The sequence below is a fragment of the Microcaecilia unicolor genome, chromosome 2, assembly GCF_901765095.1.
Source record: "Microcaecilia unicolor chromosome 2, aMicUni1.1, whole genome shotgun sequence".
NCBI lineage: Eukaryota > Metazoa > Chordata > Amphibia > Gymnophiona > Siphonopidae > Microcaecilia > Microcaecilia unicolor.
This window is the reverse complement of record NC_044032.1, coordinates 534,029,362-534,173,540: the sequence shown is the minus strand read 5'-3', so window position 1 is coordinate 534,173,540 and position 144,179 is coordinate 534,029,362. Positions and strand designations below refer to the sequence as shown.

The 144,179-nt window shown below is 44.8% G+C and overlaps 1 protein-coding gene across 1 annotated transcript; it reads right to left on the bottom strand.

Annotated features, from left to right (window-relative positions):
• Positions 1-36,313: 36,313 nt before the first annotated feature.
• On the bottom strand, positions 36,314-142,720 carry DTHD1 (death domain containing 1). Its single transcript, XM_030192615.1, has 10 exons — positions 142,350-142,720; positions 127,551-128,094; positions 112,832-113,162; positions 102,632-102,811; positions 90,663-90,907; positions 79,219-79,383; positions 62,612-62,901; positions 43,637-43,884; positions 41,122-41,179; positions 36,314-36,818 (listed from the first exon to the last, which is right to left on the bottom strand). The coding sequence occupies exons 1-10, from the start codon at positions 142,627-142,629 to the stop codon at positions 36,496-36,498; spliced, it is 2,664 nt and encodes an 887-aa protein (XP_030048475.1). The 5' UTR covers positions 142,630-142,720; the 3' UTR covers positions 36,314-36,495.
• Between the last annotated feature and the right edge of the window lie 1,459 nt (positions 142,721-144,179).

Below are 144,179 nucleotides of genomic sequence, written 5' to 3'. Positions count from 1 at the left end.
CATCTGCCCCTTCCCTTCCTGGCCCTGAAAAACTGTAACTATTCTCTCCCTCCCATACCTTAAAATCACCTGCAGTCTTCACCTGGGGTGGCACTCATAGGCTGCCTGTGGCCTGTATCGCGGCTTTCTCTCTGAACCATTCCATCCTTCAGAAAACAGGAAGTTGCGTCAGAAAGGGCAGGATGGTTCAAAGAGAAAGCTCCTGTGCAGGCTGCCTATGAGTGCGGCTGCTGCTTGCGCTACCTGGGCGAAAATTGGAGGTGATTTTAAGGCAAGGGGGAGCGGGGATAGGGATGGAATTGCAAGATCATTATGGGACCAGGAAGAGAAGGGAGAGATGCAGCGGGAGGCAGAAGGAAAGGACTGACAAGGGGTGCGTACAGAACACATGCACCTTGAATGGTTATGCCACTGTTTCCTGTGTATTTATGCCACTGAGATATTTAAATGTCTCTATCATATATGCCCTCTCCTGTCTTTCTTCCAAAGTATATATTTTATACGCTTCCCCTTTCTTTTGGTGCAGGCCTCAATCAGCAACCCATCCCCACTGACCTTGGAACTTGCTGTCTCAGGTAGAAACTTGGCAGGAAAAGAAGGTAAAAGGACCTCCGTTCCCTCCAGTTCTTTGACAGATATGACCTTTGGGACTTCCTAACCCCAGAGGTGTAGCCAGATCTGCTATACTGGATATGCCCAAAATAAATTTGGGTGGGCCCTTCTGCCCCCCCCCCCCCACCCTGTAGCTCAGAATCTCCCCTATCCTTCCCAACCCCCCCCCCCCCCCCAATAGATATAGAAGGTACAGGGATTTTTAAACCTTTCCCTTTGCCTCACATCCATCATCTCTCTCTCTCTCTCTCTCTCTTCCCTCCCACCCCTTCTGCTCTGGTCTGAATATGTCTGCATATCTCCCCCCCCCCCCCCATCCATAACTGCAGCTCCCCCTCTCTCTGAACCCACCCCCTTGTCCCTCCCTATACTGCTGTGGCATCACCAGCAGCACCAGCAGTTCATATTTGTTACCTGCACCTGTTTCCTTATTGGCAGAACACAGCAGAGGGAAGCCAGCGGGACCGACACAGGCAGCAAATATGAATCGCAGCTGTCACTGGTGATGCCAAGGAGAGGAGAGGGAGAAAGAGGAGTGCGGCACTGCTGTTGGGTGGGCCTAAACCAAGAATAGGTGGGCCTGTGCCCACCTAGGCCCACCCATAGGTACCTATGCCACTGCCTAACCCTTCTGTTGATTTCTCATTTTAAGTGAATCAGCTAGAAAATTATTGGGGCATAAACAGATCAATGCTGTACCAGGGCACACACTACTTACAAATTGTCAGCCAGACAAATAAATAAATAAATAAATAAAAATAAAACAAACACAAAGAAATGCCTGGGTCATACCTAGATGATATATGCCCTAAGTCTAATTCTAAACACCTGTCTTCCCTGAATGATTTCAACCTGGCCAGGATCTTGCCTTGAAGCTTTTAGTATAATACTTTAATAATAAGAGGGACAATGTTCAGGCTGCAGCAGACAGCAGTTCTTAAACTCTGATCTCCGCTGGCTGAAATAGACTTGGATATTTAGTGCCAGGCCTTATCCAGGTACCATAGCAAAAGCAAAACCTCCACTAAAACTAGGTAGAAGGAATTTTACCAAAAACATGCAAATCACATTTAAAGTATAATTGTACTCATAAAACTGGAGATGGCTTTAGACACAACAAAATGTCAAATGTCAAATAGTCACACCTCTCATTTGAATACAATCATTGCATAATAGCAGAGGAATTCTATAAATGGCACTTAAAATTGCAAGTGCAATTTTATTAGGTAACTAGGAAAAAAGGCCCATTTCTTACACAAATGAAACAGGCGCTAGCAAGGTTTTCCTCTTAGTGTGTATGCTTGAGAGAGTGTGAGTGAGAGTGACTGTGTGAGAGAGAGAGAGACAGTGAATGTGCATGTGTGTGACAGAGAGAGTGTGAAAAAGGCCTGTTTGTGTAAGTAATGAAACGTGTGCTAGTAAGGTTATATTCAAATGTTTATTGCTAGGCAAACAGGTTTTATATTTATTTACATTTTCAAAATTTCTTTATATACAATATTTTTTGTGTAAACTTTGTTACAATTTGAGAAAAGCTTTCCTTGTTCAGGTCAATTAATGACTTTTACAATTGAATCTGCAGAGGTTTTAACTCTTGAAAATGCTACATATAGTTAGTTGTCCATGTGTAAACACAGGTTCCAGTAGAAAAATTCCGACTTTGTCAAAAGTTTGTCCCTGTGCTTTGTTTATAGTCATTGCAAAAGCTAATGGCGTGCAGGCTCCCTACAGTGTATGTCTGAGTGTGTGTGTGTGTGTTCCCTTGGATTGTGTACATTTGAGACAGTGTGTGTAGGTGCGAGAGAGTGTCTGTGTGTGATAGAAGAAGTGTGTGAGAGATGGATTATGTGTTTGAAATACCATAGAAATCTGTGTGTGTATGTGAGAGAGAGAGAGAGTGTGTGTGAGTCACAGACAGATAGGGTGGGACAGAGTGTGTGTGTGTGTTTCTCAAACTTCCATGACCCCTCTCCTTCCCTCCCTCTCCGTCCGTCCGTGGTGCAGGCTCCCTACAGTGTATGTCTGAGGGTCTGTGTGTGTTTCCTTAGATTGTGTACGTTTGAGACAGTGTGTGTATGTGAGAGAGTGTTTCTGTGTGTGTTAGATGAAGTGTGTGAGAGATGCAGTTTGTGTTTTAAATACCGTTCAAATGTGTGTGTGAGAGAGACAGAGAGTATGTGTGTGTGTGTGGCTACAACTACCATGACCTGTTCCTTCCCTACCTATCCTTCCATCTGAGGTGCCCCCCTTTTGTCCAAAGTGCAGGGCCTCCCCCATTCTGTCCGAGGGGCTGGCCCCCACCCATTCCGTGCATGGTGCAGGTCCCCTCTTCCTTGCAGTTTCTGACACCCGCGCGTTTTCCACAGGGGCGGGCAGTGCCTCAGGGTTGTTTTAAGAACGGTTTTGTAAGTCAGGGAACAGACATTAAATTGAGCGAGCGTCCCCTCCCTCCTTACCGTTACGGCTCCGCATTAGTATTTTTTTGGAACAGCGGCTGTTCACCGTGTGAGGCAGTCTGGTGCTTTTTCTGGTTTTTCTTGCTGGCACTAGTAATTCTGGAGGGAGGCTGTGGTCCACGCGGGAGGGCGGCTGTTCAGTGAGTCACAGAGTCTCGAGCCTTGTCGGTTTCAGTTGCTGTGTTTCTTTCCTGTGAAATCTGCGTGTGTCAGTTTGTGGTTGGGGAGGGTGGGGGGGTTGGATCAGCTGTGAGGGCGGACGTTCAGCGAGTCATGGAGTCTCAAGCCTTTTCGGTTTCAGTTGCTGTGTTTCTTTGGTATCAAATCTGTACGTGCCAGTTTGTGGTTGGGGAGGGCGGGGGTACATAAGTACATAAGTAATGCCACACTGGGAAAAGACCAAGGGTCCATCGAGCCCAGCATCCTGTCCACGACAGCGGCCAATCCAGGCCAAGGGCACCTGGCAAGCTTCCCAAACATACAAACATTCTATACATGTTATTCCTGGAATTGTAGATTTTTCCCAAGTCCATTTAGTAGTGGTTTATGGACTTGTCCTTTAGGAAACCGCATTAAAACTTAGCTTCCAAATTCTGAACCATTTTTCAATATTCGCTAGGTCTTTCCATATGTTTTCCATACCATCAAGGGTGGATTGGATACCCTATTGCAGATTTTGGTATCATCTGCAAAGAAGCAAACCTTACCAGACAGCTCTTCAGCAATATCGTTTACAACATTATTAAAAGGAACTGGCTCAAGAACCAAACTTTTCAGCATGCCTATGATAACATCCTTTTACTCATATTGAGCTCCGTTTACCACTATCCTCCAGTTCCTAACCCAGTCGGTCACTTTAGGGCCCATACTGAGGGCACTCAGTTTATTTATTAGTTGTCTATGCCAAACATGTCAAAGACTTTGCTAAAATCTAAGTACACCACATCTAGCATTCTCCTTCAATCCAACTCTTTGGTCACCCAGTCAAAGAAATTAATCAGATTTTGTCTGACAAGACCTGTCTCTAGTGAAACCATGCTGCCTTGGGTCCTGCAATCCATTGTATTCCAGAAACATCTATTCTATTCTCAGTTTTAAAAATGTTTCATTAATTTACTTACACAAAAGTCAGACTTACCAGCCTGTAGTTCCCAACTTCTTCCTTACTTCCACTTTTATGGAAAGGGACCACATCTACCCTTATCCAGATCACTGGGACCACTCCTAACTCTAGAGGAGCATTGAAAAGGTCAGCCAGCAGTGCCACCAACATTTCTCTAAGCTCCTTCAGTATCCTCAGAAATATGCCATCCACCTTTGTCCACCTAGCTCCTCAAAAACACAGTGCTCTGAAAATCATTCAGTATCTACCACACCTCCATTGCTATTTGTGTTTGTCTTCTGCTGTCCTGCTCCTGACCCTTCAACTGTGAATAGAGAATAGAAATATCTGTTAAGCAATTCTGTCTTATCTTTATCAGCCCCTACATATTTTCCCCTTTATATTTATTTTTTTGATTTAAATAAGAATCTTTATTGAACAAGTAAGACAAAATGTGAATACAGCCACAACAGTAAGCTCACAGGCTCTAGTATATACTGTAAAACTGGGACCTTGTTTCTTCAATACTCATCCATTGAGTAATAAAACATTCAGTATTCTTGTTGTTTTACATATTTTTCTCACCCTTCTTCCCCCTGTACAATCTGCATCAAAATATTTCCACGTTATTGATCAAAATCCCCTCCAAATCCCCCTCCCCCTTACAGTGTCTAAGGTAACAACAGTAATTCAACATATCAGATGTTTCTCTATAGCTCATTAAGTCTTCGGTATATCCAAAGGTTTCCAGATCTTAGTCCATTTCGACAACTGGTGTCTCTCTTTTGCCATCAATCGTTCTCTCTCTGCGATGTTCCGTAGTAGGGTCATCCATTGGACTACAGACGGGCTATTATTTTGCTTCCATGAGCGAGCAATAAGCAATCTGCCCGCACATAAGCAATGTTTGATTAACACTTGACCATAGTCATTCACCCCCAGGATAGTTTTATGAAACAGAAATACAGCAGGGTTATATGGTATCTCAATTCCCACCCAATATCCAATCCGGGCCTGGACGGCTTTCCAGAAGGCTTTTACTTTGTAACATGTCCACCAAATATGACCTAATGTACCACGCTGGCCACATTTACGCCAACAAGTCGGGGAAGCCGATCCAAACATATGATTTAACCTTACCGGGGTTAGATACCAACGGTATAGTACTTTTGTTAAATTTTCTTGAACATTTACGGCTGGAGATATGCGTACGGAACGCCTCTCCATTCTCTGCCACTCCTCTGCCGAGTAACTCACCCCTAATTCTTTCTCCCACAGCACCCTGTGCTTATGGCTAACATACAGGTTATCTCGCAAGTGCCCATAAATCAAAGTAATAAGGCCACATGTCCCTTGTTCCCGAACACAGAGTTCTTCTAAAAAGGTCAGGTCACCAAATAAATAGGCACGTCTGCCTTCTGATGACAAAAAAATGAATCAATTGAGTGTAGGCATAATGATCAGTTGAGGGTAGCCTGTATGTATCTGCCAATTCCTGGAATGATATAAAATTATCTTTATTGATCAACTGTCCCCATAGATCTAACCCTTGCCTTTTCCATCTAGTAAAAACTGAACGTGAGCAGCCTAATGGAAATGCTAAGTTACAAGCAATAGGTGATAACCGAGAACAATAGATTCGTTTTAAACGTTCCATTTTATCCCAACATGATAAAGTGAACTCAATGATCGGGCTCACCTCCTCCCCCAAACAACGATGTTTAGGCGGCAGCCAGAGTAAATGAACTAACTTCAAAGGGCTATGTAGTATATATTGTTCCATCTTTACCCAAAGTTTGTGAGGGGCTTCTTGAAACCATTCCGCTGCGGATTTAACCTGAGCTGCTCTATGGTATAAATCCACTCTGGGGATCCCCAGACCACCCTTGGTCTTACGGTCTGTATACATTATGGAGGGGTGGATTCTAGATTTGCCTCCTTTCCAGATAAACTTTTGCAGTCGTTTCTGCAGGGAGTGAAGCACATGGTCACTAATAGGGAGTGGCAGGGCCTGGAAAAGATACAGTAATCGCGGTAATATATTCATTTTCACTGTAGCTATTCTCCCAAACCAAAACAAACCAAGGGGCTCCCATCTTTCCAAATCTTCTCTGATGTCTTTCAGTAACAGTGTATAGTTAGCCTCAGTAATGTCCTGTAATTTAGCAGTAAGGAAAACCCCCAAATATTTAAGACCCTCTGTCATACCCCCTGCCATTGCTTCCGTTTTCTCATAGTTAATCTTAAATCCAGACACCCGTCCATAAGTTTCCATTTCACATATAACCTGGGGTATAGAATCTAAAGGCGAGGTAAAGGTTAAGAGGACATCGTCTGTAAACAATGCTACCTTTGATTCCCAGTCCTTTACCCTCACTCCCCTTATCCCTGGATGATTCCTAATAGCCCACGCCAGTGGTTCCATTACTAAAGCAAATAAAAGGGGCGATAGAGGACACCCCTGGCATGTTCCTCTGTTCAGCTCAAAGAAGGCGGATATCTGTCCATTAATCTTTACCCCTGCTTTCGGCTGAGTGTATAATTCTTTAATCCAGTCCCTAAAATTAGAACCAAATCCAAACTGTTGTAAAACCTGGTGTAGAAATGGCCAATGCACCCTATCAAATGCTTTTTCAGCATCCACACTTAATAGGCAATACGGTGTTTTACTCTGCCTGGCAATATACATAGCATTCAGAGTTCGTCTAATATTGTCTGAGGCCTGTCTATTGGCGACAAAACCCACCTGATCTGGATGTATTAAGGTCGGCAGAATTTCTGTTAATCTACTTGCTAATACCTTAGCCAGGATGCAGACATCCACATTGAGCACAGAGATAGGGCGGTAAGAAGAGCACTCAGTCATCTCCTTCTTAGGCTTCAGGATCACTGCAATCCATGCCTCTTTCATAGTTGGCGGGAGATTATCGCCTTTCACTACTGCATTAAGCACATCCGTTAAAACAGGTGCCAAATAAGGGGCAAATTTTTTATAGAATTCAGCCGTATAGCCGTCCCTGTTTATCCACTTCGGGGCAGAGAGTGGCATTGAAATCACCACCCAATATAAGCTGACCTCCCAGCACTGTATGTATTTGTTTCTTAAGTAATTGAAAGAAGGATGGTTGATTAGTATTTGGTCCATATATAGATCCCAAAGTAACCTCCTGATTTTCAATTGTCCCCCTAAGTAGAAGATATCTGCCCTTTGGGTCTCTTTTCACCTGATGGATTTGTATAGGCAGGTCAGACTGGAGCAATATCGCTACCTCTCTTTGTTTCTTGTCAGATATGTCTGAGGCAAAATAAATCTTAGAATAATAAACATGTCTAAACAAGTATTCATGTGTCCTTTTCAAATGGGTTTCTTGCAACATAACCACCTGGGGTCTATGTCTATTTATCTCTTGCCAAATCAGCTGTCGTTTTCTAGGAGCATTTAGGCCTTTGACGTTGAAAGTCATAATCTTTAAAGTAGATGCCATAGTGTATACTTAAAACAAAGAAAAAGAAAAATCATTTACATATCTAAATGCCACCTGTGAACACTGTAATGCCCCTCCCTCCCGTTTCCCTTTAACCCATCCCCCCCTAGCCTCCCACCTCCCATCCTCCCCTATCCCCTTCATAAGTAGAGTAACAAACTTCCACGAGAAATAGAATTCCCCGGAGGAGTCCACTTACTCACTTCCTAGCAAGATCAACCCCCGCAGTATACAGCCTGCCCACACCACCTCCGCCCAACCCCGCATGACATCATCCATATATTCGACAGACTTATCTCTGCCGTAAATGTAGATCATAAAGAAATGAAGAAGGAAATGTCAACCTTCGCTCACTCTTTCAGCAGCTTCACTTTGGAGTAATATTACAGTCAAGTATTGTGCACAGTCAGCCGTGGTTTCTTTGCCTTATTAAAAACTTGTTGCCATTGTCACACTTTATCTCTCTTGTCCACAGTAGTCTCCAAGTGTAGTTCTGTAGTCGGCCCCATCATACCTGCTGCTTGTAGAATCTGCTGTGCCGCCTCCGGGGAGCAAACTTTGTGTAGCTTACCAGCAATAGTAAAGCATACTGCAAAGGGAAAAAAGCCCATCGGTATTTTATGTTATGTTGCCCCAATACCTCCAGAATCGGTTTCATATTTCGTCTTTGTTGTAAAGTATAGGCTGATAAGTCTTGAAATACTGAAATAGGTGTATCTTGAAAACACAGGTCCTTTTGTTGCCTAGCCAGGCCATATAGGTGTTCTTTCTCTGAGTATTTCCAGAAGCGAACCACAATATCTCTGGGTTTATTAGGGAGCGACTTGCCTAGCGCTCTATGGGCTCGTTCAATTTCCGGGACCTGTTGGTCTGGATTTCCCTTCAAAATATGCTTACACAGTTCATGTACTAGTTTGGGAACATCTTCTTGATCTCCAGCCTCCGGAATGCCCCGAAACCGTAAATTATTTTGTCTCCCTCTGTTCTCGATATCATCAAGTTTATATTGTAATTCCTCCATTTGGTTAGCAAAATCCACCTCCTTCTCTTTCATTTGGTTCATCAGTTCCACGTGTTCGTCCACCCGGCCTTCAAGATCCTCCACTCGATTACCAATTTCCTTGATCTCACCTCACACATTTTCAATGCGTTCCACAATGTCTGATTTCATGCGAGCTAAATCTTTATGGAGGTCTCGAAGCACTTTGGTAAACTGTGAATCCTTATTGTTGCCAGTATCTTCGTCGGAGTGAGCCGAATCAAAATCTGAGGCCTCCCTTCCCGAGATGAAGCATGGCTACTAGCAGTTTTAGCATTGCGGAGGCTGCCACGCACTCCTGTTTTGGCATCCGCGATTTTTGATTTCTGTGACATTTCTTTTCTATAACTACCACTTGTATATTCCTCCTGCCTTCGTTTCGCGGTAAAGTCCGCCGGTTATATAACAAAAAAGTAGCGATTTTAGCGGGGCTGAGCCGGAGCGACGGGTTCAGGCTGCCATCGAGGTTGCTGATGTCACCGGAAGTCCTCCCCTTTATATTTAAGTATCAGAATACCACTTTTGCACTTCCTCCTATCACTGATATATCTAAAAATGTCTTGTCCCCCATTTTGTTATATTGGCTATATTTTACTCCATTTGCATCTTTGCTTTCCTGACTACTTTACCAGCTTCTCTTAGTTTTTTCCAGACACTGTCTCCTGCAAATTCAAAATTAATGACCCAAACCAGTGAATTCACTACTTAGTTCATGTTGTTGCCAGCTGGATATTTAAATTTCCTCCCTCTATATACTTTTGTACCCCTTTATTTGTGGCTTATCCTGGTACCTGCACTTAATGTCTGAGACTTTCACAGCCACTGGAAGTTTATCCCAGTGTAGTTGGTATCAGGGTACTGGCACTGAATAACAATCTGGGCAAGTTAGGGATGCTATTTCTGTGGTCCTACATATGTATATAGTTATCTGGGCCAGGTACGAACACTTAACATCAGCAGTGGCCAGATAACAGTTAAATGATAATCCATTAAGAATGCTCAGGTGCAGGGTGCCAGAATATGGAATCAGCTTCCTGAGAAAATTAATAATCTAAAGAATTATTTACAATTCCAGAAGCACTTAAAGGTTTTTCTGTTTAGCAGTGCCTTTGATTTAGAATAGGAGTGAGGGTTCAGTGATTATAAGATTTGTGATCTCTCAGTTTTGAGGGGGAGGAGATTGTATGTATTGGAATGTATTTCTGGTATATTATTTTTAGGATCATACAATGTGATGTTTGTTTGATTGTGCTCAATTATTCTTACACTCGTGTGGTGCAATCACAATGGACTTAAAGAGATTTTTTTTAGGAGGAAAAGACCTCAGAAGCCTACAGTGCTGAAGCACAGACAATTTTAGCACTTAATAGGCACTATGCTCAATCATAGGTCAGAAAAACCTCTGTTTTTTTTGTTAATCTTGCAATGCTGAAAAAATGCTGTTTAAGTGATGACAGATGGCATATGAGCACACAACAGAAGCAGTCAGGTCCCTTGACAAAGCCGGTGGGTGAAACGAGTACCTGTCGGGAGCGCTGCATTAAGCTAAGTGTTGGATGTTTGTGCTTGGATGTTTGATACCTTCAATTGGGTATTTTAATTGCAAGTTTAACAAACAAATGGAGGTTTTCCTGACCTATGATTAAGCATAGTGCCTATTAAGTGCTAAAATTGTCTGTGCTTCGGCACTGAGCACTATAGGCTTCTGAGGTCTTTTCCTCCTAAAAAAATCTCTTTATGTCCATTGTGATTGCACCACAAGAGTGTAAGAATAATTGAGCTCAGTCTTACATTGGGAATATTCGTATACACCTGTGCAACAGTTTGTGTATGAAGAGATGTTTGTACGATGCCAGATGTTCTATGTGCGATATTATAGATGTGATATTTTGTGAACCGCCTAGAATATAAGATAGAGCAGTATATAAACTGTGATATAAATAACTTCCAGATTCACTCCAACTCCGCTCCTGAACCACCCCGGAACCAACTGGAGAATGCTGTGGTGGTCAGAACAGCCCTGGATCCACACAATACTATTTAACTGGGCAGGATTCTCTCCTGATGTCACATCCAGGACGCGGCAGAGGGAAGCCTGAAGAGACCAGCGCAGGCAGCAGATATGCGTTGCTGCCAGAGATTTGATGCTGCTGCTTCCGAATATGGTGAGGTATATCAGGAAGGGGGCTTTGCTGGGTCACAGGTGGGGGACAAATACCAAATTCAGGCGTTGAGGAGAAAGAAAGATATGTAGGACAAAGGGGGTGGGGTGGTTTGGAAGGCCCACCCAAAATAAATGTGGGCCCACCTAAAATAACCTGTCTAGCTGCACCACTGCTCCACGCTAAACCAGCAGTAACTGGGTAGCATACAGCGCTGCCTGATTACCACCAGGTTAGTGCCATGCTAGAAAATAGCCAGCTATTGTCCCTAGCACAGCAAATGGCATTCACTAGGGCTGGAACTACCACCGATGCCCACATTGGGCCAGCAGTAGTTTCAGATTTGCATGCAGTATGCCCGCTTTGGGCTTACCATCGCTTTGTTAAAGGGCCCCGATGTCTGCTTCTGGAATGCATCCAAAATCTTGTGGGTAAATTTCCATACATTGTTTACAAGTGTGGAGGAGTGGCCTACTACTACTATAAATCATTTCTATAGCGCTACCAGTCGTACGCAGCGCTTCACAATTGAACATGAAGAAAAGACAGTCCCTGCTCAAAAGAGCTTACAATCTAAATCAGGACGGACAGACAGGACCAATAAGGGGTAAGGGTAGGACAGACAGAAGGACACATAGGGAATGGGACTATTGAAGAGAGGAAGACAAGGTTACGAGCAAGTGACAAGTTAGGAGTCAAAAGCAGCAGCAAACAGGTAGACCTTTAGCCCGGATTTGAAGGCGGCCAGGGATGGAGCCAGTCGTAACGGCTCAGGAAGCCTATTCCAGGCATAAGGTGTGTGAGATAAAAGTACATAAGTACATTAAGTACATAAGTAATGCCATACTGGGAAAAGACCAAGGGTCCATCGAGCCCAGCATCCTGTCCACGACAGCGGCCAATCCAGGCCAAGGGCACCTGGCAAGCTTCCCAAACGTACAAACATTCTATACATGTTATTCCTGGGATTTTGGATTTTTCCAAGTCCGTTTAGTAGCGGTTTATGGACTTGTCCTTTAGGAATCCGTCCAACCCCTTTTTAAACTCTGCTAAGCTAACCGCCTTCACCACTTTCTCCGGCAACGAATTCCAGAGTTTAATTACACGTTTGGTGAAGAAAAATTTTCTCCAATTTGTTTTAAATTTACTATACTGTAGTTTCATCACATGCCCCCTAGTCTTAGTATTTTTGGAAAGCGTGAACAGACACTTCACATCCACCTGTTCCACTCCACTCATTATTTTATATACCTCTATCATGTCTCCCCTCAGCCGTCTCTTCTCCAAGCTGTATAGCCCTAGCCTCCTTAGTCTTTCTTCATAGGGAAGTCGTCCCATCCCCGCTATCATTTTAGTCGCCCTTCGCTGCACCTTTTCCAATTCTACTATATCTTTCTTGAGATGCGGCGACCAGAATTGAACACAATACTCAAGGTGCGGTCGCACCATGGAGCGATACAACGGCATTATAACATCCTCACACCTGTTTTCCATACCTTTCCTAATAATACCCAACATTCTATTCGCTTTCTTAGCCGCAGCAGCACACTGAGCAGAAGGTTTCAGTGTGTTATCGACGACGACACCCAGATCCCTTTCTTGGTCCGTAACTCCTAACGTGGAACCTTGCATGACGTAGCTATAATTCGGGTTCTTTTTTCCCACATGCATCACCTTGCACTTGCTCACATTAAACATCATCTGCCATTTAGCCGCCCAGTCTCCCAGTCTCGTAAGGTCCTCTTGTAATTTTTCACAATCCTGTCGCGATTTAACGACTTTGAATAACTTTGTGTCATCAGCAAATTTAATTACCTCGCTAGTTACTCCCATCTCTAAATCATTTATAAATATATTAAAAAGCAGCGGTCCTAGCACGGACCCCTGAAGAACCCCACTAACTACCCTTCTCCATTGTGAATACTGCCCATTTAACCCCACTCTCTGTTTCCTATCCTTCAACCAGTTTTTAATCCACAATAGGACATTTCCTCCTATCCTATGACCCTCCAATTTCCTCTGTAGCCTTTCATGAGGTACCTTGTCAAACGCCTTTTGAAAATCCAGATACACAATATCAACCGACTCCCCTTTGTCCACATGTTTGTTCACGCCTTCAAAGAAAAAGGAACGGAGTCTGGCGTTAGTGATGGAGGAGAAGGGTGCAATTAGGAGAGATTTGCCTAGTGACCGGAGTTCCTGGGAGAGATGAGGGTGAAGAAGTAGTGAGGGGCTGCAGAGTGAATGCACTTATAGGTCAATAAGAGGAGCTTGAATTTTATATGGAAATGGATAGGGAGCCAGTGAAGTGACTTCAGGAGAGGGCTGATATGGGCATGACAACTTTGGCGAAATATTAGTCGTGCAGCAGAATTTTGAACAGATTGAAGAGGAGAGAGGTGGCTGAGTGGAAGACCTGTGAGAAGCAAGTTGCAGTAATCTAAGTGACAGGTGATGAGAGTGTGGATGAGGGTTCTGATAGCGTGTTCAGAAAGGAAAGGGCAAATTTTGGCGATATTATAAAGGAAGAAACGACAGGTTTTAGCAATCTGTTGAATATGTGCAGAGAAGGAGAGGGAGGCCTACTGGTTAGAGCACTGGTCTTGCAATCCAGAGGTGGCTGGTTGAAATCACACTGCTGCTCCTTGTGATCTTGGGCAAGTCACTTAATCCTCCATTGCCTCAGGTACAAACTTAGATTGTGAGCTTCCTGGGACAAAAAAAAATACCCAGAGTACCTGAATGTAGCTTACTTTGAGCTACACTGAAAAAGGTGTGAGCAAAATCTAAATAAATAAATACATGCATAGGTATATTTACTTGAGGAGGCAGTAATTAAAAAGTGTTTTGCCTGAGAAAAGAGTTTTGATTATTGTTCAATCTCCTCTGTGAGTATATATATATATATATATATATATATATATATATATATACATACAGATACTTTTAGTTTTTTTCTACTCTGATTATTCAGAGTAGAACTCTGAATTTAAAAAACTGTGTAATGGTCTTGGCCTGCCACCTTCTGGCAAAAAATATGAATATGTTCCAGTTAATGTCCAAAAACCAGCACAAACTGGGGTAAGAAATCATAGATCCTAACTGAAAGTGATACCAAAATTGCATTGTCACATTATGGAAGCTGGAGGAGAACAGATTGACTTTAAAAATAAAACACATATACAGTATATCAAGCTGTGAACACTTTACACATGCAGACTTTATATCAGTTTTCAAAGTTCCCTCTGAAAACTGACTCAGAAAATTGCATGCACAAATCAGCAACTAATGTTTGTGCAAGTATTGTTTCCATAAACACTTGCACAAATTTGTAAATCCAAAAGTAAGCATGTAAATGCTCTCTCTACACTAATCACGCCTCAATGCCAGCTTGATACATATATAAATCTACATATGTACTTGCTATAAATATGTGTTGTGAAATTTTCACACATTTAGAGCTGGATTCTATAAATGGTGTTCCACAATTGGTGCTGAAAAAAATTGGCACTAACTGCCAGATTCTATATAGAACACGTGGAGGGGCATAATCTAACAGAAACGCCTATCTCCATGGGCGTTTATCTCTGAGAACGGGTCCGTGAAGGGGCGGACCCAAGCGTATTTTTGAAAAAATTAGACGTCCATGTTTTATTCGCCAAGTTGTGAGCTGGGCGTTTTTGCTTTTCAGCGATAATGGACAATGAAATCGCCCAGCTCAAAAACGAATAAATCCAAGGCATTTGTTCGTGGGAGGGGCCAGGAGTCGTAGTGCACTGGTCCCCCTAACATGCCAGGACACCAACCAGGCACCCTAGGGGGCACTTTTACAAAAACAGAACAAAAGGTAAAAGAGCTCCCAGGTGCATAGCACCCTTCCCTTGTGTGTAGAGCCCCCCAAATCCCCCTCAAAACCCACTGCCCACAAGTCTACACCATTACTATAGCCCTAAGGAGTGAAGGGGGGCACCTACATGTAGGTACAGTGGGTTCGGGGGGGGGTTGGACGACTAAGCATTAAGCAGCACAATTGTAACAGGTAGGGGGGATGGGCCTGGGTCCACCTGCCTGAAGTCCACTGCACCCCCTAACAACTGCTCCAGGGACCTACATACTGCTGCCAGGGAGGTGGGTATGACATTTGAGGGTCAAAATAAAAAGTTGTGAAACATCATTTTTTGAGGTGGGAGGGGGTTAGTGACCACTGGGGGAGTCAGGGGAGGTCATCCCCGATTCCCTCCAGTGGTCATCTGGTCATTTAGGGCACTTTTTGGGGCTTTATTCGTGAAAAAAACAGGGTCCAGGAAAAGTGCCCTAAAATCTAGCTAAAAACGCATACTTTTGTCCCATTATCTGTGAAATGCGCCCATCTCTGTTCGGCAGATAACCACGCCCCAGTTCCGCCTTCGCCACACCTCTGACACGCCCCCATAAACTTTGTCCGCATCCGCGACGGAGTGCAGTTGAAAACGCCCAAAAATCGGCTTTCGATTATACCGCTTCATTCGTTTTTGTGAGATAAACGTCCATCTCCCGATTTAGGTCGGAACTTGGGCGTTTTTCTCGTTCGATTATAAGCTGGTTAGGGTTCCATGCTGAAATCTAAGTGTATTCCATAACAACGCATGTAACTTAATTAGCTTAGGGGCTCTTTTACTAAGCCGTGTAGGCATCTACACACACCCAACGCATACCAATTTGGAACTACCACTGAGATATCACATGGTCCGGGTGGTAATTTCATTTTTTACGCACGTCCACTACGTTTGCTAGAAAATATATTTTATTTTAGAGCACGCAGCGCTAACTGGGTGGCAATTGGCATTGTACGCACAATAACAATTACTGCCCGGTCATTTCCTCTTTCTGCGAGGGCGGGACTCTGAGGGAACGAACTCACAAAGTGAAGGCTTGATGGGCAGGGCTTTCAATGATGCGGCCGCTTTGAAAAAGGTAAAAATATTTAAAACACGGCACGCAGGGTGGCACTGTGGCAGGAAGAGAATGGGGGATGTTGGGGGAATAAGAGGGCGGGCAGGTGGATATGAATGGGAGGGGAGGATGGGGGTGAAGGAAAATCACTGGACATGGATGGGAGCAGGAGGGGAGGGCAGGGGAGAGAGGAGAATCGCTGGGTATGGATTGACAGAGGGGGGCAGGGGAGAGAAGAGAATTGCTGGGTATGGATGGATGGAGGAGGGCAGGGGAGAGAAGAGAATTGCTGGGTATGGGTGGATAGAGGGGCACAGAGGAAAGAAGAGAATTGCTGGGTATGGATGGATGGAGGAGGGCAGGGGAGAGAAGAGAATTGCTGGGTATGGGTGGATAGAGGGGGACAGGGGAGAGAAGAGAATTGCTGGGTATGGATGGATGGAGGGGGGCAGGGGAGAGAAGAGTTGCTGGGTATGGATGAATGGAGGGGGGCAGGGGAGAGAAGAGAATTGCTGGGTATGGATGAATGGGGGGGGGCAGGAGAGAGAATAGAATTGCTGGATATCCAACCTATTGGCCCACCCAAAAATTGCCTGCTGGCTACGCCACTGCTATTAACTATTCCCTTCACTTTCTTCTGACTCAGTCAATGTTATTACCCCATCAATCTAAACTGTTGGGGTCTCCATATCAGCATCTATGTGATTTTATAAAACAGGCTTCAAGAAACAGCACAAATATACCTATCTACCTACTGTGAAACAGCTATATATATATATACACACACACATATATATATATCTTTATTTATAATTTTGAAAATACAATTACAAGCATAACACTTGTTAAAGAAACCAAATAACATATTTAATAAAGGAAAATGAATAACATCACAATTCAAGAATCAAAATAATATTCTCCTTAGACCAAAATTAAGGAGATATGCAGAAGAAAAAGAAATCACTAAGGGGGTCTTTTACTAAAGCTTAGCTTGAGTTATTTATTTGTTACATTTGTATCCCACATTTTTCCAGCTATTTGTAGGCTCAATGTGGCTTACATAGTACTGGAGAGGCCTTTGCAGGCTCCGGTGTGAACAAATACAGGGTGATGTTGTGGTAAGATCAAGTTCATGTGGCACAGCCACATTAGGGAATCGGAGAACGGAAGAGTTGTGTTATGTCCATTACGAGCTTTAGTTTGGTTGTGTTGCAGAGATTAGGCATTTAAGTTGGATCAGTAGGGTATGCCTTTTTAAACAGGTTGGTTTTTAGTGATTTTTAGTGATTTCTGGAAGTTTAGTGGTCATACGTCATTTTCAAGGCTTTTGGTAATGCGTTCCACAGTTGTGTGCTTATGTAGGAAAAACTAGATGCATAAGTTTATTCCTATGGACCCTGCTGCAGGTAACTCGAGCTAAGCTTTAGTAAAAGACCCCGTTAGCTTTAAAGCCTAGCATGAGACAAAGAACTCCATTATCCTATTACACCAGTACTTCCAACAAACACAGTAATCTTTTTTTTAGATCTATGAAAGCCTTTACCTGATCCAGCATTGTCACATTTACAAGCAGGAAACTAGGTTGTGAGCCCTTGGACCACTGCCGAGGAGCAGCAGTGGCAGGCAAAACCACCCCACACTAGAGACAGGGCAGATCTCTGACAAACAGTTAGGCTTCACCTGCACCTGGCCACTTTTCACACAGAGTTGAGCTCCAGGCTTCAGGTGGCCGGCAGAACTTACTGGACAAGGCAGGACTAGATACCCACTAGGCTGAACCAAGACTGAGGGTCAGAGGGGAAAGGAATAAACAGGGACCGCAGGGCAAGGAAGGGAAGCTAGGCAGAAAACTAGACGAGGACTCTCAGACAGACAAGGGACAGATCTGAAAGCTGCAAGCAGCCACTGAAACAGGGGAAAAACACAGACAACCTAGCACTAGACACAGACATACAAACAAGAGCAAGACTGGGAAACAAGCAATATAGAAAACAAGCAGAACAGGACACAAAGCTACACAAAGACTAAGCTAGAATCAGGCAAGAATGCAAACTATAAACTGGACTGGGCAGAAGTGCAGCAAGCACCAACATACCAAGGCCTTAGATGCAATGCAAAGGCAAAGCCAGAGAGTTTCAAAATGGCTAATAAGCCCAGCAGCAGCTGAAGCTCAAGTGAAGCAATCACCAGGCAACTACGAGTGCTGTGTAGGTTCAAACAAAGCAAGCAAGTCTGGCAGTCTGGAAGATCCGGACCGGACTGAGCTGAAGTCTGGACCGGGTAGGAACAGCAAGACAGTCTATGGCAGTTCATAGCAGCCACCGGTTCTGGCCACCAGAGGGCGAGGGGAGCACAGACGTAACAGGCATAAAGAAAACATATTTCATCCCAAGTAGCGGACCATACATTTACAGGGATAGGCCAAGAGAAAAGTAGACCCAAGATCCTTTGTATTTTTCCTTAAAGCCAAAAAACTTCCATCCTGTGCTGCATATTCTTATGCACATCAGGGAAAACCCAAATACGCTGTCCACAAAACAAAATTTGAGAATTACAAAATCATAACCTAAGAATAGCATTTATGTAATGATCAAAAACAAAAGAGACCAACAAAGTAGTTCTTTCAGATACATCAGAGATAGAGTCGTCAAGTGTAGCTGAGATATTATTATCATCAATCTTCTTACATCTTGTAGGAAGAAAATATGCCTTATTCAAAGGAGGAATAGCTTCAGGGGAAAGTTTTAAAATTTCAATAGCATATCTATGAAATACATCAACTGGAGTCATCCTGTGTTTAGGAAAGTTTATAATTTTCAAATGATTCCAACTTCCTATGAATCAGAATGTTATGCTTCACTAAAGAAGCTGAAACAGTTTTTAGAGATACAATTTCCTCTCTAAGTTCAGAGAGCTGACTTAAATTCTCTTGTTAATATCAGCAACAGACTTAGATAATGAATCATCCTACTCATAAGAGTTGATAATTCAGAAGAAACTTTTGTTGCCTTTCAGTTTACAAAGAACCTTCCGGATTTCATTGAGTATCATTGCATTGGGAGCTCTACTGGCTCCCAAATTGATCTCTCCCATGGCAGCCATTAACTCCCACTCAGGCCTCTCACTAGGCCCTATACTTTCTGCCACTTCAACCTCAGGGAGAGCCCACCCACGAGTTGAAGACTCTGTCAGGCATGGCAGTGCTACTGGGTACAGTAGGGCTAGAGATGTTTCTGAGCCCAAGACTGCAGCTGCTCCTTCAGACATGTGCGCAGCAGGAGACCACATTCCGGCATCTTGAGAGCTTCTAGTGGTATATCGCTCAATAGTCTGCGGAGCCAGCAAACAGGTTCGAGTCAGTGGGAGAACATCTCTCAACACTCCTTTGTGCTTTGTATGAGGCATAGCGTTGAGGAAAACCCGAGGCAGCAAGTATAGCAAACACAGAGCTGAACCTACACCATCGATCATGCTGACATCTTGACTCCATCCCCCCCATCCCCAGCCCCATTTTCTGTTAAATTTGATTATTGTGCATCATTATGGTTTGTTGGGTTTTGAGCCAATGGAAATAGTTTATAAATGCTCCAACTAAATTAAATTTGAGACTGGATCTTCCCATATTCCATACCTGGAGGTTTCTCCATCACATGCTGAAATATCAAATACTTGGATTATGGCAGCCGCTTTATGGATCAGTGCGCTTTCAGGGCCCTGTCCATATCAGACTAGAATCAGTACATGGTGCTCAAAAAACAGCATGAAAAAATTTGCATGGAATGCTATTCTATAAATGGCACTCTGAGATGGGTGCTGTTTATAGAACAGCGTTTAAAGCCTTTTTCCATGCCAAAATTTTGGCATGAGGAACTACACCAACTGAAACCTGGTGTAAATTCTGCATATAATTTAGGCACAGATCCCTAGTATTTCGTAATACTGCCTGCATCTTTAGTGAATGCCATGTCCTGCCCATGCCACTTCTTTGGCCACACCCCCTTTTGAGTCATGTGCTATGAGATGGTGCTCATGATTCTTTATAGAATAGCACTTAGCAAGATGCGCACAAATCCAAATTGTTTCCAATGCCAATAATTGATTGTTAGCACCCACTTATTGATGTTAATTAGTTCATCAGTCAATGTAGTTGCACCTGCATCTCAGGATAGTGCACACTTTTATGTGTGGACATTTGCATGCCATTTATAGAATCCAGGGGATAATGTCACTGAAAGTTCTTACAGACTGCCCTTGTGCTATCTGGACAATGCTGGAGTGGAGAGTGGCCATGGCTAACTATTAAGCCACTATTCCTATACCTGTAGCTGTGGGATTTAATTATTTCAAAAAGACTGCCCTAAAAATACATAGCTGTGCAGATACCAGCAGAATATCACTGTTATTCATAGAGCTGGATAAAGCCCAGCACTGACATAACATAAGTATTAAAGTTGTGAAGATTATTCAGCAGACATCAGCAGTGACTCGTTTCACACTGGGATCACTGCCAATGACGAATATCCAGATATGCGAGGCTGGAAGGCATTTAACCGCTTAAGTACTGACATTCAGACTTAACTAGTTAAGTTAAGCTAGCCAAGGATAGGACTACTATTTATGCAGTCCTATTTGGCTGGCTAACTTAACCGATAAAGGGCTGAATATTGGCACGCCATCCCAAACCACCCACTTAATAGCCAGTTTCAACTTAGGCTGTTAGTACCAATATTCATTGGCATTCCCCAAGGAAGTGCTGCTAAATGTCAGCAGATAGCCCCGCTCAGGCAACTTAACCAGGCAGGAGCTTCTGCCTGGTTAAATCACTTCCCCCTTAATATTCAAAACTATATAACCAGTCAGAAATGGCTCATGGCTGGTTAAATAGGGTTTAAGGGATCCTTTTACTAAGCTGTGACAAAAGGGGGACTGCACTGGTGTCAGCAAGTGTTTTTGGCAAATGCTGAGGCTCCCTTTTATTGCAGTGGGTAAAAGGCTGGGTTTTTTTTTAAAAAAAGAAATGGCCATGTAACACGTGAAGCACTTCTGCATGGCCATTTCATGTGGGAGCACTTACCTCTACCCATTGAGGTGGCGGTATGGGCTCACGTACTAACCCGGCGGTGCTTAACCACTGATATTCAGTGGGAGATAATTATTATCTCCTGTAGAATATCACAGTTAGCAGCTGGCTGCTATTTAAGCAGCCTATTTTAACCTCTCAACATAGCCAGTAGGACTTGGATATTCAGTGCCTAACCAGCTATGTTGAGAGGTCAAAATAGGTCACTTAAATAGCAGGCCTATCTTTGACCGCTGAGAAGTTAACTGATTAGCACTGAATATCAGCATAGCTGATTAACTTTTTAGCAGCCAAAATAAACCTGGATATTAAATGCCGGTTGCTGGATACAGGCTCTTTGAATATTTACCCCTTAGTAAAATCTTGAGTACAATTTTCAAATAGGCCAATTTTTGAGTAGTTAGGATCATAAGTCCTCTGAATATCAGGCCCACATATACTATTCAAATTGAATAATAACTGCTCTATGTGGTGAACAACATTGGAAGCGTATGGAAAATAACATTAATCATAAAACAAAATAAAAAATCCTGACACAGATATTCCCAATAATGTGACAAAGAGAGGGAACCAAGTACAGAAAAAGACCAAGCAAAAAAAACAGCTCAAAGGACCTTTAAAAACAAAATGGAACACAGTTCTTTCATTAAAAAATCCTTTAATAGTGAACTTTGATTGAAGATAGACCCAACACGGGCCGTGTTTCGGTGCTACTGCACCTGCGTCAAGGGTCACACCAATGACAAAGGAGGCTTCAACAGACTAATTTCAAAAGGCTGATGCGTTCCAAAATTTTGTGTGATATGTTCCTCCGAATGAAATACAGTCCAAAGCTCACACACAGCAGGTGTGACCCCTGACGCAGGTGCGGTAGCACCGAAACACGGCCCGTGACAGATATTCCCAAAACAGGGAGACAAATCCAACCATATCACCCACAGCTATCCGATCTCCCAATTCAGACCTTATTAAAGGAGCCAAATACTTCTATACCACCCACACATAGTAATGTGATAGTAACATAGTAGATGATAGCAGAGAAAGACCTGCACGGTCCATCCAGTCTGCCCAACAAGATAAACACATGTGTGCTACTTTATGTGTATACCTGACCTTGATTTGTAGCTGCCATTTTCAGGGCACAGACCGTAGACGTTTGCCCAGCAGTAGCCCCGCCTTCCCAACCACTGGCCCCGCCTCCCACCACCGGCTCTGCCACCCAATCTCTGCTAAGCTTCTGAGGATCCATTTCTTCTGAATAGGATTCCTTTATGTTTATCCCATGCATTTTTAATTCCGTTACTGTTTTCATCTCCACCACCTCCCGCGGGAGGGCATTCCAAGTATCCACCACTCTCTCTGTGAAAAAAATACTTCCTGACATTTTTCTTGAGCCTGCTCCCCTTCAATCTCATTTCATGTCCTCTAGTTCTACCGCCTTCCCATCTCTGGAAAAGGTTTGTTTACAGATTAATACCTTTCAAATATTTGAACGTCTGTATCATATCATCCCTGTTTCTCCTTTCCTCCAGGTTATACATGTTCAGGCCAGCAAGTCTCTCCTCATACGTCTTGTAATGCAAATCCCATACCATTTTTGTAGCTTTTCTTTGCACCATTTCAATTCTTTTTCCATCCTTAGCAAGATACGGCCTCCAAAATTGAACACAATATTCTAGGTGGGGCTTCACCAACAACTTGTACAGGGGCATCAACACCTCCTTTCTTCTGCTGGTCACACCTCTCTCTATACAGCCTAGCAGTTTTCTGGCTACAGCCACCACCTTGTCACACTGTTTCGTCGGCTTCAGATCCTCAAATACTATCACCCCAAGATCCCTCTCTCCATCTGTACATATCAGAGTCTCACCGCCTAACACATACATCTCCCGTGGATGTCTACTCCCTAAGAGAATCACTTTGCATTGAATTTTAATTGCCAAACCTTAGACCATTCTTCTACCTTCTGCAGATCCTTTTTCATGTTTTCCACTCTCTCCGGGGTGTCCACTCTGTTACAAATCTTGGTATCATCCGCAAAAAGGCAAACTATAAGGATTATTTTTGAAAGAAAAGGGCGCCCATCTTTCGACACAAATTGGGAGATGGGCGTCCTTCTCCCAGGGTACCCAAATCGGCATAATCAAAAGCCGATTTTCAGCGTCCTCAATTGCTTTCCATCGCAGGGATGACAAAAGTTCACGGGGACGTGTCGGAAGCATAACAAAGGCGGGACTGGGGCGTGCCTAACACATGGGCGTCCTCGACCGATAATGGAAAAAAGAAGTGCGTCCCTGACGAGCACTTGGCCGACTTTACATGGTCCATTTTTTGTTACGACTAAGCCTTAAAAAGGTACCCGAACTGACCAGATGACCACCGGAGGGAATCGGGGATGACCTCCCCTTACTCCCCCCAGTGGTCACCAACCCCCTCCCACCCTAAAACAAAAACTTTTTAAATGTTTTTTGCCAGCCTTAAATGTCATACCCAGCTCCATGACAGCAGTATGCAGGTCCCTGGAGCAGTTTTAGTGGGTGCAGTACACTTCAGGCAGGCAGACCCAGGTCCATCCCCCCCTACCTGTTACACTTGTGATGATAAATGTGAGCCCTTCAAAACCCACCAGAAACCTACTGTACCCACATGTAGGTGCCCCCCTTCATCCCTAAGGGCTATGGTAGTGGTGTACAGTTATGGGGAGTGGGTTTGGGGGGGGGGGGGTTAGGGGGCTCAGCACACAAGGTAAGGGAGCTATGCACCTGGGAGCAATTTCTGAAGTCCACTGCAGTGCCCCCTAGGGTGCCCAGTTGGTGTCCTGGCATGTGAGGGGAACCAATGCACTACGAATGCTGGATCCTCCCACGACCAAATGGCTTGGATTTGGTCATTTCTGAGATGGGCGTCCTTGGTTTCCATTATCGCCGAAAATCGAGGATGACCATCTCTAAAATCGACCTAAATTTCACGATTTGGGCATCCCCGACCATATTATCGAAACAAAATTTTGACGCCCATCTTGTTTCGATAATACAGGTTTCCCCGCCCCTTCGCCAGGACGTCCTGCGAGGACGTCCTCAGGAAAACTTGGGCACCCCTTTCGATTATGCCCCTCCACACCTTCTAACCCTTCCGCAATGTCACTCACAAATATACTGAACAGAATTGGCCCCAGAACCGATCCCTGAGGCACTCCATGACCCACCTTTCCCTCATCCGAGCGAATTCTATTAATCACCTCCCTCTGGCGTCTGTCCATCAACCAGTTCCTAATCCAGTTCACCACGTCAGGTCCTATCTTCAGCCTGTCAAGTTTATTCAAGAGCCTCCTGTGGGGAACCATGTCAAAAGCTTTGCTGAAGTCTAAGTAGATTACTTCTATAGCAAGTCCATGATTCAGTTCTCCGGTCACCCAGTCAAAGAATTCAATGAGATTCGTTTGGCACGATTTACCTTTAGTAAAACCATGTTGTCTTGGATCTTGCAACTTATTGGCTTTCAGGAAATTCACTATCCTTTCCTTCAGCATCACTTCCATTACTTTTCCAATAACCGAAGTGAGGCTTACCGGCCTGTAATTTCCAGATTCTTCCCTATCACCACTTTTGTGAAGAGGGACCATATCCGCTGTTCTCCAATCCCACGGAACCTCTCCCATCTCCAAGGATTTATTAAACAAATCTTTAAGAGGACCTACCAGAACCTCCCTGAGCTCCCTCAATATCCTGGGGTGGATCCCGTCCGGTCCCACGTCTTTGTCCACCTTTAGATTTTCAAGTTGTTCATACACACTCTCTTCCGTGAGTTCATACACACTCTCTTCCTCCTTTCACTAATATACCTGAAGAAATTTTTGTCACCCCTCCTTACATTTCTAGCCATGTGTTCTTCCGCTTGCGCTTTCGCCAGACGTATCTCTCTCTTGGCTTCTTTCAGTTTCATACGGTATTCCTCTCCGTGTTCCTCTTCTTGAGTTTTTCTCTATTTCATAAACGCCAACTCTTTAGCCTTTATTTTCTCAGCCACTTGTTGGAGAACCATATTGGTTTCCTTTTTCTCTTGCTTTTATTTACATAAAGGTTTGTGGCCTTATTTATAGCTTCTTTCAGCCTGGACCACTGCCCTTCCACTTCTCGTATGTCCTCCCAGCCAATCAGCTCCTTCCTCAGGTATTTCCCCATTTTACTAAAGTCAGCATGCTTGAAATCCAGGACTTTGAGTTTTGAGTGGCCGCCCTCCACTTCAGCTGTTATATCAAACCAAACTGTTTGATGGTCACTGCTGCCCAGGTGGGCGCCCACTCGGACATGTGACACACTTTCCCCATTTATGAGCACCAGATCCAGCGTCGCACCCTCCATCACGGGTTCCGTCACCATTTGTCTGAGCATAGCACTTTGAAAAGCATCCATGATCTCTCTACTTCTTTCTGATTTCTTACGCAATCACCTATCCTAAACCCTCCACCAATATTTCTCCCTCCTTCCTTGGTCTCCACCTCATTCATGATCCAGAAGGGCAAATAGGATTGGTGCCACTTAGTGGGCAAACATTTTTTCACTAACTAGCCAATCTGCTTTTAATAGCTTGGTAATATTTTTAGGTTCCAGACCATCCTGGATACACCTAGGAATGGTCTCCAATTTCATCAGGAAATGGAAAATCCTAGTTGTCAATTGTATAAGAACTGATCTTTCAATCCTCTCAGCTCTACATCCCATGTTTAACAAAGGATGCATCCGAGTATATGTTGTTGGTGGTTCACATCGGTGCTCTTTAAAGTGATCTTTTACAAAGCAGTGCTAAAAAGTAGCCTGCAGTAGCCCCAAAGTGGGTCTTTCCTGCGTGCTGAGGCCATTTTTAGCATAGCTGGTAAAAAGCAGATTTTTCTATTTTCCCATAATGGCCATGCAATAATTTCACCATTAGTGTGTGAGCCCTTACTACCACCTTTTTTGTAGGTGGTAAGGGCTCACATGCTAATCCTATGCTAATCTGTTAGCACGTGACAATAACCACACACTAACCGATTAGCATAGCTACACCCAGTCTCCACACCCCAAAACATGCCCCCAGCACTACAAAATACATTTCAAAATACATTTTTTAGCACATGGGTAGTGCACGCCAATTCTAAAACTACTGCAGGATGCCTGAGTATTGCATCTTAATCTATGGTAAGTATGCATTAGAGTTTACCACAGGTTAGTAAAAGGGCCCCTGAATGTGAGCTTGATCAGTAGCTGATGTTTACTGTAAAGTGGCACTATTTGTGACTTGGAGTAAGAAGAACAATCATTTAGATGTATTAGGGGTATTTCTTTTATTAAAGGTATGTGAATGTATGTGTGTATGTGTCTGGGTGTTCTTTCAACACTATTTTACAAAGGGAAGTAATAGGAGCATGCAGGGCCATAGCAAACTATGGGCCCCTTTTACAAAGGTGCGCTAGCGTTTTTTTGAGCACACTATAAATTAGCACATGCTAACCATGTAGGTACGCATAGGAATATTATGGGTGTCTACAAGGTTAGCGGGCGCTAAAAATGCTAGCACACATTTATAAAACACTACAAACTGCCCAGAACACAGCAGCCAGGCTTATCTATGGCAAATCGAGGTTTGAAAGTTCGAGACCACTATGTGAGAAAATGCACTGGCTCCCGGTCAAGGACCGAATCACATTTAAAATCTGCGCTCTGGTGCATAAGATCCTCTATGGTGAAGCCCCTGCGTATATGGACACTCTTGTCAGCTTACCACCTCGAAACTCACACAGATCTGCTCGCTTGTACTTAAATCTGCATTACCCAGTCTATAGTGGCCTCAAGTATAAAACCACCTATGCCTCCACCTTTTCCTATATTAGCGCACAGATGTTGAATGGTCTACCTAAATTTGTAAAAATTACCCCTGATCATCCGACCTTCAAAAAATATCTTAAGACCTTCTTATTTGGAAAAGCTTACGCTCCAGATCCGCCCCACATCTCTACCTATTGAATTAACTTACTCTTTCCACATTTCCCCACCTTTGCTATTACTCCCTTGTCTCTTTCACTTCCATGTTGTTGATTGTTTGTTGTAGAACTGTTGTATGATTTCTGTAGATTACTGTTAGCCACATTGGGCCTGCCCATGGGTGGGAAAATGTGGGATATAAATGTTTTAAATACATAAATAAAAGACTCCCTGTGTGCAGGCAGTGCAGCCTACAGGGCACAAGACAGGCAGGGGCATAAGAACATAAGAGCATTAAGTAGCCATACTGGATCAGACCAATGGTTGATCCAGCCCAGTATCCTGTTTCCAACAGTGCTGAAGCCAGGTCTCAAATAACTGACATAAACCCAAATAGTGGCAATACTCCATGCTACCAATCCCAGGGCAAGCAGTGGCTTCCCCATGTTTGTCTCAATATTAGACTATGCACTTTTCCTCCAGGAATTTGTCCAAACCTTTTTTAAAGCCAGATATGCTACCACTGTTACTACAACCTCCAGCAAAGAGTTTCAGAGCGTAACTATTCTTTGAGTTACGTAAATTATTTCCTCTTATTTGTTTTAAAAGTATTTCTGTGTAACTTCTTTGAGTGTCCCCTAGACTTTGTACTTTTGGAACGAGTAAAAAATTGATTTACTTCTACTCGTTCTACACCACTCAGGATTTTGTACACCTCAATCATATCTCCCCTCATCTGTCTCTTTTCCAAGCAGAAGAGCCCTATCCTCTTTAGCCTTTCCTCATATGAGAGGCATTCCATCTCCTTTATTACTTTGGTTACTCTTCTTTGAACCTTACCTAATTCCGCTATATCTTTTTTGTGATCAGGTCACCAGAACTGAATGCAATACTCAAGGTGAGGTTGCACCATGGAGCGATATAAAGACATTATAATATTTCTGGTCTTAATCACCATCCCCTTGCTAATAATTCCTAGCATCCTGTTTGCTTTTTTGGCTATTGCCACACATTGAGCAGAAGATTTCAGCGTATTATCTTCGACACCTAGATCTTTTTCCTTGAGTGCTGACTCCCAAGGTGGACCCTAGCATCAGGTAACTATGATTCAGATTATTCTTTCCAATATGCATCACCTTGCATTTTTCCACATTAAATTTCATCTGCCATTTGGATGCCCAGGCTTCCAATTCCTAAGGTCTTCTGCAATATTTCACAGTCCGCACGTGTTTTAACAACCTTAAATAGTTTTGTGTCAAGTGCAAATTTACTCACCTCACTTGTTGTTCTGATTTCCATATCATTTATAAATATGTTAAATAGAACCGATCCCATTACTGATCCCTGTGGCACTTCACTATTCACTCTCCTCCATTGAGAGAACTGACCATTTAACCAGTGGTGTCCTGGAGCCGGCTTGTACCAGCTCACATGAGCCAGTTGTTGTTTTTTGTCAAATTTTGTGAGCCGGTTCTTGCTCTAATCAGATGGGGCAGGAGCAATCTTCCTACACTCCTGCCCATGCAATCTCCACTCTCATCCATACTGAAAGTGACTACCATAAGTTTCAGTGGCAGTCTCACAAGATTGCCACGGGAACTCGTAGCAGTCTCGTGAGATTGCTGTGGGAAATCACGGCAGCCATTTTCAGTACGGAAGAGAGTGGAGACTGTATGGGCAGGAGCACAGGAGGATTGCTCCTGCCTCATCTGGTTAGCACAGCAACCGGCTCATAAAATTTGACAAAAAAACAATCAGCTTCAAGGATACTCCTCACTGAACCATGAGCTCCTAGGTAACTGTCGGCTCCCCCCCCCCCAAAAAAAAAAAATTATAGTTTAAAAGGTTCTCTATCTCCTTTTTAAAGTTAGCGCTAGCAGCTTGGTTCCATCCTAGTTAAGGTAGAGCCTTCCTTTCAGAACAGTCTCCCCCTTTCCCAGAATGTTGCCCAAATTCCTAAGAAAGTGAGCCTTCTCCGGAGTAGCCCTCACACTCTGGAACGCACTGCCTGAAAGGCACCGCTTAACATAAGACTATCTCTACATCAGGAAGCATGTGAAAGCTTGGCTGTTCAACCAGGCCTTTAATGGAAGAAATAACTAACATGTTAGTCTCATTCACACACACAAGGAGGGACTCAGGCTGCACATACTGCAGCAAGACATGTTTACCCACTCCTACCCTAACTGATATAATGTTTAACGATCTCTCTGACATAATGTGCAACTTTCTTTAAATCAGTCACCTTACTTTCTAATGCTTCTCACTCTCTTACCTGTCTATATGTTCCATCTTTGCTTTACCCTTGTAGATAGGATCCAGCCGGCCCTCAGCTCAGATCCTTTTTTTCTCTGTTGTCCCGATTCCTTAGGGATCTTTCCACTCAAAACCCGGCTCCCTGGGGAGACAGGCTGTTCCAGCACCTTTCAATTTACAGCACGGCTTTTACACCCAGTGCCAATTGCAGCAGGGCTTTTCCAAACTCAGCCCTAAATGTAGCCTGGCTTTTCAAACACCGTCTCACAAAGTAGCAAGGCTTTTAAACACAGTTCCACTTGCAGCAGGGCCTTTCCAAACACAGCCCTAAATGTAGCCTGGCTTTTCAAACACAGTCTCACAAAGTAGCAAGGCTTTTAAACACAGTTCCACTTGCAGCAGGGCCTTTCCAAACACAGCCCTAAATGTAGCCTGGCTTTTCAAACACCGTCTCACAAAGTAGCAAGGCCTTTAAACACAGTTCCACTTGCAGCAGGGCTTTTCCAACCACAGCCCTAAATGTAGCCTGGCTTTTCAAACACAGTCTCACAAAGTAGCAAGGCTTTTAAACACAGTTCCACTTGCAGCAGGGCCTTTCCAAACACAGCCCTAAATGTAGCCTGGCTTTTCAAACACAGTCTCACAAAGTAGCAAGGCCTTTAAACACAGTTCCACTTGCAGCAGGGCTTTTCCAAACACAGCCCTAAATGTAGCCTGGCTTTTCAACCACTGTCTCAAAAAGTAGCAAGGCTTTGCGCGGGCTCAAAGCCTCCGGGTCCCACCCTCTTGGTCAGCCTATTCTCCTGACCTCCTCCCGCTTGACCCGGACAGCCCCCTATACCTCCTGCTCTGACTGAGTCAGAGCCAACAGCTCCATCGGTTCCTCAGGGACCTCCTCTGGCTCTCCTTGTTCCATTGCCTCTGGCTCCTCTCCTCCCCTCTCCTCTGGAGCCCAGTCCATTTTCTCCTCTTCCCTCCCCCCCTCCAGCTGATTCCCTTTTCCCTCATTAACCGGGTTCTGGGGTTGTTCTTTCTCCGCCCCTTTTTTCCACCACCACCTTTTCCACCAGGGTAGAGCTTCAGCTTTCTCCCTTTTTGGTTGGCCCCCTTTTGGAGCCTCTGGGAGGTGCACCCTATTTCTCCCCCTTACCAGGTGCTCTCCTGGTGCTTTCTGGGACTTGTAGTGTTCTACTCTTATGTCCCTTTTTGGCAGGATCGGAACCCCCACCGTGTCATCTTTCCCTTTTTGGTAGCTGGGGTTCCTCCCCACCCCCTTTCTTTCTCCAGACTCCTTACCATACTCCTTACACCCTTCACTATCAATTATAATGTTCTATTACATATTGTGTTGACATTATAAGTAGTATAATATGCCATACTTTGTATTAATTGAATATTTTTACTGCTGTAATTGCCTATTGCTCATGTTTGATCTATTCTTACTGTACACCGCCTTGAGTGAATTGCTTCAAAAAGGTGGTAAACAAATCCTAATAAATAAATGAATCTAAATCTCTCATTCCTGCACTATCGTCTCAACTATGCAAAGAGACTCCAGAGCTCTGCCTGCCTTTTGGATCCTGCATGTGGAATGGGAAGCACTTCTGAAAATGCTACCCTGGAGAATTTGGACTTCAGCTTTTTACCTAAGAGCCAAAATTTGGCTTCCAGAATATCCTTCCCACATTTTTCTATGTCATTGCTACCCACATGTACCAAGACAGCCGGCTCTTTCCCAGCACTATCTAAGATCCTGGGTAGTTGACGCGTGAGGTCCATCACCTTCACAGCAGGCAGGCAAGTGACCAGGCGATCCTCACGTCCACCAGCCACCCAGCTACCTACATGCCTAACAATCGAATCACCAACTACAACAGCTTTCCTAACCCTTCCCGCCTAGGCAGAAGTTCTTGGAGACATATCCTCAGTGCGAGAGGATAGTGCATCCTCTGGTGGGCAGGTTCTGGCTACAGGAGTACTTCCTACTTCACCAAGATTCTGCTTTTCTTTTATGAGACCTCGCTCAGTACAGAGGCTGCCATACTGGAGATGGGACTTCTTTACAATGTCCCTGTCTCCCTCAGCTCCTCCAAGCCTGCTATTCTAGCTTCAAGAGAATGGTCTCATTCTCTGAGAGCTAGGGGCTCTTTGCATCAGGCACACACATATAACTTCTCACCAACTGGGAGATAATCATACATGTGACACTCAGTGCACAAGACTGGTTAGCATCCCTCTCACTGATGGACTACTGTCTCCATCTTAGTATTTTTGAGTTTTTCAATAATTTAAAACTTGCTAAGCTACTAAGAATATTAGTTTAATATAACTTATATGGTATATTATTTAGTGTTTTCTTCTTAGGAAGTAATGCAATGTAATTAAAACTCCTCCCTTGTTATCCTAATCAGAATAACTGACTAAATGAAGAGTTGTACTAGGGGTGGGCAGGAGTTAGGGGAGACTGGGTGGGATTGAAGACTAAACTAGTCCCTGTTGTACCTTCTAGGCTACGGCAGAAAGTTCAAGTTTTAAAGTTTTAAAACTATAGAGAAAAGGGTTTTATACTATGGAAACTGAGCTGTGCTGCAAAACTAAATTTAAATCTCTAAACTTGGGTTTCCTGTGACTATCAGCTATGCATTTCTTATTTGAAATGGCTAAGCAGTGCTGCAAAACTAGATTTAAAACTGTATACTGGGGTTTCCTGTGACTATCAGTTCTGCTCTACATTGATGCTATGATAAACTCTAGAATAGTTCCTTAACTGCTAGCCTATGAAACTGTAATAGAGACTTTAAATGCTAAACAAACAAAGAAAACACTAAATTCCTTAACCTCCCTTTACTATATAAGTAGAGTAACTTAAAAATAAAGACACTGAGATATCCTATTTAACTCTAAATCTACCTTTCCCAAGTTTAAAAGCAATTTCCCAGCAAATAGCTTACCAAAGAAGACTTGTCCTGCACTGGAAGTCCCCACTTTTTGGCTGTGACGCAGTGGACGAGATAGGAGCTCTATGGGGAGTATCACACAAAGGGATGTTTCCAGCTCAGGACAGTCCCAAGAGCATTTCTTGGGTGGAAATCGGCATGTACTTGGCAGAGCACCAAAGTAAGCATATATTACATATAGTATATAAAGTTTCTTGTACTTGCACCTGCTATAAATGCACAAACAGTATAAAAATGTCTTTTGAGACATTGAACATTGTTTAGTGCTTGGTGCTTCAGTTTGGCATTTGAGTTCATGGACAGTCAGACTTCCTCATCATACTTTCCTCTCTTCTGCCCTTTTTCCCCTCCTTTCCATTTCCTCACTACTATCTTATCCTCTCTTCTCTGTTCCTCTGTCACTCTCTCATCTCTTTCTAGTTTCTCCATCTTGCCCTCTACCTGCTTCAAAATATCCATGATCTACTTGAAATTGAGGTACTTGTATTGAACTACTTTCTAAAATGCCTGATATACAAATGTACTTTTTCACATGCACAACAGTGAGTTATTTCAGATACACGTGGAAAAAGGCAACATTATACAAGGTCAGACACCTATGCTACAGGAATGGGCAACCACAGTCCTCCAGTTGAGTTTTCAAGATTTCCACAGTGAATATGCATGAGCTCTTTTTCATACAATGGAAGTAGTAAATGCAAAGCAGTGTCATGATTATTCACTGTGGAAATCTTGAAAACCTGACTGGGTTGTGGCCCTTGAGGACTGCGGTTGCCTACCCCTGTACTAGACAGATATCATGGCATCCAAGCAGAAAACACTGATGAGAAAAGTGAATCACAATGCAGCAGCTGTTGATGTGATGCTATAAGAGGTACACAAGATTCACAGGACCTTCCTTGACCAGCCAGATCAGAGAATAAATGCTTACACTAAGCAAAACCTGTGGGTAGGGATCTGCCTCAAGATTAATTCTATCTTCCACTGCAATAGAACACAGAAGATTTGAGAAAATGGAGAGACTTGAGGCACACTGCAAAGAAGACAAGTAGCAGATCCCCACCTTGCCAAGGGAACCAACTAACTGACCAATACAGTTAGGTGCTGGAAACCCTTGATGAGGAGTACTTGCAAGGTATCAGCCAGTTGGACACACCTCAAACTTAGACTACCAATAAGTATGTCTTACACACCTCTCCTCTCCTATTCCCTCACTCTTTGCTCTCTGACCCCTGTAGTTAAGCCATCCTCCAAGTCTATACCTAGGCTCATGTGCATAATATAGATCACAGATATCAATCACTGGGACTCGGCCTTGTACCTCATATCATAACTGGTGACATCCTTTTCCTAACATGCGGGCTGTTATTCAGATGTATCCAAAGCTCTCTCCATAGGCATTTTTCCACTGGCTTGATACTGTTAGCAGAAATTAACCAAGTGACTCTTATAAATAGGAAGATTTCCACATAATTATTTATAGATAGCAATGTGTATATGCAGTAAAAAGACCTCAGTATCCAGTCACCACTTTGTCATATACATATGATTCTGAAATACATTAGTGGTCTGAAAAACACTTCATTCAATTCTTATGAACTTTAGTTCCCCACCACCCAAAAAAAAAATTAAAAAGAAAAAGAAAAGCTAATAGCAGTTATTTTATATTGTCTTTAAATGTTGTAAAAATTCAAAAGATTTCAACTTCTGTATTGTAAAATCTTCTAATTGTCAAACTTGTGTTATTCATATTAATTAATCAACAATGGCTATTGTTTTGCCATCCTTGGTTTCCTCAGGGTTAAGTTCTGCTGTCCCACACAGTTTCCAAAAAACATCTACAAAGCAACAGCTTCTGTTTTTCCTTTTGCCTTTGTGATCCCACAGTTATATTGCTCCATTGTTTGACAATTAAAAGATTTTACAACACAGAAAGTGAAATCGATCTTGTCTGGATACCCCCACTCAGTAACCAGTAGGCAGATGATTGAAAGCCCTGCGCTGTTCCAAACAGCGCTCTAAAAATGGCACAGGAACAGCATGGTGCTTTACCACCCATATGATCAGCGATAATAGCATGCAAATTTATGTGCGCTATTAGCTCTGATCATAAGGGTACTTCTCTGATCATAGGGTTACTTCTGTGCGAGGATTGTGCCTGGGCACGTGCCCAAGGCACAATCCTCTCGCAGAAGTTGTTTGACAGGTCCGGGCCGTCAAAAGCCCAGAATTGTCAAACAGCAGAAGAGGTTTGACAGGTCTGGGATTTTCTCCCGGACCTGTCAAACCTAAGCCCTCCCCTCCCCCAAAATGAGATCTGGACGTCTGGTAGACCTCCAGGCCCCCCACCTCCAAAGCACAAAAACCCTGGTGGTCCAGTGGGACCTCTAGCTTCCCTCCCCCCCACATTGCATATGCCATGGTTGTCCAGTAGGACCGCTATGTATCCCCCCCCCCCCCCCCCCGGCAGCCTACCTCTTCATGGTCAAAGTAGTGGGAGGAGGGAGGGACTAGCACTCCCTCCCCTCCTCTTCAGACACCTTCCCAAAATGGCAGCATCCTGCCTTGCCTGGTACATCCTGGGATGCGCTGGGTGGGGCATAACTTCCATACATGGGTTAAGCCCCACCCAGTGCATCCTAGGATGTACCGGGCAGGGTGGGATGCCACCATTTTGGGAAGGCACACGAAGAGGAGGGAGGGAGAGTTAGTCCCTCCCTCCTCCCACTACAACTATGGAGAGGTAGGCTGCCTGGGGGAAGGGTGGATAGATAGCAGTCCCACTGGACTACCAGGGCATTTTTGTGCGATGTGAGGGGGGGAAGCTAGTGGTTCCACTGGACCACCAGGGTTTTTGTGCTTTGGGAATGGGAGGGGGGAAGCTAGCAGTCCACACTGGACCATCAGGGTTTTTGTGCTTTGGGGGTGGGGGGCCTGGAGGTCCACCAGACCTCCAGGTGTTTTGGGGAGGCGGGCTTAGGTTTGACAGGTCTGGGATTTTCTCCCGGACCTGTCAAACCTCTTCAGTGGGTCTCCCTCATTCCTCCGTCCTAGCAAACCTACTATTACTACTACTACTACTATTTAACATTTCTAAAGCGCTACTAGGGTTACGCAGTGCTGTACAATTTAACATAGAAGGACAGTCCCTGCTCAAAGAGCTTACAATCTAAAGGACAAATGTATAGTCAGTCAAGAAGGGGCAGTCAAATTGGGGCAGTCAAGATTTCCTGAAAGGTAAAAAGGTTAGGTGCTGAAAGCAACATTGAAAAGGTGGGCTTTGAGCAAGGCCTTGAAGATGGGTAGGGAGGGGGCGTGGCGTAAGGGCTCAGGAAGTTTATTCCAAGCATAGGGTGAGGCAAGGCAGAATGGGCGGAGCCTGGAGTTGGCGGTGGTGGAGAAGGGTACTGAGAGGAGGGATTTGTCCTGTGAGCGGAGGTTTCGAGCGGGAACATAAGGGGAGATGAGGGTAGAGAGGTAATGAGGGGCTGCAGACTGAGTGCATTTGTAGCTCCTAGCTGGCGTAAGGTTTCAGCAGTAGCAGCACCCTTGTTTGGCGTGCTGCCCATTGATCATGAGGGTTGCATACATTTGTATGCAATTTGCGTTCAGAGCCTGCAAGAGCATTATTACATGCACTCACTGGCTCTGATCATCGGGCGGGCACTAGTATGGCACTATTGGCCTCTATCTTCCGTGTTTGTTTCTGATCATTGGCCCACAGGAATGTAGGTAGGCCCCAAGGGAGGTTCTCAATTGGCAAAGGGCTGTTCAAGGGGTCTGAATCAGTAGGGATTGTTCGGGGGAAGCAGAATGAGGGGTGGGAGTTTTGGGGACAGGGGTCTGATCACTGGGGGGGGGGGTTCAGGGGTAGTGATCAGGGGAGTGGATGGGGGAAAAGGGGAGCACACCCAACTATGTCAGCAAATACCTGGAAGCTTTGCCAACTGATATTCAGTGCCAGCACCCACATAGCTAAGCAACTACTACCCTTGGAATACCCCTTTTCGACCCACTTTAAAAATAGCTAATCAGAGCTAATATTCAGTGGCACTGCCCAGTTAAGTGCCACTGATTATCTGTGGCCAGCCCACAGATCGCAATTTAAGTGGGCAGGAGCCTCTCCTGCCCATTTAAATGGCTGTGAATATCGACTGGTAAATTCTTCGAGCAATCACCTTATGAGATGTAAGTTCTTTAAATGAACAGATAAATTCTTCGAGCAGTCAACTTCTGAGACATAAGTTCTTTTAATGAACAATTAACTCCACATTGTATTTAGAAGTTAAGACTGGTTAATGCCCTGCATTTAAACTATATGTTTAAACTATATATAGCCATTGATTATTCACTTTAAAAAATTCTGTCTGTATGGTAGAATTGCAAGATTTCTTGGGAGGGGCATATCACTTACAATAACGATAGTATTTTGAAAGCTGCAGGTACTATGGATTTTAATAGTGCATCTCAAATCTATGTTGCATTTGCTGAGGAATCTCTTTGTTCTCCCACATGAACTTCAGCTCCTCAAAGAGATCTATTCTGCCACTCTTACGAAGATGACGAGATAGTAGTCGCATTTTGTCTGCTGATGTTGGAAGGGTTTTTTTCCAATAGCTCAGTAGTTCATAGATTTGGTCTGTTAGATTATCAGGACTTTTCAGTTTGATGAGCTGGACTGTGCTCCGACGAATGGGAAGGGACACAGCAAGCAAAGCTGCATCCTCTTCAGAAAGCTCTTCTGCTAACCAGTAAAGCAGGTCGTCCAAAAGGGCCTCTGAAAAAATTAAGCACTTACATATAGGTGTAATGATCATTATAATTACTATTAAAGAAAATATTAAATCAATGAATATTGGATTATTAGTAATATTAGCATGACTGGAGTTAGTAAATATCTCAATAATAGCAGACCATGAAGAAAATCTATTGAGATATCAACCAGCAAGCACGTGGAACATAAATTTAGGTCAATATTCAAATTATTTGGATAGCTCTGGAGGTTTAACAGAATAGGGGGAGAAGGTATCAACATAGGTTACTATTAAATTGAGTTATTTTACCACATCATGCTATTTTAGCTCAGGGTCTCGTTGCATAAAATGGGACCCTGCACTAAAATAGCGCAATTTGTGGTAAAATAACCCATCTTAACAGCAACCCACTTTGATCATTTCTACTTTTACCGGTAGCCCATGTTGGTCATTTTCCATCACCCCACCCCACACCCCCCATATCATTAATGCTGAATTTTAGAGCCTGGGAAAAACATAATTTTAAAATGGAGAAGTCAATGTATGAGGAAACAACAGGGCAGACAATCCGCAAAATCCAAAGTGGCGACGAAAGGAAGCAGATCACAGTAAAAAAAGTTCACCTTCAAATCTTTATTCTTGTGAGGTCTGAAAATAAAAACAAACAAGCCCAACACTGGCTGTGTTTCACCCACACAAGGGCTGCATCAGAATCACTGGTTTTGGATTGCTGGGTGAAGCTGCCATCTTTTGGAGAGAGTTGCTCTGAACCAAGATGGTGACATATATGTTGCACAGCACTTAGTATTATCTAGCCCCTGACGCAGCCCTTGCATGGACTAAACATGGCCAGTGTCTGGCTTGTTGGATTTTATTTTCAGACCTCACAAGAATAAAGATTTGAAGTCAATGTCTGGCCAAAAGTTATTCATTTAGAAGTAGGAAAACAGAAGCATTTTGAGGGTGAAGCCAATAGTTATCCAGGTAGTGCAGAGAATCAGGGAGGAAATGATCAATGTGAGCTACTGTTAAGATGGGTTATTTTACCACAAGTTGGTCTGTTTTAGCACAGGGTCCCATTTTATACAAGACCCTGTGCTAAAATTGCATGACTTGTAGTAAATTAACCCATCTTAACCTTCAGTGTTATCAAAATAATCTACCTGTTTACACATGACCAAACAAATCCATTTTTAATAGTGAGGCTGAGATTCCACATTAAGATAAGTGGATCAGTTATATGCCTGTTTTTATATAGTGATCATCCCAGTGAATATTCACCTCATTAATACATTTGAAGTATGTGCATAATTTTAAAACGCAAACATTATATAACCAGTTGAATGATCTGCCAAGAAAAACACAATTTGTAATTATACAAATGATTTTTCTTTAGTTCTTCATAATACTTACATAGGGTTCCTTTTACTAAGGTGCGATAATGGATTTAGAGTACGCTAACAATTAGCATGCGCTAATTGCTAAGAAACCCATAGGAACAAAAGGAGCTTCTTAGCATTTAGCACCCACTAATCTTTAGCGATGCTAAATCCAGGGTTTTTTTTTGAGGGGGTACTTGGGGGTACCGAGTACCGGCACCTTTTCCATTGTCTGCTAAAATTGACCCATGGTCCCCAAGTTTTAATGAAAGAGCTCAGGCTCTACACACCAATTCTGCCTTGTCATAGATTCTGTGACTGGTTGCAGAGGGCCTGGCTATAGTGGGGTGGGTCCCTCAGTGATCACCCCACTCCTGAAGGGTGGCCTAGCATTTGAGTACTGGCACCTTTTTTGCTAGAAAAAACACACTGGCTAAATCCATTGGCACACCTTAGTAAAAGGAACCCCTAGTTTTTTTTACCTCTCCTTGTTGATTTCCTAATTTGCTGTTGCCATATATGTTTAGTTAGCATATTTCTCTTACTATCTATGTCTAAGGCAGTGGCGTACCGAGGGTGGGCGATGGGGGCGGTCCACCCTGGGTGCATGCTGCTGGAGGGGTGTAGAAAGCAGCCACACAGCTGTCGGCTCCGCTGGCTCCCTGCTCCCTCTGCCCTAGAGCAGGAAGTAACCTGTTCCAGGGCAGAGGGAGCAGGGAACCAGAGGAAACTGACAGCCGTGCAGATGCTCCCAGCAAGTAAGAATGCACCTGGGGGGAGGGGTATTGATGCACCGGGGGGGGGGGGGTGTTGTGCTGCACCCAGTGGGGGGAGGGTGCACAGCGGCGATCCGTCCTGGGTGGCAGCCAATCAAGGATCGCCACTGGTCTAAGGGGTCCTTTTACCAAGGTGCAGTGAAAATGGCTTACGGTAGTGTAGGCGCAGGTTTTGGGCACGCACTAATCCATTTTTTAGTGTGCCTGTTATAAAGGCCTTTTTTTATTTTTGCCAAAAATGGACATGCGGCAAAATCAAAATTGCCATGAATCCATTTTGGGTCTGCAACCTTACCACCAGCCATTGACCTAGCGGCAAAGTCTCATGCGGTAACCAGGCAGTTATGACCTACGCCCATCAAATGCCACTTAGAGTGCATCCGATACGCGCATCTGAAAATAAAAATTAATTTTCAGCCATGTGTATCAGACGCACACCAAAAATGAAATTACCACAAGAGCCATGCAGTAACCGGATGGTAACTCCATTTTAGCGTGCGTTCGGCGTGCGTAGACGCTTATGCGGCTTAGTAAAAGGGCCCCTCAGGTACTTGGCATAAAAATAATCAAACAAAACAAACAATTATACAACAGACTATAATAACAAAGAAGATTATCAGAAATCAAGAAAAAGTGGAGAAAAATAGCTTGAAATATTTGTGAAATACAAAACATATGAAGACATATAAAAGCAAGATGATGTAAAAAGTAGTGAACGGAAAAAGTGAAAGAATAATAATATTATTTGGTTGTACAGTGAATGTTGTAATATGGGTAAATGAATAAAAGGAATAAAAAATGAAAAGTATATTTTTTATTTAATTTCTCATATTCTCCAAACCTGAGCTCAAGCCACGCTACAGTTCAGCTACTGTATTCATTTCCCTGTCCAATAGGTCTTATAATATCTTATACCTGAGGCAATGGAGAGTAAAATCACAAGGAACAACAGTAGAAAATGCAAGACACCATTGTACAGGTAGTTAATCAGCATTAGATGATTAGATAGGTGAAATGTACATGGAGGGTGAAGAAAGATAGTATGGTTGATAAAAGAGAGAATTAGTATAACAAGACTTTGGTTGGAAAAAAAAACCTTGCTACAAAGTTTTATGGAGCCAATTAGCTAAATGGAAGTTAAACAGCATGGAAAAATTTCATGCTTGGTAAATTCTATTGGAATATTCTCTACCGACTACTTAAAAGTACCAGCATATAGAGTAGTTCTCATTTAATAATAATTCTCTACTGTTGAACATCACTTTATACAAATATGAACTCTGAGCTTATGGCATTTTTTGATCCCAGAAAAATAATTTGTGATTCAAACCTAACTAGGCCATGATTAGACTTATGTACATGAATGTCAAGTAAGCCATTTGCAAACAATATATAAAATATAACCGGTTAAAATAAGCCAGTGTATGTTCCTTGGGTTTCAGGGTACTTGATGTCACCACCTTATACATTATTTATGCAAAATGAATTTAAATTCCCTTATGACATGGCGTGTTCCCTTCTTTTGAATACTAATGTGTGGCATTTTGACAACAAGGAGTCTTTGAGCAGTGGGCTTTGGGTGTTTGTTCCCATTTTTATTTCATAGCATACAGTTCCAGTTTAGTTCTTTTGTAGCGGCAACCAGAGGTAACTTAGATCACAGATATTCAAGTGTCCTCTCATGTTTATTTAAAGTAGCCAAATTATTGTATACACTATCCGGCCTATTTTTTTGGCTGACTGAATATGTTATTTGACTGGTTAAGTATAATTGGCTCATTTTAACCTGTTAATGTGATAACCGATTATGTTCCTATTTTATACCATTTTATATATTTAAGATAGAGACCCATATATTGTGTGTAGATTCTCTTTTGGTCCTTTTAAAGGTACATGAACCAAAAATGTCCTCCTTCATTGTATTTTACCATTAGTTTAAAAATGAATGCCTTTCACTATTGGATAATAAAAGCACACTTCTAAATAAATAAGCACAGGAAAACTAGAAGGGGGGTATTAATGAAATTAAGTAAAATGGCTCTGTAGATGATGTTATTACCATTATTTTGTTGAATGTTTCTTCTACAGTACCTTAAAGCAATGGTGTGATGAGTGGGCATGGTAGAGCACATGTGATCCTACAGTGTTAATAACCACAAGGTTAGTTTTACCTGAAGAATTGGTAAAGACTTGTCGTGTGCTTGGTGGTCGACTGATAATTTTTTCACTCTGCAAAACAAGAAGTATCCAGTAAAGAATCATTTTAAGACCAAAAAAACCCAAATATTGTTAACAGATTGAAGGGGTCTTTTACTTAGCAGCGGTAAACCCAATGCGGGCTTACCGCTCGCTAAACAGGAAGTACTGATGGGCTACTACAGCAGGCCTGGTGGTAGTTCCCACCCCCAGCGCACACAATTTGTAGTACCAGTCTTTACCTAGCAGTAACTAGGCAGTGTTGTGTGCTACCCAGTTACTGCCAGGTTAGCGTGAAAGCCCTTACCACTACCTCAATGTCCCCCCCCCCCCCCCCGAAATGGCTGTGTGGCAAGTGCTTGCCGCATGGCCATGTCTTTTTTTTTTTTAACAACCTTTTACTCACTGCTGTAAAAAGGGGGCCTCAGCATGCATCAAAAACATGCTCTACTACTACTATAAATCATTTCTATACCGCTACCAGTCATACGCAGCGCTTCACAATTGAACATGAAGAAAAGACATTCCCTGCTCAAAAGAGCTTACAATCTAAATCAGGAGAGACAGACAGGACAAATAAGGGATAAGGGAAGGACAGACAGATAAGACACATAGGGAAAAGGGACTATTGAAGAGAGGAAGACAAGATAAAAGTTACGAGCAGGTGACAAGTTAGGAATTAAAAGCAGCATCAAACAGGTAGGCCTTTAGCCCAGCGCAGGCCCCCTTTTGCCGCAGCTTAGTAAAAGGAACCCATTATTGAACTATTTTGTCCTCTAGTCATAGCTCTGTTTTATGGAAACTTTTAGTTGTTTCCTATAATCAAATTATATTTGACTCATTATTCAGCAGCACTTATGAAGTCAGCATCAATTGCTGCATAAGTACGTTTGTATATTTCAAACACAATAAAATTCATGGACTCAAAAAAATGATTTTTTCACAGCAACCATTCTTATAACCATTTCTACAACACCTACTGTACCTACTCAGAACTGTATAGGAACAGAAAACGGAGTCTCTGCTCCATGGGGCTTGAGACAGACATGACAAATAATTTCTAATAATCACTGAAGCATTACAATAAGAACATGTTTATTTGAACGGATCCTAAATTTAGGAACTAACCTAATCAGAATTAAGGGGCACTTTTACTAAGTTGTGTTAGGCGCTAATGTGCACCTAACGCAGCAAATATAGGATGCAGAAAAGTGTTCTGCATTAGTTTTGCCATCTGTATGTGCTAATCATATGGTAATTAATTTATTTTCATCTTTTTGGGGGAGGGGAAAGGGAAATGGGATTTGATATACTGTCTTTCTGTAGTTTTTGCAACTACATTCAAAGCGGTTTACATAGTATATTCAGGTACTTATTTGTACCAGGGGCAATGGAGGGTTAGGTGACTTGCCCAGAGTCACAAGGAGCTGCAGTGGGAATTGAACTCAGTTCCCCAGGATCAAAGTCCACTGCACTAACCACTAGGCTACTCCTCCACTCTTCGCCCATATGCCGCTCCAGGGCTGGAGAATGGGCGAGGATGCACTATTCAGCAAGTACACTGATATTAGCCTGCGGTAACTAAATAACACAGACAACAAGGGAGCCATTACTGCCTCCAAAATAGGAGATGGTAAATGCTCCCACGTTAATTTTTTTTTAATGGCCAAGAGTTAATGTTAACATTAGTACATGGCCAAAATAAAAGATAATAGATACATACCAATTTTATAGGCGAGCTAGAAATAGATAGAGGTCAAATGTTGGAGAAGCCACAGAAGGTCCTTAAATCTATATGTGTGAGCACTGTAATTTGAATTATTAATTGAAGGTGTTCAGTTTCCAATAGTGGTCTAATACGGTGAAACATCTTTAAATTTAAGAATGTCTTTTTTAATATACCATTAACATGCTGTTCATGGTTAATTCATAATCTACCATTACACCTATTACTTTTATTTCTGACTGCAGGAGGAGCTCAATCCCTGTCAATTTAGGGACCATATGTGGCTTCTCCAACATTTGGCCTCCTACCCATAATATATTTGTCTTATTAGGGTTGATTTTCAATCCATTTACTACATCCAATCATAGATCTTATCAAAAACATTACTCATAAGTGCAAAAGTTTCCAATAAATCATGGACGTGTACAAATAATATGTAATATCAACAGTTTCAGTACTTGACCCAATTTACTCAGGTAAAGATTAAACAGGATTGGTGATAATGAGGGACTCCTCGAGGCATGTACCAAGTCATTGACAGATCATCTTGTAAGAGGGTTTAAATGGTTCTGTTCTTTAAGAACCCAGTGAACCATTTCAGAATTGCATCTACTAGGTCAGTCTCACTTAATCTAATTATATCGTGATTCACTAAATCAAAAGCTGCTGAGAGATACAACTGCATAATAAATACTTGCTTCCCTTTGTCCAGCAAAAATCTTCAGCAAAGATTGTTTTATTGACTGAATCGATGAATCACTTACCTTGGGTAAAGTCAAGGCTAGTTTGCACACTGGTGTTTGAAGTGATGGGGAATCATCCACTAAAGAAGGTTGGAAGTAGCTGCTGAAAATTGCTTCTCTTGTTACTTTGTAGAACAGGGCAGTTCCTTTGTACTGAGGTGAAGAATAGTTCCCATATTCATCTACCACCCTGAGTTGAAGATGTAATCTGTGCTTTCTTTGGGAGTGAAAAGTAAGCTTGTAGATTTTCTCAACGTCTTTCCCATTATCTATAGAATATCCAACACAAGAATATATATTTTTGTCTTTTCTTCCTTTATTTTGATAAAGACTAATTTCTATGTGATAACCTAGCAATTTTCTTTCATTTTTGTAGGCCACAAGTAAGCAATACGAGGGTAATTCTATAAAATAGTTGCTAATATTTATGCACAGGTTACATGCATACATGTTTAGATGCATGTATGTATGTACATACAGTATGTGTGAATCACAACTCAGTCAAAAAGGTATGAAGTTAAGCATTCAATATCATACAAATCAATTCATATATATCATAATCACCTATCATATTAGCCAGAACAAATAATTGAATTCTTGTAACCAAGTTCAAAGTCTACGAAAATGGGGAGGAAAAAGCCTCAGACAGTGCAGAACATTTTACAATTCAAACTTTATGACATTTATGCTACATTGATCATTGGCAGAAAAACCTCTCCCATCAAAAACATTTCTTCATTCTATCATTCTATTTTTATAATCATTTAATCAAAATTTTCTTTAAGGAGTTAAAGTGTTCCAATAAGTTAAAGAATTTCAGTAACGGCTACTTTGAAGGCAGCAATGCATCATATTTGAAGCAATCACCCCAACGCTGACCACCGTTTCATGGGACCAATCCACTGCTTCAGGGGGCAGTTTTAGTCAAGTGTGCTCTCTCACCTAACATTTCTAGATGAGCACATACAAAATGTTACATATGTGTGTACATGCAGGATATATGCCTAAGCACAACTACACATATTTCTTATATAGCATGTAATTTGCAGGTAGGTGTGCAGATAGACAGAGTCTGGGTGTCCATGGACAGGGTGAAAAGTTACACATCTAACTTACAGAATCTGGTTTAGGATGGGCTGTAGAGAGCATCAACAGAAACTCCCGTAATTTGGAACACGAGTACCAAGAAGACTTTTACAGTCTGTGTCCCGCAAATAATACGATGGATTTGGATAGGCTTTGATGGTAACTCCAGTAGTTGGAATATAAGGATAGAGCTGTGTGGACTTCTACGGTCTATGTCCCAGAAACAACAAAGAAAGACCATGATAATATCACGTTCATAGTTGATTTAATATAGAATTGATAATAAATGTGACTGCTAGGCAGACTGGATGGACCATTCAGGTCTTTATCTGCTGTCACTTCCTAAGTTACATAAATCTCTGGAACATAGGTGCGTGCACGCCAGCTCTATGGCTTGTGCAAGTGCTCACACACATGCATATGTGCATTTCTACCCAGAGCAGGCTTTGTGGGTGCTTGAGCACCCCCAATATTAAGAAAATTTCTTGTATGTATCCAGGGAGGGGTTATTTCCACTGGGCTTAGCACCCTCAATAATTTTGAAAAGTTGGCTGCTATGGTTATACTCGTAGTCTATAAAAGAATGTAGCTGTCTATTTTCCTTTAATAAATATGCACCAATCAGGTGACATCTGGGCATCTATATATATGGACACAGTTATAGAATTACCCTCTAAATATCATCAAACAAGGTGTAGGTTAAACCTTTTTATTAGAATCATGTAGTGGGGAAGTTATCGACATGGGCTATCATTAAGACTTGTTATTTTAATGTTAACCCTAGCTATTAGTAACTAGGATCCCTATTTACTAAGCCGCGCTGTAGGCGCGCAAACCTTTTAGTGTGCACTAAAAATTAGCACTTGCTAATGTTAGAGTCACCTATAAGAATATAATAGGTGTTTCTATCGTTAGTGCATGCTAATTTTTAGCATGCACTATAAAGTTAGCACGCCTACAGCGCAGCTTAGTAAACAGGGCCCTAGGGTCCTCTGCTAAAATAGCAGGAATAAGTGCCAAATAACATGTTTTAACAGAAGCCTACACTGATAACTACGCCCTTTAATGACTAGCTTTTAAGACAGACATTCTCAACCCCATCCCAGAGACCCCAAAGGCAGGTTTTCAGGATACAACAGAACCTCAATTAATCAACACAAATAGGACTGACAGGTTGTTGGATAATTGAAAAGTTGGATAATACAGAAAAGGTGGATGAGGGATAAAATAGAAGTATATTGAATGAATGTTTCAAAAGAGGAAGCAGTAACAAAAAAACAAACAAAAAAAAGAGTTTAAAACTTAATATGTCAAGAATCTTACATAGCACTACAGCCTTTTAACTAAATATGATGCTGGGAAAGAGAAAGAGAAACCCACGTGCATCTCACTGACAATGCTGTGATGTCACTGAGGTATGCTGGATAATCCAGAATGTTGGCTAAGTGAAGGTCGGATAAGCAAGACTGTACTGTACTAGCTTTATGGTATTCATGACAGCTTATGCTTTGATCTCCATTTAAATTCCATAGGATCTTATCTAAGCAGTCCATGAAACCATCTTTTCTCTCAGCCAAGGGGGATCTGCACTATAGCTTCCCATTATGGAACAAAAGTTTTAAGCATCAGGAATATGTCTTAGAGGCATAATAAAACTTGGTTGTTCTAATCTCTCATCTGCTGCCTGTGCTCTTCCAGCATCTTGGTGCTGTGTTTGCTCTCTCCATGTGTTTTAGGGGGTACTTATACTGATAATAGTTCAATGCCCCCCCCCCCCCGGTGTTTTATGGCCTTCCAGCCTATCTAGACGGGGTATTGGACCTCTGTGTGGTTTGTTAGGCTCTTATAGCCTATGCTATTTCTGATTGAGCCTACTCCTGCTGCCTTGGGGTTGGTCTGGCCTGTGTTGTTGCCTCTTTACTCCTCTCAGGATATCTTGGATGGTTCCTACCAGTGATGGTATCATATTGCCCCTCTCCAAGGGCCTTGGTGTGTTTCTGCTAATTTTGGTGTTTCTTTGATCCTCTTCCAATGCATTGTGTTCTTCATGCTACACTTTGTACCACTTCACCCTTTTGATGATACGCAGGGTTTTCATAGTCCTTTTACTGCCCTTTGCCCTTCATAAGAATAATTCAAACTGGGCAGGCGGCACCTGGCACTCTCCTTTCATGTCAAACCAAACACAACATATATCAACACTTTGCATGCATCATTGATAGAGATGACTATATACAGCCGAACAGGTTGATTCAGTCAATCAGTGTCGCAATTTACCAAATACATTGATCAATGTACCTTTACTTGTACATTAGTAAGCAGGGCATATGCCGATCTCTTGGTCTGTTACAAGGGCGGACTGTGTGCTACTCCTCTGGAATTGGGCTGGACCTAATTGTGAGCTGGATGCTATTCCCGAATGCTATGGTAAGGAGCTCCAGAGCACTTGACAAGTTATCCAAAAAGAGTGGAATTTATTATAGTCGCAGCATTCTACAACTTATATATGTAAATACATTTACAGTAGTGAGCAATTAATTTCTGTTTACATCTTACAGTAATAAGCAATCAGATATACGACTCCCTTTTCTATCTAGAGCATTTGGAACAAGGTGGTCTAGCCTTTTGAGTCACACAGATCCCTCTATTTCTGCCTTATTCATGATGTAGATTTTCGCTGACATGCCTAGGTGCTGAAATCTGAGCTTTGCTCAGGAGATTGCCGTAAAAGCATCTTTTTCTTCATAACCATTGACTATCTTGAAATCTGTCTGAGGTAGGCACTGCTGATCATCTGTTACTCTGGCACTGGTCCCCTCCGTACAAGAAGGGAACTGCCCTTAGCCTTATACATCATCCATGCCACTGCTAGCATAGAACAACAACCACTTGACATTTTTTCCACCTTGCTTTGGTCTGAGACATACTGCTGTGTACTCTATCTGGCTAGGACCCACTGCCAAAGACCGAGACAGTGAAATCTCCCTTATCCTAGTCTCTCCACTATACTTAGCCCTAGCTACAGCCACTTCCAGCTCCGACATGTGTTCACTGTAACGAAAACCCAGGTATTTATAGCCAACGTTAAGTGACTCTCACACACATATCCATCTCCATAAGAGGACTTAGCCCTTAATGGGTTGTGTAAGCATATGCAACTATCCACCACTCCTGCCTTTAGTGGGCATCCTTGAGTGAATGCATGGCCCTTTGTATACCAGTAATTTCCTATCCTGACATCCAAAAACAAAGGCAGAACGGCTAGTAGAGCCTGACCAATCCTGCATAAATTTATCTAACCTACAAGTCCTAAGTGAATTTATCTAACCTGTGAATCAGTGCACCAAATTCAAGCACCCCCTGTTAGTGTAATGTAGCATTATCCAGCTGCCGTATGAGTCTGTTTCCATGGATACATTACTGAAACATCAGTTAAGGCACTAACCAGTGGGCCTTCTGCGCCCCACACACAATTCTATAAGAATAGCTCATTCTCCTGTCCCAAGTCTTTGTTCGTTACACATCACATGCATCTTTGAACCAATTACTAATTCTGATCATGCAAGGTGGACCTTGATATTATTATTATTATTAATATTTATTATTTATTGCATTTGTATCCCACATTTTCCCACCTATTTGCAGGCTCAATGTGGCTTACAGAGTTTTGTTATGACATAGTCATTCCAGGATGTCAAATACAATTAGTAATGTAAAAAGATTAAGTAAGGGAAGAGAGAAGGAAGGTGTTAAGCAGGATTGTATAGAAGGTGGAAATGTCATATGAAGAGGCCCAGAACTATGGGAATTCATACAGTGACATCTGTCATACGGAGTTTTTTGTCCTTTAGATTGTAAGCTCCTTCGAGCAGGGACTGTCCTCTGTGTTAAATTGTACAGCGCTGCGTAACCCTGGTACCGCTTTATAAATGTTAAGTAGTAGTAGTAGTAGTACATTCATTTGGTCGTAAAAGAAAACTTACTCTTATTGATGTATTGAGGGTATCATAATCGGGCATATAATTTTTTTTGATTCCTTAATTGCCAGCACCGAAACTTAGTAACTATGAATCTGAGTTTAAAGCATTCTTCCCAATTTTTTTTAAACTGGGGGACTGGCTCTGCATCCCGTATACACTTACAACTCACCTATAATACCATAGTTGTGCCAGAGCCAGATTTCTAATGCTTAGAATATTCTACATCTGTGGCACAATACAAGAGATGGAATGAGACTGGTATTCCCCTGCCCTGTCTGACTGTGCTAATGCATAGCTCTGTGTGAAGTCTTTACTCCCTATCTACTATACGAAAGCCATCACTGCGAAATATGCACATCATCTGAAGAGGGGGAAAGTGCAACAGGCAAACCTTTGGGAGGGTCGAGCTGTAGCTGGCAAATAGAATAGGAAACCTTTGGCGTAAGACAGGGTGTAACATATTGACAAATAAGGTAGAGTAACCGTAATTGGAGAGAGAATCATGTGACAAATCTACAAGAAGCTATAGGTGAACTGAAAAAGTACATACTAGACTGTGAGTATTAAGTGTAGCTAGTGTATGTTGTCGAGCTAGGGATCATACACTGTTATCCTACGTAAAAAACTTAGTAGTGCATGATCACTTCCACACATGACGTGAGACAAATTGCCATCTCCTTCAGGCAACACCTTGTAAGTGACATAAATTTCATTAACACTTGCCTCAATGAGGATGGGCCTTCATTGAATTGGAAAATAATACATATGATTATTGCAGGATTAAAGTATCAGTACAGTTAAGGTTGTAAATAAAGCAGAGAGAAGCAGTGATACAATCTATGGGTAGACACAGACTCAACTAAATTAAGTTAGAATGCTATGAACCTTGCCAGGTAGCAATGAATATGACAAGAAAAATTCCAGACCACATAAAACCCTGGATCAGCTTGACCCTATGTCACCAATTCCATGCCCCTGTAAGCACTCTGCTCCTGCTAAAGATTGAAAGCTTACTGGAACGCCATAGGAAATACTGTGCATTGAATGACAGTTGAAGTCTAACATGGACAAATACAATGTGATGCACATTGGGTCAAATAATCTCTATCAATAGTTACCTGATGCCCAGGGTCTACTGTTGGAGTCGGTAAAGGATCAAGCATCATCAAAAAGAATACGCTGACTGCATCTGTTCCATGTAAGGTGTTGATAAAAAGCCTGCAGAATGTTGGTGAACTATTAGCAAAAGGGTGTGAAATAGTATCAATAATATTAAAGTGCCTCTGTGTCCCAATCTCACCTTGATCGCCGTATCTCCAGAGGAGGTATAGCAGGATGAGAGAATTTCGGGAAGAGCGACTAAAGTGACAATAGGCGTGGAACCTCCATCTTAAGATAAAAGGCCAGAGTAGAATGGGTAAAATTAATTGGTTATCGTTGTTCCCCAAAAGTTTAGGTAACCTCAGTGAAGCTGTATGGAAAAAACTACTAACAAATGATAGGAACAATGTGTTCACTGAAAGGGTAGTCAAGCTCTGGAGCTCCTTACCATAGCATTCGGGATTAGCATCCAGCTCACAATTAGGTCCAGCCCAATTCCAGAGGAGTAGCACACAGTCCGCCCACAGACCAAGAGATCAGCATATGCCCTGCTTACTAATGGACAAGTAAAGGTACATTGATCAATGTATTTGGCAAATTGCGACACTGATTGACTGAATCAACCTGTTCGGCTGTATATAGTCATCTCTATCAATGATGCATGCAAACCTGACAGTTTACATTATGTCATTAAACATGTCGCAAGTTTTTTTTTTGAAAAGAGTAAATCAAACAGATGTGAAAGTGCAGTATGTTGGGATGCAGTTGCATAACAGTGTCGGTTACATGTGTGTGTTTGCATGTCTCAAACATGATTTGTGAGGATGCAGCATGATTTGTATCCAAGTGCCAGAAATGTGCTAGTTACTGGTGTGCATGTGTTCGCATAGAGTGTCTCCTGGAATGATCCAAATCATGGGTTCTCCATAGTAGGATCCAGATCCATCTTGCAATCACCAGCCAGGAAAATGCTGTATATGTTGGTATTTACTATATGTAGAGATGTAGTTGTTATTAGTAGGCAAATTAAGAATAACCATACAGTGTGTCCATCTCGACCTATGATGTGTCAAAAGTAAATGATAGAACTGCATGTGAGAATGCACATACGAACACCTGTAGGCAAGGTCCCCAAACCTATACCAGGCAGATGTAATGCTATGGTAAAAGACATTTCAAAAGCAAACATTGCATACAAGGCCATGAAAACCTAAAAACATACACATTGTAAGAACACTCCAACTGAGCGTGCCTTCTCTCAACTTTGTGCCTTCTGCCATCTTTGTGGCCTGCAACTGTGGCACCCAGCTAGGTGTGATGAATTGGTTGTCATCTGAGACAGGCTAAAGAGAATTCAGAAAAAGGGTAAATAGTAGTGAACCTATTGCTACTTTCACGTGATGTATAGGCTTGTGTAATGGTGCCCCCGGAAGTCCAGCCTATGTTGCCACACCAACCCATAATGGTGGATCTCATCATTTAATTGAAGCAGGACTCCTTAGCAAAAAACAGTCTACCAGCAGGTTAGCTGGGGACCCCCCCTTTTGAACTGGATTCATACCCCCATAATCCTTTTGTAATTAATAATGCTTATTACCCCTACATTAATCATGTCAGGAATGGAAATAAAAGGGGGGTCTTAGAAATATGTGTAAAGCATAACTGCATGTACTGATACTAATAATTAACCACCACGTATTATTCACTAGTATTAGGAGCACTGTCCCCTTAAAGTGAACATTGGTCCTTTGGAGGGGAAACATCTTAATCTGGCATAGATCTTATAATTAGCGTCTAAATGAAGTACCTTCAAATGCAAGCAATAATGCCTATGATCAATATTTCTGCTTAAAATGCAAGGGTATATAAGGGATGTGCCATAATCTATAATTCTGGGTATTAGAAATAAATGATAGACCCCACAGTAATAAAATGGTAATGTATATAATAAGCATTAGCCATGTATAGATCCTGATAATATGTAATGAAAATCGCAATCATTCTGCATAATTCAGATAAATATTTTAAAGGGCAGCACCCCATTGTTTTCTTTTGTAAGCAAGTGTCACCTATGGAGAACTTTGTAGCCTCGTAGTCATACAAACATATTCCATACTCACAGAGAAATGCTAGAAGGTAATTAGTGGGGGGGGGGGGGGAGATGTTCCATGGGTCCTGTGATGAACACCAGTTGCAGCAAACATGACACCCCCCTCTAATGTGCAGCTGCCCCTATACCACCAGATGGGAATGCGGAAGGACAGTGCTGCTGTATCACCCTGTGTGCACTCCAAGCAACCCCATGCAAGTGTCCTATGAGTCCCTGAACACCCCGTCTAAGGTCTGCATCCTCCAGCAGGTCAAACAGCAGCTTCCATGCTCAGTCAGAAGATACATAACCACCGATACCATTCAACCCCTGAAAACCGGCACCTGGGCACATGGAGAATGCCCGCGCCCTGGAAATGAATGTTGGGGTGGACCTGGCACCACAACAGAGAATGCCACATGCAGCACCCCTCACTCCATCCTCGTTGACAGACCTACCACAACCCCATCGAAGGCCCTGCATGCTCAAACCTCATCAAAGGCTCTTGCCCCACCTCTGGACAGACCACAATGCCAGCAACCAGCAGAAGACATGGCCCAGTCATCTGTCACTATAGCACCAGGTTCAAGATTGCCCAGTGATGCTCCAAAATGCTGCTCATGCATGGAAGCCAGTAGGTATCCCTACTCCCCCTCCAGAAGAAACTCCAGAGAGGTAAAAACACAGGAGCGAGTGCAACTGAAGCGAGCCATCAGTGCTGTGTCCTCAAGCACAGTGCAACTCCTCCCAGTGAGGCTAGAACCAAGGAAAAGCACTGGCATCAAATGGCCGCCGCCATGTGCACTAGGTGCATGGGCCGTCCCTGCTCTGCACTCTCTGCGGGTCTCAGAGTGAGACATCAAGGCAGCATGTGCCTCCAGCACTGCATCACCACTTCTCCCCACATTCCCACTAGGAGCCTGCGGACCCCCACATTCCCAGACCGCAACCAAATGGCACCACGAAGGGGAAGCCACGTCCACCCTACCTGTGCTACCTTCTCTGCCATCTGCCAATGGCAGAAAGAAATTCGCACCTCACACACCGCAGAACACTTCTGTAGTCATCTTCATCAGAAGTCTCAAGCCCATGGGCTTGCACGATGTTCGCAACTGGGAAACCACTGAAAAAAACGAAAGGTAAGAGGAGGTAGTGGGTAAGCCATTGGAACAGCAGGCAAAATGGTGTCTGCAACTTTTCAAATGTCGCCCTTACTGCTTCCAGGAGCCACATCTTTTCTCCACCCCTGAACCTCCTCCCTGTTCCCTGCATCCCCATCCCTCATATACCCTTAATGCCTTCCCTTTCCTATCTCTGACCTATCTAACTTGCCTATGTCTAGGAGCCCTACTTCAACTTCCTGTCACCCCCCACGGTCGTGCTGGGCCGCCACCCATTTGTGCTTGTGACCACTTAATGTTGGGTCACTGTTCTATACTGGGTTAAACCAATGGTCCATCTAGCCCAGTATCCTGCTTCCAACAGTGGCCAATCCAGGTCACAAGTACCTGGCAAAAACCCAATTAGTATCAACATTCCATGCTAGCAATCCCGGGGCAAGCAGTGGTTTCCCACATGTCCATCTCAATAACAGACTATGGACTTTTCCTCCAGGAACTTGTCCAAACCTTTTTTAAACCCTACAATACATATATTTCCTAAGCAGATGTTTTCATAACATGATCATCCAACAGTGGCATAGTTTGTACACTTCTTTGTAACTTCAAAAGATGATTCATTTTCTTTACCATGCCCTTGGTAGTAAACCTATTACCTCACAGATCCAATATTGATCTTTTAAATTAAAGCAGCTCAGAAAAAGTTATTGGGCAGGGGATTATATAATGAATGCCCTGCTTTCCTTTATGAGATGTTTTCCTTTATCTAATATAATAAAACGCACCCTCAACGTTCTGAGGACACCGTTCTGAAGCCATCTGACGTCACTCCCAGGCTAAAGGGTTCGTGGATTCGTGGTGTGAAGCCTTCAAGCCAGCCAGCCGTCTCTGCCCCGCCCTCGCGTCAAACGTCATGACGTCAAGGGCGGAAAAAAAACCCCAAACAAATCCGGCAGCAAAACGTCAGGGAAGGAGGCGGCGCTCCCGACGTCTAGCCTTCCCTTCGCTGTGTTCCGCCTTCTTCTGACGTCAAGGATGACGTCAAAAGAAGGCGGAACACAGCGAAGGGAAAGCTAGACGTCGGGAGCACCGCCTCCTTCCCTGACGCTTCGCTGCCGGAACCGCCACGGAGGTAAATTTAAAAAGAAGAAAAAAAACAAAAAGGGATGTTGGGGGGAGAGAAGAGGGTGGCCAGTAAAGTAAAACAATGGGAGCGGGAGGGCAGGGGAGAAACGACAGCATGGATGCGAAGGGGGGGGGGGAAGAAGAGGGTGGGCCAGGCTGGGACATGGGAGAGAGAGGAGCATGGATGCGAGGGGGGGTCATGGAAGGGAGAGAGGGGACTTGCTGGAAAAGGATGAATGGAGGCGGCAGGGGACAGAGGAGCATGGATGGGCATGGATTGGGAGGGCAGGGCTCAGGGAGGGAGGGGAATTGCTGGAAAGGGATGAATGGAGGGGGCAGGGGACAGAGGAGCATGGATGGGCATGGATTGGGAGGGCAGGACTCAGGGAGAGAGGGAAATTGCTGGATAGGGATGAATGGAGGGGACAGATGGGCATGGATGGAAATGGATTGCAGGGCAGGCCTCAGGGAGAGAGGGGAATTGCTGGATAGGGATGAATGGAGGGGCCAGGTGACAGAGGAGCATGGATGGGCATGGATTGGAAGGGCAGGACTCAGGGAGAGGGGAATTGCTGGATAGGGATGAATGGAGGGGACAGATGGGCATGGATGGATATGGATTGCAGGGCAGGCCTCAGGGAGAGAGGGGAATTGCTGGATAGGGATGAATGGAGGGGGCAGGGGACAGAGGAGCATGGATGGGCATGGATTGGGAGGGCAGGACTCAGGGAGAGAGGGGAATTGCTGGATAGGGATGAATGGAGGGGACAGATGGGCATGGATGGATATGGATTGCAGGACAGGCCTCAGGGAGAGAGGGGAATTGCTGGATAGGGATGAATGGAGGGGACAGGTGACAGAGGAGCATGGATGGGCATGGATTGGGAGGGCAGGGCTCAGGGAGAGAGGGGAATTGCTGGAAAAGGATGAATGGAGGGGGCAGGGGACAGATGGGCATGGATTGGGAGGGCAGGGCTCACTCTCTCTCTCTCATATACAATGTCTTTCTGACTCTCACTCTCACACACTCTGTCTCACACTGTATCACATTCACTCTCTATGTGCCACACAGTCACTCACACACTCGCTTGGTCTCATACACTCACTCTCACAGAGAATCTGTGTCTCACACACACTCTCTCTCTCGCCCACACACACACACTCACTCTCACACTGTGTCTCACATACACACTTGCACACACTCTCATTCTCACAAACACACTCACACCCAGACTCACTCTCTCTCTCACACACTCACACTTTCACTCTGACTCTCAAACAGTCACTCTCACATACACTCTCCCAAACATACACACTCCGAGGAAAACCTTGCTAGCGCCCGTTTCATTTGTGTCAGAAACGGGCCTTTTTTTACTAGTGTTATATATTACTTTGTTTTATGCTCAAAGGAGCAACTTTTCTTTCCTTCTTTTTTGGTCTTTTTCAAACTGTAAGGATACATGAGTTAATGGGCTGTTTTCTTTGTATGTTTTCTTTTTCTTGTATCCCTTTGGTTTAGCTCTTCTTTATTGGACATTGGCTTGTAAATTTAGGATAAATAAAAAAAAAACATAGATCAGGGATTTGTAATGAAAATTGAACATAAATAATGGTAGTTAGCAATAGCATGGGTATTTGCGGAGTTACATTTCTACACTGACTAAGGAGCTCTTTTACAAAAGCACAGCAAGTCTACTGCAGGCTTCATACATGAAAATTTAGAATTACTGCCGGGCTACCACTGGAGCTCGGTAGTAGTTCTGACCCCCACCGCATGCAGTTTTTCTGGCATGTCAAATTTTCTTCTATTTTTTTAGTGCAGCGGCAGGGACACACCTGGTAGTAATCAAACAGCACTCTACACTGCCTGGTTAAAAAGAGGCTACCATAAGAGCCCTTACCACTTCCTAAATAGGAGGCAGTAAGGGGTCCGGGAGTAAGTGTCCATGTACCTATGTGCTAACCTAGTGCACGGCCATATACATTTCCTTTGCAAAAAACACTTTTTACCCACTGCAGTAAAAGGGGGCCAATGCCACTGCGGCCCCCTTTTTACTGTAGTTTGGTAAAGGGGGCCCTAATAATTTGCAAATCTATGAGCTTTAAAATGACATTACTCTCATTGTTTATATTATGGAGGATAACCAGTGTGGAGTGGCATTTACTAGTGTAAAAGAAGACCTGGGGGGGGGGGTGTAAGCCTATAAAGTGGCACATACAGCCTGAACTACCTGAATAGGCCAACATGGACAATTCTTTAAAGCATGTGCATATATATACACACGTACATCTGTATATGCCAAACTTCCAGCTGCCTGTATCATATATGTCTGTCTATCTTACATTTTAAAAAGAACAAAGTCAAAATGCAGTCAAAGTGAAAAATAAGTTATATCAGATGCCTAGAGAATTGCATAACCCTGTGAATCTAGTTTTAAAAGGGAACAAAGGAGAATTTTTCATAATCCCGGTTTGATTTTAAAAAAAATATAAAATATACGTTTGATATAAACAGAAATAAAATTAAAGGATACAAAATTAAGAGTACTTATGATGTATAGAGCAGGTTAAGTGAGCCATTTTTGGCTAAACTCACTGAAATTAAGCTCGGTTGTGGACACAGCCTATACTGAATTGTCCTTTGTTCCCTTTTAAAACTAGGTTCATAGGGTTATGCAATTCTCTAGGCATCTGATATAACTTATTTTGCACTTTAGGATTGACTGCATTTTGACATTTTGTATACTTTTGTCTCTCCTTTTTGGGATTTTTGTTGTTGGTAGTGTGTATCTTATACAGCATATTTTACAGGCAAGAGTACGCATAGGCAGATCATGAGTGAGACTCAGCACAATATGGGTATTTTTTCCATTTTCCTTTCTGGAAATGTAGAGGAACATACCTTTTGTTTCCAAAACCACTTGTTTTGAGTTTAAGTACACATTGCAGAGCAGAAACCTTAGAATTGATCCCTGCTGTCTGGCATAATCTTTGTACCTGCACATAGTAATATTTCTTGCTAAGTGGTGTAAGGATAATAGATTATCTGAGGTTGCATTAGAAACTCTGCAATCATTAGAAAATACACATTAGGAGAAATCTCACTGATAAGAAACAGTAGTATTGCTTGTCAGCAGGAAATCATTATAGTTTAAAGCAGTAAAACATTTCATGATTAAGAAGATATTAGTCGGTTTTAATGTAACAACAGACAGTAGGACTTATTTTCTAAGCCCTGAAAAATGACCAACAGAATTATGGATTTCAGAACTCTGTGCAAAGTCATGACTGTAGCCTTGCCAGAACTAATGCCTGTCAGTTTTAAGATGCATATGCCCTTTGTTCAAAATACCTCTGTACAGTGGTGTGCTAGTAAATGTTTAACAACAGGCTCTCTCCCCGGTCCACCTCTGCGCCCACCCGTCTACCTCTGCGCCCCCCCCCCCCCAAATTGCAGAACTGGCTATAGCTAGAGAGAGCCTGGGGGGGGGGGGGGGGCGGCAATGCATTACTCTCTCCAGGAAAAAAAAAATTTTTAATGCTCCCAGGTTCCAATCTAATTCATGTTTAATGTGGGATAAAATGGCATAAATAAGTAAATAAATATAAACTTTTAACGTTGAAAAACTGATTCTCATAACATGATGTCTGTTTTAGAAGCCCTTTACCAGGAAAAAAAAAATCTCTGCAGTATACCCAAAATGACACAAACCAAATTAGCATACAGACCAGGAATTAGGAGAACAGACAGTCTTGCCAACTCTGAAAAACAATGTGTTATCAAAATCTCAGAACCTAACAAACAGATCCCTATTCAGACACTTGGCCTTGCAGTCATACATGCAGAACAGAGATAGCCCCTATTCAAATTCTTCAAAAATTAACCTGAATTCCTAATTAGCACAATACCAGAAAAACAGAAAGAAACACGTTGCTATACACTGCAAAATATGATAGCAGATGTAAATTCTCAAAGTGGACATATTCCAAACACTAAAATTAAAATAATTTTTTCTACCTCTGTCTGGTGACTTTGTTTTTCTCATCATGCTGGCCCCGTATGATTCTGCTGTTCTCTTGACTCAGTTTCCAGGGCTTCCTTTCCATTTATTTCTTTTCTTTCCTCCTTTCGTCTTCATTTCTGGTCCTCCACAGACTTGACTGTCCAGTGGATCCAGCTTCTTCCTATTTTCTCCATCCATGTGCAGTTTTTCTCCTCTCTTCCTTTTCCCTCACCTCAACTCCTTCCTCGCTCTTCCCTCCATGTCCAGCATTTCTTCTCTCTCCCTTCCCTCTCCTCCATCCATGACCAGCATGTCTCCTTTCTCCCCTCCATTCATGTTCATCTCACTTCCTCTCTCTTCCCTCCCCTCCATCTATGTCCAGCATTTCTTCTCTCTCTCTCCCTTCCCCTCCATCCATGTGCATCTCCTTCCTGTCTTCCCTCCCCTCCATCCATGTCCAGAATTTCTCCAGCCCTCCCCTCCATGTCCTGAAACTCTCCTCTCTCTCCCCTGCCCTCCCCTCCATCCATGTCCAGGAACCCTCCTCTCTCCCCTGCACTCCCCTCCATCCACCCATGTCCAGCAATCCTCCTCTCTCCCCTGCCCTCCCCTCCATCCACCCATGTCCAGCAACTTTCCTCTCCCCTCCCTTCCATCCACCTATGTCCAGCAACTCTCCTCTCCCCTGCCCTCCATCCATATCCAGCAATTTTCTTCTCTTCCCTGTCCCCCCTCCATCCATCCATACCCAGCAATTCTCTTCACACCCCTGCCCCCCTCTATCCATCCATACCCAGTGATTCTCTTCTCTCCCCTGCCCCCTCCAGTCATCCATACACAGCGATTCTTTTCTCTCCCCTGCCCACCCCAGCCATCAATACCCAGCGATTCTCTTCTCTCCCCTGCCCCTCCTCCAGCCATCCATACCCAGTGATTCTCCTCTCTCCCCTGCCCCCACCATCCATCCATATCCAGCAGCTATCCTCTCTCCCCTGTCCTCCCCTCCTCTCCATGTCCAGCAATTTCTCCTCTCTCCCTGGGCCCTGCCTTCCCATCCATATCCATCGATGGCTTCGATGCTCCTCTCTCCCCTGCCCTCCCGCTCCAGTGTCCACCGTCACGGAAAGAGGAAATTACATCAGAAGACGGCGGGACACTGACGGGAACGAAGGGAAGACTAGAGACGGGCTTTCACTGTGGCTGCTGCGACGGAGGTAAATCAACGATTTAAACCCCCCCAGAGCGGCGGGAGGAGAGGTAAGCATGACTTGTGGTGCCCTCCTGCCATGCTTACCTCACTTACCGCCGGGTTGCGCCACCCCTGGAAGCCGGCTCGCCTGCCAGAACAACCGGCTCGCAAGAGCTTTAAAAATTTAACAACCGGTTCTTGTGAGTCAGTGCGAGCCGGCTACAGCACACCACTGCCTCTGTGCAAATGGGTACCTTAACCAATGTTTCAGAGTAGTCTACCTAGTTCCACTCTTGTTTGAAAATTTCAGTTTCAAACCAACTTTCCCTTAAGCTATCCTATATAATAATTTGCACCTCCAACGTTCTACGCCTGGATGCCTGGGTTCATAACACAATTCCCATTGGTCCGCGCTCGCGTCTAAATGTGATGACGTCAGAGGGCGGATCAGTGAGAGGGAAGGGAAGCCAGCACCAGCCAGCCACAGAACATTGGAGGTGAGGATAGAATCACGGGAGAATCACCCCCTCCCTCCTCCCTGTCCTCCATGTTCCAGGCCCCACCTCTCCTCCGAGTTCCAGGCCCACCCCCTCCCTCTCCTTCGAGTTCCATGCCCCCTCTCTTCTCTGAGTTCCAGACCCCTGCGCCTCCCTCCCTCCCTCTCTCTCCCCTCCAAGTGGCAGCCCGACCTGTGTTGCCCACCCTCTTCTCTTAGTCCTCCGCCTGCCCCTCGCCTTCCTGCGTGCCTGCCTGAATTTAAAAGTTCTTACCTCGGGGTCCACCAGGCACCCTAGGGGGCACTGCAATGGACTTCATAAATTACTCCCAGGAACATAGCTCCCTTGCCTTATGTGCTGAGCCCCCCAAAACCCACTACCCACAACTATACACCACTGCCATAGCCCTTATGGGTGAAGGGGGGAACCTATATATGGGTACAGTGGGTTTTGGAGAGCTAGCTGTTTCCTCCACAAATGTAACAGGTGGGGGGGGGGGGGTATGGGCCTGGGTCTGCCTATCTGAAGTGTACTGCAGTACCCACTAAAACTGCTCCAGGGACCTGCATGCGCTGTCAGGGACCTGAGTATGACATCTGAGGCTGGCATACAGGCTAGTATGACATATTTTGAAAGATGTTTTTTGAGGGTGGGAGGGGGTTAGTGACCACTGGGGGAGTAATGGGAGGTCATCCCCGATTCTCTCAGATGGTCATCTGGTCATTTCAGGCACCTTTTTGTGCCTTAGTCGTAAGAAAAACAGGTCCTGGTGAAAACATCCAAGTGTTCGTCAGAGACATCCTTGTTTTTTTCGATTATGGGTCAAGGACGTCCAAGTGTTAAGCACGCTCAAGTCCCGCCTTCGCTACGCTTTCGACACGCCCCCTTGAACTTTGGCCATCCTTGCGATGGAGTGCAGTTGGAGACATCCTAAATCGGGTTTCGATTATACTGATTTGGAGTGGACATCCCTGGGAGAAGGATGTCCATCTTCCAATTTATGTTGAAAGATGGACATCCTTCTCTTTCGAAAATGAGCTCCAAAGTCCTACAGCTACTGCTGGCTGCTATACTGCCCTCTATTCTGATGAAGCACTGCTGCATGTCATAGTACATGTCTACGACATGCAGCAGAATCTCGCCATGAGTTGAGGCCATGGTTGACTCGCATGGCTGGCTGCCGCACAGGGGACTCAAAAGTGTGTGGTGGTGGCACAGCAGGTGTGGTGAGAGGCCCTTGATGTGGTGCAGGCCTTGTTCTGCAGCTGCAGTCTCAGGCAGGTCCTCCATCCTCTTTTTGGGCCTGCTTCTGGAGTTGGGGCTCATTTGGTGCATGTGCTGCCTCAGGTTCCTTCTCCACCTCCCCTCTTTAGGGCTGTCCAAAGCAGAGTCCTTCTCCTTTTCCTCTGCTTCCTCCTCCTCACCCTCTTCCTGGTCTTCCTGTCATACTGAAGGTATGCATGTTTGTCAATGAAGAGCACATGCCAGTTATGCCCATTGTACCTGTCCAGTAGGCCAATATTTCATGGGAGGCATATACCATGTGTGTCATGTTTAATTGCATGGCAGTGCATTGAGGGATGTGATGTCTCTGCTGTTATGTTTCCCTGGACAGGCCTGAGCTTAGATGAGAGTGGCCCAGAGATGTGGAGCTCATTGTTTTAGGCTTGCATGCAGGGGGTTCCATATGTGAAAGGGGGAACATGTTGTGGCCTTTCCTGCACATGGAGACCATGGGGACAGGGGAGGGGCCTCATGAAAATTCCAGCAACTCTAAATATGCCTGTGATCCTGGGAATGTATGGTGATTGGACATGGCTGATGTTGGGCTCATAGCTATACTGCATGACAGGTACCTTGCAAGGGTGCTCCTGATTAGCCTCCAGACCTTCATTAAGGTTTTATGGGGTAGCAGTTTTATGTGCCTCTTGAAAAGCTGCCTCTTGTGAATGAGGCACAACACTGCCAGGTGTGTGTTTTCCTCCTGGGAAAAATTGTGTTCTCTCCTGGATGCCATCTTCATGCTCTCTGGGGGACACTGTTGAACATGCAGAAGAACTGGATGTCCCGGGTCATCACCCCCCATGCAGCCCATCTGGTGGATGTCCATTTTCACATTTCCATACTTGGCTGTTCTTACATGGTTATTTTACTACACTGTAAATAACTACCTTGTGACATCTATGTCTGTGTTGGGAACGTCCAAATTTTGAATGTCTCTCTGCTGAGTTTGGAATGCATTTTCTGACTTGGATGTCCTTTTGAAAATGTCCCTCCATGTATATTATACTTGTAATCTGCCCAAAAAAATTTTAGGTTGTGCAGAACAAACACATTTTTAAATAAATAAAATAAACAAATAATGATTACTGGAAGGAACATTTTACAGTACAAAATTCCACTTACATAGTAGCGCACCTGGTGAGTCTGAGCTCCCATGGCCAACATTCTCTGTTACTATTCTATTATATACTAGAGCACAAATCATTTATTTATGGCAAAATCCTAATTTAGGGTCTAATCCAAAAGGATTGTTTCCATGGAAAAGTTTTTTTTACTGCCCTTTTACTAAAGCTTGGCACATACTAAATGCTAAGAAGGCCATAGGTATAAAATGCCTATACTGTATCTGTGGCTCAAAATAAGTTTACAAAAGTTTTTTTTTTTGTTATCCAGAATAGACAGTGTTTGTGATTCAGCCATATAAGGAGGCTGATTTATAGGAAATTATCAATGTGTGTATATTGTATTTTATTATTACTTTCCTATGATTCCAAAACTATTGCTGACATATTGATATTCTTTACCTGAGGCAGATATGTTCCCACTAAATTTAAAATAAATCTGCTCTCCTTCTTGCATTGGAAACTGTTCAGAAGGCTCTGGAGGTCCACAGTAGCCTTCTGCTCGCAAGCTTGGAATCTTCCAGTTTAGTTCTTTGGAGGGCACTAATTCAACAATTGCTTTTTGCATGTTGTCTTTTCTTCGGTACAGTACAACATTCACCATGGTGTTGTGAGCTGCTTGATCCAGAGTCTGAATAAAAGGCACTAAATGTGCACCGTCTATAACTGATGCAAGTCGAATGACAACAAAACTGAAGAAGAAAAGAAGTATAAATAGCTTAATCATACAAATTGAGGGCAATCCTATATAATAATTCTCACCTCCAACGTTCTATGCTTGGAACCATGGCTCCATGGCTGCAAGTGGTCTGCGAGGCAGACACGCACGGACGTCACTGACGTCAACACAGCTGATTCCAAGGCAGGGGAGGTGTTTCCCTACTCCTCCTACTGTCTCGGAATCAGCTGTCACCCCCCCCCCCCCCCGCGCTATGGCCCCCTCGAAAGCCACCCCCTCCCGCGAACCTGTCGATCCCCCCCCCCCGGAACGCCGAAAACTGCCGCCACCGCCGCCACCGTTGTTGTGCTACCTTCCCTTCCCATATGTTCTTCAATCATCTTCTTAGAAAGTTTAACTCTGTGCGTCTGACGTCAGACGCACGGAGTTAAACTTTCTAAGAAGATGATTGAAGAACCTACGGGAAGGGAAGGTAGCACAACAACGGCGGTGGCGGCAGTTTTCGCTGGCACTGGGGGGGGAACGACAGGTTCGCGGAGGGGGGGAGGTTGAGGGGGCCGTAGCACAGGGGGGGGGGAATTGCCTGCCTAAGGCCCGTTTCCTTGCCTACAGAAACGGGCCTTTTTTACTAGTCTTATAATAAGTCATTTACATTTATGTGCCAGCTGTGCACCTAAATATACTTAATACTGACATTTACCTGCAAAAATGTAATTTGTGGGCTTAATTGGTATTCTAAAAATAGGCACTGAAATTGCACAGTGTGTTTTTTCTAAGGAGTGGAACAAAAGCAGGGCAAACATTTAGGTGGGCAACTTATAGGATATGGAAGTTGCCTGCATGCAGTGGTGTGCTGGGAAATTTTTAACAACAGTCTCTCTCTCTCTGGGCATATCCAGCACTTCAATTTGGGGATGCCCTGAGGTGGACTAGGGAGGCAAACGTTCCTCTCTCTCCTCCCCCCCCCCCCCCCAATGTGGGTACACTAGGCATACCTTTGCTGGCAGGTATGTGGAGCCCCACAAGCCAAATAAATGGACTACCAGCACTCTCCACTGCTTGTTTCTGGCTCTAAGCAGCATACCAGGAATTCTCATGCATAGTTGCTCGCAAATTCCTGGCATGCTGCTCAGAGCCAGAAAGAAGTAGTGAGGAGCAGTGGCAGTCCATTTATTTGGCTAGCAGGGCTTAGTTCCCCTGCCAGCAAAGGTAAAGAAGTTCAGCGATGCCAAGGGTGGCCCACCTCAAAACTGGAGACATACCACCGCTATTCTGTGGATTGAAGGCCAATGAGTGAGGTTTGTCTTGTGGGCATCCATACACATATTGCAAAAGTAAACAACAACTTCTACAGAGTACATCCAAAACTTAATTATTTTCTCATTTCTATCTTCCAAAATTCCAGACAGCAGATGTACAGATCAGCAGGACTCAAAGCAGTCCAAAACAAGTAATGTCAGAAACAGTTTATACCAAAGTATTCAACCACCCTTAGGATTTAAAAAAGCAAAACCATGTGCATGTAAGTACTGGATAAACAAATGATAACAATGTTTAAAGCAAATGCTCTTACTATGTAATTATTGGTAGCAATAATGAAACAGTGATAGAATATTCACATAGCAAGCAGCCTGAGCGTACAAATTTATTTTCCATTGAACATAATTAATTTTGTTTGATCTTGGAGGCTTAATAGTGTGCTGAACTGGACAATGTTGGCACATTTAAACTGACTCTGTTCAGAACTTCTGCGTGAAAGAAGCCCTTCCCTCAATATTGAATACCTTTCTGCGAAATGGTAGTAATAAAAAAGGCAAGTGCATTTTTGTAATATACCACTGCAATCCACAAAACAAAAGGAGCAAGTTCCCACATGCCATCTTTTTCTTTTAATGTAGGACAAGGAAAAAAGATGTTAAATGCTCCCAGGTTTCAACCTAATTAATGTTTGTTTGTTTTTTAATTATAATTATAAATAGTAAGTATGTCTTAATGTTAAGCACCTGACCTAGATTCTCATAACATTTTTTGTGGCCCTTTATTAGATGAAAACATCTCTGCATGAATACAGGGAGTCCCTATAACCAGCTCCACACAATGATTTACAATTTAGAACAAATTAGTACTCTAACCAATGAAACCAATAGTTCCTCTGTGTACATCCCTATGCTGCACAAGCCATCATATTTAAAAATGTAAGTGAGGTCCCAAATAAGAATGCTACCAACAATAAAGAACCACAACATGAATAAAGCAGCTTACCAGCACCTCCTTGCCTCTTCTTGTTCTGTCGGGCCGGCTGCCCGCGGCACACTTAATTTTCTTTAAGCAGTGCTGGTACGCGTCAGCAGGAACAGGCTTCTTCAGCCAATCCCTGAGGTCTGAAAGAAGCACCGGGATTGGCTGAAGCAGTCTGTTCCTGCCAAAATGAACCAGCACTGCTTTAAAAAAATTAATTGCACCGTAGCCAATAGAACAAGAAGAGGAAAGGAGGTGTGGGGCGGGGGGAGGACAAAAACTGAGCACAGAGAGGTTCTGGGGGGAGGGCAGTGGAGACAGAAGATGCTTACAGCCTAAGCCACACAGGGGAGGAGGATGCCAATGCTGACGCCAGGAGTGTATCCGAGCACAGATTCTTAAAAATCTAACAAATGGCTCTTATGAGCCAGTGTAAGCCAGCTCCAACACACCATTGCCTGCATGCCTACTATATTTAGGTGCCCCCCATTTATGACAGGTCCATGGCAGGTGTAAACAGGGGCATCTAAATGAAAACTAACACTGAGTGTCCAAATGTACACTAGCATTCAAACAAGAACCCTTGGGCACCCAACTATCCATATATAAAAGGCCCTCCGTATTACTGTGGCACCTAAATGGAGACTATCCTGCTTATAATCGAAAGAGAAAAACGCCTATATTGCGACCCAAATCGGGAGATGAGCGTCTTTCTCCCGTGGGCGCCCAAATCGGTATAATCGAAAGACGATTTTGGGCGTTTCCAACTGCAATCCGTCGCGGAAACGGGTAAAGTTGACGGGGGCGTGTTGGAGGAGTGGTGAAGGCGGAACTGGGGCATGGTTATCGGCCGAGGAGAGATGGGCATCTTTAGCTGATAATCGAAAAAAAAAAGGCGTTTTACCGCGATTTTGGGTCACTTTTTTTGGACTCTTTTTTTTTCATGAACAGGTCCCAAAAAAGTGCCCCAACTGACCAGATAACCACTGGAGGGAATCGGGGATGACCTCCCCGGACTCCCCCAGTGGTCACTAACCCCCTCCCACCAAAAAGACCCCACTTTAAAAACATTTTTTCCATCCTGTATGCCGGCCTCAAATGCCATACCCACCTCCATGACAGCAGAATGTGTTCTATCCTGTGACAGCCTTTCCCTGGTTCTGATGTGGCTCTCGGGTGAGTGTGACACCTTTTCTGTTATGCGCACTGCAGAGTCACATCAGCATTGCATTGTGGTGGGTGTAGGGTATTGGGCTCCGTGATTCCACTAGCTTGTGGCAAATGCTCACGATGTTGGTAGTTGGTAGGCTCTACTCCCATGGTGCTTTTCCCCCTGCTTACTGGGTCAGAGTGTGCCCTGTTTTGTTTCCGGTAGTCCATGAGGTAGTGGCCATTTTTGTAAGCCAGTTTTAGATCCCTTACACGTGTTAGCCATGTTACAGAACTTAGTTCTTACCTTGAATGTGGCTGAAAGAGGGCATTGTACACCATTCTGCCAGCTCTGACCTACTGCTCATCTCAGTACCAGGGAGACTCGTTGCCAGTGGGGCACAACCTCTGATCTGCAGTTAACTGTGAGTAAGCGTGCTTATTCCAATAAAGGACGTTTTTGGAGAGATTAGTCTTCAGGTGTCAACTGGTGTGCCAATGTTATATAGCAGCAACAAGTCCTAGAGGCCTGCTTGTATGCAGGTCCCTGGAGCACTTTTAGTGGGTACCGCAGTGCACTTCAGCCATGTGGACCCAGGCCCATTCCCCCCTACCTGTAACATTTGTGCTGGTAAATGGGAGGCCTCCAAAACCCACTGTACCCACATGTAGGTGCCCCCTTCACCCCTAAGAACTATGGTAATGTTGTACATTTGTGGGTAGTGGATTTTGGGGGAGGGGGGTTGGGTGCTCAGCACCCGTGGTAAGGGAGCTATGCATGTGGGAGCGTTGTCTGAAGTCCACCGCACTGACCTCTAGGGTGCCCAGTTGGTGTCCTGGCATGTCAGGGGGGCGAGTGTACTATGAATCGTGGCCCCTCCCACGACCAAATGGCTCGGATTAGGACGTTTTTGAGCTGCGCGTTTTTAGTTTCCATTATCGCTAAAAAAAAAAAAAAGCCCAGCTGGAAAACGTCCATTTTTTCGAAAATACGGTCTGTCCCGCCTCTTCACGTACCCATTTTCGGACATAGACGCCCATGGAGATAAGAGTTCGCGTTCGATTATGCCCCTCCATCTGTTGTAGAATTACCCCATTATACACATTGATACTATACCTAATGGGAAACCAGAACATACATACTCATAGTTAGAGATGCCATCAAATCTCAGGGTATATGAAATATGAATTTTTTGCTTCCCAAATATAGTATTTGAAGTATTTTAACTGTGTATGTGTTATTGTTATGAGCCAAGAATTATAGATTGTGAGTCGATTCCAAGATGGTATCATTATGAGACATATTGCTGTATACATGTTTCTTCTTTTGGTGTTGGGCCAAGTGTTTCAATTTCCATTACGGGGAAGAGGAATGGGGCATCCTGTGAGGCTCCCAGTAAGCTGGGACTGTCGCCAGTACTGCAGCAGACAACCCTGGAATAGTTCCAGGCTTCTAATGGATCCAAAACTGTCTCTTCTGTTCTGCTTGGGATGTTGAGCTCAGGCAGCAGTAATGACAGGAAGTGCTACCGTGGAGGCAGGGTAGCATCCTGAATCAGGAGCTATGGGCCAGCATTCAGTCTCTCTGTTTGGCACTTGCGGTGTCTACCCTGAGGAAGGGTGCCATCCCTAAGCAAGTGGTTGGACCCCCCAATACTGAAATCATAGACAGCAATGCAACCCAAGTTGGGAACCAAGAGCCTTTCAAAGAATGGTTGAAGGAATTAGAAAAACCGGAGGCCATAACCCTAGAAGTACTGTGGGATATTATGCATGACTTACAAATGAACATTAAACAATTGTTGGTTAAAGGGCATGAAGATATAAGTTATTTTTCAGACAGTTGTGGAACATTCTCAAGAGTTGTCTACTGTCAGTACTAAAGTTAAAGCGAATGCTACATACCTGTAGAAGGTATTCTCCGAGGACAGCAGGCTGATTGTTCTCACTGATGGGTGACGTCCACGGCAGCCCCTCCAATCGGAAACTTCACTAGCAAAGTCCTTTGCTAGCCCTCGCACGCACCGCGCATGCGCGGCCGTCTTCCCGCCCGAAACCGGCTCGAGCCGGCCAGTCCAGTATGTAGCAAGACAATACACTTCAAGGGAAGACACAACTCCAACGGGGAGGCGGGCGGGTTTGTGAGAACAATCAGCCTGCTGTCCTCGGAGAATACCTTCTACAGGTATGTAGCATTCGCTTTCTCCGAGGACAAGCAGGCTGCTTGTTCTCACTGATGGGGTATCCCTAGCCCCCAGGCTCACTCAAAACAACAACATTGGTCAATTGGGCCTCGCAACGGCGAGGACATAACTGAGATTGACCTAAAAAATTTACCAACTAACTGAGAGTGTAGCCTGGAACAGAACAAACAGGGCCCTCGGGGGGTGGAGTTGGATCCTAAAGCCCAAACAGGTTCTGAAGAACTGACTGCCCGAACCGACTGTCGCGTCGGGTATCCTGCTGCAGGCAGTAATGAGATGTGAATGTGTGGACAGATGACCACGTCGCAGCTTTGCAAATTTCTTCAATGGAGGCTGACTTCAAGTGGGCTACCGACGCAGCCATGGCTCTAACATTATGAGCCGTGACATGACCCTCAAGAGCCAGCCCCGCCTGGGCGTAAGTGAAGGAAATGCAATCTGCTAGCCAATTGGATATGGTGCGTTTCCCTACAGCCACTCCCCTCCTATTGGGGTCAAAAGAAACAAACAATTGGGCGGACTGTCTGGTGGGCTGTGTCCGCTCCAGGTAGAAGGCCAATGCTCTCTTGCAGTCCAAAGTGTGCAGCTGACGTTCAGCAGGGCAGGAATGAGGACGGGGAAAGAATGTTGGCAAGACAATTGACTGGTTCAGATGGAACTCCGACACGACCTTTGGCAGAAACTTAGGGTGAGTGCGGAGGACTACTCTGTTGTGAAGAAATTTGGTGTAAGGGGCCTGGGCTACCAGGGCCTGAAGCTCACTGACTCTACGAGCTGAAGTAACTGCCACCAAGAAAATGACCTTCCAGGTCAAGTACTTCAGATGGCAGGAATTCAGTGGCTCAAAAGGAGGTTTCATCAGCTGGGTGAGAACGACATTGAGATCCCATGACACTGTAGGAGGCTTGACAGGGGGCTTTGACAAAAGCAAACCTCTCATGAAGCGAACAACTAAAGGCTGTCCTGAGATCGGCTTACCTTCCACTTGGTAATGGTATGCACTGATTGCACTAAGGTGAACCCTTACGGAGTTGGTCTTCAGACCAGACTCAGACAAGTGCAGAAGGTATTCAAGCAGGGTCTGTGTAGGACAAGAGCGAGGGTCTAGGGCCTTGCTGTCACACCAGACGGCAAACCTCCTCCAATGAAAGAAGTAACTTCTCTTAGTGGAGTCTTTCCTGGAAGCAAGCAAGATGCGGGAGACACCCTCTGGCAGACCCAAAGAGGCAAAGTCTACGCCCTCAACATCCAGGCCGTGAGAGCCAGGGACTGGAGGTTGGGATGCAGAAGAGCCCCGTCGTCCTGCGTGATGAGGGTCGGAAAACACTCCAATCTCCACGGTTCTTCGGAGGATAACTCCAGAAGAAGAGGGAACCAGATCTGACGCGGCCAAAAGGGAGCAATCAGAATCATGGTGCCTCGGTCTTGCTTGAGTTTCAACAAAGTCTTCCCCACCAGAGGTATGGGAGGATAAGCATACAGCAGACCTTCCCCCCAATCCAGGAGGAAGGCATCCGACGCCAGTCTGCCGTGGGCCTGAAGCCTGGAACAGAACTGAGGGACCTTGTGGTTCACTTGAGATGCGAAGAGATCCACCAGGGGGGTGCCCCACGCCTGAAAGATCCGTCGCACCACACGGGAATTGAGCGACCACTCGTGAGGTTGCATAATCCTGCTCAACCTGTCGGCCAGACTGTTGTTTACGCCTGCCAGATATGTGGCTTGGAGCACCATGCCCTGACGGCGAGCCCAGAGCCACATGCTGACGGCTTCCTGACACAGGGGGCGAGATCCGGTGCCCCCCTGCTTGTTGACATAGTACATGGCAACCTGATTGTCTGTCTGAATTTGGATAATTTGGTGGGACAGCCGATCTCTGAAAGCCTTCAGAGCGTTCCAGATCGCTCGCAACTCCAGAAGATTGATCTGTAGATCGCGTTCTCGGAGGGACCAACTTCCTTGGGTGTGAAGTCCATCGACATGAGCTCCCCATCCCAGGAGAGACGCATCCGTGGTCAGCACTTTTTGTGGCTGAGGAATTTGGAAGGGACGTCCCAGAGTCAAATTGGAGCAAATCGTCCACCAAAACAGGGATTCGAGAAAACTCGTGGACAGGTGGATCACGTCCTCTAGACCCCCAGCGGCCTGATACCACTGGGAGGCTAGGGTCCATTGAGCAGATCTCATGTGAAGGCGGGCCATGGGAGTCACATGAACTGTGGAGGCCATGTGGCCCAGCAATCTCAACATCTGCCGAGCTGTGATCTGCTGGGACGCTCGCACCCGCGAGGCGAGGGACAACAAGTTGTTGGCTCTCGTCTCTGGGAGATAGGCGCGAGCCGTCCGAGAATCCAGCAGGGCTCCGATGAATTTGAGTTTCTGCACTGGGAGAAGATGGGACTTTGGGTAATTTATCACAAACCCCAGTAGCTCCAGGAGGCGAATAGTCATCTGCATGGACTGCAGGGCTCCTGCCTCGGATGTGTTCTTCACCAGCCAATCGTCGAGATATGGGAACACGTGCACCCCCAGCCTGCGAAGCGCCGCTGCTACCACAGCTAGGCACTTTGTGAACACCCTGGGCGCAGAGGCGAGCCCAAAGGGTAGCACACAGTACTGGAAGTGGCGTGTGCCCAGCTGAAATCGCAGATACTGTCTATGAGCTGGCAGTATCGGGATGTGTGTATAGGCATCCTTCAAGTCCAGAGAGCATAGCCAATCGTTTTGCTGAATCATGGGGAGAAGGGTGCCCAGGGAAAGCATCCTGAACTTTTCTTTTACGAGATATTTGTTCAGGGCCCTTAGGTCTAGGATGGGACGCATCCCCCCTGTTTTCTTTTCCACAAGGAAGTACCTGGAATAGAATCCCAGCCCTTCTTGCCCGGATGGCACGGGCTCGACCGCATTGGCGCTGAGAAGGGCGGAGAGTTCCTCTGCAAGTACCTGCTTGTGCTGGAAGCTGTAAGACTGAGCTCCCGGTGGACAATTTGGAGGTTTTGAGGCCAAATTGAGGGTGTATCCTTGCCGGACTATTTGGAGAACCCACTGGTCGGAGGTTATGAGAGGCCACCTTTGGTGAAAAGCTTTCAACCTCCCTCCGACTGGCAGGTCGCCCGGCACTGACACTTGGAGGTCGGCTATGCTCTGCTGGAGCCAGTCAAAAGCTCGCCCCTTGCTTTTGCTGGGGAGCCGCGGGGCCTTGCTGAGTCGCACGCTGCTGACGAGAGCGAGCGCGCTGGGGCTTAGCCTGGGCCGCAGGCTGTCGGGAAGGAGGATTGTACCTACGCTTGCCAGAAGTATAGGGAACAGTCTTCCTTCCCCCGAAAAATCGTCTACCTGTAGAGGTAGAAGCTGAAGGCTGCCGGCGGGCGAATTTGTCGAATGCGGTGTCCCGCTGGTGGAGAGACTCTACCACCTGTTCGACTTTTTCGCCAAAAATGTTGTCCGCCCGGCAAGGCGAGTCCGCAATCCGCTGCTGGAGTCTATTTTCCAGGTCGGCGGCACGCAGCCATGAGAGCCTGCGCATCACCACACCTTGAGCAGCGGCCCTGGACACAACATCAAAAGTGTCATAAACTCCTCTGGCCAGGAATTTTCTGCACGCCTTCAGCTGCCTGACCACCTCCTGAAAAGGTTTGGCTTGCTCAGGGGGAAGAGCATCAACCAAGCCCGCCAACTGCCGCACATTATTCCGCATGTGTATGCTCGTGTAGAGCTGGTAAGACTGAATTTTGGCCACGAGCATAGAGGAATGGTAGGCCTTCCTCCCAAAGGAGTCTAAGGTTCTAGAGTCTTTGCCCGGGGGCGCCGAAGCATGCTCTCTAGAACTCTTAGCCTTCTTTAGGGCCAGATCCACAACTCCAGAGTCGTGAGGCAACTGGGTGCGCATCAGCTCTGGGTCCCCATGGATCCGGTACTGGGACTCGATCTTCTTGGGGATGTGGGGATTAGTTAGAGGTTTCGTCCAGTTCGCAAGCAATGTCTTTTTTAGGACATGATGCAAGGGAACAGTGGACGCTTCCTTAGGTGGAGAAGGATAGTCCAGGAGCTCAAACATTTCAGCCCTGGGCTCGTCCTCCACAACCACCGGGAAGGGGATGGCCGTAGACATCTCCCGGACAAAGGAAGCAAAAGACAGACTCTCGGGAGGAGAAAGCTGTCTCTCAGGAGAGGGAGTGGGATCAGAAGGAAGACCCTCAGACTCCTCGTCAGAGAAATATCTGGGATCTTCTTCTTCTTCCCACGAGGCCTCACCCTCGGTGTCAGACACAAGTTCACGGACCTGCGTCTGCAACCGGGCCCGGCTCGACTCCGTGGAGCCACGTCCACGATGGGGGCGTCGAGAGGTAGACTCCCTCGCCCGCATCGGCGAAGCTCCCTCCGCCGACGTAGTCGGGGAGCCCTCCTGGGAGGTGGCCGCAGTCGGCACCGCACGCGGTACCGACGTCGGGGACCTCACCCCGGGCGATGGGCCAGCCGGCGCCACGCTCGACGGCACCGGAGGCGCAAGCACCGCCGGTACCGGAGGGGTAGGGCGCAACAGCTCTCCCAGAATCTCTGGGAGAACGGCCCGGAGGCTCTCGTTCAGAGCGGCTGCAGAGAAAGGCATGGAGGTCGATGCAGGCGTCGACGTCAGTACCTGTTCCGGGCGTGGAGGCTGTTCCGGGCTGTCCAGAGCGGAGCGCATCGACACCTCCTGAACAGAGGGTGAGCGGTCCTCTCGGTGCCGATGCCTGCTGGGTGCCGACTCCCTCGGCGACCCAGAGCTCTCGGTGCCGACGCGGGGAGGGGACCGGTGTCGATGCTTCTTCGATTTCTTCCGAAGCATGTCACCGGAGCTCCCCGGCACCGACGAGGAGGACGTCGAATCCACCCGTCGCTTCCTCGGGGCCGAGACCGAAGAGGGTCGATCTCGGGGGGGCTGTACCGCAGGAGCCCTCAGGGTAGGAGGAGACCCACCCGAGGGCTCACCGCCACCAGCAGGGGAATGGACAGCCCTCACCTGCACTCCACCCGATGCACCACCGTCCGACGACATCAGCAGACGAGGTCCTGGTACCACCGACGTCGATGCAGCTATCCGATGTCTCGGCGCCGATGCAGAGGCCCGATGCCTCGATGCACTCGATGCCGGGGCGGCCGAGGAAGATGGTCTGGACGCTGACGACGTCGATGCACTCGAAGATCCCGGTGCCGATGCCGACGAAGAGCCCGAGAACAACACGTTCCACTGAGCTAGTCTCGCTACCTGAGTCCGCCTTTGAAGCAGGGAACACAGACTGCAGTTCTGAGGGCGGTGCTCGGCCCCCAGACACTGAAGACACGACGAGTGTCGATCAGTGAGCGAGATAACCCGGGCGCACTGGGTGCACTTCTTGAAGCCGCTGGAAGGCTTCGATGTCATGGGCGGAAAAATCACGCCGGCGAAATCAAAAGCCGAAATGGCGAAAATTGAAGCACCAAAATTTAGAGGGAGAAAAATCTCGACCGAGGCCGAAAAGAGGCCTACCCCGACGACGAAAGAAAACTTACCGGGGCAAAAAGTCTGGAAGTACGGGGAGGATTGACACGAAACCCGGTGGAGGGTTTCCGGAGCACTTCCCGACTTTAGAAAAGCTTTCCGAAGAAAAAAACACGCTCAAAAAACAATTTGGACGCGCGAGGTCAACTTTCCGGGGCCCGACACGGCGAAATACGACCGTACCGAGTGCGGACAAAAGAAGACTGGCCGGCTCGAGCCGGTTTCGGGCGGGAAGACGGCCGCGCATGCGCGGTGCACGCGGGCGCGCGAGGGCTAGCAAAGGACTTTGCTAGTGAAGTTTCCGATTGGAGGGGCTGCCGTGGACGTCACCCATCAGTGAGAACAAGCAGCCTGCTTGTCCTCGGAGAAAGTTAATTACATGGAAGGAAAGTTTGAAGAATTACTTCAGACAGCACAAGCTCTACTTAAAGACAATCTTTCCTTAAACAGGAAAGTGGAAAATATGGACCACATGGTTATATGCACCAATTTGGCTTTTTAAACTTTCCTAGATTACCTTTGGTGATGCTTATACATACAGTTATGAAATATTGTATGGAGATTCTTAAAATTTCATTAGAATTCTTACCACCTATTTTACAAGCTTATTATTTAATGTTGAGAGTAATGGAGGCTGCCAAAGATTATCAGCAATTAGGTCAGCCTGGCTTTGACCTTAAAGGATTCTTGGAATTTTCTTTAGAGATAGTGGCACAAAGAACAATGCTGATTGCAACATTTGCATTAAAGATGGACTGCAACAATATATTACGTCTTTAATTCAGACATACGATAAGTAGTAGTAGTAGTACATATTAATGATTTGCTCTTTGGACAAAAAGTCCGGATTTTTCCTAATCTTTGTACATTTTCACAAAAAATATGCCACGATTTCTTGGCTCTTGGCCCCAGAGGTTTGGCTGTAGGGACAAGTTTTCTTTTGAAACGTCCTTGTTTATATGTAATTTTATTTCAAGCTAAATTGTATATTTTTTAAATTCAAAGCAGTTAATATCTTTCCTAGAAAAAAGGGAGGACACTTAACTTCAAGTTAAAATATCCTGAGTAATGACTCACTGATACATAGGCTGAAGGACAGCAGAGGTTACTAATCTTATATGCTTTTTTTGTTTGTTTGTTTTGGATCTTGGAATCAATATTGCTTGTTATTGTGGACAAATGTAATTATTATATTTCCTTTTAATTTTCCTGTAGTAGGTATTCTAATTTGGTTATCATGGAAATGGATATTTGCTGAAATAATGTAACTTTGAATAATGTCAAAAATAATAAAAAAAAAGAATTGTAGATTGTGTAAGCTATAAATTTTGTTAATACATGCATATACAGTGGGGGAAATAAGTATTTGATCCCTTGCTGATTTTGTAAGTTTGCCCACTGACAAAGACATGAGCAGCCCATAATTGAAGGGTAGGTTATTGGTAACAGTGAGAGATAGCACATCACAAATTAAATCCGGAAAATCACATTGTGGAAAGTATATGAATTTATTTGCATTCTGCAGAGGGAAATAAGTATTTGATCCCCCACCAACCAGTAAGAGATCTGGCCCCTACAGACCAGGTAGATGCTCCAAATCAACTCGTTACCTGCATGACAGACAGCTGTCGGCAATGGTCACCTGTATGAAAGACACCTGTCCACAGACTCAGTGAATCAGTCAGACTCTAACCTCTACAAAATGGCCAAGAGCAAGGAGCTGTCTAAGGATGTCAGGGACAAGATCATACACCTGCACAAGGCTGGAATGGGCTACAAAACCATCAGTAAGACGCTGGGCGAGAAGGAGACAACTGTTGGTGCCATAGTAAGAAAATGGAAGAAGTACAAAATGACTGTCAATCGACAAAGATCTGGGGCTCCACGCAAAATCTCACCTCGTGGGGTATCCTTGATCATGAGGAAGGTTAGAAATCAGCCTACAACTACAAGGGGGGAACTTGTCAATGATCTCAAGGCAGCTGGGACCACTGTCACCACGAAAACCATTGGTAACACATTACGACATAACGGATTGCAATCCTGCAGTGCCCGCAAGGTCCCCCTGCTCCGGAAGGCACATGTGACGGCCCGTCTGAAGTTTGCCAGTGAACACCTGGATGATGCCGAGAGTGATTGGGAGAAGGTGCTGTGGTCAGATGAGACAAAAATTGAGCTCTTTGGCATGAACTCAACTCGCCGTGTTTGGAGGAAGAGAAATGCTGCCTATGACCCAAAGAACACCGTCCCCACTGTCAAGCATGGAGGTGGAAATGTTATGTTTTGGGGGTGTTTCTCTGCTAAGGGCACAGGACTACTTCACCGCATCAATGGGAGAATGGATGGGGCCATGTACCGTACAATTCTGAGTGACAACCTCCTTCCCTCCGCCAGGGCCTTAAAAATGGGTCGTGGCTGGGTCTTCCAGCACGACAATGACCCAAAACATACAGCCAAGGCAACAAAGGAGTGGCTCAGGAAGAAGCACATTAGGGTCATGGAGTGGCCTAGCCAGTCACCAGACCTTAATCCCATTGAAAACTTATGGAGGGAGCTGAAGCTGCGAGTTGCCAAGCGACAGCCCAGAACTCTTAATGATTTAGAGATGATCTGCAAAGAGGAGTGGACCAAAATTCCTCCTGACATGTGTGCAAACCTCATCATCAACTACAGAAGACGTCTGACCGCTGTGCTTGCCAACAAGGGTTTTGCCACCAAGTATTAGGTCTTGTTTGCCAGAGGGATCAAATACTTATTTCCCTCTGCAGAATGCAAATAAATTCATATACTTTCCACAATGTGATTTTCCGGATTTAATTTGTGATGTGCTATCTCTCACTGTTACCAATAACCTACCCTTCAATTATGGGCTGCTCATGTCTTTGTCAGTGGGCAAACTTACAAAATCAGCAAGGGATCAAATACTTATTTCCCCCACTGTATACATACATACATGGTTTTCTATTGCAAAGAAACAAAGAATAATGAATGAATATCAGTGGGATTTGTTTACTGTGAGACTATTTAAGTGTAGTAAGATTTTGCAATTACTGTGGGTTAACAGTGATACTACTACTAATCATTTCTATAGCGTTACTAGATGTTTGTAGCATGATACACATTATGTGCAGGTACTTTCTCTATACCTAGAGGACTCACAATCTACGTTTTTGTACCTGTGGCAATGGAGGGTTAAGTGACTTGCCCAAGGTCACAAGGAGCAGCAGTGGGAATTGACCCCAGGTTGCCAGGATCAAAGCTGCTGCACTAACCATTAGGCTACTCCTTTGCAATACCTCCAAAGTCTCTGTGTTAGCTTTTCACATGGCCGGCCTAAGGCACGATGCCACCTGAGGTGGAGCTAGGATGCTGCTGCCGCCTAAGGTGAAGCTAGGATGCCGTCCCCCCCAGATGAGATGTTGCCCCCCTTCCTACCTGCCACCGGCATCTCCCCTTCACAGTGTTACCCAGCAGTGATTCCCATATACTGCCCTGCCGCCGGCACCTGCCTCTTCCCTTTACTGCAGCTGCCTGAGCCTCTGACAAAACAGGAAGTTACATCAGAGAGACAGCTGTAGTAAAGGGGTGGGTGCCAGCAGCAGGGCAGCGTATGAAAATCGCTGCTGGGTAACGCCACCGCTGCCGAGTAACACTGGGGAGATGCCACTCCTCAAGAGTGCCACCTGAGGCCCCCACCTCAGGTGGCCTAATGGTCACGCCGCCCCTGGCTGTTGGGGACATTCCTAACATTTTGCCAGGTAGCATTAACTGTGCAACATTTATCTGCCACATTAACAATTAAGGTTTTTAACTCCAAGTTAACTGTGAGGCACATTCCTTGTCCATTACCCCCATTTAAGTTAAGCAATCAACACAGACGTGCTAACTGCTAAGTCACAAAGAAGCCATTTTACTAAAGGGCATTGAGCCCCTAATGTACTGTTAATGCACAAAAACAGGTTCCTGTGCAACTGCATTAAAGGGTTTTGCAGTAGTTTGCCTGTTACTTGTTAAACCATGTAGTATTACATTTTTCAGATTTTTTTCCCTCAAGGGGTGTGACATGGATGGAAAGTGAGTGTGTAAACATATGCCAGCTAGTGCATTACACTTTCCATGGGCTAACTGGTTAATGCAGAGTTAGCACAGTGTCTTCTAAGTGGTCCCATGCACTAATGAGAACATCAATGCATGACCTGCAATAAAAATAGTAGGATCGCCCCCAAAAGTTGCCACATAAAATTTACAGTTAACATGCATTAAAATCCCACATTAATCCACAGTAACTGCTAATTATAGCACATTTTAGTAAAAGGGCCCCAAAGTTAACTGTTAGCATGTTGTCATGTTAATAACTAAACAGGTTTAATAAACCTCTACATGTATTCTTCCACTTGTTCCCTTGAGGTGTTCATTTTGACATCGTGTTCCACGTAGAACTCCATCGAGTAATAGCGGAATATAAGAATTTTTTTATGTAATGTAATATAATGTTCTAGGAAGTGATTTTCACAGACTAGCCTTAATTGTAAAGGGTAACTGAGGAATAAAAGAAGCAAAGATTTGTTTACGAAAGAAGTTGGTATATACATGAAACAGTCTCACAATAGAGGTGTTGGAGATAACTATAATTTCACTGTTTAAGAAAGTATGAGATAACCCCTCTTGAGGTGTATTAACTTTCAATGAATAACATATCTTGTGAAGTATAATGCAGGCTTCTTTATTCATTCTGAATAATAATGAGCTGCTCTGCATGCATTTGAACTATTTTGCAGCTCATACTTACTCAACTTGAAGTAGGACGACAAAGTTGAAAATGGAGAGGAAGGAGTAGTAGATGATATGGATAGCCAACCTTGACCTGTCGTCATTTTCTAAGCGTCTACATTTCTATGAAGTTTTGGCAAATGACACATTATTGTTAATGCATTTTTGTTCCAGCACAAAAAGGTGCTGATACTCAAATACTAGGCCTTTGTAGGGTGGGGTGACCACTGAAGGACCCATCTCACAAAAGCCAGCCCCTCTGCAACCAGCCACAAAATCTATGAAAAGGCAGCTTTGATGTGGAGAGCCTGGCCTCTTTCTTTAATACTTGGCGACGATGGGTCAATTTTAGCAGGCAGTGGAAAAGGTGCACCCGAGTACCCCAGAGTACCTCCTGGCATTATTGTCGTAACACAGCTTAATGAATGGACCTCTAAATGTGTCTCACCTGTCTAAATGTTCATCTATTTCAAAAGAAACAAGGCCATTCTGCATATTTCTCACAGCAATGTCTTCTAAAACAGCCCACTGATCTTCTTTGGTTTTATAACCCAATACTTTGAGGGACTCACTGGGATTATCCCCATGTTTCCTCACAGATGCACTCAGTGTCCTGGATTGCCACAAAACATGAAAAATAAATCATTTAGAAACATGTGTGTTAAAATATTAGTATTTACACCTAGATATAAATATTTCTGAGTAAATTTTCAATACAGTTCATTACTGGCAATATAATTTTTCATTTTTCACCCAGCAAGGACCAAAACTGGTATTTAAACAGAAAGTACTCATACAGTTTGTGCTTGAAGATTCTGTTGTTGCCATTAAAATCAACGTTATAACCTAGGAATAAATGCAGGGGGTGAATACATGGGCTGGATATGAGCAGTTAGTTCTGTAAATTATGTGTATCCCTGTATAATTTAGGCTTCCACAGTTATGTCAGGTCTATGGCTGGTGTAATTGTAGACGTATAAATTTATTTTATGGTAAATGAGAGCAGAGACGGAGTAGGGGTAATTGGCTCTTCACAAACAACGAAGGAGACATGTAGGTGGTCAATAGTTTTTATTACACAACATCAAAAATGACTCGATACAGCAGCTGTGTTTTGGCACCTAAGCGCCTGCTTCAGGAGTCTTATGATGTAATGCTGGTTGTAACAGAAGGTACAAAAATTAAGTTTCTTTTTAAATTTTGTACACAAAGTGGGCTATCAATGTAACCCAGGATCAAAGGAAAAAAACTTTGTGGACTGACAAATTTAGTCGCCATTTACAGAACAGAGTCCACCCAAGGTTCCATCTGTTTTTGTGCCTTGATGTGGCACAAAGCATCAATGCAAGGACTGATTGTTCAATCAATCTCAGTTTTAGCATTTTAGACGTCTGTCCCACAGAATATAACCCACATGGGCAAATTAATAAACATATTATGTTTGTTGTCTGACAAATTGTTGCAGATTTCAAGTTAAAAAAAAAACCTTGTTTGTATGTTGGTCTCTAAACTCTGTCACTATCATGACTGTACACAATGTACACTGTCCACACTTGTAATGTCCAACCTCTTCTCTTAGTACACATTTTAATGATGTCTGGACATCTGTTTCATCTCTAAGATTAAAGTATCTCATATATGAAAAAAATAATTTGTATGTCCTTAAAACAAGAATATAAATTCAATAATTCCAGTTGTCATTTAATAACCCTAGCAACCTCTTCAGAATATGTGTTATACTTCAATGTAAGAGTCAAAATGTTTTCTTCCCAAGGTTTTTCATATAACTTAATTGAGTTTGTATTAGCAATAACATCAAGTATACTGAACATCTATTCAAAATACTGTCCCATTTATCAACAAACACTTTCTCCTCCTCCTCCTCCTTGTGGGCTTTACTCATTCTCACTCCTCTAGGGATAATCTCATCCGTGCAGTATTCCACAATAGCAGCACTATGTAACTCCAAACAAACTATGGCAGTGCTTTCTCAAAGCATCCAACTAGTTTGAAGCTTCAGTGGACATTTCTCTCTCTGGCCCCAGATACACCTGTATCAATTTGCATCCACACAAACACTGCCTGAGTACTCTCCAGTTTTCTCTTGTCAACACCATAATAAGTAAAGCACAGCCTAGCAGCATCATGTGGCATCTGTAGAATTTTAATTTTTTTTCAGCACTTTATACCTCCTTGAGAGCAGGAGGGCAGAGAGTATCCTTTGGAATGGGGATTAGAGAAGTTTGAGCTTTATGTGGGGATGGGGTTGTAGAGAGCTCATCTCCCTTAGGGAGTTGTAGTTAGGGAGTAACTATCTGCTGATTATCAATGGGAAAAATGGGTCCATATAGGAGAATCTGATGATTCTGGCAGGTGAGCCCCTTTTTTCAGAAGCAAAATTAGACATGTTCTTAAAGAACATTCATATTATGACAAGACAAGCAGTTTTCAGCCTGGAGAATTTATCCAAGTAATTTTCTAACTACATAGTCAATTTTTTTAAGCTGTCCTTCTAGTGATTAGAAGAAAAGGTGGAGGTACAAGTAGGTATTAAGATACTATCACATAACTTAGGGTTTTGGATGCATTCTTATTTAAAGTGGAAAGACCACAGTAGCAGAGCAGTCGAGAATTCTATGGGGGCCCATTTACTGAAGGGCATCAAGTGCTTAATGCAGAGTTAGCACGGGAAAACAGACTACCATTAAACAGTTTTGCAGTATTTTGCCTTTTTGTGCACATAAACTCATGCATTATGTATTTTAAAAAATATATTTTTTGGAGGCAGTGTGCCATGGATGGAGAATGGGAATGGAAGCATTAACGAGTTGGAGGGGCATTTTTGATATGACGTCTAAGTCCAACTTTGGACGTTTTGCAAAAAACGTCCAAAATTTGAATAGGAAAGAAGGTCATTTTCAAAAAAGAAAAATGTATATCTTTTTTTTTTTTTAAATACTGTTTAGAACAAAGTTTTGTGATTTGGACGTTTTGTTTTTTGGTCCATTTTTGAAAAAAAAAAAAAAAAATCCAAGTGCAAAACGCACAAAATCAAGCCATTGGAATGTAGGAGGAGCCAGCATTTTTAGTAGACTGGTCCACCAGACATCCCAGGAAAGCAATAGGGCACCCTAGGGGGGCACTGCAGTGGACTTCAGAAAATTCTCCCAGGTATACATGTCACCATTGCTCCCTTATCTTATCTGCTGAGGCCCCTCCCTTAAACCCACCCAAAACCCACTACCCCCAACTGTACACCACTACCATATCCCTTACAGGTGAAGGGGGCACCTATATGTGGGTATAGTGGGTTTCTGGTAAGTTTTGGAGGGCTCACAGTTTCCTCCACAAATGTAACAGGTAGGGGGAGATATGGGCCTGGGTCCACCTGTCTGCAGTACACTGCACCCACAACTACACTACTCCAAGGACCTGCATGCCGCTCTAATGGACCTGAGTATTACATCTGAGGCTGGCAAAGACGCTGGCAAGTAATGTTTTAAATCACATTTTGGGGGGTGGGACGGGGTTAGTGACCACTGAGGGAGTAAGGAGAGGTCATCCTTGATTCCCTACAATGGTCATCTGGTCATTCAGGGCACATTTTGTGCCTTATTCATTATAAAAATAAGTCTAGCTCAAAACATCTTAGTTTTAGTCCTTGACAGTTTTGTTTTGTTCCATTATGGCTGAAAAACGTCAAAGTGTTAGGAACAGGGCTTTTTTTGAGGGGGTACTGAGTACCAGCACCTTTTCCATTGTCTGCTAATATTGGCCCATGGACCCCAAGTTTTAATGCAAGAGCTCAGGCTCTACACACCAATTCTGCCTTGTCATAGATTCTGTGACTGGTTGCAGGGGGCCTGGCTATTGTGGGGTGGATCCCTCAGTGATCTCCCCACTCCTGAAGGGTGGCCTAGCATTTGAGTACCGGCACCTTTTTTGCTAGAAAGAATGCACTGGTTAGGAACACCTAGATCCTGCCCTTAATACACACCCTTGTGATTTGAACGCACGTCTGACGGACTTTATAGAAAAATGTCTAAAAATTGGTTTTGTGAAACGTCCAAATGCAGATTTATGCCACTTTTTGGACGTTTTTCTCTCTTTGAAAATGAGCTCCTTAGTGTGTTTAATTAGAGTACTAAGTGCTCCTGCATTAACTCTCAGCAGGTATCATGCACTAATGGGAACATTAGCACCAACCTTTATTTTAAGGGCCCAATATTCAGAACACAGGAGTTAGTTAGGCTGATTCCCGCGGTCAGCGCTGAGCCCGGATATTCAATACTGGGCTGTTTTTGGTGATCTGCATTAAATATTTGGGTGTTTCTTGGCCAATTTCAACTTAATTGGCCAAGATGATATTCAGCGTTGGCCAGTTAAGGTGAAATTGGCTAAAGATAGACCTGCTAATTTGGCCACCAGACTTAGCTGGCGATGCGCTCAATATGGGCAAATAGGTTATACCACCGGTTATATCATGTGAAATAACTGGTTAGCCATTAATTGCTGACAATATTCAGCAGTAGATAACTAGCTATCTCCCACTGAATATTGCCAGATAGCCAGTTATATTGTTTTAAATATTAAGTGGAAAACAGCTTTAAAAAGTGCTGCATTAAATTTGGGCTTAGCACCTGGGAAAGTCCCACTTTACAACGTGTTAAGCCCAGATTTCAGTGCACTTTAATAAAAGGGCCCCATGATTAGGGAGCTTAATCCATATGTCTCACAAGAGGCTTTTATTCTCCCTTGATTAGACCACTGTAATGTGATTTTTGCAGGCCAGTCCCAGAATGGCCTGCAAAGATTACAGTTAGTCCAAATACCACAACTTGGATTCTGACTCCCAACTTTGTGGTCAGCCAGTGAGATATAGGATCCAGAATAAGACACTTCTGACCTATAGGGGTAGGAGTACTACTACTACTACTATTTAGCATTTCTATAGCGCTACAAGGCGTACGCAGCGCTGCACAAACATAGAAGAAAGACAGTCCCTGCTCAAAGAGGTTACAATCTAATAGACAAGAAATAAAGTAAGCAAATCAAATCAATTAATGTGTACAGGAAGGAGGAGAGGAGGGTAGGTGGAGGCGAGTGGTTACAAGTGGTTACGAGTCAAAAGCAATGTTAAAGAGGTGGGCTTTCAGTCTAGATTTAAAGGTGGCCAAGGATGGGGCAAGACGTAGGGGCTCAGGAAGTTTATTCCAGGCGTAGGGTGCAGTGAGACAGAAGGCGCGAAGTATAGAGTTGGCAGTAGTGGAGAAGGGAACAGATAAGAAGGATTTATCCATGGAGCGGAGTGCATGGGAAGGGGTGTAGGGAAGGACGAGTGTGGAGAGATACTGGGGAGCAGTAGAGTGAGTACATTTATAGGTTAGTAGAAGAAGCTTGAACAGGATGCGAAAACGGATAGGGAGCCAGTGAAGCGACTTGAGGAGAGGGGTAGTATGAGTAAAGCGACCCTGGCGGAAGACGAGACTAAGTATTAAGATCCCAGGATAAGAATTTACTAAGAGCACTGGATATAAAAGAAATGAGAATGGTGTGGTAAATTGAGTGAAAGCGCTTTTTCAGCAATTTCCCAAATTTGGTGGAACACTTTGCTGTAAAATGTATGAAATAAGATATATCTCAAGAAATTCAAAAAGTATTGGAAAGCATTCTTATTTATTTATTTGTTACATTTGTATCCCACATTTTCCCCCCTATTTGCAGGCTCAATGTGGCTTACATAGTACCGTAGAGGCGATCGCCAATCCTGGTTTGAACAAATACATAGTGAAATTGTGATAAAGTGAAGTTAATGTATGACAAACACATTGGGAATCATAAGAAGGAAGGGTTATGTCCAGTACGAGCTTTGATTTTGTTGTGTTGCTGGGTTGAGGCATTTAAGTTGGATCATTAGGGTATGCCTTTTTGAACAAGTTAGTTTTTAGCAGTTTCCGGAAGTTCAGGTGGTCATATGTTGTTTTCATGGCATTTGGTATTGCATTCCATAGTTGTGTGCTTATGTAGGAGAAGCTGGATGCATAGGTTGATTTGTATTTCAGTCCTTTGCAGCTTGGGTGATGGAGATTTTGGTACATAAGTACATAAGTACATAAGTAGTGCCATACTGGGAAAGACCAAAGGTCCATCTAGCCCAGCATCCTGTCACCGACAGTGGCCAATCCAGGTCAAGGGCACCTGGCACGCTCCCCAAACGTAAAAACATTCCAGACAAGTTATACCTAAAAATGAGGAATTTTTCCAGTCCATTTAATAGCGGTCTATGGACTTGTCCTTTAGGAATCTATCTAACCCCTTTTTAAACTCCGTCAAGCTAACCGCCCGTACCACGTTCTCCGGCAATGAATTCCAGAGTCTAATTACACGTTGGGTGAAGAAAAATTTTCTCCGATTCGTTTTAAATTTACCACACTGTAGCTTCAACTCATGCCCTCTAGTCCTAGTATTTTTGGATAGCGTGAACAGTCGCTTCACATCCACCCGATCCATTCCACTCATTATTTTATACACTTCTATCATATCTCCCCTCAGCCGTCTCTTCTCCAAGCTGAAAAGCCCTAGCCTTCTCAGCCTCTCTTCATAGGAAAGTCGTCCCATCCCCACTATCATTTTCGTCGCCCTTCGCTGTACCTTTTCCAATTCTACTATATCTTTTTTGAGATACGGAGACCAGTACTGAACACAATACTCCAGGTGCGGTCGCACCATGGAGCGATACAACGGCATTATAACATCCGCACACCTGGACTCCATACCCTTCTTAATAACACCCAACATTCTATTCGCTTTCCTAGCCGCAGCAGCACACTGAGCAGAAGGTTTCAGCGTATCATCGACGACGACACCCAGATCCCTTTCTTGATCCGTAACTCCTAACGCGGAACCTTGCAAGACGTAGCTATAATTCGGGTTCCTCTTACCCACATGCATCACTTTGCACTTGTCAACATTGAACTTCATCTGCCACTTGCACGCCCATTCTCCCAGTCTCGCAAGGTCCTCCTGTAATCGTTCACATTCCTCCTGCGACTTGACGACCCTGAATAATTTTGTGTCATCGGCGAATTTAATTACCTCACTAGTTATTCCCATCTCTAGGTCATTTATAAATACATTAAAAAGCAACGGACCCAGCACAGACCCCTGCGGGACCCCACTAACTACCCTCCTCCACTGAGAATACTGGCCACGCAATCCTACTCTCTGCTTCCTATCTTTCAACCAGTTCTTAATCCATAATAATACCCTACCTCCGATTCCATGACTCTGCAATTTCTTCAGGAGTCTTTCGTGCGGCACTTTGTCAAACGCCTTCTGAAAATCCAGATATACAATATCAACCGGCTCCCCATTGTCCACATGTTTGCTTACCCCCTCAAAAAAATGCATTAGATTGGTGAGGCAAGACTTCCCTTCACTAAATCCGTGCTGACTTTGTCTCATCAGTCCATGTTTTTGTATATGCTCTGCAATTTTATTCTTAATAATAGCCTCCACCATCTTGCCCGGCACCGACGTCAGACTCACCGGTCTATAATTTCCCGGATCTCCTCTGGAACCTTTCTTAAAAATCGGAGTAACATTGGCTACCCTCCAGTCTTCCGGTATTACACTCGATTTTAGGGACAGATTGCATATTTCTAACAGTAGCTCCGCAAGTTCATTTTTTAGTTCTATTAATACTCTGGGATGAATACCATCAGGTCCCGGTGATTTACTACTCTTCAGCTTGCTGAACTGACCCATTACATCCTCCAAGGTTACAGAGAATTTGTTTAGTTTCTCCGACTCCCCCGCTTCAAATATTCTTTCCGGCACCGGTGTCCCCCCCAAATCCTCCTCGGTGAAGACCGAAGCAAAGAATTCATTTAATTTCTCCGCTACGGCTTTGTCCTCCTTGATCGCCCCTTTAACACCATTTTCGTCCAGCGGCCCAACCGACTCTTTGGCCGGTTTCCTGCTTTTAATGTATCTAAAAAAGTTTTTACTATGTATTTTTGCTTCCAACGCTAATTTCTTCTCAAAGTCCTTTTTTGCCCTCCTTATCTCCGCTTTGCATTTGGCTTGGCATTCCTTATGATCTATCCTGTTACTTTCAGTTGGTTCTCTTTTCCACTTTCTGAAGGATTGTTTTTTGGCTCTAATGATTTCCTTTATCTTTTTTCTAATACGTGGAATATATTTGTCCTGAACCTCCAGGATGGTGTTTTTAAACAGCATCCACGCCTGATGCAAGTTTTTTACTCTGCGAGCTGCTCCTTTCAGTCTTTTTTTCACCATTTTTCTCATTTTGTCGTAATCACCTTTTCTATAGTTAAACGCTAGCGTACTTGATTTCCTAGTTTCACTTCCTTCAATGCCAATATCAAAACCGATCATATTATGATCACTGTTATCAAGCGGCCCTCGTATCGTTACCCCCTGCACTAGATCATGAGCACCACTAAGGACTAAGTCTAGTATTTTTCCTTCTCTTGTCGGCTCCTGAACTAGCTGTTCCATGAAGCTGTCCTTGATTTCATCAAGAAATCTTATGTCCCTTGCGTGTACAGATGTTACATTACCCCAGTCTATATGCGGGTAATTGAAATCCCCCATTATTATTGTGTTGCCCAGTTTGTTTGCGTCCCTGATTTCCTTTAACATTTCCGCATCCGTCTGTTCGTCCTGGCCAGGCGGACGGTAGTACACTCCTATCACTATCCTTTTCCCCTTTGCACATGGAATTTCAATCCACAGTGATTCCAAGGAGTGTTTTGCTTCCTGCAGAATTTTCAATCTATTTGATTCAAGGCTCTCGTTAATATACAATGCTACCCCTCCACCAATCCGATTCACCCTATCACTACGATATAATTTGTACCCCGGTATGACAGTGTCCCACTGGTTATCCTCCTTCCACCAGGTCTCAGAGATGCCTATTATATCTAATTTTTCATTTAGTGCAATATATTCTAACTCCCCCATCTTATTTCTTAGGCTCCTGGCATTCGCATATAGACATTTCAAACTATGTTTGTTGTTCCTAAGTACATCATGCTTAGTACTTGACAGTATTAATTGGCAATCTTTTGTCTGATTTTTATTGTTATTTAAAGATACCCGATCTACTACAATCTCTTTTGCAACCTCACTATCAGGATACTCTATCTTCCCTGTTATGGTGATATCTTTGAAAGATACCTTATCCCGAACCATGCTCTTTTGAGCGACTGTCGGCCTTCCCCCCATTTCTAGTTTAAAAGCTGCTCTATCTCCTTCTTAAACGCCGATGCCAGCAGCCTGGTCCCACTCTGGTTAAGATGGAGCCCATCCTTTCGGAATAGGCTCCCCCTTCCCCAGAATGTTGCCCAGTTCCTAACAAATCTAAAGCCCTCCTCCCTGCACCATCGTCTCATCCACGCATTGAGACTCTGGAGCTCTGCCTGTCTCTTGGGCCCTGCGCGTGGCACAGGTAGCATTTCAGAAAATGCTACCCTGGAGGATCTGGATTTCAGCTTTCTACCTAAGAGCCTAAATTTTGCTTCCAGAACCTCTCTCCCACATTTTCCTATGTCATTGGTACCCACATGTACCAAGACAGCGGTTGTTGACCTTGGTAGGTCTATGAGGTCTGTCATGTATCCCAGGGCTTCTCCGTAGATGATTTTGTGAACCAGGGTGCAGATTTTGAACGTGATGCGTTCTTTGATTGGGAGCCAGTGCAGTTTTTCTCGTAGGGGTTTTGCGCTTTCGAATCTCATTTTTCCAAATATAAGCCTGGCTGCTGTGTTTTGAGCTGTCTTTTATTTGGTATTTTTTTTTTTTTAATTTTTGTTACATTTGTACCCCGCACTTTCCCCACTCATGGCAGGCTCAATGCGGCTTACATATTATATACAGGTACTTATTTGTACCTGGGGCAATGGAGGGTTAAGTGACTTGCCCAGAGTCACAAGGAGCTGCCTGTGCCTGAAGTGGGAATTGAACACAGTTCCTCAGTTCCCCAGGACCAGGGTCCACCACCCTAACCACTAGGCCACTCCTTCCCTGGGGTTCACTTTATTGTTTATTATGTTTTATTATATTATTTCTATGTCTTGTTGTAAACCACATGGAGCGTTTACAACAAGATATATAAGGAAGTGATCTATTGATAGGAAGTGGTTTAGTGGTTAAAGCAATGTGCTGAGAATCAGAGGAGTCAACATTAAAATGTTGCTTCTGTCAGTCCACTCCTTGTCAACTTTGTGATTTCCTCACTTACTCACTCAGATTGAGGCAGGGACATATTATATGCGAATAATTATCACCCTGTACAGCACTAAATACATCTGATACTGCTATAAAAATTAGTAAGCATAAGCAACTATTCACTGGTTATGCATGCAAGAAAATATTTCATTCATTTTCAGATTACCTATTTGATTCATTTGTGAATACCAAATGATTAATTTAATTCATTGCATTTGAATCCAGTGGGGAAAGCTGTTTTGCACCATGTGTTTTCCATCCTTTCTTAATCAAACTTCCTTAGACCTTGCTGGCAGGTATCTGCCACACAGACAACAGCATTCCAAGATATCAAGCGTGGCATAAAGACACCATGGAACCCAAAGGGAGCCAAATAGCACTAAGAGTGACATCAAGACTCCAGACCGCAATGAGAGGGAAAGGCAGCACAATGCGTGAATGGAAGACCAAAGGCATGGGAGACAGAGAAAGAGCAACACTGAAGTTGACTGGAAGACCCAAAAAAGCCTAAAGAGGACCAAAGCAGTACCAACATTAGCCAGAAGGCCACAATACATCCGAAGAATACCAGTACAGCATCAAGATTGCTTGGACTGCCACAGAACATCACAGAAATGCCAGCACATTATTGAGATTTGCTGGAATGCTGCAAAACATAAGAGGAGTGGCAACAGAGCATCATGATCGATTGCAATTCCCCAAAGTACCAGAGAGTGCCAGCATAGCACTAAGATTAGTCAGAAGAGCCCAAGACAGCAGGAGAGGGGTGAGGACAGTCAAGCTGTATGCCTCCAAGTCATATTCTTTGCAGTTTAAATATTTGTCCCTTCATGGAAATTTTTTACTGAAGAGCCCCTTGGACTGAGGGAACAAGATCCCTTCAGAGACAGGGAATATGGATAGAAAGAGCAAAGGATAAACTCTTCATGCTGTGGTCTTTTGTAGTGCAATCTCTCCTAGAACAGAGACAGTCTCTGAAGTATGCAATTTTCTTTTCTGAGCCTGAAGGGGGTGTGGCTCCTGACAGGTCAGTAGAAGGAACAAAAATAGGACAGATTTTTATAATGCACTGGTAGGAAGAAAGGCGGGGAGGACCAAGACTGGCCAGAAGGTCCAAAAACAGCACAAGAGGGCCTACGCTTGAGAAATATTGGCCAGGTGGTCCCAAAATATTACACGAGGGCTGAAATAGTAACAAGATTAGCCAAAAGGCCCCAGGAAATCTGAAGAAGGCCAATGCAGTGACAATACTGACTTGCATGTCTCAAAACAGTAGGAAAAAATGTAAAGTTGAACCAATATTGCCATGAAGACCACAAATCCTCCAGGAATGGGGCAAAGAAGTTCCAAGAGGGTTATGTTAGTATCATTGTTTTCTGGGGAAATGAGCCGTTTTGATGAATACCTGATTGGAATGCAGTTAAACATTCATGTGTACGGTCCCCAGTCTTTTACAAAAGATCTACAAATACAGCCCCAAAAACGGTTCTTAGGACAATCAGTTTGAAAGATGCAAAATCAATAAATAAGGACTCCAAGGGATCAGGTGAGGGATAAATTAAAACCAACATCAAGTCGACTAAAACAAATCATGCAATTAATATGTTCGACTTTGCTGGGAAACATGACATTACTCACCGGATTTGTTGTCCAGCTATAGTTTTGGGTACAGTGGCACTTGTAGCCCTTTTATGTTCTACCTCATGTCCTTGTCTTCTTTTGTCTGGGTTTGGAGGGCAAGGTACAGTTACAGTGAAAGGTTTGCAAAATGACTGGCTCAAAGGCTGCTGGATATGCACCATGGGGCTAGTAGATACTACTGACTGGTAGATATCATATTTTACTTTTAACACTGAAATTAAAGATGCATCAATTGGCTGCACCTGCACACAATTTGAAAAATAAATAAATAATTAAATACTTTACAAGTTTTCCAGGAAGTAACTTCATAATTCTAGTCTCCTTTGAAAAATCATTTTTAAATACAGATTAAGGACCAGATGTATTAAAGTGCATGATCGTGTTAGCACACACTAACATCATTAACACCTGTTATTACTAAATAGACCTCAAAACATATGGGACCCGTGATAATGTCTTTTAGATAATTTGTATAGAAGTGAGATGCACATCAAGGAGGTCATTTAAAACAAGGATTTTTCTTATATAAAGGGCCTCTTATATAATTACCCCATGGATTATATGCATGGTTACAAGAAGGTGAATGTTTTTATATGATCTTTATCTAGGCATGTTTGGGGCTACAGTTTGGGAGGAGCAGGGTGGTCTATGTGTTAGAAATAGTCATAAAATATGCAACTATATGTTTATTTCAGCAGCAGACTTCTACAACTGTTCCCGAACAGGTGAAAATATATGCAGCTGCATTTTAACTACAATTCTGACAACATTTGCTATAAAGATAGGTGGCAGCAAATTTCAGAAAGAACACAGAAACAGGAACTGACGCATCTTGGACATGTATAATTCCAGTAGTATTCTAGAACAGGTTCTGCCTGATGTAGACCCTGTTCTAAAATACAAGCAGAAAAACACATGCAGGGTCAAACGTCTAGGTCAAGCAGGGATACACGGTCACAGAGGAGCCATTTTAGATTTTTTAAAATGTGGAAAATAATCCACACAGATAGCACGGATTCATATACAGGAATGTGACCACACCTATAAGCCTAGGTTGTAAAATGGCAGCCTAAAGGAGTTAAGTGGTGGCTTCTATACATGTAAGACTGACATTTTGGAACCCTACATGTGTTTTCGTGACATGAGAATCATATGGAGGGAGGGTATCTAATAAGATTCAGTGAAAGGTACTATGTTACTACACCTTATTAGCTATCCCCTCCCCCAATCACATCACCAACCCCACCCTCTGGTAATGTTCCTCTTCTCAAACACACCCCTAATGATGAGGTCATCTCCAAATCATATCCTGACCGATCTGATCATTCCCTTCCGATCCCCTTCCTTCCTCCCTAATAGGACCCCCTTTCTGATTCTCCACCTTCTCCAGATCTGAATATGAAAAAACTCCTCCAAGACCAGCCCCCTTGACTGCAACCCATCCCAAGTACCTACCTAGAGGTGATCCATGATGGTCCAGGATCCATAGATTGGAGCAGTCCCCTTTCATTCCCACTTCTTCCAGTACCAGCTTCAAAAGGCATCAATGGCCCATAGCAGTGGGCTCATGATATTACCACTAGCAGTCAGATGTCTTTAGATGGAAGGCTGACCTCTAGCAGTAGTACTATAACACTACCACTAGGGGTCATTGATACTATTTTGAAGCTGGCATCAGATGGTGTGGGAACAGAGGGGAATTGCACCCATCTGGGGATCTAGACCACAAGGGATCATCACTGAGTAGGTCTTTGTGGTGACTAAGGGGTCAGGGGTGAGTAAGGGGTTAGAGATGAAAAGAGGGATGGATTATGGTCAAGGGGAAGGGCTTGGAGGAAAGGTTTGGTAGTTTGGATCCAGGGAGGGTATGCTTTGTAAGGAGGGATCCGATCGGAAGGTTGTGAGGGAAGGAATTGGAAGAGAGTGACCTGATTGGAGGTGGAATGTGATTGGGAGGTGGCCTGTTCAGGAGACGTGTGATCAGGGGCAGCCTTGTCAGAAGGGATTGAACATGTGATCATGTGAGTCACCAGGAAGGTGAGATAAAAAGGCAGTGCTTACCACACCTTAGTACGTCTTTCCTTTTATAATTAGGAATGAGCAGGTGTAAATCCTGATGTTTACCAGTCGAGATATATATATATAATCATATTTTTTGGACTATAAGACGCTCCGGACCATAAGACGTACCTAGGTTTTAGAGGAGGAAAATAGGAAAAAAATTTTGAAGCAAAAAGTGTGGCGGAGATTTGCTGGAGGACCACAGGTTGTGCAACACTCTTGTATGGGGACAGCAGTTTTGCACAACCTGTGTGGCTCTGCAATGGAATTTATCCTCCCCTGCCATCCTTGTCCAACGATTCTCATCTCTCCCCTGCCCTCCCCTCCCCTCCATGTCCAGCAATTCTCCTCTCCTCCCCATGTCCAGCAATTCGTTCAAACCCCCGCCCACCTGCCTGCCTGCCTGCCTGTCCACCCTCAGCGCCCCGACTTTCCATTCCTGCAACCGTGCTCCCTGCCTTGAAATCTTTAATTTACATACCCAAAGTCGCAGCGAACCAGCAGTAAGTAAAAGCAGCAGGCAGGCTCACCTCCTCGTCACTTCCCTTCCCTGTCAGCGCGTGCCTCCTTCGCGGAAAGGAAGTTACATCAGAGGAAGGCGGGATGCGCTGAGAGGAAAGGGAAGCGACGAGAAGGCGAGCCTGCCTGTTGCTTTTACTGCTGGTTTGCCATGACTTCGGGTAAATTAAAGCTTTCAAAACAGGGAGCACGGGTGCACGAACGGAAGGGAGCGGGCAGGTGAGCCGGACCTCACAAAAAAAGCAGTCGCACAATGGACCGATACAAAGGCATTATAATGTCCTCACTTTTGTTTTCCATTCCTTTCCTAATAATACCTAACATTCTAATTACTTTTAGCCGCCGCAGCACACTGAGCAGAGGATTTCAATGTATCATCAACAACGACATCGAGATCCATTTCTTAGTTGGTGACTCCTAACGTGGAACCTTGCATTACGCAGCTGGACAGACTTCTATATTCTGTGTCCTGGAAATGCAAAAGACTGAAAGAAGATTTGCCAAAGCCAGCATGAGGGAACTAAGTCTGATGTTAGACAGACTTCTACTGTCTGTGTCCGCAAATGGCAAAAGACAAGTGAAGCTTCAGCAACTCCAGTGGTGTAGATCACTATATTGTCACGTGTTGCGATTGAGGGTGCTGTGCAGCTTGGGGGGGGGGGGGGGGGGGGGGAGAGAAGACATCTTGACTGGTAAGTTGAATATTAATAGCAATACCTGGGGATGATATATCGTTATAACCAAGACTCCCATCATGTTTGGCTACCTATATGGTTGACATGATGGAGACCAGTGTTTAAGCATGGTAGGCTGGGGCCCGCAGAGTGGCAGGCATGGCCATGGCCACTTTGTTGAACAGATTGGATGGACTGTGCGGGACTTTATCTATCATCATTCACTGTGTTACTGTGTCACATAATTTTCTATAAGTTACATGTGTTTGAGTCATGCCCAAGTTCGTCCCAGATTCCACCCACCTGTGTGCACTCACCTGTATGCACTTATTTACAGAATAAAGCATAGACAATTTTTTTTATATTTAAGTGTCTACATATGCAAGCATTCTAGTCATTAATGCTCATATTATCCATGTAAACGTTACTTTTTTCTTTATAGAATTGCCCCCTGTAAAGTGGGGGTAAGTACATAAGAATTTACACTCTGGGACAGACCCAAGGTCCATCAAGCCCAGCATCCTGTTTCTAACAGTGGCCAATCCAGGTCACAACTACCTGGCAAGATCCCGAAAAAGTTCAACACATTTTATGCTGCTTATTCCAGAAATAAACAGTGGATTTTCCCCCTGTCAATTTAATAATGGTCTATGGACTTTTCCTTTAGGAAGCCATCCAGACCTTTTTTAAACCACACTAAGCTATCTGCTTTTACCACATTCTCTGGCAATGAATTCCAGAGTTTAATTAGTTGAGTGAAGAAAATTTTTCTCCGATTCATATTAAATTTACTACTTTGTACCTTCATTGCATGCCCCCTAGTCCTAGTATTTTTGGAAAGAGTAAACAAATGATTCACATCTACCTGTTCCACTCCACTCATTATTTTATAGACCTCTATCATATGTCCCCTCAGCTGTCTTTTCTCCAAGCTTAAGAGCCCTAGACACTTCAGCCTTTCCTTATAGGGAAGTCATCCCATCCCCTTTATCATTTTCGTTGCCCTTCTCTGTACCTTTTATAATTCCACTATATCTTTTTTGAGATGCAGTGACCATAATTAAACACAATATTCGAGGTGTAGTCACACAATGGACCGATAACTTTCTGTTAGCAAATTTAATTATCTCACTAGTTACTCCCATCTCTAGATCATTTATAAATATGTTAAAAAGCAGTAGTCCCAGCACAGACCCCTGGGGAACCCCACTATCTACCTTTCTCCATTGAGAATACTGACTATTTAACCCTAATCTCTGTTTTTTATCCTTTAACCAGTTTTTAATCCACAGTAGGACACTACCTCCTATCCCATGACTCTCCAATTTCTTCTGGAGTCTTTCATGAGATACTTTGTCAAATGCCTTTTGAAAATCCAGATAGACAATAACAATCAGCTCACCTTTATCCACATGTTTGTTCACCCCTTCAAAGAAATGCAATATTGGTGAGGCAAGATTTCCCTTCACTAAATCCATGTTGGCTTTGTCTCATTAATCCATGCTTTTGAATATGCTCTGTAATTTTGTTCTTTATAATAGTCTGTACCATTTTGCCCGGCACCGATGTCAGCTCACCGGTCTATAATTTCCCGGATCCCCTCTGGAACCTTTTTTAAATGTCAGCATTACATTGGCCACCCCTAAAATTTTACAATTTATACTCATTACATGCATAAATGTTTGGAATACTAGCATATATGCCTGTATGTGCACTTATATGTACATATGCCAGTATACTGCCTAAGGGTTATTAAGCAAATATCTGTTTAACTTAGAATAAGGGTTTTGAAAGGGGACGTACATAGAGCCACAACATGGGCAGGGTATGGAAGAGGCTCCCAATTACTCATGTAACTTGTACAACACTGTATTCCTTGCTGACTCGAATGAGAACACTAGATAAACCCCACTGGGGAAGGCTGATTTGTCTAGTGTTCTCACTCAAATGGATGTCTTATGATTGTGGTCATAACCCCTCTCAAACTTACCTTTTTCCTGGTGGTCAGCTTAGCTGGCTTCTGTTTCTTTCGTCTGTCCTTTCTGAGCTGGCTCTCTCTCTCTCTGTGCTGGCAGCTTCCAGCAGCATGGGGCTAATTGTCTCACTTTACTGCAGCTGTGGGTGTTGCCTGAGTTGCTCTGCTCCCTTTCTGGGTGTACTGGCTTCAAGTGCTTCACGGGACTGCATTGGTGTGGGTTGGGCCTCTATGGGTTTCAGTGTGCTCTCTGTGTTTCATTGTGCTGCCTGGGTCTAGGGAGTGTGGCATCATCAGGCAGGGCCTTGATAAGGAAGTGGTGTTCTTTCCTTCAAGGCCTTTGCAACGCGTGCTTGAGGTAGGGTTAGTGCAGTGGGCACTTCTTCTGATGTGTTTGGCTTCCCTGCTTGCATTTGCTTTAGGTCCAGGTTACTGTAGGTGCAGTGTGCACATTTGAGTGTTTAGCTTCCCTGCCTTTCCCTTGTAGCTCACCTGCTTTCCCTTTGGGTGTGGTTAGAAGCACTGCTAGTTTGCAGTTAGAAGTACTTCTGGTTTTGGTGCTGTAGGAAGCACTTCAGTTTGCTGTTAGAAGTACTTTTGGTTTTGGGTGCTGTAGAATGCACTTCAGTTCACTGTGAGAAGTACTCCTGTAGCTTGGTGCTTAGTGGCACCTGGGTTAGGTTAGTGCGGTGGTGCACTGCTGTAGCGTGGGGGCTTAGGAAGCTCCTTTGCTAGCTTGTGTATTTAGTTCCCTGCTCTGTTAGTTTAGGGCTTAGGAAGTCCCTTTGTTGAGCAGGGCTTAGGAGCTCCTGTTTACTATAGGGCTTAGGAAGTCCTTTTGTCAGTTTACTGTTAGGAACACTCCTGCTGGTTTAGGGCTTGGGAGCACTTAGATCAGTTTAGGTTTAGGAGTACTTCTGTTTCCAGTCCTGGTCCCTGAGTCATCCAGTATCCGGTAAGTCCTGCCGGCCACTTGAACCCAAGGGCTCAACCCTTGGGGGGGTAGTGGCCAAGCGCAGGTGAAGCTGTACGGACCAGTCCAGTGTGCTCCAGTCCAGGGTGTTCCAGTCCGGTGTGTGTTCCAGTCTGGTGCACTCCAGTCCAGTGTGTTCCGGTCCTGTGTTCTCCAGTCCGGGGGATTGCAGTCCAGTGTTCCAGTCCTGTGTCCTCCAGTCCGGGGGATTCCAGTCCATGTGTTCCGGCTCGCTGGGCGGTGCCTGCAGTCCCTGCCGGTACCGGTGTGCTTGCCCAGCATTGGTTGGTGGGTTTTGCCTGCTGCTGTCGCTCCTCGTCAGCAGCCCAAGGGCTCACGTTTGCTCCAGAGCCCGGCCCCGCGGGCTCTGAACCTGAGAACCTGACAGGATGCCTTCGGGCTGATTCATTTGCACTGTATATCTTCTTGAATGGATGCCTTCAGGCAGTTTTGTTTACACTACACATATTGGTGAATATTTAACAAGATCCCTGATGCAGGCGTTTTGTGACGCCGAAACACGGACCGTGTCAGGTCCTCCTGTATCAGCAAGTAATAAAGGGTTTTTCAAGCACTCTCTCTAGCGTTGGACTCATCCTTTGGTCACTTTCTACTCTTGCTTGATCTAGCACTTAACCAGCCGAGTATTGACTCCGCATCCAAAATGCCCCTAGAATAGCTGGTTTCAAGTTTGGTGCTAACCAGTTATTTTCAGCAGCACTAATCAGTTAAGTGCCGCTGAAAATTAGTGGTTAGCCTTGAACAGTCAATTTAGCTGGCCAGGAGCTATTTCTGGCTGGTTAAATTACTTTGAAAATTGACCTATAGTTGCTTAATTTCCTTTATAGAATAGGTTCCTACTATGCACCCTCTGGACACTTAATTCTAGGTGTCTTTGCCTCCTGTATGGCTGATATTCAGCGCTATTTAATCAGCCAGGAATGACTCCTGGCCAGTTAAATAGCACTTAACCGGCTAAGCACTAATATTCGCTGCGAGATAGCCAGTTATCTCCTTTGAATATTAGCGCTTACCCCCGGATTCTATATATGGCCCCTAAAAATCAGCATTGAAAACATTTCTGCCTAAGCATATTCTATAAGCGGCGCCTAGATTTAAGCACGGTATAAAGAATACACTTGGTTGATATCCCAGCGCCTAAAACTATGTGCCTCCATTTACACCACTGAAAACATGGCGTAAATCCTGGCACGTAGGTTTAGGCGCAGGTCATATTCTATAATTATGTGTGTAAATTTTAGAATGCCCATGAAACGTCCATTTCACTGTCCATAACCGCACCCCTTTTTGTCTGTGTCTGTTGGAAGTTAGGTGCAGTGCGTTACAGAATACACTTAGTGTGTTGTGTGCATAAATACTAATTTTACTGCCAATTAGTGCTCATTATTGCTTGTTAATGGTGTTATGAATGCTAATTAGCTTGTTAAGCCAATTAACTTATGCGCATTGTTGAAATCTGCCTGGATTTCAGCGCGGATCTCTAGGCATGCTATATAGAATCCAGGGGTTAGCGGCTAACCCCTATATCATGTGATATAACCAGCTAGCCACGAATATTCAGTGCTTTGCCCACTATATTTAGCAGCCAAATCAGACTGCATAAATAGTAGTCCTATCTTTGGCCGCTATAAACTTAACCAGCGCTGAATATTAACTTGGGTGGTTAAATTTAATCCGGCTGCAAAAAAAATGAATATTCAACGCCAGTCACCGGAAGTGGTCCAGCATTGAATATCTGGGCTCAAAACTGATTGTGGCATTTACCTCCCACGGTCTGAATATTGGCCAGTTTATGTATAACCTATGCACCTGTTTACTCAAGTTGTGAAATTAAACATAGCATAAGAGCAGAGTCTGTGTGCTGAATATCAGGAGTGTGGCCAGCATCTGCCCTGCATTTCCCATACAGGGAAGAGATGTGAAGGGCAATTCCATAACAGGATGTTTACAGTTATGCACCACTTACATGTACAAATGTATGGGAAAATCTGCATTTACATGTATAAGTGGCAGCATATAGACTAAGCGCTATACTATAAGGATCCACATAACTTGTGCTCACAGGGGTGGAGCATGGGAACAGCATGGGTGGGGCTGCCCTGTGTGCAATTTACAGAATACTGCAAGTTACACATGTCCTTGCTGCATAAATGCACCTGCAGTTACACTAGATGTATGGCTGGTGTAACAGCAGGTACCTAAGTGTTAGGCATGTTGATGCAGTATAGAAATAGGCTTCCCCTGTGTGGCATTGAGGTGCCAACTTATATATTACCCTCTTGCTCCCAGATTCTATATAACATGCCTAGAGATCCGCGCTGAAATCCAGGAGTATTCTATAACAACACACGTAACTTAATTGGAATAGCAAGGTAATCAGTGTTGTCAACAGCACTTAACAAGCAATAATCAGCGCTAATTGACAATAACTACAATTTACGTGCATAACTTGCTAAGTGTATTCTGTAATAAACTGCACCTAAATTCTAATGCATGCAGTTTAAAATTGGCATGGCTATGGGCAGGAAAATAGGCGTTCCCAAATTTACATGTGCAATTATATAATATGGCCCAGTGCGTGTAAATCTACGTGAAGGGATTTACACCACATTTTTATTGGTGTAAATGGAGGCGCGTAGTTGTAGGCACTCGGATATCAAGTAAGCGCATTCTATATTCCTGCTTAGGCGGAAATGTTTTCCACATGGATTTTTTAGGCACCATATATACAATCTCCCCCTTAGGGGCTAATTCTGTTACACAGGCACTAACATTTATGCACTGATTCAATATGTAAATGTTTAGAATAACGGTATTTATGCACATATATGTGCACATAGGCACATATCTGCCAAAATTCCATCTGTTATTCTTTTCTTTTCTAGTTCAGATTTATTGAAATTCAATTTACTTTGGCAACACAGCCTCATAACATAAAAGAAAAATCAAAACAGGAGCACTACCAACAAATGCAATACCAAGTTCTGATAATATAGGTCTGAAATGGTTTCCAAACATGAGAAGTGCACTTACTCTCCACCTTCCTGCTAGCATTAAGCAGTTAAAATTTATGTATAGCACAAATCATATTCCAGCAGTAAGAGACACTAAAATTTGCAACTGCCATTTTAAACACTAAGCTGGCATGGGAAGGAGCAATTGGGGTTTGCTCCAGCCTGGCCTATCCTCCCAGACCAGTCCTCAGGGCACACCCAGTCATTAAGGTTTTCAGGATTTTCAGAATGAATATGCATGAGATATATCTGCATACCAAAGAGGCAGTGAATGTAAATCCATCTCATGCAAATGTACTATGGGTGAGGGCCACCGAGAGACAGAGCTGGGCCCAGGGCAGGACAGGCGCTGCCAGAGTACCCCTCCCCCACGTGGGACGCAGCCACCGGGCCCAAGCTGGAATGCAGCCGCCACTACTTCCCCTCACTCTCAGGCTGCCACCGGATTCTGGTGCCTGCCCCCCCCCCCCCTTGGAGGCCAGGGAGGAGCAGATGCGCTGATGTCAGTGTGTCTGCTCCTCCCCAGCTTCCAAGGGGGCCCGGTACTGCGGTCTGTCTCTCACCTGCTCCAGTGTGCCAGGACTGGTTCCCGATAGAAGCAGGAGAGAGACAGATCCTGGGGCCTAGTGCCAGATCCCCATTGGAGGCTGAGCCTGGGAAATATTGCACCCTGCCCCCCTCGGCGGCCTTGCTGTGGGTATCCCAAAAACCTGACTGGCTGAAGTGTGCCCTGAGGACTGATTTGAGAACCACTGTCCTAGACCACCAGGGACTTTAAGGTAGGCCCGGTAGGGCCTACAGGTAGGTTGGTGAAGGGGCTGGTCTTGCAAGGAACTAGGTGGGGTCTGCTTTTTATGCAGTACTATCTTCACAGCTAGTTCTCCTGACATTGATATTGAATATTGCTGGAGGCCAGAAAGTGTCAGCTCCCCCCCCCCCCCCCCAACTGTACTTTCAGAAGTCCCAGCACTATAAAAAATATGGAGGCAGTCACTGATAATATTCAGTGGCATTACCCCACTAAGTGACACTGAATATTCATGGATAACTGGGTACAAGCAATTTGAGCAGGCAGGAGTTCCCAAAGTTACTAGAGTAAGGCTGAATGGCAGGATAAGACTTAAATGTCTCTTCATATGAGTATAGAATGCTAATAGGTTTCTCCCTAAGTGGTACCCAACTTAATGAAGATGAGTAATGATAGTGTTTATATGCCTGGCCACTTATTTCTGAATACATTTGTTAGTTTTATAAAAATATCATCCACCCAACTGATTTGTTTGTTGTCATTCTATTTTTGGCAGGCAGATGTACTTTTACTCTCACTTTGCTTTCTAGAACAACATAAACCATTTTGCTGCTTTTCTTTACAATTCTATAAGGCTGAATAGGAATTTTGCACTTAAGTAGTGTCATTATAAGTGTTTTACATCTGGCACCCAGATGCTCAAAACTCCGGCGCTTTTCCCGAACAGCGCAGGAGAAATACCACCTGATCAGCACATCTGAGCAGCTCCCCCATGCTCAATGCTAATGACATGCAAATTTAAGCATAGTCATAGCACTTAGGATGAGGGACAACTATGGGAGGATTGTGCCTGGGCATGCGTTCAAGAGTTGTGCATTAAGCACAGCTCTTGAGTACATGCCCAGATAAAGCCCTGACCTGTCAAAACCTAATGCCCTATTGGTCCAGTGGACCCAAGGCCCCCCACTCCCCAAACACAAGAGGGCCTGGTGGTCTGGTGGACCCCAGGCACCCCCACCCCCAAAAGACATAAACCCCCCTGAAAATAAATAACACTCTGGTTGTCCAGTGGGACCCCTGGCCAGCCCCCCCCCCCCCCCCCCGATAGCTAACCCTGGAAGTCTAGCAGTGGTCCCTCTACCCCCTCCTACCTTGAAGAAAGAGGAGGAACTAGTACTCATTCCTCCTGCTGGGCACATCCTCAAAATGGCAGCGCACTGCCCTGCCTTGCCTGGTGCATCCTAGGATGCACCGGGCAGGGCGCCACCATTTTGAGGAGGCACCTAGCAGGAGGAGGGAGTCCTAGAATCTTCACCTTTCTTCAAGGTAGGAGGGGGTTGGGGGCCACCACTAGACTACCAGGACTAGCCCTCGGGGGAGGAGTGGTCAGGGTCCTGGCCAGGGGTCCTACTGGACCATCACAGTGTTATTTATTTTTGGAGAGGGGTTGCATCTTTGTGGGGTGGGGGACCTGGGGTCCACTGGACCACCAGACCCTCACATCTTTGGGGGAGCGATTCCCAACCCTTCCTGGTCTCCCCATTCCTCTCTAATGTCATGGCTAACCCTAACGCCAGCTCCAAGCTGGCATAGGATTTGCCACGGGAAGAGCACCCTTTTTTGGCGCGATGCTTACTGAGCATTGGGGAGGAAAAGGGAATTAGCTCATCAGCATGCATTTGCATGCTTGATATGAAATCCCTCAGCGCGCTCGCTATTCCTGACAGTGGGGACCTTCGAGCATGATGCACCGGCAAATGCGGGTGCTAGTCTGGCGCTAATGGCCTCTAACATCCCTGTTTGCTTCTGAGAATTGGGGCCTGGGTGGCATGTAGTGAGGAAGTTGTTAACATCTTTTCAGGCAAAGTAATCTTTACAATAATATAGTGTATGATACTGTATTTTCAAGGTAATGCTCACTCTTTTGCCTTTTTTTTGGCATTCCATGTTAAACAGATATTTCAAAACCAGATTTTGTTACCTTTAGTTGCACAATTAAAGAAGAACCAAAACATCCTGGTGGAAAAAATAAAGAGATTCTAGGATCCATGCTTAGTTTTACTTCAACTCCTTTCTTTGGAATGGTAAAGCTTTCCTTTTTTAAAGATGACACTACGGAAAATATACCAAGTTTGTAAACCTTCACTTCTGCAAAACTCCCCTGCATGGAGAAAAGAAAGTATACATTTTATTAAGCTGTTTATGCTTATGAACCTGAACAATGCAATCCTGAGGGATGTTGATAGGATAAATGAATGCTGATTCAGTAATTAGCAAGATTTTATAAACTGTAGTAAATTAATGCAGAGAAGAGAAGGAACTAAAGAAGGGAGGGGAAAGGACTTAACCAGTGAGACAATTCCTGGAGGGAAGCCTTCTGTCTGTGGTTAAGACCAAAATCTATACATTCTTTGGTGTGCTGTAATCCTTGTGGTGCCCATTGGAAAGCACAGGTCCTCCTTTTTCATTATGCTACCCAGTAGGGGGAAACCCAGGCCCCTAGTAAGGGGGAATAGATCACCCTTATACTTTTAAGGCCCTTGCCACTATTTATTGCTTTCCTTGCCAGTCTAGGAACCTCTTCAGACATTTTCTAGTTCAAAGTTCAGCTATACTGATTCACTGAGAAAATCAACTTTCCTCTGGCTATAGTATTCAGCACTCTAAGCACTGCTGTCTTTTGGGTGGTGAACAGTTAAGAGCATGCTGTGGCCAGCCTTGAATCAGAATATGTTTGCCCAGGGTTTTCTGTACAAAGTAACAGCGTAGCTCAGATAATGTAGGCTCTGACTGCTCATCTGTCATACACGTAAGTTTGATAGTGTCTCTCCTCTATTTCAGAAATTTCATAGGTTTCCCATGGAACAACGTATCAAATATAAACTTCTTACTCTCATTTTCAAAGCACTCAGATTCAGATCTCCTGATTATTTGGTATCTTTAACTATCCCTTATTCTCCAGAAAGACTTTTGCATTCATTAAACGATCATCAACTTGTTCTCCCTGGTCCCAAAACTGCACAGCTCGAGTTTACATGTCGCCATGGCGTTTTTCTTCAGGGCCCCCTGCTATTGGAATTCTTTATCCTTATCCTTGCATTCTGAACTTTCAGTCAAAAAGTTTAAAATCGCCTTAAAGACTTAGTTTTTAAGGAGGCTTTTCAACTCAACACTTACCCCCCTGTTTACAAAGCTGCGTTAGAAGCTGCCATGCTGCGGCAATGCCAACACAGCCCATTAAAAATGATTGGGCTGTGTCAACAGCCGCTACTGTGGCATTGTAAATGGGGGGGGGGGGGGTTAATGTAGAAATTGATTGCGCCTGAAACATTACCCTTCCCTTTCAGTTTTTCCTATAAATGCTACCCTTATTGTTATACTCTGATCGTTGGTTGCTTGTTTTACATTCCTGTCAAAAACTTGTAGTTCTTTTTCTTTCTTGTATTGGTATTTTAAATTAATTTGTAAACCACCCAGTTCTGCTGGAGGGGCATAATTGAACGGGGGTGCCCATCTCTAAGGACGGCCCTCTCCGGGGACGGCCCCGGGGAGGGGTGGAGCCAACCGTATTATCGAACAAGATGGGCGGCCATCTTTCGTTTCGATAATACGGTCGGGGCCAGCCAAATCTCAACATTTAGGTCAACCTAAATGTTGAGATTGCCGGACTTAGAGATTGCCGGCCTCAGTTTTTGCCGATAATGGAAACCGAGGCTGGCCATCTCAAATCCGGCCAAATCCAAGCCTTTGGTCGTGGGAGGAACCAGCATTCGTAGTGCACTGGTCCCCCTCACATGCCGGGACACCAAATGGGCACCCTAGGGGGCACTGCAATGGACTTCATTAACTGCTCCCAGGTACATAGCTCCCTTCCCTTGGGTGCTGAGCCCCCCCAAATCCCCCCAAAACCCACTCCCCACAACTGTACACCACTACCATAGACCTTATGGGTGAAAGGGGGCACCTACATGTGGGTACAGTGGGTTTCAAGTGGGTTTTGGAGGGCTCCCATTTACCACCACAAGTGTAACAGCTAGGGGGGATGGGCCTGGGTCCGCCTGCCTGAAGTGCACTGCACTATCCACTAATAACTGCTCCAGGGACCTGCATAATGCTGTGATGGAGCTGGGTATGACATTTGAGGCTGGCATAGAGGCTGGCAAAAAATGTTTATTTATTTTTTTTGGGTGGGAGGGGGTTGGTGACCACTGGGGGAGTAAGGGGAGGTGATCACTGATTCCCTCTGGTGGTCATCTGGTCAGTTCGGGCACCTTTTCAAGGCTTGGTCATGAACAAAAAAGGACCAAGTAAAGTCGGCCAAATGCTCGTCAGAGCCGGCCTTCTTTTTTCCATTATCGGCCGAGGCCGGCCATCTCTTAACCATGCCCCCGTCCCACCTTCGGTACACTGCCGACACGCCCCCTTAAACTTTGGCTGGCCCTGCGATGGAAAGCAGTTGAAGCCGGCCAAAATTGGCTTTCAATTATACCGATTTGGCCGGCCTTAGGAGAAGGCCGGCCATCTCCCGATTTGTGTCAGAAGATGGACGCCTTTCTCCTTCAAAAATAAGCAGGCTAGTCAGCTTGGGTGGTATAGAAAGTTTTAATAAATATAAACATACTGTATAGAATCTGGCACATCCTAAAGGATCTAAGTAACAGAGTAGCTCAGATGTAGGCTCAGACTTCTACTGCAACACTTAAAGAAAAGTAAAGGGGATAAGCTCAGTGAAAATAAATGGGGAAAGACTTAGGGAAATAGTGAAAAATCTCGATAGAATTACAGTAGATTAAGCAGGAATCAGCCCTAGAACAGCTGCTGATCACAAAACATGCAAGGAAAACTGGGCTGTCTCACACAGCCTGCAGGGGGAGAGAGAAAGGATTGGTCCTAGCTCAGCACTAACAGCCAATAGGGAAAGCACAAGGAGTCGATCACAGGATATTGCAAACTATAGGTGTGGGGGAGCCCCAGTAGACAATGCAATTGGATACAAATAATACTCATATTAAATATACACAACACTGCACTCCTGCATCCATGAATAGGGGGGCAGGGCACTCTCCACCTACTATTGGTAGATACCACTATTTAACTTCTCAAACTACAAACATTATCAGCATGCAAACGTCCATTCATTTCTGAATCTTATAACTTGGCAATGTTTTGCTTATCTCCAGTTTACCATTGCTCTGATGACTTTTCTCTTGCAGCCCCATAGGAGCTGAAATTAGAGAGAGACAACATAAATAAACAACATATAAGAGAGAGAAAAGTCTTTGAGCCTCTGGAGTGGACAACAGTACACGGAGTCCTCATCTCTTCATCATGGGGATCACTGGCTTAGTAATGGCTCTGCTGAAGAAGTTTTTGTCTCCAGGGAAATCTTGTGTTGAAGATCACAGGTGGTGCCAATTTGTCATTGATGATCTGTAGTTTTGCATCTTTGATAGCATTTTGATGATAACTGTCTAATCTTTCATCAGCTGGCTGATAAAGTGAAGATGAAATCTCTTTGCGAGAGGCAGTACTGAGTGCTGCAGGGATGTGCGTGCGTGGGATGTGCAGTTGTTCAAGAGTCTTTACATAATTTTTTTCCCATTCTTGTCGCACTTCTGGTGGTAATGGAACATCCCACTCATCAGTACTTTGGGAAAGCTCTCTCTCTGTAGGATCTTCCTTGAATGGTGACTGGAGCCACAAACCCCAGTGGGTCATACAGAATATTGACTGTAGACAAGACACCTCTGCATATATATGGTTTCTCTTAGGTGGAGACTTGAAAGGTAAAATCATCTCTCTTTAGATCCCAATGCAATCCATAGCTTCTCTGAAGTGGAGGGGTTTCTACTCTTAGATCTAGGTCCTTTAAACCTTTGGCATGATCATCTGCAGGAAAGCAGTCTCATTACTTCTGGACTATTGGAGGTGATTTTATGAAGTCTCAGAATGGCCTCTGCTAGCATTGCTTTTGTTCTCTTTAGCAAGTCAATGGCTTCTCCATCGGTAGGTGAGGACTTCAACCATCATCTACATAAAAGCCTCTCTTAATGAAGTGTCTGGCATCGGTGCCATATTCTTTTTTTTCCTATTGGGCTGTCCTTCTATGCTCATAGGTTGCTACTGCAGGTGGTAGACTATTACCAAAACATAAACTCTCATTCTGTATTCCATGATTTCCTGGTTGATGTCATTGTCACAGTACCACAGGAATCTCAAGTAATTTCTGTAGTCTGGGTGTAGAATAAAGAAATAAAATATTTGCTGGATATCTGCTGTTATGGTGATAGGGTATTTTCTGAAGCGAATCAAGACTCCTAATAGGCTGTTAATCAAGTCAGGTCCAGAAAGCAGTGAGATTCCTTGAAGTTGAGCACTGGAATCGAACACAATCCTGATCTGACCTGGTTTTTGTGGATGATACATGCCAAATGTAGGTAAGTACCAACATTCTTCATTGTCTTTCAACAGTGGAGATGGCTCTGCATGGCCATTATTCAGCATGTTCTACATGACTGTTGTAAAGTGCTGTTTTCTCTCTGGTTTCCTACTCGGAGTCTGTTGCAATGAAGTGAGACAAGACAGAGAGAAAGAGAGAAAGAGAGAAAGAGAGCTTGCTCTCTGTTGTTTGATACTCATGTTCTGGGTGTCCAGTATGGTAGCAGAGCCACCCAGCTGTTGGACTCATCCTTGTAGAATTCCTTATCCATGATTCTCAAGCACTCTCTGTCTTCTACTGAAAGAATTGGCTAGTCATCATACTTGATGACTTGGAACACTGAGTTCCTCAGATGTCCTCCTAAATCTGGTGGGAGAGGTGTCCTGACAGATAATTGAGCTGGGGTCTGGTTCTTCCCAGCTGTAAACCTCCTTCACATGCAAATGGTTATGACAAGGCTGGATCAAGGTGGTGCACCCATTTTCCAGGACACAGGTTTTGTAGACATCCACACTTGGTCTTCTCAGTTTGTTAAAGCAGACAACACCTACTATCACCGATCCCAGGGTGAGACGGAAGGCATATAGGGCATCAAGAGAACATGCACGTGACCCTTGAATTTTGATTAATGTTGGTACATATCTTTCCAACAAGAGTAAGATCTTGGCATTTGGATCCAAAGCTATAGATACTTCACTATAGGTTGTGGATGATGATGGTGTTGCACAACCTCTGGTGTGGGAATTTCTTCTCGGTTATCAGGTATCTGATTACATTCAATAAGAGTCGGTAGATGGGTCATGTTGCTACCATCCATGTTTCTATCACGTATCCTCTTGCTCTTCTCCTCATCATCTGTCATCCCTGTACAGGTCTTGAGGTTGTAGGGATAGTGAGCTCATTGGATATCAAATAGGTCAAAGAACTCTGTCCTTGCCAGAGAATGGTTACTCTGCTCATCTATCATGACATGCATCTTTACTGCCTTTTCTGGTTGCTCGTTTAACTACACAAATCTTGGTGCAAGACCGTCCACTATGGCCTCCTTTGCACAGTTGTGTACAGTTTGGAGTAATGTTTGGTGGTGGCTCTACCTCCTTCTCCCTGCCGTGGCATGACTCTGAGGCTGGGGTTCCTATAGAAGTAGGCTTGCTTTTATCATGGTGTAAGGCAATGGCATGCTGGTCACTATTGCACTCTGTAAATTTAATGGCTCCTTTACAGTCTTTAAACATGTGCTTGGATGAAGAGCAACATGTGTAGCCGATTCTGTACTTCTTCAACAGATCTTTATGTTTCTCTCAAGGGTTTCTTCCTAAACCCTCTACATTTCTTAAGACTATGAGATTTCTTATATATAGGCACTGTCTGTTGGGATCCTCTACTTTCTCTGTAGTTGGAGGACAATCAGTAGGTAGTATTGCTGTGGGTGACACATCTGACATGTGTACAGCTATAGGCTTCTTGGTGTTGCCGTACTTCTTCACTAGCCTTTAACTAGGGAAGTACCTATCGTGACTGCTTTAGGTACATCAAACATGAAGCTGGGGTCATATGTCCTCTTTGCCAAATATCGGATGAGCTTCACAAAGACTGTGAAAGAAAGCAACCTTTCTTGGTAGTTCTCTTTATACCTGGCACCTACTCATGACCATTTTTCTCTTATTTCATACAGCAGTTTTGATATAATCTCATTTATGCCCCAATCTGTATCCAAGTAGTACAGGCAGGGAAGATTCAAATCAGCTTTGAGTGCTTCCAGCTCTTGAAGAAGATCTCCTAATTCTTGTAATATGTCATTATTTCTATTTGTCACCTTTGGGTAACTCCTTATTCTTTTCACCAGTGCTTGATGAATAACATCTAAAGCACTGGTCAAATCTCTCCTACATTTCTTTCAAACCTATGGGGTCATGCAAATATGCATCCGATAATCACTTTACATATTATGCTGAGTCAGTTCCCAGCCATTTTATCATCAGGTTCACCTCTTGTACTAGATTGAGTTTCATAATTGGATGTGGTATCCTTAAAGTTAGATTTCTATTTTCTATACTTTTCAGGGCAGTCATTGAACTGGATAAGCCCCATATTCAGTGTCTTTTTGTGAGCCATGTATGTTACTAAATCTCTGCCTGAAGGCTGTAGTGTTCTGGTAGTAGGTCCTGTGGCTGGCTGTGTGCCGGAGTTTGTCTGGAGTCAGGCATGAAGTGTGAGTTGTCACGTGGCTCTTGCTTAATCACAGGGTGTTTTGCTGGGCATAACTGCTCAACTTTCATCTGAGCCCAGTTCCTGGGTAGCGCCAAAGTCTGTGGTTGAAAGGAAGCATTTCCCTTGGTGCACTTTCCTGGTGCAAGAGCCCATGTTAGTGTATCCATTTCCATGTGAGTATGTGGATCACTATGGTGGTTGTTTGCTTCCGTAGCATGCTTTACCTTATTCTTGTTCTTTCAGGTGAATTAGACTCTGGTGTAGAGAAATGTGATTGCTCAGAATCTGATGACTCTTCTGAGTCAGGACTGTGAATGTGCTCTTTTGTAAGCCTGGGTATGAATCTTCACATATTCTGGTGTTCGCTGTGCAGAATCTTCTGTGATAATATGGCTGAGCTGGCTCTTCCCACCATCTTCCTTTACACCCTTTCCCAGGGATGTTGTTTCAGACTACATGTCAGCTGCTTCTTTTTCTTCCTGGAGCAGCTTCAAGGCGATGTCTAACTCTGGCTTCTAGCATTCAGCAGTGGCAGTAGCAGCAGTTTTCTGCATTTCTTTCTCTAGTTTGTTTCTCAAGTTCTTTGATGGCCTCTTGTTTACTACAAAGATCTTTTGATTTAGCAGCCTCAGTATTGGCTTAGTCTTGGAGGGCTGCTGCTCTGGTGCAGACTGACTGGAATGGCTTGTTCTGTATGATTCTAGGGATCTAGAACCACTAGAATTTCTAGAACTGTGCCTGGATTTGCCTAAATGTTGAAACTGATTTTCCCCTGCAGGTGCAGCATGTGCCTCTTTGCTTTTCATTTCTACGTCAGTTTCATACATCTCTTTGGCTTTTGCAGGCATATGTGGTCTTCTGGAGCTTTCTGTCCCCTTCTCGCTGTCCATACTGGCTTGTGCTGTACTCCCTGTGCCAGGCTGCTCAACTAATTCAGAATCTGCCATAGCCTTGCATAGGTAAAATTAAACCTCCTTTTCTGTGTTTTTTCTTAGAACACCTTTTTTTCTTAAGCACGTTTGCAGAGTGAACCTTGACTTTGTGCCAAAATATTAACTTGTAAAAACAGCAGGGGATGGGGGAAAGTATCCAGGCAGCTCTCTATTCTCCTGTTGCGTGCAGCAGCTTAATTAGGAAGCCCTAATATGGGAATTCCTTTCCTTTTCTTTGTATCTTGTAGGCAGTAGGGGAAAGGGATGGTGCTTTTTTGTACTGTGCAAAACACCTCCTTCAGCTAATTGATTATGCAGGTTTGCTTTTCTTTGCAGGGAAGTTGGCACCACATTGTCCAGAAGGCTTTTGAAATCTGTACAAATCCTTTACTTATAGACTTGAAAGCAAGCTCCACAACTTTCAGTTTATTCAAGCAAATCAGTCTGTCACTGAAATTCACATAGTAAAATTCCAAACCATACAATTTTTTTTAGCTTGCTAACATCCTCAGAGACAGTGTGTCAGGCTTCTTCCCTGGAAGCACTGGGTTTGTGAGCCCTTGGACCACTACCGTGGAGTGGCAGGCAAGGTCACCTTCAAAGCAGAGACGAGGCACAGCTGGACTGGAACCCAGGACTGGAGTTCTGCACTGGAATACACAGGACTGGAATGCACCAGACGGGTGCGCACTGGACTGGAACCCACTGGACTGGTACACAATGGAGTGGAGCCCACTGGACTGGAACACACGGGATCAGAACCCACTGGACAGGAACACACTGGACCTAGGCTTCACCTACGCTTAGCCACCATTCCCCGAGGGTTGAGCCCTCAGGTTCGGGCAGCCGGCAGGGCTTACAGGAAAACCGGAACTAGCAAGCAGGAACAACAGGAATCAGGATACAGAAGTGCCCCCAGGCACCTAGGCGAAAGCAAGGCAGACAGGCAGGGAATGTCCGGGTTCCGGCAATAGTCGGGTCAGGCAGCAAGTATCGGGGTTCAGGCAGAGAATAGTCAGATACAGGCAATGGTCAGGTCAAGTACCAAGACTATTGCTGGAGCTCCAGTAGCAAAGGAAAACACACACGGGAAAACCAGAAAGCTAAACACAAGAAAACTAGTAAAGCTATACACAACCTAACAAGAAAGCTATGCCCAAGCTAACTAGTCACAAGCTAGAAACTCACACTAAGCAAAACACAGGAGAACTAGTAAAGCTGTACACAAGCTAACAAGCAAAGCTATGCCCAAGCTAACTAGTCACACGCTAGGAACTCACACAACTCAACACACAGGAGAACTAGTAAAGCTGTACACAAGCCAACAAGAAAAGCTATGCCCAAGCTACTAGTAACAAGCTAGAAACTCACACTGAACTGGAGAAGGTAGCAGTGCACAGAGCACTCTAACAGACCAGGGACCTTAGATGATGCAAAGGCTGCAGTCTCTAAGTGATTAATAAAGCCCTTCAACACCTGAGGAGCAGCTGCAGCCATCAGTAAGCAACTACGGAGGCTGTCCAGGCACAAACAAGAGAGACAAGTTCAGCAGCCTGGAAGAACCGGACCGGACTGGGCTAAAGTCTGGAACGGGTAGGAACAGCAAGACAAACTATGGCAGCCACTGGCTCTGGCCACCAGCGGGTGAGAGGAGCACAAACCAAGGAGCAGGCAGAGCGCACACAGAACATAGAGAGACTTAGAATACTTAGGTGCAGCACAGAGGAGCAAACAGAGCCAGGCTGGAGACAGAGGTAGAGCTAACTCAGGCAGCACCCCCAGGTGCAGTAGAGTGGAGTAATTAGAGCCATGCTGGAAGCAGCCAGCACACAGAAGGAAAACTACTCCAGAAAGGATAGCAGAAGCCAGCTTAGAAGCTGACCCCTAGAAATAAGGTAAGTCTGAGGGTGGTCATGGCCACAGACGTGACACAGTGTTTCCTTGAATGCATCAGAACTGCCTTCTATATAACTCTCCAGCAGAAAGTGATATCAGGCTTTTTACTTTAACTGTCCAGATTTCCCCTCAAACTGACACCACAAGTACTTTAACCAATGCAATTTACTTTAACAAACATTTATTTGCTTTGCTTTCCGATATATAGTCTATCTATATATAATGCTGAGTTTCACATTAGAAAATACCACTCAAGGAAAGGACCTTGAGGGCTAGATTAAGGCCAATTGATGCCCTAAGCACCATCCAACAACGGTGCCCCTAAGCCCTTCCATTGCTTAACTGACAAGAAATTGAGACTCAATAAGTGCAGAGAAATATCACTATTGTATGAAATAAAGCATCATATATATTTATAATGATTAGAAAAACACTGAAATTCAGAGATAATGGATGTGGCAGACAGCAGTGAAACAGTTAAGGTCATTATAGCTAAAGGGGAAAAAAAACTCTGTTGAGCCTCTCTTCACTTGGTGCCCTCAGCAAGTGTTTATTTTGCTTATTGGTTAATCCAGGGTTTTGTATATTGTATGCAGTTCAGGTCATCCAATCACAAAGAAGGGTTTTTTTTTTAAATGTTAACTTCTACATAAATATTTTACTTTACAGATAAAACTTAAATATGTGTATTCTGTTTACCAACCTTCTGGTTTCCTTGATATTCATCCAAGGACACAGGGGTCAAGTAACTTGACTGCAGTTTCTCATCATTTACTTTCACCATGATGTCTCGATAATTTCCTTTTAAGTGTGCAGTGAATGGAATTATGATGCTAATTGGAAAGGAAAGTCTTATGCTAGGATCTTCACCTGCAATGCTGATGACATTGCTAACTAGCTCCTCAAAGTCCGACACCACTAAAGAGCTCATATCATTAATGATTTTGCATTTTAAATTTTGCACAGTCATGAAAGGTGCTTTAATGTAGCATGCTACTTTAGGTTCCTTTTCACCACTGGCTTGCACCAGAAATCTGTAGAAAGAAATATATCTTTATTTGGATTTATCAGTCCCATATTTTCAAAGATTATAAAGAATTCAACCTATGCATGAATAATTAATGATATAATTAGTTTCTTAACACTACAAAAATTAGAATGCATGCATCAACAATTTAATACTTACCAATTATTCAGAAAATTAGCAAAACCAATAAATTACTGACAGAGACAAATTGATATTTGGATTTCTTGTTATTTCTAAATAACATACTTTAATTCTAAACAAGATCTATTACTTACCCAAATGGAATACCTTACGAACCTTCTGAGATATAACAAATAACATGTGTGTTGATATTCCAAGTGAATTAATTGGCCAGAAGTCTCTCCTACCCAGTTAAATCTTGCTAAGAAGGTCAGGAGCAGATGTTCACCAGCATTTAACTGTTCATTGCTGCTGAATATCTGCTGTGATGCCATAGAATTCACTGATTAGTGCTGGGGTGATCCGGAGCTGGAGGTGATGATGCCCCTATATAAGAATCTGGTGAGATATAAACAGGATGGAGTTGGTCCAAAGAGTGGCTACTAAAATGGTCAGTGGTCATAAAGTGTATGGGGACAGACTTAAAGATCTCAATATGTATACTTTGAAAGAAAGGCGGGAGAGGGGAAATATAATAGACATATTTAAATACCTGTGTGGAATAAATGCACAGGAGGCAAGTTTCTTTCAATTGAAAGGAAATTCTGGAATGAGGGGGCATAGGATGAAGGTGAAAAGGGGATAGACTAATAAGTAACCTCAGGAAATACTTCTTCACGGAAAGGTGGTGAATTCATGGAATGGCCTCCTGGTGGAAGTGGTGTAGACAAAAAAAGTATCTGAATTCAAGATAACTTGGGACACGTATGTAGATCTCTAAGGGAGTGATAGAGTAGATGGCATGGATGAGCAGACTGGATAGGCTGTATGCACTTTACAGTGGTGTAGCTAGGTGAGGCCATGGGGGCCTAGGCCCTCCCTCAAAATTTGCTCTAGGCCCCTGGTTAGCTGGTGGGGGTCCCCAACCCCCACCAGGTGAAGACTTCATCCAGCGCTGATCTGCAGCAGCACCACCGCATTGCCTGACCTGCTCTCTCTTCCCCTCATGTCAGGCATGCTCCTTTTAGTGAACTTCTCAGTTTCACTAAAAGGAGCATGCCAGACGTGAGGGGAAGAGAGAACAGGGCAGGCAATGCGGCGGCACTGGAGACCAATGCTGGCCGAAGTCTTCAGCTGGCGAGGGTTAGGGACCCCCACCAGCCAAGATGTACAGCGGCGGCAGTGGGCGGTGGAGGGGGGACAGTGGTGGGGCAGTGACCAAAATGTGCAACCCCACCTTGGGCTCTGGCCCCCTCCCACCTTGAGGTCTGGCTACGCCCCTGGCTCTTTATCTGTCTACATTTTTCTATGTGTCTATGGAACTGGGAGTTATGCAGCACTGTCCAAATTTAATCCAACTGGGCAAGTTAGACACCATAATTATCAGTCCTGCATTTGTTCAGGTAGCTATGCAGGTACAGAGCTGAATATCAGCTGGCCTGAATAACATCTGGAATTTGCAAAAGACCTGGGTATTCAATGCTAGTGCCTGGACAGGGTCTGGCATTCAATATCCAGACCTTTTTCAGCCAGTGACTGTCAGTGTTAAAAAAAAAAATGCTAACCACTCTGGCTGAATAGTGACCCCATGATTTCTTACAAGATTTCCCATAGGGGCCTATACTTGTGAAGGCAACTTATTTCTCTCCACCAATACTTTGTAATCCCAATTACTATGTAAGCCGCATTGAATCTGCTTTGAGTGGGAAGGCGCGGGGTACAAATGTAATAAATAAATAAATGGATAGTTCGAGTAAGTAAGAAAATTAACATGGAAATACAAATATGTGGATAGGCTCCAGTATTTTTTAGAAAAGCATTAAATCAGATGTGAAATCAGCAGCTCCCCACCTCCCTACACACAAACTCACATGGAAGATACACGTAGAAGTGTTGCAAAATAAGATTTCCATATGTTAACAGTGTAGAATACAGGAAGAAAATATATGTCATTAGTAGGAGAATAGATATACACATACATCCCTGGGTCACTCGCCTCCTGCACATCTATAGCCGATGATGGTCATTTGCACATGGGTCAGTATTTCCATAAGATACACATGGAAGTTAAATATGTACAACCCACCACTGTATATGTTTGTTCCATGATGTGCATAGCATACCTTACTGAATTTATGGGGATCAGAGGCAGTGGCGTAGCTAGGGTAGCTGACACCCAGGGCCGGTCATTTTTTAACACCCCCCTCCAAAATCTAGTATTAGGCATGACGAGAATTCAAAACACTCAGGACCTATAGAGCAATTCTACCACACCATAAGCAGTAATTTCTACGAGTCACACAAAGAAAAGGAAAGCATCTTAAACACTACAGTGAGCACTAGAATATCAATTCACCTATTGTAAAATGACACCAGGCAGAATAATACAGATTGTCGATCCTACACAGTCAATGCCAACTGAAAGCCATGTCTTTTCACAAACACAGATACACCCTAATCCACTATAGAATAAGTAATAATAAACTTTCTATTTAGACAAAAATTAAACTGAACCCCCAAAATGCCAGACTCTGCATACAATGCAACACCACAGAAACAGAAAATGTCCCCTAGTACTGTGCAAAATATAAAGACAGCAGATGTAAATTTGAAAAAAAAACTAACAAGTACCAATCACCACTTTACAAATTAACAAATAGAAATAAAACAAATATAGAAAATAAAATAATACCATTTTATTGGACTAATACATTTAGCTTTCAGAGGCCAAAACATCCTTCCTCAGGTCAATACAGTATAGTGCTGTTACAGAATCCTATCCTGACCTGAGGAAGGGGGTTTTGTTCTCCGAAAGTTAGCCAAAATATATTAAAATTAGTCCAGTAAAAAGATTACCTTGTTTACATGTTCTTTTATAAACATTTATTAACACAGCTACAATATTACTTTATCCTAAAGCAAAAAAATAAAAATATATATTTTATTTACAGTTTGTTGTCTCTGGTTTCTGCTTTCCTCATCTTCTTTTCACTGTCTTCCTTCCATCCAGCATCTGTCTTTGTTCTCTCTCTGCCATCCAGTGTCTGCCCTCTCTGCTGCCCCCTCCATCCAATGTCTGCCCTCTCTCCCTGCTCCTTCTATCTACATCTGCCCTCTCTCCCTTCTCCTTCCATCTACATCTGCCCTCTATTCCTGCCCCTTCCATCCACCATCTGACTGTCTGCCCTCTCTCTCTCGCCCCCTTCCATTCACTGTCTGCCCTTTCTTATCCCTTCCATCCACTGTCTGCCCTTTCTCTCTACCCCTTCAATCCATCATTTGCCCTCCCTCTCCCATCCATCCAGGGTCTGCCCGCCCTCTCACTCCCCCTTCCATCCAGGATCTGTCCCCTCTCTCTGCCCCTTTTTTTCAGCCCCCAGTTCCAGTCCCACTATCCCACCAGTCCCCAGTTTCAGCCACAGCCCTTTTCTCCCACTAGTCCCAAGCTTCAGCCCCCAGCCACTTCTCCCTGTCCCCTTTTCAGCCCCCAGTCCCCACAGTTTCAGCCCCTGCCCATTTTCAGTCCCCAGTCCCAGTACTAGCCCCCTTATCCCACCTACCCTCCTTTTCAGCCCCCAGTTCCAGCCCCCTTCATCCACATGCCTTGCATTAGGGCCCCCCTTTTCAGCCCGACCCATTCTCCCACCTGACCCAGGCATGCCTCATTTCCCTCATGATCCCTTCTCAGACCCCAGTTCCAGCCCCCTTCTCCCATTTGAGAGCCCCCACCACCTTCTCCCATCTGAGAACCCCTTTCCCTCCCCATCTGAGAACCCCCACAACGCCCCTCCCCACCCCAGTCCCGTTCTCCCATCTGAGAACCCCCTCCCCACTCCAGTTCTTTTCCCATCTGAGAACCCCCTCCCTCCCGAGAACCCCCACAACACCCTCTCCTCTCCCATCTGAGAACCCCCTCCCCACCCCAGTCCCCTTCTCCCATCTGAAAACCCCTTCCTCTCTCCATCTGAGAACCCCCCTCCCCTCCCCATCTGAGAACCCCACAACACCCCTCCCCACCCCAGTCCCGTTCTCCCATCTGAGAACCCCCTCCCCACTCCAGTTCTTCTCCCATCTGAGAACCCCCTCCTCTCCCGAGAACCCCCACAACACCCCTCTCCTCTCCCATCTGAAAACCCCTTCCCCTCTCCATCTGAAAACCCCTTCCCCTCTCCATCTGAGAACCCCCTCCCCTCCCCATCTGAGAACCCCCACAACACCCCACCCCACCCCAGTCCCGTTCTCCCATCTGAGAACCCCCTCCCCACTCCAGTCCTTCTCCCATCTGAGAACCCATTCCTCTCCCCATCTGAGAATCCCCACAACACCCCTCTCCCATCTGAGAACCCCCTCCCCACCCCAACCCGACTCTCCTGCCACCACCCTACCTTAAAAAAAAAATTTGTGAAGCGTCATTGCAGGCTGCGCCTCGTGTCTGCCCTGCTTGTAAAAGAAATAAATCTCTTCTCCTCCTCGTCGTCAGGCCTCACTGTGTCCCACCCTCGCAGAAATAGGAAGTTACTTCAGAAGAGGGTGGGACACAGTGAGACCCAACGACGAGGAGAAGAGATTTACTTCTTTTACAAGCAGGGCAGACGCGAGGCGCTGCCTGCAACGACGCTTCACAAAATTTTTTTTTAAGGTAGGGTGGGAGGCTGGGAGCAGCGGAAGCGGAGCATCCCCCCACACCTGCTGCCACCCGGGGCGGACCGCCCCTACCGCCTCGCCCTTGCTAGGCCACTGATCAGAGGCAGAGCTCAGACAGATGGGAAAGCAGTCTGTAGCGCCACTCGCCTTCAATGCTGATGCCGGACCCCAAGGTAACAATGTTTAAATTAGAGCCGGCACGCAGAAAGGCGAGGGGCTGCCGGAGGACAGGTCCTGCTTGCATTTCTAGGGAGGGAGGCGCGGGGGTGTTGAACTTGGGGAAGGGGGGGGTGTCCTGCAACTTGAAGGGGAGGGGGGCGTCTTGCAGCTTGAAGGAGAGGGGGCACTCCAACTCGAGGGGGAGGGGGCTGTGGAACTCGAAGGGGAGGGGTCCTGGAACTCGGAGGAGACGGAGGGAGGGAGGGAGGGGCTGGAACTCAGACAACAGAGAGGGACAGAGGGAGGGGGGCTGGAACTCAGACGACAGAGAGGGAGGGAGGGAGGGAGGGAGGGGGCCATGGATCTCAGAGGGGAGGGGGGCTGGAACTCGGATGAGAGACAGGGAGAGAGGGAGACAGGGAGACAGGGAGGGGAGGTAGGGAGTGGGGCATGGAACCTTGCTAGCGCCCGTTTCATTACTCTATGAAACGGGCCTCTTTTACTAGTGTTTAATAAAAACTTTGTGAAGAGAGAGAGAGAGTGGAAGGTGCCTATTCTGGAAGTGCTTATCTGGAAGTTCTGCTGTTTGGCACAGTACCCTTGAGACACCACGGTCGGCCCTGTGATGTAATCTGGAGAGGCTGGCTGTAGGGTACAAGTTGCACCCACTCCTCCGTTAGAGTGGGAGAGAGGAGAGAGAGAGAGGAAGGTACCTATTCTCACTAAAACTGCTCCAGGGACCTGCATACTGCTGTGATGGACCTCACAATTCCATGGTGGTGGACTCCGCTCTCAAAAGAGCCAGAGTACTAGGGACTATGCCTTGGCGCCCCCAGGCAGAGAATCTAGAACCTTGGACTCTTTTGGGAGGAAGGCATATCAGGCCGCTATGCTCGCTGCCAAAATCCAAACATACCAGCTCTTCACGAGCATCCACTTGTGGAACTCAGTGAGGCAACTATCTAGCTTGGTTGATGCACTCCCTCTTTCAATTACACCCAGGGTACAAAAAGAGATTTATTTATTTATTTGTTACATTTGTATCCCACGTCTTCCCACCTATTTGCAGGCTCAGTGTGGCTTATATAGTACCGTAAAGGCGTTCACCAATTCCGGTATGAACAAATACAGTAATGTTGTGGTAGAATAAGGTTCATGTGTACAGACACATTAGGGAATCGTAGAGAGGAAGAGTTATTATATGTCCATTACGAGCTTTGGTTTCGTTGTGTTGCAGGGTACAGGCATTTAAGTTTGGTCGGTAGGGTATGCCTTTTTGAACAGGTTAGTTTTTAATGATTTCTGGAAGTTTAGGTGATCATAAGTTGTGCGTTCCATAGTTGTGTGCTTATGTAGGAAAAGCCGGGTGCATAGGTTGATTTGTATTTGAGTCCTTTGCAGCTTGGGTGGTGGAGATTTAGGTATGTTCATGTTGATCCTGTTGTGTTTCTGGTTGGTAGGTCTATGAGGTCTGTCATGTATCCCGGGGCTTCGCCGTAGATAATTTTATGAACTAGGGTGCAGATTTTGACAGCAATACGTTCTTTGATTGGGAGCCAGTGCAGTTTTTCTTGGAGGGGTTTGGCGCTTTTCCAAATATAAGTCTGGCTGCCGTGTTTTGAGCAGTCTGAAGTTTCTTTGTAATTTGTTCTTTGCATCCCGCATAACTTCCGTTGCAGTAGTCTACTTGGCTTAGTACCATTGATTGTATCAAGTTGCGAAATGTTTCCCTCGGGAAGAATGGTTTCACGCATTTGAGTTTCCACATTGAGTGGAACATTTTCTTTGTTGTAGATTTCACTTGGTTCTCTAGTGTGAGGTTAAGGTCAATTGTAACACCGAGAATTTTCAGGCTGTCTGAGATAGGGAGGGTATAATCTGGGGTGTTTATGTTTGTGGGTTTGTTCGTATTGTATTGGGATGAGAGGATGAGACAGTGTGTTTTTTCTGTGTTGAGTTTTAGTTGAAATGCGTTTGCCCATGAGTCCATGATATTCAAGCTGAGCTTGATTTCGTTGGTGATTTCTGTCAGATAACGTTTGTAAGGAATGTATATTGTGACATTGTCTGCATAGATGAAAGGGTTAAGGCCCTGGTTGGATAAGGATTTGGCTAGTGGGGTCATAATTAGATTGATAAAGGTATGACCCCTCCATCTCCCAGTGGTTACTGACCCCCTCCCCACCCCCCTTAGAAGTGAAAATGACAGTAGATACCAGGCTCTATGACAGCTTCAAGTATCATGGCCATTTTTAATAGAGCAGCAAGCAAGTGTAATACGTAGCCTAGTGGTCATTGCAGCAAAGTTTGAACAACAGGACCCAGGTCTAACTTCCACTTTAACACTTTTATTTCTGTATAAATATGTGAGCCCTCCAGGAACATAGAATTATCTACTGTACCTGAATTTATAAGACACCTGCAAGTATGATGGCTAGTGTAGTGCTGTACAGTGAATGATACATACTTGTAGCAGGTGTTCTCTGAGGACAGCAGGCTGATTGTTCTCACGACTGGGTTGACGTCCACGGCAGCCCCCACCAACCGGAACAAAACTTCGCGGGTGGTCCCGTACGCAGGGCACGCCCACCGCTCATGCGTGGCCGTCTTCCCGCCCGTGCGTGACCGTTCCCGCTCAGTTGAATGACAAGCAAAGATGATCAGAACGCAACTCCAAAGGGGAGGAGGGAGGGTAGGTGAGAACAATCAGCCTGCTGTCCTCGGAGAACACTTGCTACAGGTATGTATCATTCACTTTCTCCGAGGACAAGCAGGCTGCTTGTTCTCACGACTGGGGTATCCCTAGCTCTCAGGCTCACTCAAAACAAGAACCCAGGTCAATTTAACCTCGCAACAGCGAGGGTACAACAGAAAATTGACCTACGAGGAACAACTAACTGAGAGTGCAGCCTGACCAGAATAAATTCGGGTCCTGGAGGGTGGAGTTGGATTTACACCCCAAACAGATTCTACAGCACCGACTGCCCGAACCGACTGTCGCGTCGGGTATCCTGCTGGAGGCAGTAATGTGATGTGAATGTGTGGACAGATGACCACGTCGCAGCCTTGCAAATCTCTTCAATAGTGGCTGACTTCAAGTGAGCCACCGACGCTGCCATGGCTCTGACACTGTGAGCCGTGACATGGCCCTCCAGAGTCAGCCCAGCCTGGGCATAAGTGAAGGAAATGCAATCTGCTAGCCAATTGGAGATGGTGCGTTTCCCGACAGCGACCCCTATCCTGTTAGGGTCGAAAGAAACAAACAATTGGGCGGACTGTCTGTGGGGCTGTGTCCGCTCCAAGTAGAAGGCCAATGCTCTCTTGCAGTCCAATGTGTGCAACTGACGTTCAGCAGGGCGGGTATGCGGTCTGGGAAAGAATGTTGGCAAGACAATTGACTGGTTAAGATGGAACTCCGACACCACCTTTGGCAGGAACTTTGGGTGAGTGCGGAGCACTACTCTGTTGTGATGAAATTTGGTATACGGAGCATGAGCTACCAGGGCTTGAAGCTCACTGACCCTACGAGCTGAAGTAACTGCCACCAAGAAAATGAACTTCCAGGTCAAGTACTTCAGATGGCAGGTATTCAGTGGCTCAAAAGGAGGTTTCATCAGCTGGGTGAGGACGACGTTGAGATCCCATGACACTGCAGGAGGCTTGATAGGGGGCTTTGACAAAAGCAAGCCTCTCATGAATCGAACGACTAAAGGCTCTCCAGAGATGGCTTTACCCTCCACACGATAATGGTAAGCACTAATCGCACTAAGGTGATTCCTTACTGAGTTGGTCTTGAGACCAGACTCTGATAAGTGCAGAAGGTATTCAAGCAGGTTCTGTGCAGGGCAAGAACGAGGTTCTAAGGCCTTGCTCTCACACCAAACGACAAACCTCCTCCACTTGAAAAAGTAACTCTTTTTAGTGGAATCCTTCCTAGAGGCAAGCAAGACACGGGAGACACCCTCTGACAGACCCAACGCAGTGAAGTCTACGCCCTCAACATCCAGGCCGTGAGAGCCAGGGACTGAAGGTTGGGGTGCAGCAATGCTCCGTCGTTCTGCGAAATGAGAGTCGGAAAACACTCCAATCTCCACGGTTCTTCGGAGGACAACTCCAGAAGAAGAGGGAACCAGATCTGACGGGGCCAAAAGGGAGCGATCAGAATCATAGTGCCACGGTCTTGTTTGAGCTTCAGTAAGGTCTTCCCCACCAAAGGTATGGGAGGATAAGCATACAGGAGGCCGGTCCCCCAATGAAGGAGAAAGGCATCCGACGCTAGCCTGCCGTGTGTCTGAAGTCTGGAACAGAACAGAGGCAGCTTGTGGTTGGTCCGAGAGGCGAAAAGGTCCACCGAGGGGGTACCCCACTCTCGGAAGATCTTGCGTACCACTCTGGAATGGAGCGACCACTCGTGCGGTTGCATGACTCTGCTCAGTCTGTCGGCCAGACTGTTGTTTACGCCTGCCAGGTATGTGGCTTGGAGGAGCATGCCGAACTGGCAAGCCCAACGCCACGTCCCGACGGCTTCCTGACACAGGGGGCGAGATCCGGTGCCCCCCTGCTTGTTGATGTAATACATTGCAACCTGATTGTCTGTCCGAATTTGGATAATTTGACAGGACAGCCGATCTCTAAAAGCCTTCAGTGCGTTCCAGGTCGCTCGGAGCTCCAGGAGGTTGATCTGAAGATCCTTTTCCTGGAGGGACCACAGTCCCTGGGTGTGAAGCCCATCGACATGAGCTCCCCACCCCAGGTGAGATGCATCCGTCGTCAGCACTTTTGTGGGCTGTGGAATTTGGAATGGACGTCCCAGGGTCAAATTGGTCCGAATGGTCCACCAGTGCAGTGAAGTGCGGCAACTGGTGGAGAGGCGGATGACATCTTCTAGATTCCCGGTGGCTTGAAACCACTGGGAAGCTAGGGTCCATTGAGCAGATCTCATGTGAAGACGAGCCATGGGAGTCACATGAACTGTGGAGGCCATATGACCCAGAAGTCTCAACATCTGCCGAGCTGTGATCTGCTGAGATGCTCTGGTCTGTGAAGCCAGGGACCGGAGGTTGTTGGCCCTCGCTTCGGGAAGGAAGGCCTGAGCCGTCTGAGTATTCAGCAGAGCTCCTATGAATTCCAGAGACTGGGCTGGCTGGAGATGGGACTTTGGGTAATTTATCACAAACCCCAGCAGCTCCAGGAGGCGAATAGTGCACTGCATGGACCGGAGAGCTCCTGCCTCCGAGGTGTTCTTGACCAGCCAATCGTCGAGATATGGGAACACGTGCACTCCCAGCTTGCGTAGATACGCCGCTACCACCACAAGGCACTTTGTAAACACCCGTGGGGCAGAGGCGAGCCCAAAGGGCAGCACACAATACTGAAAATGCCGTGTGCCCAGGCAGAATCTGAGATACTGTCTGTGAGCCGGCAGTATCGGGATGTGAGTGTATACGTCCTTTAAATCCATGGATCATAGCCAATCATTTTTCTGAATCATTGGCAGAAGGGTGCCCAAGGAAAGCATCCTGAACTTTTCTTTGACCAGGAATTTGTTCAGGCCTCTCAGGTCTAGGATGGGACACATCCCCCCTGTTTTCTTTTCCACAAGGAAGTACCTGGAATAGAATCCCTGCCCTTCCTGCCCGGGTGGTACGGGCTCGACCGCATTGGCGCTGAGAAGGGCGGAGAGTTCCTCTGCAAGTACCTGCTTGTGATGGGAGCTGAAGGATTGAGCTCCCGGAGGACAATTTGGTGGCAGGGAGGCCAAATTCAGGGCGTATACGCACCGCACTATTTGGAGAACCCACTGGTCGGAGGTTATGAGAGGCCACCTTTGGTGAAAAAATTTTAACCTCCCTCCGACCGGCAGATCGTCCAGTATGGACACTTTGAGGGCGGCTATGTTCCCATGGATCCAGTCAAAAGCCCGTCCCCGGCTTTTGCTGTGGAGGCGCAGGGGGCTGCTTAGGCGCACGCTGTTGATGAGAACGAGTGCGCTGGGACTGTCCCTGTGCCTGATGAGGCCTTCGGGCCGGCTGGGTGTACCTACGCTTGGTAAAGGTATAGGGTGCAGCCTGCCGGGCCCGGGAAAAACGTCCACCTGCTGAGGTGGATGCTGAAGGCGCCCGGTGGGAGAGCTTGTCGAGGGCAGTTTCCCGCTGATGCAGTTGGTCCACCAGCTGCTCGGCCTTCTCGCCAAAAATATTATCCCCCCGGCAAGGGACGTCGGCCAGTCTCTGCTGGGTGCGGTTGTCCAGGTCAGAGGCACACAGCCATGAGAGCCTGCGCATCACTATACCTTGGGCCGCAGCACGAGATGCCACGTCACAGGTGTCATATATACCCCTGGACAGGAACTTTCTGCACGCCTTCAGCTGCCTGACCACCTCCTGAAACGGCCTGGACTGCTCCGGCGGGAGCTTGTCGACCAGGTCCGTCAGTTGCTTCACATTATTCCGCATGTGGATGCTCGTGTAGAGCTGGTAAGACTGGATGCGGGTCACGAGCATGGAAGATTGGTAGGCCTTCCTCCCAAACGAGTCCAGAGTGCGAGACTCCCGCCCTGGGGGCGCCGAGGCGGTATCCCTCGAACTCCGTGCCCTCTTGAGAGCAGAGTCCACGACCGCCGAGTCATGAGGCAATTGGGGCCGCATTAACTCTGGGTCCGAGTGGATTCTGTATTGGGACTCTGCTTTCTTGGGGATGGTGGGATTAGATAGTGGTCTCAACCAGTTCCGAAGCAACGTCTCCTTGAGGACATTGTGCAACGGTACCGTGGAGGACTCTCTAGGTGGTGATGGATAGTTGAGGACCTCGAGCATCTCAGCCCTCGGCTCATCCACGGAGACCACGGGAAAGGGAATGCAGATAGACATATCCCTGACGAAGGAGGCAAAGGAGAGGCTCTCAGGTGGCGAGAGCTTTCTCTCTGGTGAAGGAGTGGGGTCGGAGGGAAGGCCCACAGACTCCTCTGAGGAGAAATATCTGGGGTCCTCCTCCTCCCCCCACGAGGCCTCTTCCTCGGTGTCAGACATGAGCTCGTGCAGCTCAGTCCTCAACCGGGCCCGGCTCGACATCGAGGCATGAGGCCTCGGTGGCGTCGTCGAGCGGTGGACTCCCGCGCCGGCGGGGATGAAGCTCCCTCCATCGACGTTGACGGGGACTCCACCTGCGTGGCGGTCGAGACCGGCGCCGCAAGCGGCATCGGCGTCAAAGGCCTCGGCACCAGGCTAGAGCACGCCGGCGCCACAGTCAGCGGCGCCGAGGGCGCAAGCACCCCTGGCGCCGGTACCGTCTGGCGCATCAGCCCTTCCAGGATCCCCGGAAGGATGGCTCGGAGGCACTCGTCCAGGCCCGCTGTCGGGAAAGGCGAGGGGGCCGGTAGAGGCGTCGGTTCCGGAAGCTGCTCGGGTCTAGGAGACTGCACCGAAGTGCTGGCACCCTGACGTGGCAGTACCTCTACTACAGAGGGGGACCTCTCCTCTCGACGCTGCCACTTCCTCAGCGTCGACTCATCTCCGGCGCCGGGAGCCAGATGCATCGAGGACGACCGATGACGGTGCTTCTTCGCCTTCTTGCGGTGCCCGTCATCGGCGCTGGGTGGAATTGAGGAGGAGGAGGTCGATCCCCCTCGGCCTCAAGGGACCGGGTCTGACAGGGTTCGGTCCCGAGGGCCCTGAGTAGAGGGAGTGACCGGGGCCGATTGCCCACGCGGCCTCTCACCCCTGCCTTCGCCGGGAGACAGGCGAGCCGACGGGACCTGTGATCCTGGGGTCGATGCCATCGGTGCTGATTTCGTGGACATCGATACCGGTACCGAAGAACCGGCCGTCGATACCGATGCCATCGAATTCGACGTCGAGGGGCCGGCGCAAGTTCCAAAAAGACGGTCCCGAAGAACTTGCCTCGCTACCTGAGTCTGTTTCCGGAGACTGAGACACAAAGAACACGTCTTGGTATCGTGCTCCGGCCCGAGGCACTGGAGGCACCAAGCGTGAGTGTCGGTCTGCGAGATATGCCGGCTGCACCGACCACACTTCTTAAATCCACTCGGGACCTTCGAGGACATCGACGGAAAAATCGCGTCGGCGAAGTCAAAGTCGTCGATGGTGGCGGTGAAAATCACACCTTGAAAATAAATCGACCGCGCGGCCACAAGGCCGCAACGCGACGCCCCCGCTAAGAGACGAGGGAAAACAAAGTTCAGCGGTTTTTTTTTTTTTAAACTAATAGAAAAAACGGAGAACAACGAAAGGAAAGTGAAAAAAAAGAGAAAATTCGCGGTTAAAGCGCGATCCGGTTTCCGGGGCTGACAGAGAGAGAGACGAACACGGCTCTCTCCAGCGCGGAAAAGAAAAGACTGAGTGCGAACGGTCACGCACGGGCGGGAATACGGCCGCGCATGCGCGGTGGGCGTGCCCTGTGTGCGGGACCGCCCGCGAAGTTTTGTTCCGGTTGGTGGGGGCTGCCGTGGACGTCAACCCAGTCGTGAGAACAAGCAGCCTGCTTGTCCTCGGAGAACTCTGGGTATAGTATGTTCTCTTTTCTGTTCCTGGAGGGCTCACAATAACATATAAAGGAATTAAGGTGGGATTTGGACCTGGTCCCATTGTTTGAAGTCCACTACACTGACCATTAGACCATCCCTCTGTTCTACGGGGATATCTGTGTGGCTATTTTATTTTACACATTATGCCAGGCAGATGTTTTTGTGCATGTTTTTATTTATTTATTTTTTTTAGCATTCATATTTTGGAAGTTTCATTTTGGATGTTTTCTGCATAAGAATGCCCTTGTTATGTATTTTTGAACAGGAAATCCTGATGCATTGCCTGTTTAAATATGGCTGTGAGATGAATGTTTTTTTGGGTTTTTTTTTATGTTAGGAGCATGGCATCACAATTTTGACTTGGATATTCTTTCAAAAATGCCCTCTAAGGGCTCGCACCTGTCCTTCCCACTACCTACAAAGGAGTCCTCAATAAATGCCAGAGTGGAAGGAATATACAAAATGCATCAGAAAGATTGGGTGGAGCTATGTGAAAAGTAAATCAGGAGATCAGAAGTGGGGGCAAAGAAAATGATTGGGGAGCAATATGTAGAAAGGGGATCAAGAGAGAAACACGCTTTACAAGCCACCTGCCCATGATCACTGGGAGCATCTCTATTAAGGAAATGATGCTCTGGGGAGAGTTAATAACATAATTTTGCATAGTAATGAGGTGCTTTGCATACATTTGCATGTGTTACCTGTCATTATTGCATAATGTGTGTTGTAGTGAAACATCCGGTGTAAAACTGCATTATTGACAAATAATATAACATTATTCCCATAATGCAGTTTACTAAATAGAGCCCCTAGATAGCTCTGAAACTTATCCTCCATCCTCTATACAAAGTTTTGTGCAATGTTAATAAATTAGTAATTTGTTAAGATAAAACATTTCATTCCAATCTCTAGATGTGAGATGATACTTACTCTCTTTCATACCATTGATTTCCCACTTCTTCAGGATGATTCATGGAAGAATTTACTGCATGCCCATTGCAAGTTTCTGAATTGGATATTGCCATATGTTTTCCACTTATTTCAGAAGTACCCTCAACTCTATTGCATGTCTCTTTCCTGCTGTCATTTTGATCTGGTGGACCACCTTCTACTGACTCACAGTTGTCATATTTTTTCTGGCTTGGAAGCATTTTACTGATGTCATGTTCTACATTTATGCTCTGCAGTGTACTAGTTTCCTCTGTGGTCAATGAACTGCTTGCTGCTTTAATTTTACTAGGCTCATCTAGCCTTATCTCTTCACAGTTTTGCTCATTTGTAAGACACTTATCAGCCACATCTGAGTTTTCATCTTTCTGGATACCATCATCTTGATCAGGTAATATGGTGGGTGACTGATGTAAAATATCATTGTATTTGCTTATAAAATCTTCAAGTTGGTTTTCTGTGTGCTCAAGACATGAGGTTATATCTTGCAGTACTTCACACACTCTAGCCAGAAAATCCACAAGTACTATACAAAAAAAAAAAAAAAAAAATTCAGAAAATAAAATATTTACAACCATACTTCTTACCTGTACAAACAGAAAAGATTCAGTGAAATTCAGCAAAGTAGCTTTACATAGTAACTGAATACCACTTATTTAGTCCACAATTGTCATAAATAAAGGACAAGAAAAGTATTCAAGAAGGTGTTTCATATTTAGCAATAGGTACTTAATGCATTTTAAGGCATCATTTTGTGTTAAACTAATGTATTGTTTCACTCTGTTAACTTGCACATTTGCTCCATTTTTGCGAAGTGGACCATTTAACATAAATTCACAAATCTGTTATTTGTATACCTGAAAACTTTGGGGGCCTTTTTACTAAAATGCTGTAAATGCAAAGGTTATGCTGTCACTGTTGGAAGTGTGTCCAGAATGTTCTCTGTAGTTAGCACACAGAAAAACACTTTACTGTGCATTATGGATATTTGCAACTAGCACAGATGTACATAGGAAGTAATTGTATAACTGGGCGCCCCATATTATGCACTCAATGGGCACAAAGTAGAAGCCTATTCTATAACAGAATCTAGGTGCCTAGGTTCTATTATAGAATGCTAGTGTAGGCAGCTGTCAACGTGCGTAACAAAGAAAATACAAATACACAATAAGGCAGACCAAAAGATTTTACTATAAATCTAAAATAGGGACAGATTACAAAGACACAAAGAAATTATACCAACTCGTGAACTCCTAGACACCAACTCGGTCACTTCAACGAATACAGATATACCATCAGCAGATAAACTTGCTAAGTATTTCAATTAAAACATTATAAACCTATGCAATACGCTACCTCAAGCCACCACTGACATCGATCACTTCCTTAATGAGTTGGACCCTATCACTGGAGCATACCCGGCTGACCGGACTTGGCTAAACTTCGCCCTCCTTACCATCGAAACAGTTATCCAGGTGATTAGCAGGTTCTCCAACACTCACTGTAAACTAGATACCTGCTCCAGCTACCTAATGAAATCTGCCCCTGACTGCTTCATAGAAGACCTCACATTCCACCTAAATTATATGCTTCAGCAAGGTCTCTTCCCCAAGGAAAATGGAAATATCCAACTCACCCCGATACCAAAAGACACCAAGAAAAAAACAAATGAAATCACTAATTACTGTCCAGTAGCATCGATCCCGTTAGTAGTCAAACTGATGGAAAGCATGGTAACCACAGAGAAAAACCACACGGGGTGTGGAGGTGCACTTGATCTCCACAGGACAAAAAAGCAAAAACAAAAAAAGGGGTGGGGAAGACTCCTGAGGAAGGCACTACGGCGCCGAAACACGGCTATGTTGAGTCACCTATTCACAATAAAAATCATTGTTTTAACTAATTTATACGTCTGCCCCATTGTTTGAATAGAGCCTATTTTCCCCACCCCTTTTTTTGTTTTCGCAAGCATGGTAACCAAACAACTTACAGATTATATCAACAAATTCTCAATATTACACGAATCACAGTCAGGTTTCCACCCCCTCCACAGCACTGAAACAGTGTTACTCACTCTCCTAGCCAAATTCAAGCAGGAAATAGCAATAGCAATAGGCAAAAACATCCTTCTCCTCCAATTCAACATGTCTACTGCAATCGACATGGTAAATCAGAATATATTAATAAGATTACTAGATAAGTTCAGGATTGGTGGAAACATACTTAGCTGGATCATAGGCTTCCTAACTACAAGAACCTACCAAGTAAAATCAAACTCTAGCATATCATCACCGTGCACACCAATCCTCTTCAACCTAATGATGGCCCCACTAGTCAAGTCCTTATCCACCCTAGGTCTTAACCCTTTCATATATGCAGACGATGTCATAATATACTTCCATACAAATCCAAACTGACTGAAATCATCAACAAAATCAAACTCAGATTAAACACCATGGACTCATGGGCAAATGCATTTCAGCTAAAACCAGTGGTGTGCTGGAGCCGGCTCGCACCGGCTCGCAAGAGCCAGTTGTTAAACTTTTTAACATCTTGCAAGCCGGTTGTTCTGCAGGGCGAGCCGGCTCCGGTAAATGAGGTAAGCATGGCAGGAGGGCGCCACAAGCCATGCTTACCTCATTTACCACCTCCCACCACTGCCCTCATTTGCCTGCGCCACCCTGGGGGGGGGGGTTAAAACTTTTTTATTACCTCCATCTGGCCGCGTCATTGAAAGCCCTGGCCGTCTCTAGGCTTCCCTTCGTGAGTTCGTTCCCTCGGGGTCCCGCCTTCTGATGCCATTTTCTCTTTCTGTGAGGGCGGGACTCTGAGGGAACAAACTCGAAGGGAAGGCTAGAGACGGGCAGGGCTTTCAATAACGCGGCTGCTTTGATGGAGGTAATCAGGGGAGCGAGGAGAATCACTGGGTATGGGTGGCTGGAGGGGGGGTAGGGGAGAGAAGAGAATCGCTGGGTACGGGTGGCTGAAAGGGGGGCAGGGGAGAGAAGAGAATCGCTGGGTACGGGTGGCTAGAGGGAGGGCAGGGGAGAGGAGAGTTGCTGGACATGGGTGGATTGAGGGGAGGGCAGGGGGGAGAGGAGGGTTGCTGGACATGGGTGCATGGAGGGGAGGGCAGGGGGAGAGGAGGGTTGCTGGACATGGGTGGATGGAGGGGAGGGCAGGGGGGAGAGGAGGGTTGCTGGACATGGGTGCATGGAGGGGAGGGCAGGGGGAGAGGAGGTTTGCTGGATATGGGTGGATGGAGGGGAGGGATGCCAGACATGGTTGGATGGAGGGGAGGGCAGGGGAGACAGAAGAAATGCTGGACATGGATGGAGGGGAGGGAAGAGTGAGGAAGGAGATGAGGGAAAAGGAAGAGAGGAGAAAAACTGCATATGGATGAAGAAAATAGGCAGAAGCTGGACCCACTGGACAGTCAAGTCTGTGGAGGACCCAGCTTTTACTTACGGATGTAGGGCAAGAAATGAAGAAGAAAGGCGGAAAGTAAAGAAATAAATGGAAAGGAAGCCCTGGAAACGGAGTTAAGAGGACAGATAGCAGCAGAATCGGATACTGGGCCAGCATGATCAGAAAAACAAAGTCACCAGACAACAAAGGTAGAAAAAATAATTTTATTTTCATTATAGTGTTTGGAATATGTCCACTTTGAGAATCAGGTGCTCAACATTAAAAGTTTATATTTATTTACTTATTTATGGCATTTTATCCCATATTAAACATGAATTAGATTGGAACCTGGGATCATTTATTTTTTTTTCCTGGAGTAATGCATTGCCCCCCCCCCCCCCAGGCTCTCTCCCTGGCTATAGCCAGCTCTGCAATTTGGGGGGGGGGGGGAGGCGCAGAGGTGGACGAGGGGCGCAGAGGTAGACCGGGGAGAGAGCATGTTGTTAAACATTTACCAGCACACCGCTGGCTAAAACTCAATAAAGAAAAAACACATTGTTTCATCCTCTCATCCCAACACAGCGCGGACAACCCCATAACTAAACACCCCAGACTACATCCTTCCTATCTCAGACAGCCTGAAAATCCTCGGTGTTACAATAGACCGTAACTTAACACTAGACAGCCAAGTGACATCCACAACAAAGAAAATGTTCCACTCAATATGGAAACTCAAACGCTTGAAACAATTCTTCCCGTGGGAAACATTTCGCAACCTGGTACAATCAATGGTACTAAGCCACTTAGACTACTGCAATGGAATTTATGCGAGATGCAAGGAACAGGCCATGAAGAAGCTTCAGACCGCTCAGAACACGGCAGCTAGGCTTATATTTGGAAAAACACGATATGAAAGCGCAAAACCTCTCAGCGAAAAACTACACTGGCTCCCAATCAAAGAATGCATTGTCGTCAAAATCTGCACCCTGGTTCACAAAATTATCTACGATGAAGCCCCTGGATACATGTGTCAGGTTGTCAGGTTCAGAGCCCGCGGGGCCGGGCTCTGGAGCAAACGTGAGCCCTTGGGCTGCTGCCGAGGAGCGACAGCAGCAGGCAAAACCCACCAACCAACACTGGGCAAGCACACCAGCAGGGACTGCAGGCACCGCCCAGCGAGCTGTAACACATGAACTGGAATCCCCCAGACTGGAGGACACAGGACTGGAACACTGGATGGGAACACACCGGACTGGAACACACACTGGACTGGAGAATACTGGACTGGTCCGTACAGCTTCACCTGCACTTAGCCACTGCCCCCCAAGGGTTGTGCCCCTGGGTTTGGGTGGCCGGCAGGACTTACCGGAAACCGGATGACACAGGGACCAAGACTAGAATAAGCTTGAAACTGAAGTGCTCCTAAATCCTAAACTGGCAAAAAGTGTTCCTAAGCCCGACACCAACAGAAGAGCTCCTAACCCCTACACTAACAGCAGTGCTCCTAACAGAAACTAACAGGGGTGCCCCTACGCCCTACACTAACAGAAGTGCAGGGAAGCCACAAAGGAAAAGCAAGGAAGAAAAAACACAAGAACTAGCAAAGGTGCTTCCTAAGCACCAAGCTACAGCTGTGCCCCACAGCACTAAACTAACCAAGCACTAAACCCACAGAAGTGCTTCTAACAGAAACTAACAGGGGAGCAGGGGAGCCACAAGGGAACAAGCAGAAAAGCCAAATACACAAACAACAAAGGTGCTTCCTAAGCACTAAACTAGCAAGGGTGCTCCAAGCACCAAACTCCAGCACTACACTAACAGAAGTGCTTCTCACCATAACAACAGGGAAAGCAGGGGAGCCAAAGGGAAAAAGCGGAAAGCTAAACACACAGTCACCAGTGCACACTGCATTAACACTAACCTGGACCTTTAGCAAAAGCAAGCAGGGAAACTAGACACAAAGTCAGAAGTGCACACTGCACCACCCTACCTCAAGCAAATGCAACCGTTGCAAAGGCCCTGAAGGGAAGAACACCACTTCCTTATCAAGGCCCTCCCAGATGATGTCACACTCCCTAGAGCCAGGCAGACAGCACACTGAAACCCTGAGAGGCCCAACCCACACCAATGCAGCACCGTGAAGCTCTTGAAGCCAGTACACCCAAAGAGAGGTAGAGCTAACTCAGTCCACACACACAGCTGTAGTAAAGTGAAACAATTAGAGTCATGCTCCTGGAAGCTGCCAGCATAGAGGGAGAGAGCTAGCTCAGAAAGGACAGACAAAAGAAACAGAAGCCAGCTAAGAAGCTGACCCCCAGGAAAAAGGTAAGTTTGAGAGGGGTTCTGACCACAGTCATAACAACATGATAGACTTGATCGACTTACCAATTAGAAACACATCAGAATCAACAAGAAAATATCTAAATCTGCACTACCCAAGCTGCAAAGGCCTCAAATACAAATCAACGTACGCATCCAGCTTTTCCTACATAAGCACACAACTGTGGAACACATTACCAAAAGCCTTGAAAATGACGCACGACCACCTAAACTTCCGGAAATCGCTAAAAACTAACCTATTCAAAAAGGCATACCCTGCCGATCCAACCTAAATGCCTTATCTCTGTGACACACAAAACTAAAGTACGTAATGGACATAACTCAACTCATCCGTTGTACGATCCCCTAATTTTGGATGTGCCATATGAACTTTATCCTACCACAACATCACTTTGTATTTGTTCTCACCGGAGCCGGGAAACGCCTCTCCGGTACTATGTAAGCCACATTGAGCCTACAATATGTGGGAAAATGTGGGATACAAATGTAACAAATAAATAAACATGTAGGTGCTCACATTTGTGCCAGTCATAGAGCAGGCGAAAGTGCATGGACCTAAGTGTGGCAAGGACATGTTTAACCTACAGTATTCTGTAAATTAAATGCTTAAGTGGGAGCCTAACCTATATCTCTCCCATGTGGCATCCCTGTGTACACCGACATAAGAACATAAGATTAGCCATACTGGGTAAGTCCAATGGTCCTTCTAGCCAAGTACCCTATTTCCAACAGTGGCCAATCTACTTCGCAAGTACCTGGCAGAAACCCAATTAGTAGCAACATTCCATATTCTGTCTCCATATTCATGGAGGTAGGGTATATTGTGATGTATATTTAATATGAGTATTATTTGTATTTATTGCATTGTCTGTGTAATAGATAGTACTATGTACTGGGATTTCTTTTCCCTCCCCCATCCTCCTATTGTTTGCAGTATCCTGTGATTGACTCCTTGTGAGCTTTCTATATTGGCTGTTACTTCTGAGCTAGGGCCAGCCCTCCCCCTTTGCCCCTGCGAGCTGTATGAGAGAGCCAAGTCTTTCTATCATGCTTTGTGATCAGCCGTTGTTCTAGGGCTGATCCCCCCCCCCCCCTCCTTAATCTTCTGTAATTCCATCAAGATTTTTCACCATTTCCCCAAGTCATTCCCCATTTATTTTCCCTGAGTTTCTCCCCCTTATTCTCAACAAGAGAATAGAGAGATGCCTGCATCCTCTCTCTCTCTCTCTCTCCCCCCCCCCCCTTTCCACAAGGCAACATTCTGGCACAAAGCCAAGATTTGCTCTGCAAAGGTGCATAAGAAAAAAAAAAAGCAAAAGTATTCTAAGAAGAGAAAAAACACAAATTGGGGTTTAATTTTACCTGTGCAAGGCTATGGAATATTATGAAGTAGTTGAGCAGTCTAGCACATGTTAGTTTTATCGTGAGCCCTTGTGCCTAGGCCAAGGCCTAGGAAGGACCTTGGCCAAGGCCTAGGGTAGACCAAACAGGCGCTATGCAGTAACAAGGGTGACGAAGCCCAGCACACACAGAGAAATCATCAAGCACTACCAGAAAAGGGAACTAGACCACTCATGTGGGCCGCAAGGCTGAACGCGAACTCACTCCTACAGAGTTCAAGCATACGGGCCGCAAGGCCAAACTGGAACCCAATCATATACTAGGGAAGGGAAAAAAACAATGAGAGGTCCCAAAGGGGACTAGAGCTCAGGCGGTGCACCAGTGCCAGGCACTGACACCAAGGGAAAGAAGTCAGACCAAACAGGCAGATACAGACAACAACCAGAGGGGGAGAATGCAGACAAAGGCTACACAGAACCCAGGTAGCAGAAGGCAGTTCTCTACAGTAGGTAAAGGGGTAAGGCAGGGTCAGAGACTCATGGGTCCTGAAGGAGCAGAGCTCCACAGATAAGGCAGAGAAGGAAAAGACAGACAGAAGAGAGGGATTGCTAGAATCCACAAGGCGGAGAGGGGCCAGAGCCCCCCAGAGTCAAGTAACAAACACAGCACACCAAAGGAAAAGCAGACTAAAAGAAAAGGCAGCTGCTATCTATAAAACCAGGAAAGGGGAAAGAGCTAAATAACAAACACTGCACACAGTGAGTAAAAGCAGATTACAGAGCAAGGCTGCTTAAAGAAGCAGGGCACACAAGAGCCAAATAACAAGCACTGCACACAAGGGGTTAAATCAGGCTACAGAGCAAGGCAGAATAAAGAAGCAAGGCTTGCAAGAGCACACTAGGAGTCAAAGCAAACCACGGAGAAAGGCTGACTAAAGAAGCAGGGCTCACAAGAGCCAAGTAACAATCACGGCACACAACGAGATAAAGCAGATTACAGAGCAAGGCTGCTTAAAGAAGCAGGGCTCACAAGAGCCAAACAACAAGCACTGCACACAAGGGGTTAAAGCAGGCTACAGAGAAGACAAAACAAACAAAGAAGGAACAAGCTACCATGAACAGGTCAATACCCAAAGCAGGGAAGGGAGAGGCAACGCAAACGGAGAGACAGCAGACACAGCTGCACAGCAGTGAATCAATCAGGGAGAAAGCTAGCTACAACCAACACACACAGAAACCATAGACAAGGGGAAAAGCAACCAAACTACAGAGAGCACACCCTATGCCATGAACACAGGCTAAGTAGGACAATGAGAGCTCACAGCTGCTAGGGATAATGCTAAAGTGACTACTGTAGGGAGAAGTTAAAATAAGATCTGATTATTGTGGACTAAAGATGAGCAATAGATCATGATGTGATTGAATTTAGATTGGGTTTTTTTTGTATTTCCTGTATATTGTTATGACTAATAGTCATCTTTTCTGAACTCAAGATTGTACTTGATTTAAACTGTAAAAGTGATAAATAAAAAAAAATAAAATAAAAAAATAAGATCTGATGTCTGACGTCTGCTGCCTTAGAGAGGCCAATCAGGAGTGAGTTCCAGTCATTCCCCTGCCTGTCCCAATAGAATCATAACAGCATAAAAGGTACAACACAAGCCAGTATGGGCAGTGATAAGGAATCAGAAAGATCCAAAAGACTACATATGCCTAATAAACCCAGAAAGATGTATGAAACTGAAGTAGAAATGAAAGGCACAGAATCACACACTTCCACGTCAGGGGAAAATCAGTCTCAACATTCAGACAACTCCATACACAGTTCTAGAAATGCTAGAAGATGTAGGTCGGTGATGGCGAACCTATGGCACGTGTGCCAGAGAGGGCACGCAGAGCCCTCTCCCTTGGCACGCGCCGTCGCTGGTCTGCCCACGCTCCCTCCCCCGAACACCAGTTCACTGCCTCCCGCCCTCTCTCCAACCCAACAAGCATCAGGCCGCCCGCCCGTCCTCCCTCCCTCCCAGCACCAGGAACCCCCCCCTCCTCCTATGAAATTAAAAAAGCATACCATCCTCGGGGTTAAGGCAGCGTGCAGCGGCAGTGAAGCGCATGTTCTTCGATTGGCATGCCTTCGGCCTTCCCTTCTGTCTCTCAAGCTCTGGTCCCACCCCTCATAGGAAGGTGGTGTTGTTGGGTAGAGTTATTGAAGATGGGACCTCGATTCTTTGATTCCGTAACCAGAGAATCTTAGTCTTTTGGGTATTCAATTTCAGTTTGTTTGCTAGGGCCCAAGTATGAATAGAGTTCATCCCAGTTGCTACTGATCGGGTAGGGTCTTGGTGCGAGGATGTCAGAGGTAGGAGGAGCATGATGTCATCCGCGTATGATAGTAGTAGTTCTCCTGATCCCAGGTGACTAGAGCTAAGGGAAGACATGAGGAAGATGAACAGGATTGTGAGAGAGCAGGGACCCTTGGGAAACCCCACATTTTGGAATCCAATATTTGGAAATGTTATTGTTTTGTTTAACTGAGTAACTTTGGCTTCAGAAGAATTTTGTTGAACCATTTGAGGACTTGGCTGGTAATTCCAATCTGATTCAGCAGTCTAGTAGCATTACATGATCCACTGCATCGAATGCTGCTGAGATGACAAACTGAAGTAGAAGCACCTGATCCCCCTTGCATAGGTATTGTTTGACATACATTGTTAGTACTAAGAGCAGGGTTTCAGTGCTGTGTGTGGATCTGAATCCGAATTGTGACTGGTATAGTGTGGAGAATGTGTTCAGATATTTGGAGAATTGATTACTTACATATGATTCAAGCATCTTTGAGTGGCATATTTGTCAATAGGCGATAATTTGCATTGGAGGCGGAGTCTCACCCTGATCCCTTTAGAAGTGGTGTGAGGACGATTTTGCCCATATATGAAGGAAGAGAGTCAGAATCTAGTATCTAGTAGTCCATTCAGGCAGTCTGTTAACCAATTAACTACTTCCGTTGGGGTAATTTGGAAAAGGAATTCTGGACAATAGTCTAGGAAGCAATGTGAGTGTGAACATTTTATTAGTAGTGATTTTACGTCTTCAGTAGATAGTGGTTGGAATGATTCCCATAGTTGGTTTGCTTTAATTCCCTGACTTGAATTTGGGGTAGAGATGTCCCCTGAGTCATGGGTTTTTAAGTTCTTGTCTTTTGGGTTCTGCTTGGCTACGTTGGCTCTAATTTGATTGACCTTCAAAGTAGTCAGCTAGGTTTTGAGGAGAAGGGTGTGTTTGTTGCTCTCTAATAGGAGAGTGGCTGGAGGTTAGGTTCCTAACTAGGGTGAGTAGTTTTGTTTTTTTATTATTGTTAAGGGTGTCCTGGCCCACCAGACAGCTGTAGTATTTTTGCTTGGAGCTGGTTACCTTTTGTTTATAGTAACAAAAAGGAGATTTTCCATTTGGATCTATCAACAGTAGCTTTGTTTTTTCTCCATTTCTTTTTGTTTTAGTTGTGATAGTTCTTCTGAGAACCATGGTGATTTTTGAGATGCTTTAACTTTTTTGGTAGTTATTGGTGCTATTTTGAGAACCATTTGACTTTGATATCCCAGACCGATGTTACAGATTCTTGCATGGGGCTTTCAAGGGGAAGGACGTTTTTTTTTAGTTCATTCCACAAGCTGGATTCATCGATTTTCCCTCTTGTGGTGATAAGTTTAATAGGGTGATGGTTTGGGTGGTTCAGAAGGCAAATATTAAAGGTCAAGTCCAATTGGAAATGGTCTGACTATGGTATTGGCTTCCATGTGGTAGATCCAATTAGGTTGGTAGGATGGGATGTAAGGAAATCTAAAGTGTGGCCTAGCTCATAGCAAGTTCAGTTGTTCTCAAGAATGATTTAAAATTATGTGTGTTGGCATCCCCATCATTCTCTAGATGTAGGTTTAGATCTCCTAGGACAACTACATTGGGAAACTGAGACATAGCAGATGAGATGATCTCCATTATGGTAGGTTCAGCCTTAGTCCATGGTCCTGGTGGACAGTAGATAAGGAGTAGGGCAATCTGATTGGTTCCTTTGGAGTAGTCATGGAGTTTACATAGCATATATTCCAGTTCTGGGAGGACTCCTGTACTAAGGATATGTGTAGAAAGCTCTTAAAAATGAATGCTAGACCTCCTTTTTTATTTAGTCTTGGAGAATGTTGTATCCGGGTGGGTATAAGTGGGGTAGTATCGGGCTATTGACTTCTGTGAGCCATGTTTCAGAAATAAACAAAAATCCTAGATCGGATGATTCTAATAGTTCCCTTATTAATAAGGCCTTGTTCACCACGGATCTTGCATTGATATGGTTTGCTGGTGCAGGTGTTGAATGAGCACTGTGGACTGGGACTAATGATTCTTTGGTCAAGTTCAGAAGAGATTGTGTGCTGGGTCGAGCATTGGGCTTGGTGAGATGCCTATGGACAGATGTGATACCAATTCCACTGGCAATTCTCGTAAGTATGTCTTAATAGAACCACAGTTGTAATCCGTCTAACTAGATAAGGTTCTCAATTATTCAATTAATATATACCACAACTCTTAATCACTTATATCATTATCGATTTTAATGGTGACCTCAGTGGTGCTCATTGCTAGTACATTGGCATAGCAATGGATCCAGCACCCACCTCTTCATTGGCTCACCCGATTATCATATAGTAACATAGTAAATGACGGCAGAAAAAGACCTGCATGGTCCATCCAGTCTGCCCAACAAGACAAACTCATATGTGCTACTTTTTGTGTATACCCTACTTTGATTTGTACCTGTCCTCTTCAGGGCACAGACCATATAAGTCTGTCCAGCACTATCCCCGCCTCCCAACCACCAGCCCCGCCTCCCACCACTGGCTCTGGCACAGACCGTATAAGTCTGCCCAGCAATATCCTCGCCTCCCACCACTGGCTGGCTCTGCCACCCAATCTCGGCTAAGCTCCTTAGGATCCATTCCTTCTGAATAGGATTCCTTTATGTTTATCCCATGCGTGTTTGAATTCTGTTACCGTTTTCATTTCCACCACCTCCCGCGGGAGGGCATTCCAAGCATCCACTACTCTCTCCGTGAAAAAATACTTCCTGACATTTTTCTTGAGTCTGCCCCCCTTCAATCTCATTTCATGTCCTCTCGTTCTACTGCCTTCGCACCTTCGGAAAAGGTTCGTTTGCGGATTAATACTTTTCAAATATTTGAACGTCTGTATCATATCACCCCTGTTTCTCCTTTCTTCCAGAGTATACTTGTTCAGGTCATCAAGTCTCTCCTCATACGTCTTGTAACGCAAATCCCTTACCATTCTCGTAGCTTTTCTTTGCACCGCTTCAATTCTTTTTACATCCTTCGCAAGGTATGGCCTCCAAAACTGAACACAATACTCCAGGTGGGACCTCACCAACGACTTATACAGGGGCATCAACACCTCCTTTCTTCTGCTGGTCACACCTCTCTCTATACAGCCTAACAACCTTCTAGCTACGGCCACCGCCTTGTCACACTGTTTCGTCGCCTTCAGATCCTCGGATACTATCAACCCAAGATCCCTCTCCCCGTCCGTACCTATCAGATTCTCCCCGCCTAACACATACATCTCCCGAGGGTTTCTATTCCCTAAGTGCATCACTTTGCATTTCTTCGCATTGAATTTTAATTGCCAAACCTTAGACCATTCTTCTAGCTTCCTCAGATCCTTTTTCATGTTTTCCACTCCCTCCCGGGTGTCCACTCTGTTGCAGATCTTAGTATCATCCGCAAATAGGCAAACTTTACCTTCTAACCCTTCGGCAATGTCACTCACAAATATATTGAACAGAATCGGTCCCAGCACCGATCCCTGAGGCACACCACTACTCACCTTTCCCTCCTTCCGAGCGAATTCCATTCACCACCACCCTCTGGCTTCTGTCCGTCAACCAGTTCCTAATCCAGTTCACCACTTCGGGTCCTATCTTCAGCCCTTCCAAAAATACTTTAACCCTAATTTTGACTTTTTCAAATAATGGGTACTTATCTTTTACGTGTGTCAGACTGGGAGTTAAACACGTCCGACATGCATGTTTCACCCATACATAGGCTGTCTCAAGGACTCTCCCCTAGAAAAAATCAAAAAAAGATGTGGGCATGGAACACTGTGGCCAGGTATCACAGCTCTCTAAAAGGTGTCTGCTAGAGGACCTAGTGACGTTTAAATGTGTATATTGGCTATATGTGCAAATGGTGATTTCTGAATACTGCTATTTAAACATCTAGAAGCCTGATATATACAGATTCAAAGGAGTGTGAGCGTGGTTTAGGAGGGCTGAGAAATTATGGCGCTTATTTTAGAACTGCTATTCATGTTTTATAAGTGCAAAAATTAGCCTTTAGAAGTGTATGTTGTTTGCACATCTAAATCCTGTTTTTATAAAGCTAGGATATACACATCTAAAACACAGAGATATTCATATGGTGTGGTCTGGCATATTTTGGATGGGACTAGGATACAAGCGCCATCCCACGCCCAAGTCCTGGGAATGCTTCCTCAAACTATCAGTAATGTTACACACATAAAGGATGAAAGCATGTCAGTGTTGGCAATGAGTATGTAGCACTCCCTGTCAATTAGATTTCATATTGAGATAAGCAGTGAGCACAGAGCCCATGTATCTGAATGGAATTACAAATCCCCTTAATCATAGGAGCCAGCTCAATGTGTGCCTGTTGATGCTGAACAATCCCAGTGTTGAGCAAGCTCTTTCATTGTGTCCAGGCAGGATTAATTTGTGTTGTGCTTTGCACCCCCCAAACATTTTGAAATTTTGGTGCCTATGCTCTTAATTCAAATAAATCCTACAAATGTTCAAACGTTTAGGGAACCATTAAGTTTAACCAACCATGAGCATGCTCAGATTTTATGCATACTTGGCTCATGTGCAAGAACTGAGCAAGCACAGGGTGCCAGCGCTAGCAGCTCAGGAACATTGCGGTTGACTGCTGAGCTTGGCTATGGGGAGTTCTGGGTGCCTTCAGATGATGTCTTCAACTGGTAGGGTTTGGGGATCCCCCACCAACTATGTTATGTAAATTTAAAGTTGAACTGGGGGGTGATGTGCCGGGGGGGGGGGGGCAGGGGAGGGAGCAGAGAGGAAATGCATCATGCCTTCCCATTTTGCTGGTTGGCCCCCTGCAAATTTACACGACTACAGCTGACACACAAACTGTACAAGTTATTGACAGAAGATATAAGCAAGGCTAGTAGCATTTTTTTTTATTTAAATAAAACATTAGAAAAGTTTCAGGTGAATCAAGCTATTAAACTGTTATTAGGCAGCTAGACTAGAGGGATCACCGCTTCTTGCTTTTAAGAATTAGAACCGGAAATGATACTGTGGCACTTCCAACTGACCCAAATCAGCCATTGTTAGAAACCAGATACTAGACTCAGTGGACAGCTAGTCTTAAAAATGATGGCACTTTCCATCTTCTTATGTTTTTCATTAGTTTAATCTGACAATTTTATACAATTTCTAAGCATAAATATATCACAAAATATCAACAATTTCCTAGCAGTTGCAGGTCCAAAATACTGTATGGACTAAATTAATTTTGTATGTCAATTGACTCTGATACTATACTACAATAAATCATATATATTACATGCATGTAAATTCTTATTTCCTTACCTTGGCTTGAAGTTAGTTGCCTGTAATGGTCCTGAAGAGATGTCAGTAGCTGAGAACTTGCTTGCATGGTATTTGATGTGTACTTCAGTTGCTGATGAAGGGCATTTCTAAGCTCTTGGCTCAAAGAAATCAGTTGAAGTACAGATTTTCTAACGTCTTCATCATCTTGACCCTCAGGTATATCCACACAGTGTTTCATTACCTGGATTTTCTGCCACATTTGTTCCAGTACCAGGCTTAGTTTGCTGTCCTCAAATGTGACATTTTCTGTAAGTTCCATTGTAACAATAATGCCAAATGCAAGAGAAACCAGCTTTCTCAGCTTCAGGGCACTTGAAGAATTCTTTGCCAGCCTAGGCTCAAAAAGGTACTAATTATGGTGTCTCAAAGGAACAAACTAGAAGTGTTTCTTAGTTCAGCTGGATAATGTACCTGACTCAGGTTGCTATTGACAGATTAAAGTTACTAGGGTAATAAGAAGGCGTGTCTTGCCCAGAAGTGAAGGGAAAGGAGCGAACAGAGCCAATAAGTCTTTCAGTGAATGTTTCTTTGCTACTGTCATTTAACAATAAAAAGAAAACAAAATAGGACTGATTACAATTTAGTTTATAAATGCTCATGCTATGTTTAGCATATAGTAGAAAGAGCCTTCAATGTAAACTATTTAAAATCTTGTTACTTGCCTCTGACTGCAGATAGGAGGCAGGGACCTAAACCGTGATCTCACAATGTGCTTGGGTGAGTCCCTAACCTCCAGGTCTTTCTTTCTAGCTCTTCTTCAGCAGCTACCCTTACCAGTCATGCTAGTGAAGTGACCTAGCAGCTGCCTCAACTCTACCTCTTTACCAACTACTAATTGCAGGAAGAAGAGGTGGAACTATCACTCTGTATACTAGGGATTCTCCCTGATCCTCCATAGTAACATAGTAAATGACGGCAGATAAAAACCTGTACGGTCCATCCAGTCTGCCCAACAAGATAAACTCATTTTACATGATATGTGATACTTTATATGTATACCCGAGTTTGATTTGTCCTGGCCTTTCTCAGGGCACAGACCGTAGAAGTCTGCCCAGTACCGTTCTTGTACTAAGTTCTGAAGCTAACATGGAAGCCCCTTAAAATTTACTCTCCAGCCCATCCCTATCTATTCAGTCACGATCAGGGCGTAGACTGTAGAAGTCTGCCCAGCTCCCATTTTGATTCCAATTACCGGCGTCGCCACCCAATCTCTGCTAAGATTCCACAGAACCATTCCTTCTAAACAGGATTCCTTTGTGCTTATCCCACGCATGTTTGAATTCCATTACCGTTGTCATCTCCACCACCACCCGCGGGAGGGCATTCCACATATCAACCTCCCTCTCCGTGAAAAAATACTTCCTGACATTAGTTCTGAGTCTGCCCCCCTTCAACCTTAAATCATGTCCTCTAGTTCTACTGCCTTCCCATCTCCGGAAAAGGTTCGTTTGCAGGTTAATACGTTTCAAATATTTGAACATCTGTATCATATCACCCCTGTTTCTCCTTTCCTCCAAGGTATACATGCTCAGGTCAGCAAGTCTCTCCTCGTACGGTTTGCAACGCAAATACCATACCATTTTCATAGTTTTTCTTTGCACCGCTTCCAGTCTTTTTACATCTTTAGCAAGATACGGCCTCCAAAACTGAACACAATACTCCAAGTGGGGCCTCACCAACGACTTGTAGAGGGGCATCAACACCTCCTTTCTTCTGCTGGTTATGCCCCTCTCTATGCAGCTTAGCATCCTTCTAGCCACGGCCGTCGCCTTGTCGCATTGTTTCTTCACCTGCAGATCCTAAGACAAC

Excerpts from the sequence above, each read along its gene's own strand:
- DTHD1 (XM_030192615.1), bottom strand. The coding sequence starts at position 142,629 with ATGGAACTTACAGAAAATGTCACATTTGAGGACAGCAAACTAAGCCTG. Across the intron at positions 102,812-112,831 it reads AATATCAAGGAAACCAGAAG|GGGAGTTTTGCAGAAGTGAA; the intron begins GTTGGTAAACAG and ends TTCTCCATGCAG. Across the intron at positions 43,885-62,611 it reads TGGGAACATATCTGCCTCAG|ATAATGGGAAAGACGTTGAG; the intron begins GTAAAGAATATC and ends GATATTCTATAG.